Here is a 144,179-nt window from a genome sequence, read left to right on the forward strand (position 1 = left end):
TATAAACGAGTAAATTGAAAAACCCACACAAAGTCCTCAAATACTCTTGCTCTGGTAGCTTTCCAGCCCCCTAAACAAAACAAAGTGACAGTGAACGATATTAATGACTTGAACATGCTTAGCTCCTGTCGTCGGTTGCTGATGTATGCTAACCTACCTATCACCAATTATTATTTACATCCCATTTCCATCTCATAAAATTCCTAGCACATACTCTATTAGCACCATTGCAAGAGTGCATATTTATTATCGCCGACTGCTTATACATCTCCATTGGAAATCAGCGACTGTAATAGACCTTTTTGCTTTTAATTTAGCATCTGACTGACTTCCATTGGTATATTGACTGAAGTCTGCAGCTCCAAAGTGCGAGAGCAGGTGTAGAACTGCTTTGCAACAATCACATTTGGGGGCGGAGGACCTAGCACCTTGGCTTTGAAAATTTATTTTGCACACATTTTTCTGGGCTGGAAGTGGTTCTTCAAAAGTGCTAAGAAAAATGGGAGAACAAAGTCATTTTAATAATTACCGAGAGAGCCCATTTCAACCATAGATTCTATCAAGGGATAGCAAGGTTTCTGAGCATACATCAGGAGAGATTTAAGTCAGGGGAGTTAAGGATATTTTGGGATGCAAATACTCTGACTGCCATTGCCCAATTAGCCGATAGAGCATTCAGTGCCCAGTATCCTGTTTCAAATATTATTCTCTTCTTCTTCACAGTGAACTCTCTATCAAAAAAGAAAATTATTGAAAATAAGCTGTATTTTTTCAAACACAAAAGTCTCTCTAGGAGATTTGTGTTGCATGTGAAGAGCCTGTCAGAAGAACTTGAGCAACCAAAGATCAAATCATTAATAGGCCTGGTTTGCATATCATGCTAAGCCAAATCACGGTTTAGTGTGAATGCTTGGGAGTCTGGGCTTCCAGCCGGGAGCATGCAGCCACTTTGCTTCTCTCCCAGTTGCTTTGTTGCCGCAGTGCACTGAGCTAAGCCAGGCTTATTATTTAGCTCTCTCCAGCTAATCAGAAGCTGTACCCAAGGTTCGTCCTTTGGTTTACAACCTGTGGTTAGTCTGGAGAGAGCTGAACCACAACCTCAGGTTCCAATGACATGCTAAGTGTGGTGCAACAGCAGGGGAAAGGCAGAGAGGAGAAAACTGGCTGTGGTCTCCTCTCCCAGAGATTATACATTTGCATGTTCATGCTAAACCATTGTTTGGCTTTGGGTAAGTTTAGGACCATGGGACCCTGGTAGCACTGTGGTCTAAACCAATGAGCCTCTTGGGCTTGCTGATCAGAAGGTCAGCGGTTCAAATCCCTGTGATGGGGTGAGCTCCCGTTGCTCTGTCCCAGCTTCTGCCACCCCAGCAGTTTGAAAGCATGCCAGTGCAAGTAGATAAATAGGTACCACAGCAGCAGGAAGGTAAACGGTGTTCCCGTGTGCTCTGGTTTCCATCACAGTGTCCCATTGTGCCAGAAGCAGTTTAGTCATGCTGGCCACGTGACTGGAAAAGCTGTCTGCAGACAAATGGCGGCTCCCTTGGCCTAAAAGCAAGATGAGCGCCACACCCCATAGTCATCTTTGACTGGACTTAACTGTCCATGGGTCCTTTACCTTTACCTTTTAAGGGGAGGACCAAGCCATAGTGTTGCCTCAGGCAAATCACTCCTACATTTGAGCACCAGTCAAGTACTTCTAAACAGAGAATAATGCTGACTCAAGATGGGCTCGGACAGGACTGCTGTTAGCACCCTTTCCATTTAAGTGCTATTTAAACAATAGAGCCAAAGAAGTTCACAATTGATTCCATGTGCCAGATGGGACTTGGTTATATAGAACATAGGACTCTACCTCATCCTGAGCCAGACCATTGGTTTAGCTGGCTCTGGTTTCTGCTGGCATGTACTGATAGTGGCTCTCCAGAATTTCAGGCAGAGGACATTTCTAGCCATACCTGAAGATACCAGGGATTGAACCTGCATGTCTGTAAATCACCTTGAAACATACGTGAAGGTGATTCTTGTTTTCATGCAAAGCAGGAAGCTAATTCTTCTAGCAGGAAGGGAAGGTGGACACAGTCCCAAGTTTACACCTCTCATCGTGCAATCATATGCATGTCTACTCAAATGTAAGTTTCACTGAGATCATAAGCATGTAAAGGATTGCAAGCCTGCAAATTACTTCCATGAGTGAAAACAAGTGTCAAGACGGTCATTTATGGGACTTGATCCTAACTGCTTGGATACTTCTCTCCTTGCCTCCAGCCCTGACAAGCCTGACCCATCTGGAAGAGCATAAAATGCAATGATTTAGTATTGCTTCATGAAGATCTCTCTGTGTCAGTTTCACCCTACCGAAGAGTCCCAGGTAACAACATACAAAATAGATGAAGTTTTTTATTTGCTTGTGCTGAACTGGCTTAGGAAGAAAATTACTGTTTGTTTTTTATTATAAAAACAACTTTCTATTTCTCTTACTTGATTTATCTTGCCTTAAAGAACATGACCACAATCTGCACACTTATTTTTACTGCTAAACATTTTTCCTTATTAAGGAAAGCCTATGGACCTCTGTGTCAACAGCCAATGTGGGTAACAGATATTCAAACACACAAGGAAATCATCACGCTTGGCAGAGAATTGTTGAGGACACTGTTCACTTTATGCTAAATTTCCCACTGGATGAATCTCAGGGGGGGAAATTACCATAGATTTGTTTAATGGGTTTATAAGGCATGTCTGATACAGTAAGATTTGCTATTTCCTTTCTGATCAGAGTAAGTTCATCACTCTCACCCTGCACCCAGAAGCCCGGACGATGAGGAGAAAAGTTATACAATCAATTCCTGTTGCTTGTTAGGGTGGGGTTCATATGTTACAGAGACAGCTTGGGGAATGAGCCGTTTTGTATACGGAATTATAGCTTGTTTATTCCATGCTGATTCTGTATCTCTCAAAATATGTTTTTGTGCCCCATGAATTGCCCTGTAGGTGCTCTGTTCAGATTCCATCAAATCAATGTTGTAACTTTAGGGACTTTCTTTGTGGTGACCTATGGTTTCAGCAAAGAACACTGACCTGAGCTATCACACAGAGTTATGGCAAGGCAGAGCTGTGAAATTACTGTGAAATCTTTGTCATGTAAACACCTGGATACCTTTGCTGGAGCAGAGCAAATAGTGTCTGATGTCTCTGGAACTGAAACACCTAGAATGGAGAAAAACTTTCCTTTCCTGTAACTATAATATGGTTAACAGCAGTGTTAGGGAGATTATTTAAGTTGGAGAGATGGTAGGGGCAAAGGGTAACTTTAAACCTCAGTTACAGTAAGGAAAACTATGTATCAGCCTCCACCGCTCCTGTGTTTTCAAGGAGGTTATAGAAAGAGAAAGAAAGTTCTATGTGAAAAAGACTGTGAGCTCAGCTTAGTTCGTTCTGGTGCCGAAATAAATTTCCTGGGCTCAGAGTACACTGAGAGTAGGGATGGGCTAATCTGTCCATTTTGATTTTGCTTGGTTTCTCATTTTCCCAATTTTTTGTTCAGCTTTCTGCATTTTCACCTCAGCTTGTGATTTTTTTTTTAGATACCCATGAAAACTCAGCCGCATTTTAGAGTGAATTTCTCCAGACTGACACAATTTTTTACTCAATTTCGCCTCAGAGACACATTTGGGAAAGCATATTTTCCCATATAATAATGATTTTTTGGTATGTTATTTTCACTAAGGTGTGAATTATTGTGCATACTTTAGTGTTGGCTGGAGAACCGTACTGTGGAAGATGGAGAAGTTCAAATTGTGAAGGGTGGCTGTGTCTCTGTTCTCATGTTGTTTTCAGAAAGGTGAACTGGGTAGAATTGCCTTTAAGTGTGAACTGAATTAATGGCTGGGCCACTGGCCTGATCCTGCAGGGCTAGTCTTACGTTCTTATGGAATAAACAAACCACAACTGTGGGCAGTGATACCAAAAGTTTTAGGGTTATTCCTTATTTCCCCATCTCCCCCAACCTGGGGAAAAAAAGAATCTATTCAACATAACTAAGCATTGGGCTGGATGTGTTTCTGTCAAGACCTCAGGATTTGGGTCAATAATTTTTCAAACAAAAGTAAAACCCAAGCTGAATACAAATGTTTGGCCTCTGACTTTAGACCCTCCACTTAGTTTATAAGATAATGTGTTTTGTCAGGTGGAAAAGTGATATATTTGGGACAATTCTTTCATCATCCATATAACCACCTTTTTCCCCTGTTTCTGTTGTTTTTTCCACTCATGAGTCAATACTATATCTGCCTGTTGCCCTTTCTCTGGAGGTGGACTTTTGAGAGGAAATTTATTGCCACAGTAGGCAATAGTGCAGGAGAGACTCACGGGGCATTCCTAATCCAACAAATTCCATGTACATGTAAATAAGCAAGAGCAAACAGCCTGGGGCTTTTATTAATATCTAGCGAAAGACCTGGGATCTGTTTTGTTTGCTATAAACACGAGCTTGTTCAAAGAAACTGAAAAGGAGGGTTATTAGTGTCAATCTCATTGCTCTTTAAGTAGTTCTCTCCCCCCCCCCTTTTAAACAAAAAAGGTATGGATAAAATAGCACAGTGTTTTGAAGTAACTGAAATTACTAATCAGAAAAGGGGGAAAGGGGAAAAAGATCAGGGTAGGATTGGAATGTGGAGGAGCAATTAATGGGCTGGAATTTTTAGGAAATGTATTTAATTTTGGATTAGCTACAGGGGTTATTTGAAACGAGCATTCAAAAGTTCTCTGAGGAGTTTTGAAAGAATGGCAAGATAAAAGGCAGAGCTATCAGTATAATTTGGGGTACAATTCTGGTCCATTGGAAACAATTGTGTGTGTGTGTAGGGAACATGTTAAACATGTACTGTGATGGAATGTGGATTGCATCCTATTTTGTTTCTGAAAAGAAACAAGTTTGATTTGTGCCATACCTTGAGAGGAGAAAGTTGCTGCGTGTTCTCCACTTCCCTAAGCTATGTCGGCAGTGCCACAGTTTCCTTTAGAGGAGGGTGAACTGGAGACCTATCTTTTTGTGATATTTACAGTTATACAGGTGGTGCATTGGTGGAGACAAACAGCATGAACACTCTGCTCCTAGACTAGATGAACTAGACTAGATGGACATTTGGTCTGATTCAGCTTCTTATGTCTTTATTGACAGAGAGAGACACCAGTACTTCCCAGTGCCTTTAACTCTCTCTCTCTCTCTCTCTCTCTCTCTCTCTCTCTGTCAGTTTCCTCCTGATTCTGTTTCAAAAATCTGCTTCACACACAAACACAACTACCTTGTTTTAGCTGGATAGGGCAGGATATTTCACCTTTCCCAAACTGGTTTCCACATGTCAAATATTCCAGAGAGATTTCTGTATCAAGAAACTGCATTCTCACCATCAAGGGCCATCAAGAAGACAAAACATTAGCAATTTGGTCAAATCTCAGGCCCTGATCAGCCATCCCTGTAAGGCAAAATCCTAGAGCAAGACAACTATCAGACACCAAGCCCACAATGATATTGTGTATAAGTTAACATTATCAGAAGTGGCATAGTTGTCTTTTCATGCTTTCTCTTCCAACGATGAAGCCTGTGTACCCCAGCTTTCCAGTCCCATGAAGAGTAGCCCAACTCCTTAACTCTTCTGCAGAAGACTGAAGGCACCTTCAGCCCAAGTGGCAAGCCATATGTGAATGAGCAATTGCAAGCTTCACAATCACACCACTTCATTTCAAAGAAAGGTTTTTTGATGGTATCTATTCACCTGTACATAATCAAGGATTACTTTGATTAGTGATCTGATGACAATGCAAGTGATGTTCATGCATGTGAGTACAGTATTCTGTGAACAAATGTTTTCAACATCTGTAATTAATATGATTTCCTACATCTGTTAGTAAGAGTGCATCAATACCATGCAAACTCACATAGCCGTTAATTTACCACACTATATAAGATGTGTGAGATGTGTGTGTCACTTTGATCCCCTCTAGTGGTGGATTTATAACCGAGCACATGGGGAAATGATGAGAATTGGATAGATGCCTTATAAATCAGCATGAGCTTCCAGTAACTGAGGCAAATGACCACAGCTCTCACCAGGAGCACAACACACCAAGCTGTGCTTGATTTAGCCACCACAATAAAGGAGCACAAAACACTGCATATTCTGCACTCAGCTGTCTTGAAGCAACACCACTTTGTGGGATTCTTAGAGACATGCTTTGAAGGTCCCCTGCCCTCAGAAGAACATTGACTTCTCATCCCAATCCAGAACTTTGTTTGAACTCCCATAAGCGCACACACACAATTTTACACAAGTAGACCAGGCAGAGGGCCTTCTCAGTGGTGGCGCCCGCCCTGTGGAACACCCTCCCACCAGATGTCAAGGAAATAAACAACTACCTGACTTTTAGAAGACATCTGAAGGCAGCCCTGTTTAGGGAAGTTTTTAATGTTTGAAGTTTTATTCTGTTTAATATTCTGTTGGGAGCTGCCCAGAGTGGCTGGGGAAACCCAGCCAGATGGGCGGGCTATAAATAATATATTATTATTATTATTATTATTATTATTATTATTATTATTATTATTTGCTTCCCTTCATCAGAGGAGTAACTCTTGCATGCTCATTCATTGTGTTGCAACAACATCATGTGCATCAGGGAAGTTTCCATATACACAATAAACAGTTCGACCTGTTTCTCAGAGCATGCATATCTTTCTAAAAACAGGGAATGTTATGCAAACTCCCCCCCCCCCAGCAGGTATCGCAATTACTTGATCATATGACCTTGATTGTGTGATGATTGTACTTGAGATTTAATTTTCCTTTGCTTGTTGTTCTGATTGCATTTTTAAATTCTTATGTACAACATGGCCTTAAGGGGATTGTCCTATCCTAATTTAAAAGCGATGTTTCTTAAACAGCCTACATGGGGGAGGGGGAATATGGATGGCAATGTGCTATCCCCCCCCCCCATTTAAATTGCTGGAAAAAGCCTAGATCTCCATGGATCTGTGAGGAGCACAATTAATGGTCAATACTAAATGAGCATGTGGATCCAAATTGAGCATCTGGCCTGGCTCATTGGGTAACAGGAAAATAATTTCCATGATCAAGCGAGCATACACTGTTGCGAGTAGCTAGGGAACCAGTCTGCTGCAGATGTTATGAAGTAAGCCAGAGGAGATGAGAGGCAAATGGCAAGAAAGGATAGAGCCAAGATGGATGTAGCTTAAAGGGGCTTGACTGCCCCATCTTTCTTGCAATTCGTCACTGGGAGGAGATCCCATGGAACTGTCCAGGGCTGGATTTAGGTTTGATGAGGCCCTAAGCTACTGAAGGTAATGGGGCCCTGTATATGTCCAGCTGTCCTTTGTCAACAACAAATTGTCACTTTTTTGTGTTGAATGTATGCTATATGATGATTTATGGATCTAATAGATATCTAAAACCATTTGCACATAACAAAATATGTATTTTATCCATGCAGAATGTAGGCACCCTATATCTAGAAATGAGCAAACCAGTGATATTTCAGGGAGCAGGCAAGCAGGCAGGGCCCATTACTTACATCATAGGAGCCTACACAACACAAAACACTGTTGCTGTATGTAGGTTTTATTTTAAAATACAGCTGTATTTTAAGCTGTACTTTAAATAACTGTTTTTTTTCCTATTACATTTTATTGTAATGTATATTTGGTGTTGTAATTTATATTTGGTGTTAGCCACCCTGAGCCTGGCCCTGGCCGGGGAGGGCGGGGTATAAATATTATTATTATTGTTGTTGTTGTTGTTGTTGTTGTTGTTGTTGTTGTTGTTGTTGTTTAGTTTTTTATCTTATATTTTGGATAAATGTACATCCAGTTGTTTTTTTCCTTTAAATTTTTTTGGGGCCCCCAAGAGATTGGGGCCCTAAGCTATAGCTTGTTTAGCTTATACGTAAATCCAGCACTGGAAATGTCTGATTGACTCCTAAGAGGGCTGGTTTACAACAAACCATAGGCGTTTTATAAGGAACAGTGATGCAACATTGCATTGCTTCACAAGCCTTCTAAGCTGGATGTAAATAACAAAATATGTGAAATCATTGAGGTTCCTTTTATTAGGCCCTAATACCTAATATATAAATCCATACTGAAAATGTTGCAGGCAGGGCTTCACTATGCATGTTTCTTCCTCAGCTTGGACATTCAAGATGGGAAGCGGTAAAGATGGGGTAAATGTTGCTGAGTGTCGTCATGTTCAGCTCAGCATAGGCTTGTCTGTGGCTTCTTTTTCAGCCTTACAGCACAATCTTATGCATAGCCTCTCTGAAATAGTTTCCACTTGGTTCAACAGGTCTTACTCCCAAGTAAGTGTGTACAGAATAGTAGACTTAATTAGGCACGTTGCTAAGTATTGCAGCTTATGCAAAGGCAGCTTCATGTCCATTTCAATAACTTTCTACCAATTGGTTGACTAGAGTTTTGTCTCAAAATCCCAAAGATCACAGCTGTTTTGTAAAGCTGTGGATGGCACATAAAAAATGTGTGTGTTTGGAGAGCGGGGATGGTCTCTCTGAATTTTCCCCAGAAGTGGAAGAAACCAAGTGCTGCAGCAAATTGCATGTTGTTATATTCTAAAATTCAGGCGAAGCAAAACACAGGGTAGAATGAATGCATAGAATTCTGAAGGAATGGCAGAGGGAACTGACTTACACCAAATCAAAGCATTGGCTTATCTAACTCAGTGTTTTCATTTAAATATATTTTATTAAATCTCCACCATTTCCACATAAAATTGCAACACATTATAATGTTTTTCTTTTTTTTTACTTCCCATCCCATTTTCTGCAGCTTTTTTTTTTTTTTTACTACCCCTTTGCTGTACCCCTATCTTCCCTCTTCTATATCATAACCATAGTACAAGAATCTCCAGGGCTTTTTTCAGCCGGAACTTGCTGGAACTCAGTTCCGGCACCTCTCAGGTGGCTTCCGGCATCTCTAAATTGCCATTCTAAGAGAACAAGGGAGGTGCTTGTGGCGAGTTCTGACACCTCCTTTTCTAGTACAATAACACTGATAATCTCTAATTCTATCTGTTGCTCATAGTTGTAATCCTGCTGACAAATTCATCGTATTATAATATTTATTTAAATAGTCTGAAAAAAGCTTCCATTCTTCCATAAAGCCGTCATTGTTAAGTTCTCTTATTTTAGCTGTTAACTTTGCTAATTAACTCCATAGTATGTATACCAGGGGAACCAATGTGATTCCTTCTGATTGCTGCTAGACTCTAACTCCCATCAGCCCCAGCCTCTAGCCAGCAGGGATAAAAGGAGTTATAATCCCACAACATCTGGGTGGCAACTCATTGGCTCCCTCTGGTCCATATTGCCTAGAGATGCCTCTCCAAGATTTCATGCAGGAGTCTTAAACTGCCCTACCTGGCAAAGATGGAAATGGGGACTTTTTGCATGCAGAACATAACTTGGTGGGCACACTCGACCACTGAGTTACAGTCTTTGCACCCATGACAATCTGCTCATCTGCTGTGTGTAAGCAATGCATGAAACAAAGGCACCCTCTCCAGTGAACCACAGCCCAGGTAACAGAAATATGCGCAAAGAACAGTCAGAGCTGACAAATCCATTCAGAAACTTTACACGGGAAATTTATTTTCACTTGCTTAATCTGTTTCTTGTGGGTATTCTTCTCAAAATTCTATAGAGAGATTCTAGACATATTAGATGCTAATACAGGCCTGGAATTAACAGGAAAGAAAGAATAAATATGCATTTAAATAGAACATGATACAGTGTGTATGCTTTTATACAACATTAATAAACAGTATAAACAGCAAAAGTTTGTCATGTTGAAACAGTGTACTGAGGCAAGAAAGAGAGAAGTTTGTTGTTGGTCTGAACATCTTTGGAATGTGAATAGCACCTCTAGTGAAAGAAAAAAAACCCATGGTTGTCAAAAGGTATCTAGCCAATATGTTGAAATAAACAACTTCATCAACAACAGAACAACAATGTGCTGGCATTCAAATTAAAAATAAAACAGTAAATATAGCTACCATGTGTCTTCATATTGCTTTGAAAATATCAAAGAGGAATGAGACTATGTTTACAAAGTGGAGTGTGAAAGGACAGATGATAAAGATGATTAATTCAGATGAATATCAGGGGCCATAAGCCAGAGAATTACACAACTTAATCTGTGCAAATAGATTTTCATTTTCTTTCTTGAAGAAAAAAACATGTTTTCAAGTAGCAGCCCCCTGCCATTCCCGCACGCACCACATACCCAAAGGTTTTCGAGATCCAGTGTGTTTTCAAGGGGAAGTGTTTCTATAAAATAAAAATAAAAATGGCAGAAGTTCTGGTCTGCACGTGAAATTCCTAGACAACTTTAAAGCACCTGTCTCTGGATTGTGATAATGGACTTTCTTTGCATCCTAGAAGCAAGCAGTTACTCATCCATACCAAATACCTGCATACAGATTTGGAAATGTATGGCAGTAACATGAAATATATGGGGGTGGGACAAACTGCAATCCTGCCATTTTAGCTTGGGCATTCATGAATATTAAACACTGGAAGCCACATAATTAACCCAGACCAGAGCCAACCAAGCCATGATAACTCAGACAAATCCAGTTGCACTATCTTGAACAAGATTAAATTGAATCCAATAGTAACTTCTCTCTCATTTCCTTCCTTCCTTCCTTCCTTCCTTCCTTCCTTCCTTCCTTCTCAAAGGGGTTACTAAAAGACACTTATTTATTAAAGCCCTGCATGAAAAGGGGCATTTCTCTGCACCCAGCCTGGGTCATCAAGTTATCTAGAGCAGGTGTTGATTCACAGAACCATATCTGAGAGTCTATCCCCTTTACTCCTTGCTTTCCAGGACAGTGAAACATGTGTGACATTTATCTAAATGCTCTCTACCTTATGCCCAGATTCCTAAATTAGCACATCATCACAAAGATCTTTGCGAAGTTAGGTATGGGAGCCTATGAAAGTGGCAGGATTGAAGTCCACTAGATGAAAGTTTGGATTGTAGCTTCACCATCTCCACAGTAAGTCTTCACTGCCAAGAATCCAACCCCAAAACTCTAATGTAGTTCATTTCATCTTTTCAGGAAAGCTAAAGATAGTGTATTCCATGCCCAGTGGCTGCTAATTTGCAAATCAACCTATCTCTGAGTCTTTGATTAAAACAGAGGCAGGGCAACTTTCTGGTTACAGAACATCACATATCCTTGCCTTTTCTGTCCTCATTCTTTTTAGAGGTTGCTTTGTTCAGTTATGGTAGAATGGAATTGCTATGAAGGAAGTCCTGCAGCGCTGGATTGGGTTTACTGCAAGTCAGTTTGTCTGTGGACAGCTCCTCAGTGATATGCTGAGATTGTTGACATAATGTAGTATTAAAGGAACTCTCTTTGAAAGTTTTTCATCATTACTCTATATGCAATCTTATAGTGCTTGTTGAGCTGAGGTGGTATGACGACACAGAATGCTCACAAGCACTCCAAGTGCTCAGAGGACAGGCAGAACATCTGCAGTCTTAGCATTTTTAAGAAAAAACATTGGTTTGACTGGGGTTAACATTTCTCATAGGACCTAGGGACAGGGCTAGCTTTATGGGGTAGGATGAAGACTGGGAAGCCCAAAGTGTCTAAAGAAAAGCTTCAGAATAGGCAACAAACTGAGAAACAGTTAAGAGAAGGATAAAAGGGCTTGAAGGAAAAGGCAGAAGAGACAGCCAACATGGTGCTCTGCAGATAAGTGTTGCATTCCCAACTTCCATCAGTCCCAGCTGGCAATGCCAATGATGAGGGATGATGGGAGTTGTAGTCCAACCACTTCACTCATCCCTGTATTTTGGAGAACCACAGGTGTCTCCTCACCATCCCAGAGCCACAAGGCCTTATTGCTCCTTCTCCTTGCTGTTACTACCTGTTCGCATACCTTCATTTAGCAAGCAAACAATATGATTGAAATAAGGGAGCAGCAACAGGAGTACGCTTTGTCCTTTTTTCTGAGAGGTGGTGTGGATTGGACCCAGAGGGACAGGCAAGTGAATGGGCACCAGTGATGATGTTAAAATGTATGAGATGGGCCCGTTTCAGGGGTCAAACTGTGAGTATCTTTTCATACCCCCAAAAAAACAAAGTCGAGTACATGACTGCAAACTTCTAGTCTAAATGCTTTACAGTGCACTGTTCATTTTTTATTTGCCTGCACATTAGATGCAGAAACACATACGAAATCAAGCTTGTTATTTTGTTTTCAATGAAAATTGCTTTCTCCTAGCGAGACTTCCTGGTGTGCTACCAAACTGGAAGGGCCTGCAGAAAATAGCAGAATCACCTAGGTGCTTTTGAAGCCAAACAACTACCTGAGTAAGATGCAGGGCTGTTGCAAGTGGACAGACTCCAGACAAATGCGAGTATTTTAAAATCAATTTCAGTGGAATCAACAAGACTTGAAAATGCTTCATGTAGGCTTGTCTTGACAATGATATTGCTCATTCATCACTGTCATATTGCAACCGTAAAGAAGGCTATGGGTGAGATCTAATTGGTATCCTTACACTCATGGAATGATTTTGATCTAGTGTGTGCCTTCATTAATGGAAGGAAAGAGGACACCCCCCCCCCGGCTTGCCCTAATTCCCTACAGCAACTTCCACATCTCCAACCTTTAGTGGAGGCATTGACTGGATCCCAAGTTCTTCTGTGATTCCATCCTGTGACATCAGGCTTAAATGGTTTGTGGATTTGGTTTTCATGCTTTCAAAATCCTAATATGAGTACTTTTTTATTTTTTTAAAAAAGCAATGCTCATGCATATGTTTTCATGGCTAAGGCATCCTTCCTTACCCTGAACTTCCAAGAAGCAAGATGGCAAACTCTTTGCCCCAGCACAGGCTTATGGTTTGTGGCTGTATAATGCCCTAGATCAGGGGTCACCAAGCTTTTTGAGCCAGTGGACACATTTGGAACGTACTGTTGGTGGCAGTCACAAAATGGCTGCCACAGGAGCATCACGCAAAATGCCTACCACATCCAAAAGAACAAACAAGAGAGAGGAGACCCCAAAATGGTATGGCCTGCCACCTCATCCATTGGGGGAAAGGCACCTTTGTCAGTCACCATCACACACATACACACAGAGGTCTTTATACTCCTCCTCTGTTCAGAAAGGAGAGTGAGTGTCCACTCCTGGCATCCAATGAAATGTGGGCAAGTTTAAGGATGTGTGCTCAATGTGAGGCTGAACCAGTAAAACAGGGATTGAGAAGACAAAACAAGCAGTCTCATGTGAGTTATGTTTTTTGGAGGAGATGTTTAATGTTTTTTAAAGGAAATATTTTGTGGGTGCCGTAGGAGGTGCTGGAGAGCACACTAGAGCCCATGGGTGCCATATTGGCAAACCGATGCAAGACCCAGGGGTTTGTTTGTTTTTAAAGACAACCCAGAGTACAATTTGTTCAGAGATCATCTATACAACATATACACACGCATTTTAAAAAAGGCAATTCCTTACACTCTGACAGCAGTGAAAATATGCAGCAGTATTTCAGGCCACATTGAATTGTTGAGGCTGGGTAGTACAGTAATGTTATAAAATATTGCAATTCTCTCTTTTAATAAATACTTGAAGTTAAGACTGAAGATGAGAATAATCAAGTACTGCGTTGCAGAAAAATAATAATTTGTTGAAGTATTTTTCATCTGTTACAAATAAATTTTATTTACCAAACACAATTAAAAAAAGAAAAACATTCCCAGCAGATATGATGATGAAGATTACATTCTGATAAAGGAAGGCTTGCAAAGAACCAGGCAACTTTGATTCTTTTGGGCTAAGGATTTGTTCTGGTATATATATATATACCTTTTCAATACGTTCATGTACATTCATGTTAATGTCATTATTTACACATTCCAGTAAAACTAGGCATATTGGCTGGGATCCATAGCAGGAAGATATGTGCATGGAACAGAACTGTGCGCAGTGAGGATTTTGCTTACTGTTTTGGCTATAACATATTCCACTGCAGAAGAGGTAAGCTATTTCTTATACGGACCAATGGATTGTCTCTTTAGCAGTGGGAAATGCAGTGGTTAATTTTTTAAAAAGCAAGCACCACCAGGGCTGCACATGGAGTTTACTTTTGGATCCCAGCCACTGTGTGTAAATTTAGGGGTTGATTCATTCAGAAAATTATGCAGGCATTGTGCTGGTTGCCACAAGGAATTCAGACTTGGTCTGTACATGTAGAACCCTGCTTCCATTCCAACTATCTCCTAACAAGGGCTGATGTTAGGACAACAGAGAAACACCTCTTTCTCTGATGATGTAAAGTTGGATATATGGTATCACTTACAGCTAAAAAAATCAGGCTTGGTGGGCTACTGTTCTTATTTACACAGTTACAGTACACAAAATGGCTGCATATTGTGGACGGAGGTTGGTTGATGACTGCATTGAAAATATATGTTATAGGTGCTCTTTTGAGGTTTTGTACTCATCTTCAGACTTAGAATTGGAAGAAAGGAGACTCCAGCAGGAAAGAACAGTCACTAAGACATAAAAAGAAGGGGATGGTGGAAGAAAATGCTTCCAATAGTTCATGACAAAGACAATCCAAGCACCAGAGGGTATGCCATTATTATCCTACAATGGAGCTCAAGAGAAATACTCAGCTGAGCTCTTTGGGTATTACTTGCATGAAACTCTCAAAGTTGTGTGGCTCCTTCTGCCCTCACCATCAGTGCTGAGACATCTGAAGCAGATGAGGCTCCCAGGCTCTGTGCGTGATTTAGATCTGTGGTCACCTAGGGTTCCAAGTCATGTGGGTTTGCCTCCACCTATAGAGCAGGCCCTTTGCTTCAGAGGTTTTATGTCTCAGCTCTGCGATAGCAAAAAGAATGGCACAAGGATGGGAATTGGTCCAAATATGTGGTCCTTTCACCAAGGTTGATCATCTAGCATAAGATCTAGGAACCACAAAAAGTTCAGAGCACCCTGCAAGAAGGAAATGTCCATAAAATAATTTGACAGGAACCAAATATGGAATTTCCTAGTGCTCAAGAATATTCAGAACTTGAATTTGGCTCAGGCATGTCTCTAGTTTACAGGAAAAGAAGAGGAGGAGGAGCAGATGTATTGCATTCTAAGAGAACCAGGGAGGTGTTAATGGCTATTTTTTCTAGAAAAATAGCACTGATAGGGACCGCTTAATCTTAAGATGCTACTTTAATAGGATTGAATTGCACAATGGTCAACTTCAGGGCCAGCCCAAACATTAGGAAAAGTGAGGCAAGTGCCTCAGGCAGCAAATACTGGGGGCAGTTGCTGCTCATGGCTGTTCCTGCTGAGCTCTCCCAGCTTCTCTGATGTCACATGACCTTTCCTGAGCCCCCTAACCTGGCCTGCTTTCTCAGGTGTGGTTGAGGATGCTATCCCATCGCCAGTGTTGCAATACAATTGCCAGCCAGTACATGGAATGGAGTGGAGGCACAATCTTTCCTTAACCTCAGATGGAAAAATCTGTTGGGCCAGCCCTGGTTAACTTTCATAAATTAAGTTCTTTTTAAAGGACTTTAAAGGATTTAGGAGATCCACATAGTTATCCAGATCCTGGACTGCAAGTTCAGCTCTGAGTTACATGTGCTTTAAGTGCCTTAGGTCTCAAAAAAGGCAGTGATGCTTTGGATCAGCTTTGCATTCTCTCTTTACAGTACATAGAACACCAGTGTAAATAAAGACAAGCAAAACAAATATAATGAAATTATTCCAAAACAACAAATAAGATATGCAAAGAAGAGAGCGGGGGCAAATGTGTCACCTTCTTCTCCCATCTTTTTTAAACCAAAAAAAATCAACCCTTGAGGTGTTAGCATATTTAATATGCTTGAGAATCTGCCAAATAGTCAAATTTTTAGAGGTTAAAAAAAAAAAAAGAGCTTCAATGAATTTGAAAACGTTCCTACTTTTCTGAAAGGAGTGCTGCATAAACAGTGCATACATATTTTATGAATCAAACCCTGAATTTTCACTTCTAAAACATTTGTTCTAAAATATCCACCCGAGAGCTTTGCACCTTCTCTTCCTCATATATTAAACAAACATTGTCTTGAACTACATTCATTGTGAGATTCGTGTGTGGTGTTGTTTTTTTTTATAAAAAAAAACAAATTACCATTTTCCTTGCAGGCAGGTAATGTTAAACAGCAATGCACTTAATTTATACCATGTGTGCTTAACTATGAATAATGGCTTAATATTGAGAAAAAAGTGGCAACCATCTATATATATTTATGTGTCACATCAAGCAAAGGAACCCAAGGTATATATGTAAATTGGTGAAGGGTCGGGCTATGCAGATAAAGTCTGGCTTGGTTTTTAAAGGCTGCTAATTGAGTTCTATGGGATAAAATAAATGGCCTACAGCACAGCAGAGTGGAGAGGTGAAACCAGTCCCTCATCCCAGAATCTGGGGTCAACAAGGATCATATTGAACCCTCGTCCCAATTATGTCCTTGAAGACACCACTACAATTTTTCTTATGTAAGAGAGTGACTCCTAGTCACTCCTCCAGGGGGAAAATAAAGCTTTGCATTTTGGGGAAAATATTCTGGTCAAACAAAAACACGACCGCCAGCTCTGAGAGTGGTTGGCCTTTTCATGACTGATAGGGAGTACATGACTGATAGGGATGGTGGTACAAGATTCATTGTAATCCCAAATAGGACCCCTGCAATATACAACCCTTCACCCCGGTTCCACCTGTCATAATGAAGAACATTTTCCTAGTATGGGACTGAAGTCATCCTTGCTTTATTAATAAGTTTCATTGGATGTGTAGGATAGTCTGCTGTTCAGTTACGTTGCTGGTGTAGCGGATTACAGGTGGAGAGGGGCGTAGGACATAGGACAACCCACCACCTTTGCTCCATCCTGCCTATTCATTCAAAGGCCCCCCCAGATTTGTGAGCAGATGTTTGGGTGTGATCAGCGCTATATTTTTCTAGAAAAAGAGGTGCCAGAACTCACCATCAACACCTCCCTCATTCTCTTAGGATGGCAATGGCAATCACCTTAGAGGTGCCATAACTGAGTTCCAGAAAGTTCTGGCTGAAACAAACAGGCCCTGAGTGTGATCCATATTAAAAACAGGGTTGGGTGCTGTTGCTTCCACGAAGCTAAAGCAAGTTTCTCTTTGTTCCACCCCTCTCCTGGACAGAAAGGTTAAACTCAATGCTAAAGGGGCACAGAATGGAGAGAGCACTCTACTTTTTTTGTTCTTGGTTTAAGCAGCATGTATTGCGTATCTCAAGCACAAGGATTACAGTTCATTTTGTCCATCTTTGAAAAAATGGCTGTCTTTTGCAGGCTTAATAGTGGGGGGGAGCACACTGTAAATTTGTGGCTCATTTTCTATGGAAAATATAACAGCATATCTATATGCAGATCAAATACTGGGTTTTATAGGACCTTATAGATCAGGCATGTCCAACCGGTTGACTGCAATCTACCAGTTGATCACGGGGGCAATACAGGTCAATCGTGATCCCCCCCAAAAGCTAAACAACTCTGTAGAATCCTCCATCCTCCCCTAAAAAAGAGGTCAGGAACTCTTGGCAACGACAGTGGGTAGATCACTACCAGTTTTGTTATACTGGGAGTAGACTGCAGTCTCCTGGGGGTTGATCATGCCTGTTAAAGATGAAAGACTGAAATAAAGTTAAAGTGGTGTTCTGCAGGACATAATGCTTGACCCCTCTATACTGCATAACACACATGTTTCACCTCATACTCTGCACGAACACAACATTGACAGTCTTGCTTTGCATTGCCACCACGGTCTTAGAAATGGCAGAAGGATCTGGCCACATGCACTGTTGACCTGAAAGGGGCTTATGGAAGTGGATGCATTGGCCAGACTGAGTTCAGAAATGCAGCTGGGATGAGGCTGAGGACTTCCTTTGCAAAGACTGACAAACACACCAGCTGCAATACATACTACTTTGACCTGATCTGGTGCTACTTCAATTTCATCAGTATTGGGAAATGTTCTGCATGACCAATAGGTACATTTCTGTGGACACTGGGCTGAAACAACTGACTAGCTTTGAATCTCTGGACCAAGTTGGTCCATAAGGAACTGATAACTGCCAGAAGATTTCTTTGGCCTTCAAATAATTTGATCTACCTACAGAGACGAAAAAGCTTACTGTCTCTGATATTGACAGCAGGGAGAAATCCAGGATGGCCAACTAGGCTGTATGGAGCTCCCACATTTATTTTATCTGGTCCCTGTTAGCCCTATGAATGCCTGAGCACACATGGTCTACAGTAGTAAAGGACTAAGGCTGGAATCTACACTGATCTGGAAAAACGCTATTAAACGTTATAAAAAAGTTACATAGCTCTCAATGCAATTTCCCATTGCCAATGGATCACTGCTCTGCAGCACCCTCTGGTGTCACATTTTTATAACGTATTTTTAACATTATAACCAACCAGTGTAGATTCGCCCTAACTCCTACCTGGCAGGAATTTTGTTAGCAGGGGTCAGTTTTGTGTATCTAAATACACTTTTGAGTCCAAGGTCTCAAGAGCAGAGGTAACTGGGTAAAGTGGCAGTGACAACTACAAATGTAAAACAGATTTCAAACATGTCTGGAATACAGTGATGAGCACAAGGCAACGTGTTGTTCAGAAGTTATACCCTGATCCTAAATGTCTGTGCCAGCATATCTACATATTTGTGATATTGCAACAATGCAGCAGTTGGACACAACCCATCCTAAGTATTATTTTGCAAGTCTTAGGATCAGGCTGTAAATATTTCAGTGTCAAATCTATTACAGCAGAGGGAAATGACCCTTTATTTGCCACAATTAAAACACCTATTGCGCTTAGCAATAAAACCCACCAGTTCTTGTATCTGATTTCGTTTGTCCTTGAAAATCCACACAGTAAAATTTGATCAGAAAGAAAACGGCTTTTGATCCACTGAAAGTTCCCTATGAAAGAGTAATTTGCTTTGTGCGCTTTTTGCTTAGGTAGCTGTTAACAGTAACCTTTCATTTTTAAAATCATGTTTTCACACTCTTTCCACCTTCTGGCCCAAAACATACCATGTGAAGAGGTCAATAGGCATTGATCAATATCTGAAGGATTAAGACCTTTGTTTTCCATTCCTAGACAACCTCCTATTTTTGCATTAGACACATGTTTGTAGCAGGAATCGTTTGGTTTTTTTTGGAAGACCTTGCAGTCCAAGTTCTACCTGATTCGAGTCAGCATTTGAACGGACTCACTCACACCAAGTTAAAAACAGGAGACCTAATACTTTTGACACCAAAACAAAACACAATATAATGCCTCAATCCTATTCCGTCCCTGCACAGAGAACAGAATGGGGTCTGGATCCACAGAGGACCACAGCATAACCTACGCCTTTGCTGCACCGTGCTACTTCTGCACTGCTGGTGGATACAGATTTTGCATCTGAGGAGCTTCAAGGTGCTAGATGCTTGAGGCAAGGTGCAGAAAGGCTTCATTTAGCTGTGAGTGGTTGGCCATGTTACAGCCATGGAAACGGTGTGGGCCAGGCTTGAATACCAATGAGCAGGAGGGGTCCCAAATGCAGTAGATCTAGCTTACCACTTTTTGAAGCATTCCCTTCTAAAGAGCTCCCCCCCAACCCCCCTAAATACAAGAGTTTCAGATAATCTAAATGCACCATGGTTACCTTTTTCTGGGGCAGCACAGTGGGAGAGAGAGAAATTATGATGTTCTACGGCGAATCCTTCTGCACCTTCTCTCTCTCTCTCTCTCTCTCTCTCTCCATGGAAGGGGACGGATTGGGATCTAAGCGACGGGTTTTATTTTATGTTCTGCAAACTCCTTCCCCCCCCTTCAGAATTGCAATTGATTATTATTTCTATAAAACCTGGCCTGTACTTTGAAGAAATACTTCTAATGGAAGTTATAAATATGAGTATTTGAACCACATCTCTTTTTTGTGTGTGCGCACGCATTAAATATTAGTTTCTCTTTCTGACGGGTTTTCTGGCAGTTTGCTCGATCTGCTGACCGTCTCTTCGCTCTCTTTGTGGGTCAAGGGCTCCACTTCCTTGGAATCAGCATGCTTGAGGGCTCTCTGCCTCTCCTCTTCCGCTCTCTTCTCCTTTGCCAAAAGTCTGTAGTTGATCGCGTTCCCAATAAATAGCCAGATGCTTGCAACGATGACAATGACACCGCAGACAAAATACATGTATTTGTAATCTTTCGTTATGTCCACGAGCATACCTGGAAGATAAAAAGAGAATCCCTGCAAATAATACTGAAGATGAAACAAATCATTCTCTCATGGCAGACAGAAAGGAAGGCCCGAATGCAACTTTTGCAAGTAGAAATAGTGTTACAGTGGCACCTCGGGTTAAATACGCTTCAGGTTACATACGCTTCAGGTTATAGGCTCTGCTAACCCAGAAATAGTACCTCAAGTTAAGAACTTTGCTTCAGGATGAGAACTGAAATCGTGCGGTGGCAGCAGGAGGCCCCATTAGCTAAAGTGGTGCTTCAGGTTAAGAACAGTTTCAGGTTAAGAACGGACCTCCGGAACGAATTAAGTATTTAACCTGAGGTACCACTGTACTTAGCTCAACAGTGCCAGGATTTCTGTGCTATCGTTGACTGTTCCTTGCAAATGGTTCAAGAGTTAGCAAATCACCATCAATCTGCTGCTCTTATATGTTAAATTTAACATATATTTAAACTCTGCTCATCACTGACTGTAATTTTTGCATTGCATTGCCATTTGGCTCTCACCTTACAATGTTCTCCTTTGCGTACTTGTTAACTAGGATTTCACTTTAGGCATTTAATGAATTGAGCCTGAGTACACAATAGCTTATACTAGAATAAATTTTGACATATTTTTAGGTGTCCCAAGACTCTTTTGTTCCAAGAGGCTAACATAACTACCTCTTGAAATGCTTTACTGGTGTAAGACCCTTTACTTCAAGAACTGCAAGGTTGGAGAGGTGTGTGTGCATGCGTTGAACCAGGAAGAGAACTCACATTAGGAAAGGTGCTGTCTGTTTGCTGAAAAATGACCAATCCAGAACAACACAGATGTAGCTTATTGATTATGAGCTGCTCTGAATTGTCCTTTTGACTGTGCATTGGTGTAAAAAGTTCAGAATAAGTAAAGTATATAATGGGAGATGGGATCCTTCCCATCTATGGACTGTCAAGTGATTCAACAGAAAGTAATGCTATGTTTGCCACCATTAAATAAAAGTAAATGGCAAGACAGGTATAAGAGAAGAAGGGCAGAAACTCTGAAAGCGTATATGCAGGGGTGTCAAACTCAAATTCATCGGGGGCCGCATCAGCAGTTTGGTCACCCTCAAAGGGCCGGTTGTATCTGTAGGACTTACAGTACAGGAGAGAAGGGTTCAGGCAGCCGTTGGATCTGTCACATCACAGGATGGCATGCGCTCAATATAAAAACAAGTGGAGGATTCCTGAATGCATGTAAAGTGGAGGTTTCCTGTGTAGAACAGCCGGTGCTGCTAGAGGGCAGACAGTCTCTGGCTTGTAGGCTGCTGCGCATGTGCTGAAGAGGCAGCTTTCTTGTGTCAAAAAAAAAAAAAAAAGGGAGAATAAAAGGTGAAGGCTGGCGGCCGGCGGCGGCCCGCAGACCTTGTGTTTGACACCCGTGCGTATATGCCAAAATAAGTTCGGGAATCTTCCATGAGAAACTAGCAGTCTAAGCAGGACTGATCATTACTAACCCAGGAGGTAAATACACCACTAGGTGGCATACTGAGAGCTAGAGTAGCCAGTTTCTAATTGAAGAAAGCTCTTTTCGCATGGCAATTAAAGGTTGTGATTCAGTTCAATCGCGATAATTCAGTGTTCTGTTCAATGGTTTTTTATATTTAGACCGGGGCAAATTAAAATAATATCAATGTCTACACACCTAACTCTGAATGAAAATAAAAGCCATAAGAATATCTGGTGATCCATTGCTCTTCCCTCCTTATACCCACTGAAGGGAATTCAGACAGGACTACCATTGCATTAAAGGACAACAGCATCTTGTGGGATTGCCCACAACAGCGTCCCCCACACTTGTGATTCCCAGGAACCAGGCATGTACACTGCCTTGGTCTTCATGGTGGAAATGCAGGATAGACCTGTAATATCAACAATAATATTGTAGGGTACAGTAGGAAATGGTAGACGGAAGGATCTTTGCATATGCTGTGTGGAAGAGAAAGGTGAAGAAAGGGGAGCCTGTGGAAAAAGCTCACCATGTCCGATAAAACTGTGTGCTGTCTGAAGAAAGCCAGTGGAGAATGGACAGAGGGGAGAAATCTGATTGGGATGACAGGTGATCAGAAGATATGGATTGCTTGATTGAGAGGTGGGAACTTATGGAAACATGGAAGGAAGTGGGAGGGCGGGTGCAGGGAACCAAAGGGCCAAGGAGAAAGGAATTTTAAAAAATGTTCTCACACAGGATTTAAGGACAGAAGGAAATCTGTGGACAAGGAAACATTAGATTCCAGAAGGGTGGGGCCAGGAAAGCAAATAAATCTGAATGAGGTGGGCATGGAGTTAAATTTCATATATTGACTTGCACCAACCAGCCAAGCTGTTGGTGGCAGGTCTCTTAACAGCTCAAATGCATACTTGCCATTTTCTTAACATGACCATCATCAATATACTCACCTCCCAACGGAGGGCCTAAAAGAACAGGGCAGCACTCCACAATGGTGACGAGTCCTACAGCGCTGGAAAACCTGCTAGCACCAACCAAATCCATGAGGGTCTCAAAAAGGACACTGCTCACCATGCCAAAGGCAAGTCCAAAAAGTACTGCGTACACAACCAAGCCTGTGTAGTCTTCGGCCAGCGGGCACATGATGTGGCAGATGCCATTGTACAAAACAGCAAAGCTAAAGAAGTATTGGATTTTGGGCCGTATGTATTTGGAGTTTGCGAGCAAGCCCATGGACGGCCTGGCAAACATATCAACAAAAGCCAGGATGGAGAGGAGGAACGCAGCGGAATATTCATCAATCCCCTTGTGCTTGGCATAAGGAGCTAAGAATACAATGGGGGCAAAAAAGCCAAGGAACATGATGACGTTTCCAGATAGATAAATCAGAAACCCTCTGTGTTTGAAGAGGGAGAGATCTAAGTATGTGTTGATGGTTTGCCAAACGGACTTCTTGTCGTTCTTGTGCAAGGCAGAATCTCCTTTCCCCTTTTCTACGTCTTTTTTGACCGCAGGGGCTGGTGTGGGTCCGACGGGCCTCATGAGAGACCCGGCCACGCAACAGTTCAAAAGAAGCCCTCCCAAAATGAGGAAGCTTCCCTTCCAGCCAAAAGCATTAAAGAGAAACTGATTGAGAGGTGCCAGAGTACTTAGAAACACTGGACTCCCAGCCATGGCCAGTCCGTTAGCAATGGGGCGTTTTTTGTAAAAATACTTGCCAATCATTGTCAGAGCTGGCTGCAAGTTGAATGCCAAGCCCAAACCTAAAAGAAAGGAAGAAAGAAAACACACACACATACAAAAACATGAAAAATAGAGCATTCCCCTAGAATAGTAACAAATTGTCACCTTCCAAGCACCCCATATAAACAACAAACAGCCAAAATGCCAGCTAGTAATTCTCCAGAAATATTAAAAAGCTGTTGGCGCTGGCAAATAAACGTGAGCGTTCATTGCTTCCCATGTGCTTTAATGTCACTGATATGCCACACAAAATTTCTCTCGTTTCCCTCAAATTGCAGTGCAATAAAAGCGAGAGCTCTGCAACGCACGATTCATGTTGCAGACAACGGAGTGACAGAGGAACAATGATATCAAGACCTTGAGCACACTGTTTCTGTATTTTACTAAGCTATAATCCAATTTGCTCCTGGTTCATTTCACAGAAGTTATTAAATGTCACCTTCTCGACGAAAACGGCAAGAGTTTAGAAGGATAAATCCTCTTCCTTTAGCTTTATCCTTTACTTAGGTTTGAATAGGTACACATAAAAATAAGGCTTAAAATGCTTAATGGACATGGGCCGTTACACAGAAAATGACACCCTCCCACATCACTGCGGGGTCCCGAGGTTTCCCATGGAGGAGAGACTCACACAAACATTTCAGATTCCTTGTTTGGTGCTGTGACTGGGAACCTTACAGGAAGAATATAGCGGAATAGGCCTGGCATCGCCGGCAGCCAGTCTGCCTCTAGCAATCTTACAGCTGGGTTACATTAGTTACCAGAAGGAAGAGTAGCCCTGAATGCATTCATGTCATATTCTGTGAGCAAAGATGTCTTTCCTCTATGGATGTTACTCATCCTATGTGGATAACACTCTTTCTCATTCTACAGCCTAATTCTAAGTCCTCACATACCGGTAGCACAGCGGCTAGCGGGTTTGATTTGAGCAGGAGAGACCTGGCTTCAAATCTCTATATAGTCATGAAACTTGCTGGGATGGCTTGGAGTGACCTGCTTTCTCTTTGGCTGACCTACCTCACAAAGCTATTGGGAGAATAAGGTGAATGAATTTACCATATTTTTACGTGTATTAGACGTAAAAAAGCTGGATAGTGGCATGGGGGGGGGGGACTGCGCACTGTCAGCCAGCTGGTTGGTGGGCATGCAACTCCCCCCATGCCACCGTGGGAGGCGCGTGATCTAGGGAGGAGGAGGAGTAGTTTTGGATTTGATATCCTGCTTTATCACTACCCGAAGGAGTCTCAAAGTGGCTAACATTCTCCTTTCCCTTCCTCCCTCACAACAAACACTCTGTGAGGTGAGTGAGGCTGAGAGACTTCAGAGAAGTGTGACTAACCCAAGGTCACCCGGCAGCTGCATGTGGAGGAGCGGGGAAGCAAACCCGGTTCACCAGATTACGAGACTACCACTCTTAACCACTACACCACACTGGCTTCCAGTGTCTCCCGCAGCGGCATGGAGGGAAAGCTGTGCACACCAGCCAGCTGGTTGGCGGGAGTGCAACTCCCCCCCATGCCACTGCGGGAGGTGCATGCTTTAGAGAGCGTTTCCTGCAGTGGTGTGGAGGGGAAGCTGTGCGTGCCAGCCAGTTGGTTGGTGGCCCATGCCCTAGGAAGCTTCCCACCAGGGCTTGGGGGGAGCGGCTGCCCACTTTGCCAACCCCCAGCAACGGCTCTGCTGGGGTGTGATGGCGCGAGTGCAATTCCCCCTAAAAAAAAATTAACAACTTTGGGCCATCTCCCCTCATTTTCCTTAAATTTAGTCCCCCAAAATAGAGGGCGTCTTATACATGGGAGCGTCTTATACATGGAAAAATACGGTAAGTCTGCTGGCTGGAATGGTGAAGCTATTCCAAGCTGCTCAAGCACAGGTCAGTGTCATCATGGCCTGCCAGATCCTGAATCAGTCTCTGTCTTCAGAAGTCTACTTGTCATGTCTACTCAGTGCATGGCTACTGCTACAGATTTTTTTGATTTTTTTTTAAAGCATACAGGATTGCCTGTCATAACTTGATCCATGCATCTTTCAGTTAACTTTGCACAGCATGCTGCATCTTTGTGACTCAAGGCTGAAAGAATTAACAGGACATGACAAACTGCAGCCTCAACTTCAGCCTGTAGGTTGGTAACAGCATCGTGTTGTGAAAAGCATCGTGTTTGAGAGACAACAATCCTGTGTGCCGTTTTTGATCTGTGTGTGGTGTCTCATTCACAAATGCAGACCATCGCTTGAGTGTGCAGTCACCATGTGTGCACCAGTATAATTAAGCCTAGAAAACAAGTCATCTAGAGGATCTGTTAGGGTGGGTGCTGAACAGCAAACTGTCTGCTGGCTGCATGCATATGAATGGGAGTTTAATAGAATGGGCATCCTATTAATAGGGTTTTTGCTGATGTTATATCATACAAACCCAATCCTCAGGCTCTTGTAACTGAAGCCCATTCTTTGGAAACATTGCATTTAGAGCATGCTCCTACATTACAGAATTTCCACATAAAACTCTACTACACCGTGAATAAACTCATAACATGGCAAAGGGCAACTGGGACATTTTGGGTACAGTTGGATTTGTATTCCTTGCTGTGTATGGTGACATGATTAAAGGCTAAAAGAACCTGTAGAAAAATGGAGTACTGATGACTATAATAAGTGCTGCCACGAGCTAATCAATGCCTGGGCTGTAATTGCACATGACCCAGTAAGAATGGTGCAAAGAACATGCACCACAAGTTGAATTATCATTAAAAAATTGAAACCCACGGGCTTTGTCTGGGATAGCGGTTTAATACTTACCTCCAATGACACCTATGCAGATATAAAGCTCTAGGACACTGTTGCAGAATGAAGAGCTAATCATTCCAAATGAAGCCAGGATCCCGCCCGAAATCATGACTGGGCGGCTGCCATATTTGTTCACCAAGACACTGCTTATGGGGCCTAAATAAAGGGGGGGGGGGAGAGATAAATTACTTTCTGAAAGCATCAATGCAATGGAAATAAGGAGCACTTTCCGTGAGGGACAGAAGACTTCTCACTCAGCTCGCAAAATATGAAGAAACTTGGTTATTCACATCAGTGCATTTGCAGCAGCCTTCCACTGAATCAGACCAGTTTTAATCCTTACAGAGGTGAACATGAGAGGTCCAACTGCCCATGTATAACCTATTCAGGGCTGGGCCTGCTGTGCAGTGGAGTGAAGCCACCTACTTCAGCTTCTGTCATAACATGGGCTGGCGGGGAGTAGATAGATGAAGGCAGCAATTGGGGTCTGAAGAGCAGGTGGATTTTGGAATCAGTTCCATATTTAAGGGTGGACCCATCTGATCGGCACTTTCCAAAACAGTATGTTAAAAACTTTTCTGTCCTGTCTTTCCATAATAGTTAGCTGATTGTGGATTTTTAATTTTTATTGTATGGTTTTTTAAAAAGTGTGGTTTCAGATACAAAATTGTTGTAAACCACTCTGGTATTTTTGTATGACTAGAACAGCGGTGTATGAATACTTTAATAACAAACAAATTTGCAAACCAAAACACAGCCACTTTGAAATTCCCACTTCTCTGAATTTTGTGATACAGTTCTCCAGCTGAGTGACATGCGTAAAAATGCATAGGCTAGGGTAACACCTCTGTTAGTGAAAATAATAGAGCAAATGCATGGTATTGGTGAATATCACCAATATCATGGGGGACAGAGACAAAGGGGGGCAAGGCAAGAAATGGGGGGTTTACTTTTGTGTAGTATGCAGGTTTCTACACCCATTCAAGCACACATTCCAGCCAGGCAAAATTACCCAAGGAAGGTGCAAAGCATGTGCTGAAGCCCTTGGGTGAGTCTTGGCCCCTGAGGCTGAAGTTTCCCACTTGAAATATAGGCTGGGAAATGACTCAGCCACTAATACTGAATTCCACCCACATTTTAAACAGATGAAACCCTTTTGTTTAAGGCTGCATGTGATGTGATATTCCCATGCACTAGCAATCACACATGGACAGTGGAGTCTTTTTAGATCAGTGTTCCCACTGGCAGTTCTGCCTAATTATTGTTTTTGTTTTATTTTGAAATGGGGGGTTCCACAGAAAAAGTGGCTGTGCAGAAAAAGTGACAGATAACAGGACTTATGTACACCTGGTACATGCGCATATTATATATCATTATTTAGAAATCAACCAGATTTTTAATCTGCAAAGACATTGACTATTTCTCTTTCTAGGAGGGATGGAAGAAAGTTTTGTTTTTTTCAGCATTTGCCACCAAACTGACCTCATTTGCACATCCCTGATTAGTTCATAGACAAAAATGTAATTATTCTTTGTATTTCATACTTCTCTGAATTGCAGAAGTTCATGTCTCAAAAATATACCATATTTGCATATTTTAGGATAAAATATGTTTATAACTGTAACATTCCGATAACATACATATTGTGATAAAATGGCGGGAACCAACCAAGTCCAATTACTCATTGATTTCCGTGGGTCAACTCTGAGCATGGCTAGTATGTATTTTAATATGCTTGGGGTGGAAATGCACAGATTAAACTGGAAAGCAGATGGAAGGGATTTATGAATGAACACATGTGAAACTGACACAGACTGGAAATAGACTCTTCTGTCCAGCATCTCTTTATATGCTGCTTCACTAAGGTATAAATCATAAATGAAATAATTCTATTTTCATTTATGAACTCTGAAGCTACATAGGCCAGTGTAGTACTATTCTGTTGAGATAAGGCCTTTTATGCAGTAGTGTAGATCCACAAATTGTGAAAACCTATAGTCATAAATCATATTTCTAAAGAAGTTCAGTTGCTAGACCTATTTCAGTCTGTTATGCATTGTGATTTTGTGATTTTGCAATGTTAAACCATTGTTTCTCACATGAGCAATATACTGTATAGTTTTGAAGGGTTTAAAAATGGAATGTATGTATTAAAAATCAAGACTGAAGGGATGTCAGACACATTTGGGGAATTTCCCCCACCCCCAAATATGTTCCTTCAGGATCTCACCTGTCTTAGTTTTGTAAGTACTAAATTACCATCCTTAAAGGAAAAAGGAATAAAAAGGAAGCCAAAGCAGCCTAACATTTAAAGCCAATGCTAAAAACGACTCTGCAATAAAGTGAAATGTCAAGCACTGCATTTGGTTTTTACTGAAAATCTATCTGTATGTTGTCCAAGGTATAAGCTTTCTATTTAAAAAAAAACCCCAATAAAAGAACAAACTTTGCATTCGCAGTGTGAGAAGTTAAGTAAAATATGCTGTAACCTAGTGTTTGCGGGGGTCTCAGTTTGACAATCTTTAACTTGCAGGCCTATCCAGTATGGCAATAAAGATATGTTTTAGTCAAATATTCTCTCCTTGTTTACTGGAATGCTGTGCTAATCAGGAATCAGTGGCATCTCAAACCCCAGGACTTCTTTTTCAGGGTATATGTCAAAAGATTTCAAGCACGAGAATATTGGAAGGCAACCTAGCTTTTGAGATGTTGGCCTCTCGTTGAGCAAGAAATGAGCTGGATCCAGCCACGTTAATAGACCCACCGAAGTCAATGGACCCAAGTTAGACATGTCCATTAATTTCAATGGGTCTCCTTTGAGTATGACTAACATTGGACACAACCCAATATTATTCAAGGGTAGAAATAACCTTTTGGTAGTTTTTCACTCTTGACCTCTCCTGCCCCCAATTTCTCCACTATCCCTACATGAAATTTGACAGGCCGCCCACCCGTTACAGAACCTGTCAAGATCTAGTCAGAACATCTTCCTTAGTCAGGTTGCAGCTGCACCATTCATTTCAAGCAGCCTATACCACTTTAACAGTCATGGCTTCCAGCAAAGAATCCTGGGAACTGTAGTTTGTTAAAACTGCTGGGAGTTGTTAAGAGAACCCTATTCCCTCACAGAAATATAATTCCCAGAGCTCCGTAGGAAGAGGGAACGATTGTTAAGCTACTCTGGGAATTGTAACTCCCTGAGGGGAAAAGGGGTTCCAACTCTCCACACCCTTAACAAACTACGTTGCCCAGGATTCTTTGAGGGAAACCATGACTATTAAAGCGCTATAATTGAACTTGCAGTGTATAATGTAGATATGGTCTCAGTCAACATATTAATCTTCCATTGGGAAAATCACCACATAGGCCTCCGAGACAGATGAGAGACAGTACCTTCAAAAGGCTAAATGAGTCTTCCCACACTTTTAAACACTATACAGTGGTGCCTCGCAAGACGAAATTAATCCGTTCCGCGAGAGTCTTCATCTAGCGGTTTTTTGGTCTTGCGAAGCAACCCTATTAGCGGCTTAACGGATTAGCGCTATTAGCGGTTTAGCGGCTATTAAAGGCTTATCGGCTTATCAGATTAGCTGATAAAGGGCTATTAAAGGCTTAGCGGCTTAGATAAAGGGGGGAAAGCAGAAAAAAAATCTCAAGACTCGCAAGACATTTTCGTCTTGCGAAGCAAGCCCATAGGGAAATTCGTCCTGCGAAGCAACTCAAAAACGGAAAACCCTTTCGTCTAGCGGGTTTTCCGTCTTGCGAGGCATTCGTCTTGCGGGGCACCACTGTAATAAAATATAGCTTTGGTGGTGGGATACACAAAGGGTTACAGACGCGGTAATATTTCACTAAATAAGAAAATATGGAAAATGTTACCAGCCATATCAAGCCTAATGCTAAAGTTAGCCAGCAAATAAATTACTTAAATGCACTCAGTTTCCATATGCCCTGCTAAGTGGACTCCCCACCCACCCACCCCGAAGGAATCTGTGCCTACTTTTTACTTTAAGAGTCTAATATAATGCTACAGCCTCTTGCCTAGATGCCAAGGATATAAATCCAAATACATTGTAGCTATGAGCATGTAATCAAGCCTTTAATGGCCATGCACAAATGCAATTGCACATTTAACAATTTTTATTATTTGTTAAGTGGTGTCTGCTACATAGCAGCCTGTCTCTTTAATCAACCCCGCTTTTCCTTTTTTGCAGTCACTGGCATGATGTTCATGCTATTCTCCAAGATATGTCTTTGATGGACCAAGTGAAAAAGGCAACACTGAAACAAGATGAAGGCTTCAGCTAGGGAAATCTGTTTTAACAGAAGCTAAAGAGAAAATCCTATACATATGTCTTTTAATATATATATACCGGTAGCCTGATTGAACTCCATGGGGTTTACTCCCTGACAAGTAGGTGTAAGACTGCAGGCTAAATCAATTTCATGCATATCCTTCCTTAGAGTCCTCTTCAGGCATTGGAAGTGAATGTGTGACAAGGGCAGTAGGGTCATGTGCACAAGACCCACTACCATTGCTCTCATTCCCACATGGTGCACACTGAACACAAAGGTCTGAAGTGGGCTTCTAACCACATTCCTCTCAACATGGTTAGATGCCTCCACATGATTGGAATGCTGCACTACAGGGTTATTGGTCATGCAGAGGCATCTAAGTTCATTCATCCAAACATGATTGGAAGCCTTCTTCCCACTCAATGCATGGTTGGGGCTGGCATGCATGGCCTCATACCTCTTATGCCAGATATGGGGAACTTGTGGCCCTCCAGATGTCATTGGACTTCAGCTCCCATCAAACCCATCCAGCATGGCTAATGATCAAGCATGCCAGGAGTTGTAAGCCATCACATGAGGCCCTTTTTTGTGCCTCCTCCATGAGAGGTCCAGAGAACACGAGAACAGGCCCTTCCTGTGGTGGCTCCCCACTTGTGGAACGCTCTCCCCTGGTAGGCTCGCCTGGTGCCTTCATTACATACGTTTAGGTGCCAGGCGAAAACACTCCCCTTCTCTCAGCCTTTGCTTAAGTAAACAATCTATGATCTTTTAAACTGTGGGAGGGGGCTATTGTTTGTTACTATGGTATGCATTTTTGTGTTGTTATATTGTAAACTGCTCTATGGTCCTCAAATGAAAGGCCCTATAAAAATTTGATTCTTATTAACAATAATTGTAGTTCAACAAGATATGGTGGCCACAAGTTCCCCATTCTTGTCCTATTCCCTCTCTCTTCTGTTTCATTATTCACCCAAGGAGGACTTAGATTTTCATGTTTTGTATTTGCAGAGGAAAGACTTTAGGCTCTCAAATTTCAGTGGTGACCTGTGTGATACTAAAATTTGGTGCCCTCCACCTCTTTTACTCTGTTCTACAGCACTGTTGTGGCGTCCCCTGCAGCATGGCACCCACTGGTGATGAACCAGTCACACAACCCTAAAACTATCTTTTTGGGTTCATAGAGATCATCACCTTTGATGTAGAAAAGAGGGTAGTTAATGGTCCATGTGTAGGAAAGCATTTGGAAGAAGAGAAAAGAGAGAGGGGAAAAAACTGCAACAATTCAATATGATGAGTAGTGCTCACATCTGTTGTATGTATCTAGTGAATTGAAGGTTTGGGCATGATATGATGCATTTTCAGTCAAGCACAGACAGATTTAGGATCAGAAATACAGATTTCTTAAACAATATAAGTAAGAATACAGGAAAAAGCAGTATACTTTTTCTGTTTTCAGAAGCACAGATGATATATAGAGCATTTCCTTTTCTCCTTGTTCCCCCAAACTACGTAAGATTATGGTAGTGGAAGATAAGTTTAAAGAACCCAGAAAGGAATGAAGATTTGTTTGGCATAAAATCCATATCCTGCTGTGCTCTCAGGCAGAAGAACATTTATCAGTAGAAAGGTATTAGGTAATAGGTATGCTCCATTCATTTGCGAGTCAAAGAGAAGCCAGGCTACAAGAACAATTACATACCTACATTTGTCCTATGCATCTCAAAGGCTAGAATCAAACATGTTCAAGTAAGTAAAACGTATCTGTACTTCTCCCAAATAAGCAACACTTTTGAGGGCTGACAGAAAAACTGACACATGCTGAGATGCAGGGCTAGCAATGGAATGTAATAGGCAATATAGGAACAAGTTAGATCATTTGGTCCACATTGGCCAAGATAGTCTATATGGACTGGCAGCAGCTCTGCAGGTACTCAAGTAACACCTGGAGGAGACCCCAGGGATGGAACCTGAGACCTGTCACTGAGTGTCAACAACAGCAGTTTGATGGAAGATGATCCCACCTGCAAAATCCTCTGACATGTCAAAGCAGCACAACATCAATAAAGCTGTAAAACGGAACATAATGTTAAAATAACAGTTACAATAAAAAATATAAAAAGCCAGCAGGCACGAATATCCGCAGAACCACATGCAGGAAATCAATGTGCTTTGTGATCTGAAAGCCTGCCTAAATAAAAATGTAATCAGTTTTTGCCTGAAAGTTTTGACTGTGTGGGCCAAGTAGATGTTCCATAACTGGGGGCAGAGGGTGGCACTGAGAATGCCCTTCTTTTGTCATTACTTTCCTAGTCTCTTCCACAGATGTGGCAAGGATCAGGGCATTGCCTGCAGGTTGTAACTCGAGTACTAAAATCCCAAGTCACTGATGGCTTTTTATGTTATTAGTAAGACCTAGAGTTAGACTTGGCAGGTCTCTGGCAGCCAGGGCAGTACTTTCAGGATTGGAGCGATATGATCCTTGCTTGCTACTCCCGGACTAAAGCATTCTACACCACCAGCAGCTTCCAAACTATCTTCAGGGATAGCTCAACACAGAGTGAATTGCACCACTCTATCTGGGATGCTATGGGACGCGGGTGGCGCTGTGGGGTAAACCACAGAGCCTAGGACTTGCCGATCAGAAGGTCGGAGGTTCGAATCCCCACCATGGGGTGAGCTCCCGTTGCTCGGTCCCTGCTCCTGCCAACCTAGCAGTTCGAAAGCACGTCAAAGTGCAAGTAGATAAATAGGTACCGCTCCGGCGGGAAGGTAAACGGCGTTTCCGTGCGCTGCTCTGGTTCGCCAGAAGCAGCTTCATCATGCTGGCCACATGACCCGGAAGCTGTACGCCGGCTCCCTCGGCCAATAAAGCGAGATGAGTGCAGCAACCCCAGAGTCAGTCACGACTGGACCTAATGGTCAGGGGTCCCTTTACCTTTTTATCTGGGATGCTGCAAGAGCACTGGGTACTGAAGCCGAGCTAAATTGAGGCAAGCAGTAGAAGTTAGCTCCATCTTCTTTGCCTTGGTGTTGATTTAATTCTGAGGTGTGCTATAAAGGTGCCACGCGACACACTTACGATTCCAAACATACTGATAAGTCCTTTCGATGCAGGTATAGCTGTATCTCTGCTTAATTCAGGCAACTGCTTTATATCTCCAAAGCGCAATAGCTTCAGTTATAAATGTTCTGATTAAGATTATTGAGTGTTTCTGTGTATTCTGGATCACTTCCAGCACCACTGCCTGCTCAAAGAGGCCCTGATCACCTCTGCTCATTGTTTCCACTGTTTATATAATGGCACTGGAAACACCGAGTGACTACGGATGTTGAAAACACTCACCTGTGCAGTGTCTCCCACAGGTGGCAACAGGGACCTTTTGTGACATCAAAAGGGGTGGTGTAAATCAGAAACTTAGATGCAAGAAAGGCTGTGCAGCTTTTTGATGCAAGCTCCACTTTGGACAGATAAGGACCAGTGGCTGACTACAGGAATGTCAATGCAATCAAGGTGTTGCCCTGGTTTGCAATGTTCAAATTGTTCACAGGGTACAGGATGGGAGGCTGCATAGATTTTGGATATACCGTGGAAAAAATAATTCCTCTTGCCAATGCACACAGCCCTCTCACTTCTCATTTCTCCAGGAAGGACTGAAAGAGACCCCGGCCAGAAACTCCAGAAAGCCAGTACTAGTCAGTGCAGTCAGTAATTACTAGATAGACCAGTGGTCTAACTCAGTATTCAGAATCTTCCTGTGTTCCTAAGAGTTAGGTTTGAGGCTTCCACTACGAACCCTCCATTCAAACTGGCTCCATCAACATTCTTGAAATCCCAAGGGGGAGAACTTCTACTTGCACATTATGTGACTCTTGCCTCCATATTCTTTTTAATCCAAAACTCAAAGCAGGCTGCAAATATGAGTTAAGGCAGGGAGTGGAGAAAAGCGACTGTAGCTTTTTCCATGTCACCATCACCCTCCCCAAACTGCTTTCTCCCACATTCATGGATGGATGTGGGATCTGAATGGGAAACACATGGCAATTCCAGATTTTGCGAATTCTAACTTCCAACCCGGTAGAGGGCTATCTCAGTAGTGGTGCCCTCCCTGTGGAACACCCTCCCTTCAGATGTCAAGGAGAAAGAAAGAAATACGTAACTTGTAGAAGACACTTGAAGGCAGCCTTGTATCGAGGTTTTCATGCTTAATGTTTAATGTTTTTAGATATGCTGTAAGCCGCCCGGAGTGGCTGGAGAAACCCAGCTGGATGGGTGGAATATAAATAATAATAAATAATAATAATTACTATTCCCAGCCAGCATGGCCAGTGCTCAGGGATGATGGGAGATGTCAGTCCAACATCTGAAGGCACCAGATGTTGGACTGACATCTGTAGCTTGTCTTTCGTGGATGGGCAGACAGCTTAGAGAAAGATTTATCCAAAAGTCTTCTCTGCCAGTCTCCCCTAACCCCCATCAGCTTCTTTCGTGATTAAAGATATAAACTCAGGTTCTCTGTGCTCCACTCCAACTCTGTCTACCCATGGACCTCTTTTTCTAACTGAAATATTCTTCCTGAGAAGCAGAAATAGAATCTTCATGCAATATACAACTTTCAAATGGCCTCCTCTACAATGTTTTGGGAAGTGCTGGTTTGTTATTTAAGCGTTAAAATGTGTTGGGGTGAGCATTAAGAAACTCAGTGGCAAATGTAAGGTGCCTGGTGGAATTAATAAATGTTTCCTGTTCAGGAATAGACAAGCTGATTCCCGCCCTCACCGTGCTTAGCATTTAACAGTGATTAATTCAATCCCCCAAGGGCTTCTGTGCTTCTGTGAATCTAAGCGCCATGCAGCCATTCCTGCACTCAAAACGTTCCAGAGGTTTCACCTAAACATTATTGCAGGTGACCCGCACAGTGCAATGCTGCCACAAAAGATTACTCCTTCTGCAAATGAGATGCCAAACCAAGAACGGCTAAGCCCAATCCTTCTTCCCAGTGAAGTGAGAAATGATATAAATTTTTTAACAATGGAGCCGATAAAAATTTATGCACTTTCCCCGCGCTTAATGAGAGATTCGAGGGGGGCCTTGTCGCTTGCTATACAAATGCCCTTAGTGAAACATTTAAAACTTCCTGCTGAGACCAAGCTTTTGGAAATATTACCCATTAATCTCAGTGGGCGCTCCTTTCCTCTCTGCCATGGATGGTTACTCGTGAAAACCTGAGCTACAATCTGGAAGCATCTTTGGCCGGCTAGTTATGCTGAAGGAAGCAATTTTTTACATTTTATTTTTTTTTAAGAGATTAACATAGAATTTGTATGCTTCTAGAGTATGAAGTGAGGGGGAGACCCTAACATTCTTCTCATTCTAAAGAAAGCCTATACCTAATCCCAAGGGAGGGTGGTCCATTAGTGCTAATGGGGCACTGCCCCACCTACCTCAGCCTGCCCTTAGCCAGTTCCCCACAGCTTGCCACTTTGCTTCCACCTGTCAGTTGTTCAGCCTCCTCTTCCTACTGACCTTCCTGTCTTATGCTCCACTAGCCCCAACTGGTACCAACCACCACTGTGGTTTTTAATGCACCCCCATAAAAAAAATTATACACTGCTTGATTGTAGAAAAACACACGCCCTTGGAGTGGTTTACAAAAAGAATACGGGACATGCATGAATCCTTAAAGGTAAAGGGACCCCTGACCATTAGGTCCAGTCGTGGCCGACTCTGGGGTTGCGGTGCTCATCTCGCTTTATTGGCCGAGGGAGCCGGCGTACAGCTTCCGGGTCATGTGGCCAGCATGATGAAGCTGCTTCTGGCAAACCAGAGCAGCACACGGAAACGCCGTTAACCTTCCCACCGGAGCGGTACCTATTTATCTACTTGCACTTTGACGTGCTTTTGAACTGCTAGGTTGGCAGGAGCAGGGACCAAGCAACGGGAGCTCACCCCATGGTGGGGATTCGAACCTCCGACCTTCTGATCGGCAAGTCCTAGGCTCTGCGGTTTAACCCACAGTGCCACCCGTGTCCTGATGCCTGAATCCTTAACTAAGGATTAAAATGCAGTTGGCTCAAGGTTCTGTGGCTAATTTTTAAAATGCTAAATAGTGAGCATGGAGGCTGGAAATCAGATTCAGGACTGTGGCATGCTGGAGTTTCACTCCCTTCCATGGTCCCAATGAACACTGTCTTCCTCTGCCCTGCTCATATTAGTCCCCTTAGGGAAGCTTCTAATGGTATCAGTAGGGTTGTTCACACAGACACTAAGCGTAGGTACACTTTGTCTCTACAGGTGCACAAGTGTTTGTGTGAAGGAGTGAATACACCCCCCCACACCCATGCATGCATGCATACGCGCATGCATCCTCCCCCCCATGTGTCAGTGTAGAGAACTGAGCTTAATACTGTGAAAATGAGAAACTGACAGAAACATATATTGACAAGATTCATCCATGCTTACCAGTCCTGAAAGACCTACATTGGCTCCCAGTATGTTTCTGGGCACAAAGTGCCCAGAAAGTGTTGGTGCTGACCTTTAAAGCCCTAAATGGCCTCGGCCCAGTATACCTGAAGGAGCATCTCCACCTCCATCGTTCTGCCCAGACACTGGGGTCCAGCTCTGAGGGCCTTCTGGAGGTTACCTCACTGAAAGAAGCAGTTACAGGGAACCAGGCAGAGGGCCTTCTCGGTAGTGGCGCCCGCCCTGTGGAATGCCCTTTCATCAGATGTCAAAGAAATAAACAACTACCTGACTTTTAGAAGACACCTGAAGGCAGCCCTGTTTAGGGAAGCTTTTAATATTTGATGAATTATTGTATTTTAATATTTTTCTGGAAGCCGCCCAGAGTGGCTGGGGAAACTCAGCCAGATGGGTGGGGTATAAATAATATTATTTTAAAATAAATAAGATAAATGAGTACTTCATGGTATGCCTTGAGGGTGAGGCTATTGCTAAAATGCTACTAAAGCTGGGGCGAAGCTTTCCTGGCTTAGCTATTTCAAAGTAGGCTTCCACAGACATTGGTATGCATATCAGGCCCAGAGGCTAGATGAGGACCTCCAAGTTTCTCTCTCAGGTCCTCAGGATACTGTCTCCCAAGACACAAGTCTTGCTTTACACTCTCCCTGTGCCCCAGCTGGAATGTGCGTCTCCAAGTGAATATTTTTCAGAAATGTGCAAACATTATATAGCAATATAGGTGATCCAAGGAGGAGAAAAGAAGCACAGAACAATGTTGTTCTCGTGCCAGCCTAACAATCTTTGTTGTCGAATAGGTTAGAAACGAGACAACAGGGACTGCTGCAGTTCCTTTCATAACTCGATGACATCTAGAGGTTAGCCTTTATTTTTTCCTATTGATAAAAATGACTGGAGGCAAAGCAATAGATAAATGCTTAGGAACACTTGAGAGCTAAAATGGGGGGGGGGGGATTAAGTCCACATGGGCCCAGCCTTCCTGTTTAGAAAGCGGTAACAATAATACGGTGACGGCATTCTTTGCATCCACTCATAAAACAGAACAAAACAATATTCTGGCATAAAGCAGTTTGAAATTAATGTGCATTTACCAGTTTCTATTTTCATTTTGAAAACCTGCAGAAATGGAAGATATGCTTAAGGTATTTGGTGGTGGTAGTGGTGCGTTGTTACAGTACAACAAGCTTTTATAAGGCCACATCTGTACAGTAGCCTCGCATGCTACCGGTTGCGCACATGAACGCAGTACCCCAGCGTTTCACAGTTCTGGACAACCAGAATCTGCCCTAAAATGTTACAATCTGGAGTGCTCCTTTTCACTGTTCCAGTCAGTCATCCCCTCCATTCCATTCCCAACTCTGACATCTAAAAGAATATAAGAAACAAGATGCACTTCAGTGATGTGGAACCAGGGGCGGGGGACGGGGGGTGGCAGTAGGTGCTGAGGGGGGTGACAAAATGCCGGGCGGCATTGCTTTTTATATCGGTCCTGGAGGTTCTGCTGAACATGATTAGAAGGGACCGGTTGGTTAAAGGTATACAGGTCGGAGCCAAACAGTACAAACTGAGAGCATTTGCAGATGACTTACGTAGCATTGACGTTACAGGAGCCAGAATCTAGTACCAAAAGAGTTTTAGAACTGATTCAAGAATTTGGTCAAGTTGCAGGATTTAAGTTGAATAAGTTAAAGACCAAGGTTTTAGAGAAAAAATTAACACCAATGGAGAGAGAGAGGTTTCAGAAGGAGACAGGTTTAACAGTGGTTAAGAAAGTTAAATATTTGGGGATTAACATGACAGCAAAAAATGGGAATTTATTTAAAGATAATTATGAAAAATGCTGGGCTGAAGTGAAAAAAGATTTGGAAATTTGGTCAAATTTGAAGCTTTCACTGCTGGGCCGTATTGCTGCGGTAAAAATGAATGTATTGCCTAGAATGTTGTTTTTGTTTCAAACATTGCAAATTGTGGACAAAATGGACTGTTTCAAGAGGTGGCAGAGATATATTTCTAAATTTGTCTGGCAGGGCAAGAAGCCTAGAATAAAATTTAAAATATTAACAGATGCAAAGGAAAGAGGTGGATTTGCCCTGCCAGACTTTAAACTTTACTATGAATCAGCAGCTTTCTGCTGGTTGAAATAACAGTTGCTTCTTGAAAATACTGACATTTTGGATTTAGAAGGTTTTAACGATGTATTTGGATGGCATGCATATCTGTGGTATGATAAGGTCAAAGCGCATAAAGCATTTAAAAACCATATTGTCAGGAAAGCATTGTTTAATGTTTGGATAAGATATAAGGACTTATTGGAAAACAAAACTCCAAGGTGGCTGTCACCGATGGAAGCAAAAGCTCTGAAAAAGCTCAATATGGAGGCTAAATGGCCGAAATATTGGGAAATTTTGGAACAAGATGGAGATAGACTGAAATTGCAGAGTTTTGAGAAATTAAAAAACAAAGTGCGAGACTGGCTTCATTATTATCAGATAATGGAGGCATATAATCTGGAAAAGAAAATTGGTTTCCAGGTGGAAAAATCAAAATTAGAAACAGAACTATTAGAACCCAAAACTAAGATTTTGTCAAAGATGTATAACTTGCTGTTGAAATGGAATACTCAGGATGAAACGGTGAAATCTGTTATGATTAAATGGGCACAAGATGTTGGTCATAACATAATGATGGCTGACTGGGAACAGTTATGGACCACAGGTATGAAGTTTACGGCATGTAACGCCCTAAGAGAGAATATTATGAAAATGATTTACAGGTGGTACATGACCCCAGTCAAGCTTGCAAAAATTTATCATTTGCCCGATAACAAATGTTGGAAATGTAAAGAAACTGAAGGTACATTCTTTCACTTTTGGTGGACGTGCCCAAGGATTAAGGCTTTCTGGGAAATGATATATAATGAACTGAAAAAGGTACTTAAATATACCTTCCAGAAGAAACCAGAGGCCTTTCTCCTGGGCATAGTCGGTCAATTGGTGCCAAAGAAGGATAGAACCTTTTTTATGCATGCTACAACAGCAGCAAGAATACTCATTGCAAAGTATTGGAAGACATAAGATCTACCCACTCTGGAAGAATGGCAGATGAAGCTGATGGACTATATGGAACTGGCAGAAATGACTGGCAGAATCCGAGACCAGGGAGAAGAGTCGGTGGAAGAAGATTGGAAGAAGTTCAAAGATTATCTACAGAAATATTGTAAAATTAATGAATGTTAGAACGATGTTGGATAGAAATTAAGTGGTTTCTAGCTGTAATGCTTTAAGGGAATATGAAAAAGGGGTTGTTAAGAGGTAAAAATCTAATGTTACTATTTTAAGACCAAAGATTAGGATAAACAAAGAGGGTAAGGATTTGCTGAACCAACAAACTGAACTGGAATACAAAAAAGGGAGGTATGAGGAGGTCCGGGAAACAAGCTAAAGAAAAATAAGCAATGGAAAATATGAGTGTTTTTAATCATTTTTATTTTGTATTTTTTTTCCTTTCTCATTTTTTATTGTAATATCTTTAAAAAAATCCTAATAAATATCTTATTAAAAAAAAACCAAAATGCCCGGCGGCACTTATTGCGGGGCCTGCAGCGCACCCGAGCCACGCATCTCTCCTGGGAGAGACACAGCGGCTTGGGTGTGCGCAGGCTCCGTCCTGCCCAAATGGTCCGCCCGCTACCTCCCCCCCTCCCCAAGCTGTAGGGCAGCTAAGTGCGAGGAGGCAGGTGGACTCTGGTGGCCCTGTGGTGTGCCCTGCTCCTATGGGCGGCTTGCCCTGCTCCTATGGGCGGTGTGCCCTGCCGCAGGCATTCCGAGTGGCTTCCTTTGCCGCTGTGTGGAACCAGCAAAGATGTGGAGCCAGCACTGAAAAGGCACTTCCGCTACCCTCCACACTTCATTTCTGAATACCTTTTTTGGTGGGCGGTGTTGTGGCCGGGCATTGGGTCCTGCAGTGATCTGGCTGGGGGCAGAGACTGTCACCCTCCTCGTAGCCAGCCGGCTGCTTCGCCAGAACTAGGAGCTCCGCCCATGGGCACCCCCGCTGTCCAATCAGCTCCAGTAGGAGGCACGGCCGTGGCAACCTTAAACTGTGGCACAGCCTGGGGAGCATCCTCTCATGTCCTTCTGCTGCCCTCCATACCTCATTTAACAAGTGAAACACCAGGAAAACATCCTCTGCTGATCTTAATGCAGAGACACCCAGAAGAAGGTGTTTTCTCAGATATTTGGGCCCCAGATCACTCATGGTTCGTGTCAGCATAAACATCTTGAATGGCTGCCCAGAAGTAACTGGAAACCAGAGCATCTCTTTGAGAATAGAAGTTATATGCAACCAACCCACTACTTCCTGCCAACACCTTGGCTATTTTTCTGCTTACAAATAGGATGGATAATTTTTGAGAGTTGATAGGCACACAGCTCTAGTATATACAATGTACAAGATTATCAAACGAGGACAATAGTTTGGCAATCAGATCAGTCGTTGTTCCTTTGTTTCTAATATATTCTTTGCTACTACTACATTCAGGAGTGGGAGAACTATAACTATGGGCAAGGACCTTTTGCATTTTTCATTAGTAAGGTCAAGTAATTTATTAGTTTCCCATTATCACCAGGCTGTAGCTCCCCATACTATGTGGTTGCTTCAGTGCCTGAATTCAGTTAAGCTAAGGGAAGACATGAGATTGCTGGCAACAGTACCCTTGTTTTGCAGCTGCATAATTCTCTCAACTACAGAGGAGTTGCTTTCAGGTGACACCTGCAAAACAGAGAAAGCTCACAAGTTTTAGTCCCAATCAGCCCAGTGTCCTGAGGTTGCTGTTTTAAATCTCCAGGATGCTTTATTATATGACCCCTGACTCCAAGGTTAGGGATAATACGGATTCCCTGCAACTGTTAATCAGGTGAGCAGCATTTCTTTATTTAACTATCACCATAAGAAGGAAGCTTGCACTGCATCCTGCAAATGTAAAGATGGTTTTGCTTTTGACAAAAGGTTCTTGCAAGCTGTGCTCTCATTTTCCATCCCAGATTTTATGAGATGATAATATTCTGCCTGCCCCCCCCCCTTTTTCAATGGGAGGATAATCTATGTTGCAATAGAACCACAGGAAGGTGAAAGGAAAAAGCAATGTGGAACACTCCCAGGAGATAATGAGAAGATTTTGGTTTTCTGAAAATACATTTTACATGCAAAAGATAACAGCCATTCCTAGCTTAAGTCTCTCATAAGTGAGCAGGAACTAAGAAGCAGAGATAAGTTTAGCAGCAAATAAGTATTAAAGTGGAGAGCTTAAGCAAGTAGTTATCTAAATAAAGCATTCAGCTCTATCGTTGTTCCCTTATTTCTGGTGCCTCGCGCTTCCTATTTGGTTTATTTATATTTTTGCCAAGAAGGACAAGATAAAACAATTCAATGCTGCTTCATTCTATTTGTTTGTTTGTTTGTTTAAAAGGAGGGATAAATAAAGATTGAGAAGGGGTCCATCAACATTGTTTGAAAGGATTTTAAGCATATGGCTGACAGTGGTATTACTAACTCAGCCAATCAGGTTCTGACAGCCTGAGGTACTCAGGCTGTGCAATTGCCGATAATCACAGTAGGCCCAGGAGTCCTGTTAACTTACAATATTTCCTTACTAGAAAAGCCTGGCATTGTAGCCTAGGCTTTTCTAGTAAGGAAATAGATTTTTGGGAAAAGCTTCACCATGCCTGTAACTCTCTCTAATTATGCTTCATGCCATGCCACCCATTTTGTAACTGGCACCCACAGCACACTCTCAAAACCCAAAATGTGCCTCCTGATCTGGAAAGGTGGGCAACTCCAGCCTTAAAATTTAACAGCAAACAAGTGGCAGCAGAAGTGCTCTTTGGAGCTACCTCCCCAAGGATGTCTCAAAGTAAGGGAACTCCAAGGCAAGGGTGTCCCTGAACTTCTGGTCTCTGAAGAGCAGAGAGGGCGATTTTGCTTGCCATCTTATGCATTGAGGAGGAGGAGCCCCTTTGCTGTTCTGCTGATTGGCACATATTGGCAGAGGAGCTGATGGGGGTGTGTGTCTTCCTTTTCTTCTTCTCTCTCTGTGTGGTGAATTTCTGTGTGTGTGTTTGTATGAATAGAGGCGAAGAGCAAGGCTACTGCCTGCTGAGTACGCATGTGAGGTGTTCTGTATATCAGTGTGTGGTCTCTATCTGCGTTGCGGCTTCAGTTGTATACACTGTCTGCCAGTGATTTATATTTGTAGGAAAAGTGTAAGCTAGGATCCAGAAATCCATGTGATTCACCTGCCCTACAGTGCCACTAACCAAAACAAGCAAGATGTTCAGCGGATGGTGCTCATGCTTGCTGGCACTCCTATTACATCCAGCACGTCTTCATTGCAATCAATCCATTGCATTAGAAATGTAAATTCCCATCTGCTTTTAATCAGTGGGCCCCTATAAATGGCTTCTTGTTTATGGCTCGCCTACAAAAATAGCACAATCTGCACATATATTTGTGGAGGATGATTCCCCCCCCCAAACAATAAATGTCACTTAGCTGACAGATGAAATGTCCTCAACGACAACCAAAGAAACCCACCCTTATTATGGTACTGTAGTTTCCATTTAATTTACAATTTAATTAATCAATGTGCTGCTTGAAAACAAGGCAATTATTTAACCTACAAACAAACCTTTAATTAACTGACAGCTTTAGAAGCAGCAATATATATGACAGTGCAAATACCTTTAACTGCAATTCTGTGCAACCAGAGCAAATGCAAGTCATGCTCTTTTCTGTGTCTGGTTCCAGTGATTATTGGCGCAAGTACTAAACACATGTATTTGGAATTGGCCCTATCACAACCACCTCCCTCTCCCAAGGCCATGCCTCTTAATAATCATGCTTCAGATCCTCCCGGAGTCTTTAAACCTCACTGGGATGTGTGTATGCATGTATGATGATACTTCTTGCTCACCTGGAAGATATAATGGGTGTATAGAGGCTAACCTAGGGCACAGAAATAAACTTTACATTTGTCCCACCCACTTCTGCTATTGGACCGAATTGCTTGCTATGGGGCTGCTGGAAAGCTGCCCATAAAGGAACGTGACCTATTGACACTTTGCCACCCTTGGCTCCTTTGGGAGGAAAGGCAGGGTGTGAATCTAATCAAATAAAAAAGATACATTTTTTTAAAAGGTTCCCAATTCAATGTCTCTCTGGAATGTATATGGGATATGATTTTCTTGGCTTTTCCCAAACCATGTAATGTCAGAAGCGTGACCTAGAATGAGTAATAGCCAGCCTTCAACATCATGTTACTTTAATTGAGTTATTTTATGAAGTTTGTTTCAGTATAAAGTATCGAAGAAGAAGAGTTTGGATTTGATATCCCGCTTTATCACTACCCGAAGGAGTCTCAAAGCAGCTAACATTCTCCTTTCCCTTCCTCCCCCACAACACTCTGTGAGGTGAGTGAGGCTGAGAGACTTCAGAGAAGGGTGACTAGCCCAAGGTCACCCAGCAGCTGCATGTGGAGGAGCGGGGAAGCGAACCCAGTTCACCAGATTACGAGTCTACCGCTCTTAACCACTGCACCACACTGGCCACAGACAGAATGCAGCCACATGCCTGCGCCCTTCTTCAAACACTTGCTTTCGGTGACAGTGGTGGGAGTCAAGTGTTTTGCACCAAGCAAAGTTCTCATAGCAAGTTGCTTCTTTCAGCCCTTTGATGTTTGTCATAATTACCTGGTAGTTTTATATTGTTTTTTAACAACTTTTGAAAATTTGTGGTAAAGCACCTTTGGGTTCCAATTAAAAGTCCCAATCGGATTCCTGGGTAAATGTGGGATGATTTCAAGGCACATAAAAAGGAAAGCTGTGTTGGTCTGTAGAAAAACTCCAAAAGGCACAGTGGAACAATGCCTTTATTAGGCTCAAGCAAAATGTCACAAAAGCATGGCAGGTTTTTGAGTTCTCCGGAAGTCTTCATTAGGCAAGCTGTTATGCACCAGCGCAGAGATCTCTGTTTTGCATGTGCCTTGATGAATACCAAACCTAGCAGTTCAAGGCACAGTCTAAACCTAGAGGACAATGATTTCTCATCAGCTGAAGATCGACTTCAGATTTTGTGGGCTGTATCCCCTCCAGCTATTAGATAACACTACACAATTTGGTTTCAATTGATTCTTTCTACCTGGTACACTATTCAAAATTAATTCCTGGTTTCACTAAATTAAAGACTGCCATGTTTACTTCTCTCAACTCTTGTTCTCTGCGTACCATGGGATGAAATGAAGAAGAGGGGAACTGTGTACACCACTTTAAGCTCCCTGGAAGATAAAGGTGGTCTATAGATGTGATAGATATAGATAGATAGATAGATACGTAGATAGATAGATAGATAGATGATAGATAGAGTAGATACATTCATACACACATACATACATACATTCATACATAAAGGTAAGGGACCCTTGGATGGTTAAGTCCAGTCAAAGGTGACTTTGGGGTTGCAGCGCTCTTCTCGTTTTCAGGCCGAAGGAGCCAGCATTTGTCCACAGACAGCTTTCCAGGTCATGTGGCCAGCATGACAAAACCACTTCTGGCACAACGGAACACCATGACAGAAGCCAGAGTGTACAGAAATGCTGTTTACCTTCCGGCCACAGCGGTGCTAGTGTGTTTTTGGACTGCTACGTTGGCAGGAGCTGGGACAGAGCAATGGGAGCTCATTCCATTGCAGGGATTTGAACCGCCAACCTTCTGATTGGCAAGCCCAAGAGGCTCCATGGTTTGGACTAGAGCACCACATACATACATAAATACATTGTACATAAATTTTAATAATAAATTATAAATTAATATTGCATGGTGTGGAGAAGGTGAATAGAGACAAACATTTCTCCCCTTTAATAATACGGGAATCTGCGGCCCTTCAATTAAGCTGAATGGTAGGATATTCAGAACAGACAAACGTACAGCACATAGGAGTATGGAATTAACTATGAAATTAAATTGCACACTGTATTAATTGATATTGTTTTTAACATTAGTGACCATGTGATGATTTTAGCTTATGAATTTTACTGTTTAATGTTTTTATTTGTACATTGGGGTACTTTTATAGCTCTGTTTAGAGTACGTAATGTTTTAATAATATAAATGTTTTAAGTCCTTTTTTATCAATTCAGTATATTTTCTTTTAATTGTCAAATATTCTGTGTACATTACGGCAGCCTTTGGCTATGTGCAATAAAACTGACTGAGGCTGAATATATAACTCACACAAAATGTAGTGATGGTTATCAAATTTGATGGTTTTAAAAGAATATTAGACAAGTACATGGAAAATGATGCTCTCACTGGCTTCAAGTCATGGTCACTGTGCCATCTTCAGAATTTGAGGCAGCATGCCTTGAAAGACCAGTTGCTTTGAAACAGCAGGGGGAGAGGAGAGGGCTATTGTGCTTATGTCCTGCTTGTCCCTACTGGAGAGGGATGTGGAAGCTGTGACTCTCCAAATGTTGCTGGACTCCACTCCCATCATCCACAGCTACTGGCCATGCTGGATGAGACTGATGGCAGTTGTAGTCCAACAACATCTGGAGGATGACAGGTTCTTCATCCCTGTTATAGTCATCTCATTGGCCATTGTGGAAAAATAGTCCGTTGGTTTCATCCAGCAGAAATCCTCTTATGCTCTTTGGCAGCTGTGTGAGTGCCTTGTGCATCCCAAACTACAGAAGAGGTCTGTGAATCAGGGTTAAAAAATTTTATTATATAAGGAAACGGGATCAGAGTTAATAACACTTGCGGTTGTTTTTATACTTGGAAGCTAACAGATGCAAGGACAGCTGAAATTAGATGAATAAAACATGTTTTCTCACCATAAAAATAATTCCAAGCTTATTACATCTTGTGAGTGCAAGATCTGGCTGCCAATGGTAGGCTAGCTTAGAGCACCGTTCCCTTATCTAAATTAACAATCCAATCACTTAGAACAAATGCTTTAGTAATTTGGATGCACACACACAAAAGTCAGAAAAGAAGACATGACAGGGAGCAGGCAGCACAGCTTGCCAAGCTGTGCTAGAGAGAGAAAAACTGAGAGGCAGATTTCCTTCTAAAAATATGTGCATGAAAAATGAACATTGGGTCCAACAAGTTGTGAACTGCTAATGCCCTGCGAATGACAAAGGATTATGCTTTCCCACATAAATATATTTATTGCACATGTTGATCACCAAAGGAAACTTGGAAAAGATTAAAAGCCTGATTCTAGCTTCTGTTGAACATTAAGAAGATAAGGAGAGCCTGCTAGATCCAGCATCTACCCCAGCATTCTCTCCTCACAGTACCAAACAGATGCCTATCAGAAGATCACAAGGAGGAGCTGAATGCCACCGTACTGTCTCCAGCTGTGGTTGCTAGAAACGGGCATTCAGAGACATACTGACAGTGGAGGTAGAACACAGCTGTTATGTACTGAGTTGAATAGGATCCAAAATGCAGCAGTCGGATTGGTCCTAGAATAATAGGATTCAGAATGCAGTCGGATTGTTCCTAGAACAATAGGACCCAGAATGCAGCAGTCTGATTGGTCCGCAGGAGCCACCCAATCCAGCTCCAGGTGGAAGTGAATCCGCAACCTGATTGGCCTATAGGAAAATCCCGGAATTAGCCAATCAAATGGGGCCCATTGTGTAAATAATGTATATAAAGCAGACATTCTGGGGTAACTTCCATTCCTCCTCACCACTATGAGCTGAATAAAGAGCATGAAATCGACTCTCGACTCCGAGTATATTTCAACAGCCATCATGGCTAGTAGCCATTGATCACCTTATCCTCCATGAATTGGTCTATCCCTCTTTTAAATATATTCTGCTGAAAACCTAAGCTAAGGACCAGGGCTTCTGCACAAAGACACCACAAGAAGGCCTTTGTATCAAAATAGGAATCAGTGCCACCAGTGGAAGAACATTTCAAAAAGGACATATTTGGGGCACACAGGGTGAAAAGAAGCCAGGGCTAATACAATAGAGGTATAACACTCTAGATTGACAGCTCTCAGAAACAAATAGTGCAGCCTTGTCATTGTTGAGGGATACACCAAGGAGGTTTTGAAGGGAGAGTGCAAAGAGCTACCAACACTTCACTGTTGTACAAAATGCAACACTAGCAGTTGCCATAAGAACATAAGTAAAGGCCAGCCAAAGGCCTATCTAGTCTGGCATCCACCAGTTTCTCCTAAATGTTCTACCAGATGCCAACAGAGAGGCAGGACATGAGGGCAATAGCTCTTTCCCCCTATGCTCTGGTGTTCAGGATCATGCTGTCTCTGATCCTGGAGGTAGCATGCAGTCGTTCTGGCTAAGAGCCACTGGCAGTCTTGTCTTCCATGGATTTCTCTATAAATGAAGCTTCTGCTTGCATCACCACAGCCACATCCCACAAAAGGATCAGGCTGTTAAGAGAGCAACTTTTCCTTCAGTATTACATCTGAAGGTTCACTGAAGATCTACTGTTTGCTCATAAGACCAGGATTCTAGCTAAACCAACAGTTCTGCCCTGCTTATCTATGCTCAGTGCTGGCAAAACATTGGTGCAATGGTGATACAGTTTCATTCTCTGGACATCATTTGGTACAACTGTCAAAGCGCTCTGTTCTTATGAGCCAAACAGTAGCTCGTACTGTGACTCAGCAGTATCATGTTTCCCCAATAGAAGCCATTGAACCTTGGCCTGAAAACAGCTAGCCTATGATTGCTTCAATACACTTTTAAAAACAAACAAGTGGATATTTCATAACTGAGAAACAGTGGCAGATTTCAGCTTCCCAGCACAGCATTCTTGGCACACACTACACAGGCTGTTTCAGTTGAAGATACGTACAACAACACATTTTACAGAGAGTATTGACAATTTGGAGGAGGGTAACCAGAGTGCTCACTGGAAGGACAGATCCTGAAGCTGAGACTCCAATACTTTGGCCACCTCATGAGAAGAGAAGACTCCCTGGGAAAGACCCTGATGTTGGGAAAGATGGAGGGCACAAGGAGAAGGGGACGACAGAGGAAGAGATGGTTGGATAGTGTTCTCAAAGCTACCAGCTTGAGTTTGACCAAACTGCGGGAGGCAGTGGAAGACAGGAGTGCCTGGTGTGCTTTGGTCCATGGGGTCACGAAGAGTCAGACACGACTAAACGACTAAACAACAACACAAACCAGAAAGGTGTGGGGTTCTGGAAACCAAGTCCTAAGAGGAATGGCTGGAAAAGCTGTATCTGGAGAAGAGAGCCCAGAGAGGAGAAATTTAAGGGGAGACATGGCAGCTGCCTGCAAGTAGCTAATGAGCTGCCACATAGATGATGCTGTACCTAAATTCCTGCACTGAGCAGGGGGGTTGGACTAGATGACATTGAAGATGCCTTAAAAACCCTAAAATGCTATGATTTTATAATGTGCGTGTCTCCCAAGATGGTTGCATATATACCTTATGCTGACAATGATGTCTCACAGTCCCTAGCAGTAATTCAACCCTTTCATAAGTACTGTAGGCTCCATTTTTTTGGTGTCACATTTTATGGGAACACATCCCAAGTTAGTTTACACACTCTCAAAATGCCCTTAAAACTAATGCAAATGTCAAAGAACAGAGCTTAAACAAATTAAAGGTATTAATACTTTATACAGTGTTTTAAAGAAGCTCCTACTTATTTATGACTGCCTTTCACAACCTGGTTTACTCAGCAATTCTTGGAGGAGGAATAAAGACTCCTCAACACTTGTACACTGAAGTGCCATTTGTTCAATAAACCCTAGTGCTAGGCAACTGTGCTTAGAATTAACTATCTGGCTATGGGACGCTTGGAACTAAAGTAGACTGTTAGGCTTGGTGTGATGTGAGATGTTAGAATATTCAGACCACTGAAGTCACCAGGAATGAAAAAGCAGAGAAAGACATTACATGCCTGGAGAGGTAATTTATTAGATCCTCTCTAGGAGAAGTCATGTCTCCTGGAGTAGAAGGGAAACTTGTCCATGCAAATGAATGGAGAAATCCAAGATGCTAATACAGCACTGACTGGGTACCAGGGCATCCCACCTGAAACAGGGAGTTTCTGCTCTTTCTAGCAAATATTATATATGCCATTGTTTTAACTGGATTTACAGCACAACCTTATGCATACTTAGAGACAAGTCCCACTGATTTTGGTGGTACTTACTCCTGGAGAAGAGTGTATGCAATGACTGCAGCTGGCTGAGGGCTGCTTATTACACTGCAAAACAACAGCAAAAAGAAAAAGTAGAAGGTCTGTCACAGCCAACACTTTAACCTATAGGTACATAAAGATATGCCTTTTGACATTTATAATAAACTCTCCTTTTCCTGCTTATCATCTTTTTTCTTTGAAAACGATATTTATTTATTGAGAAAGTTTTTGATACAATATTGACAATTGAACTTATCTACATTTGTCCAGCAACCTCAGTATTTTAGATTCTTAAAAATGCAGAAGCATCACTTTAATAATATTGGAAGGATGATTTAGCTGTCAGCTTCAATTCTTCCATTCTACTTCTTTTCCTGAACAATTCTGATCACACACACACACACACACACACACACACACACTGCATTAAACTAGTTCTGGTGTTTTTGTCTAGGTTTGCTAGCAAAAGTTGCAATTCCTACTTCTTTGTCACCTCTACCAGCAAATATCAAATTAATTCAGCATGATGTAAAAATGTCTGTGTCTCTGTGTGTAAAAAAGCACACCCAAATGTGAAGTATTCCCTCACGCCCAGGAGGCATTTGGAAATTGGGAAGTTGTGTTTTCAAGGGCACACTAAATGAGGTTCTTAAAATTCAAGGCTGTACATATCCTAATAGAGGGTAAAAGTTTGTCCCACACAGCAAAGGACACAAAGGTCACATCAAGCAATTTCCCAGTCATTGCCCATTTTGTTTTCTGAAAACCAATGTCTTAACTGAGAAGATACTATTGATGGTTTAGGGAAATAATTTCTAGAGTCTTAGTTAACCATATGAAAAACTTTTTGTTTTGTTTGTCTTTGTCTTTTCTTTTTTTAAAGGCAGCCATCTGGTGTTTGTGTTACATGAATTTTGCAACTGTCATTTTTGCAGTGCATACCATTTTATCTTCACAGTAATGTTGCTAAAAATGTCTGAATTGCCTTGTTGGATTTGGACCACATAGTTCAGCACTCCGTGTCCAACAATGGCTGCCCCTTGCAGCTTACAATAAAGGCAGAACAGAGGATGGAAATAATTCTCTTCTGCTGTTTGTTCCCAGCATATGCTAACAAAACGTGCACTGACCTTGAATATGGAAGTTCTGCCACTTCAGTTTGATAAGCCTAGCCTTCTAGAATTGTCTAAAAACATTTTAAAGAACCACTCACGCTAGTGATATCACAATATCCTTTGACAATATGTTCCATAAACTGATAATGTGTTGCTTGTTCTGAACCTGCTGCCAATCACTAGTCTGAGTGCTAGTGTTTTGAAGGGCAGGCAATTCCCCTTTATTCATTTTCGCTGCACCATTATTTGCTTTATTATATGTTATTTCCCCTCTCTCTTCTTTTGCTAACTAAACTTTCAACACAGCCTCCCCGCATTATGTACTGAGAGCCTACTGAGTAACATTAGCAAATATTCTGAACACACCAAATGAAATGTTCTTTTTCCAATTAACCTTCAAAATAAACCCCAAGAGCTTATCACTGAACTATTTTTTAGTTGTCCTATGAACAAAAACAACAGGAGCTTGCTGCAGTTAAAGGTAACCTTAAAAGGCAGATATTTGTGACAAAGCTGTAACGGTTTCCACAGTAAAATGCAATATGGTATCCAAAGAACATATCAAAGAAGGAAAACTGAATTCGGCAGAAAAGCAGATCACGTAAATCTGCAGATACTTCCTCTTTGTTTGCAATGTATCCTGCTTCTAAAAAACATACATTTGGAATTTTTGGGCTGTGAGATGGCTAATAGAAAGAGAGATGGAAGGGCATGAATTGAAAGGAAGTCCAGAGGTTGGGGGAGAATGAAGATGAAATTCTATCTCTGTCTTCCTTTGGTTCTTGGAACTATCACACACAATCCAGGTGTTCTGGTCATGAGAACCAGAGGCATGTTACTTTCTTTCAAAGTGTAGATAAACTGCAATTGCACAATGGCAATTTGCACCCATGTTACAGATAGTACATCTGTGCAACAAATGTATGAATATGGGCAAACAGCTGTGAGATTTATTTATTTCCCAGTGTTCATAACAAATTGAAAAGCAATTCATTCCTGTGAAATGATGGGAGATTTAAGTATAAAATTAAAAGCAAAATATATATAAGTGTGCACTGATTGTCCTGTGCCATCCCACTGTATGTCCAAATCCTGATGATAGTATCCTGATGATTTATTTATTTTTTTGCAGGGGGAAGGCACTATTTAGCCCACCATATGAATGAAGGTTTAGAAAGTGTCTGAACTTAATGAGGGAGAAAATGGCAGCAAAGTAGCTTTACTTCCTACTTGTCGTTAGACTAATGTAGCAGTCAGGCATGCCTGAGATGACCGAGCTACCATACTATACCTTTAAAGTTAAAGGTAAAGGGACCCCTGACCATTAGGTCCAGTCATGACCAACTCTGGGGTTGCGGCGCTCATCTCGCTTTATTGGCCGAGGGAGCTGGCGTACAGCTTCCGTGTCATGTGGCCAGCATGACTAAGCCGCTTCTGGCGAACCACAGCAGCGCACGGAAACGCCGTTTACCTTCCCGCCAAAGCGGTACCTATTTATCTACTTGCACTTTGCTGTGCTTTTGAACTGCTAGGTTGGCAGGAGCAGGAACGGGAGCTCACCCCGTCGTGGGGATTCGAACTGCTGACCTTCTGATCAGCAAGTCCTAGGCTCTATGGTTTAACCCACAGCGCCACCCATGTCCCTTTAGCTTAGGGCTAAAGTATACTATACCTTTAGTTTAGGGCAACACCCAACAGATAGTAATTGAGGATCTTTGTACTGACTTTACTGAGAAAGTCTTGTGGCTGAAAAAAAGAAGAAAAAGCCCTGGAAACACAAATAAGGAAGCCTCCTACTGACAAATGTGCTCCACAGAGGAGCAGATCCACAGCGTGCCTAAGGGGCAAAGTGAAATTTTTATACAGAACTTGATTCATTCAACTTTGCGCATCTTTCCTCTGCTTTCTTGAAGGAGGTGGGGTGGAGATGAACACTGTGCTTGACCTATCTGTTGGAATTAACCACGAATCCAGGAGACCATATGGATTTGCCAGATGGCCTGCTATAATTTCATGACATTTATTCGAAGTATGAAGTTAAGTGATAAACATAATTAACATTCCTTTAGCTCCTTCCTGGATGTCTTTTATTAGTTTCATTTTTTCCCAGATATTGAAAGGTAAGTTAATACCTTGTTACCGAAACACAGATGCCTGCTAATTACCTCAGGAGGCTGAAGGCTCCGAAGCAGAGATCCTCAGTCTTAGACTCTCACTTACCCAACGACCCCGCTGTGAAGATTAATAGGCAGAGCGCTAAATCATAATGAGTGTGTCAGATCTCAAATGTTTTTCAGGTTCTTCCTAATTAGCATTAAGAGATACACAGTGTGCCCACAACATTTTCAAGATATCTGCCAGGCTTTGCCATAAACAAGGTACCTGACACGATATGTTTTTCCTGCTTTCATTCAAGCAATAGTACAACAAATGTTTAAAATCAAACAATCAAATATGATAGGAAAAGCAACAACCCAAAGGAATAACTCCCTCCCAAACATTATTATAATTGTTTCCCTTTTTTCATCCTCTGCCAGTGATTGTTTGATGCTTTATTTATTGGGAAGCTATTTTGTGGTGGCTGTAGCTTCAAAGAATGTTTAGCTTTGGCAAGGCTACCTGCTGTTAGCACATTAAAGCCATACAGCAAGATAAGAAAATAACCGCTTCACTGTTTAACTTGTTACTTTTGCTATAGAATGTGGAGCTTGCTCAAAATCCTTTATTTTTAATTTTTATGCTTGATATTTATTCTGGACAGGCGGATAACATTTCTGGGTTTCTATGTATAAGGTGGAACGAAGTGCTACAAAAAAGATGAATTGTTCTGAAGTTCTCAAGATGTTCTCCTATCCTAAGAGATAGTGACACCAATGGGAAACTGGTCGACGCCAGTGCTACACTGAGAGGCAGCATGAAATTTATCCATTAGCATCAGGGGTGGTTGCAAGCAAAGTGATCAAGAAGACAGACAGGAAATCAACAGGGTGAAGAGTCAGGGTTCTAACATTCTCCTTCAACCAGAAAAGACGATGCTGATGAAAAATGGAATCAAATTACAGTATTAGTTGAGTTGTTTGATAATGCTATATTTTCCAATAAGGGGGAAAGTTAAGGTACCCCATGAACCTTAGCAAAGTAGCAAATTAATCAGTCATATTTTAAATCAGCCTTCCACAACCTGGTGCACCTCATAAGTTTTGAACTACAACTCCCATCATCCCTAACCAGCATGCCAAAACATCTTGAGGACTTCAGGCAGAGTAAGGCTGTTTCAAATCCTAATCATCTTTCATTTTGTTCATTAAAAAAGCAAAACAAACAGTTACTTCTATTTTTTGCTACTATTTCAACAGCTGAGGGTCAAAGTCAGTTGCCTGCTCTGTTACTTTATTAAATGACTTCTACTATCCATTACTTTCCGTTTCAGTGTGACATGTCTATCAGCAGTAAACTTTCCAGGATCACTATTCCTATTGTTTTTATCAATCCATAAAACTTGATACCCTGTTCCATCTATTGGTTCAGGATTGTGCTTTGCTTGATTTATTATCTCAGCATCTGCTTACAGAAAGCTTTTTGGTAGTCCACCTAGCTCCCCTTTCTTAACATCTCCATCTCTTATATCAGGGATGGGCAGACTTAAGACTTCTGGAATCTATTTTGGGGTTGTTGTTTCCCTAAAACCCTAGGATCTGCCAGGCAGAGTACAAAAGACACTTAGAATTTAAAAAAAAAACCTATGACACCAGAAATTATATTAAAGTACTAGAGCTAAAATGAGTTCCACAGCCGCTCCAAACAAAAATCCATACCTTATCCTGGCCATTTCCCCTTATTTCCTTGATGTCATTTTGTTCTTACCTCTGTTACACACTAGGGAATCAGAAATCCTTGCTGATCTACTTTAAATCACACAGCCAACCACTAGTAGATCCCAGTGGGCCTTCTGCCCTCACTTCTGCACTATAGGTAAAGTAAGGTAAAGGGACCCCTGACCATTAGGTCCAGTCGTGGCCGACTCTGGGGTTGAGGCGCTCATCTTGCTTTATTGGCCGCGGGAGCCGGCGTACAGCTTCCAGGTCATGTGGCCAGCATGACTAAACTGCTTCTGGCGAACCAGAGCAGCGCATGGAAACGCCGTTTACCTTCCTGCCGGAGCGGTACCTATTTATCTACTTGCACTTTTTGGTGTGCTTTCGAACTGCTAGGTTGGCAGGAGCAGGGACCGAGCAACGGGAGCTCACCCCATCGTGGGGATTCGAACTGCTGACCTTCTGATCAGCAAGCCCTAGGCTCTGTGGTTTAACCCACAGCGCCACCCACCAAGCAGCAAAACCAATTGCATCATTGTTTGAAACGAACGCCTATGCATTCAGAGAGTGATAGTTTTTGGAAGGGTTTAGGAGAGGAAGCAGAAGAAAACAATATGTGGTTCTTTATGAAAACACATCTAGAGAAGCCATGAACTGCAAAATCATGGAGCAGAACTTTGCTTAATATTGTAAGACCATCTGACAGGCAAAAAAGAAGAAAAGTTAGGTTCTCATATACCTCCTGCATACATGACAGCCAACATGATCGATGATATCCAAGCTATCTGGCTATATGATGTGCCGAAGATCTCCTGTATCTCCTTGAAGAAGACTGTGATGGCTTTAGGGAATGCATAAGAAAATCCAATGGAGATGAAACTGCCAAAGACCACGACCCAACCCCATCCACCGTCCGGGGGAGCGTACTGCGGCGTCGTTGCGGGCGGCATTTTTTAATCTTTACAAGTAGGCTGCAGCGGGAAATAAAAAAAGAAAGTTGAAAAGGTTATTGAAATAGCTTCCTCTTTCTTCAGCATACTGTCCATATATAGTAGCCAATTCAATACAATAATACAAAACTATTATCCAATGCTTTAGCCAGCAGCAGATTCTCAAGTAAGACTGTCAGTGGATGATGTAGTGCAATTACTCATCTATAAAAGCCAAGGTAGCCTTCAGGGAGGGTGAAAACCTTGGCAAGGGTTACTGGAAGAACCTTATTAGGTATACTGTAGTTTTTCCAGGTCACTGATCCAAGCCACTGCGGTTGTATTTAGCAATTAATCACAGATGGTAAAGTGACATTTTGGGTCTTCTAGTATCAATCTACCCAGCTTCACCATCTCCAGTGAAGTGTGGTTGATTTGCACCATATGTGGGCCTGGCCTATATCTTGTACTTCTATTAAAGTGTAAAATAATGCTTGATCTCAGCCTTAAGGGAGCATCACATTTTAATAGTTATTTTTAGGTAACATTTTCATGAAGAATAATACTCAAAGTGACTTGCAAAGGTAGTAAAACCCCAAGATTAAAACCATTTAAAAGACATACTGTATATACATACATGCATGCAAAATTGTAAAAGCATTTCCAATATAAACCAAAGTCCAAACTTCATTCAGAACATGGCTTGAATTAAACTATATGAAACAACATTTTTTGGAAACCTGAAGGGCTTGATGGAAACATTGTTATTTCATTATGAGAATGTGAAAAGTGACCTTTAGTGCTATTAAATCTGAAAATAAAGATTGGTTATATAATGAGTAACAAAACTGGGATAAAAAAAAGAACTGAATTACACAGCTCCCAATTCCCTGTTTGAGTTGCCCACCTCCCTCCCAGCTGCCCTTCCCCCAGAAAACCATGGCCCTTCCCACGTCCCTCCCTCCACATTCCAGCTGCAGCCTTGAACAATTACAAAAAGAGAGAGAAAGGGGCACAAAAACAAAATCCCAACTTGCCCCCTTCCAGGGCAGATCAATCTAGTCAAGTTTGCTGAAGTCCAATCTGTGATTTTGGTGGTTGCCATTCTTCAGATTAGCCAGTAAAGTGTTTTGTAAAAGGATGCCATATTTCAACAAAATTGAAATTATGGTGGCTTCCCTCTGGGGTCTTCTAGGGTCTGCATCCACCTGGAGTGATTCAAAGGTGGCCCCTTCCTCCCCACCCCCCAGCATGGCTTTTGATTACCCCACTTTGATTGTCGGGTAAGGGTGATTTGATATCCCCCATGATCCCAATGTTGATTTTCACTCCTCACTTGTCCCCCGTGGGGTGGGGGCATTTTGTGCTTCGCTTCGGGTGTCTAAGTGTCTTGGGCCAGACCTAGAGGAGGTAATGTAAGTGTGGGTCCTTATTTCAGAATGTGCCCCACTTGAATGATCCTCAAAAAGAAAACTAAATGCCAGAAATAGAGGCTCAGTCCTAACCTTCTTCCCACTAAGTTAGTTTTCTATGTTCAAGAGTAGCTCCTCACATGAGCGCCTGTCTGTAGCCTAAAATGGGACCAATTGAGAAAACTAGTCCTCACACACAGGATAGCTGTGACAGAGATTCTTAAAAGCATCAGGCTATTTCTCTCCCCATTGTTGGTGTCCAGATGACTATTAATTTAATCTTGTTTAATCTGTGCTGACAGATACTGTCCATACCTGTCCACACACACACACACACAAAAGTGTAATGTGGAGTATCATCATGGGTTGAACATGTCCGAAGACCATTGACACGATAATTGCAATTGTTGCAAAAATAACACCATGTAAATCAGTGCACTGGAGCATTCATAGGAACAGAGCCTTCCATCACTGGAGCCTTCTGCAGACTAATGAAGAGATTCTTTTCCCAGTGTTTCTACTAGAAAACATGATGAGTCCTGTAAAATGATATATCAGAGACACCTTGCCTAATGAGAAAATCACTACCCCAATAACAAACAACAAACAAAGAAGTACAGCTGCTAAATTTCAATATGCCTCAAATGAATTATTCTATTTGCAATGGGACTGGAAAGCTCTGATACAACAGAACTCATACAGACAAATCAAGGCTGGATGCAATAATAATAATTTATTATTTATACCCCGCCCATCTGGCTGAGTTTCCCAAGCCACTCTGGGCGGCTTCCAATCAAGTGTTAAAAACAATACAGCATTAAATATTAAAAACTTCCCTGAACAGGGCTGCCTTCAGATGTCTTTTAAAGAGAAGATAGCTGCTTATTTCCTTCACATCTGAAGGGAGGGCATTCCACAGGGTGGATGCCACTACCGAGAAGGCCCTCTGTCTGGTTCCCTGTAACCTCACTTCTCGCAATGAGGTAACTGCCAGAAGGCCTTCGGTGCTGGATCTCAGTGTCCGGGTAGAACGATGGGGGTGGAGAAACTCCTTCAGGTATACAGGACCGAAGCCATTTAGGGCTTTAAAGGTCAGCACCAACACAGTACAATTCCCTTTATTTATTTTTTATTTTTAAGTTGAAAGTCCCTACAGAACCTGTTTGATTGACAGGGAAAAGACAATGGTTGGGACTGATTCCATCTCCTACTTCCTCTCCTGAACAGCCGGGTAGTATCATTTTGCTTTTGGAAGGCATTGCATGCATAGATCAGGAAGAGGAAGGGTGCACACAGCACCCTTGGGTATGCGTTGTACCTGGTAGCTGCCAGTGAGGTGATGCTCTGTTACTCTTCTGGCTTCCCAACACGGCAGGTTGCTGTTTGATGCTCCTGATGCTTCATCTATGCTGTGCCTGCACCACACCAAGTTCCACCGACTTGACCCTCTCCCTTGCACTCTTGGGAAGCACCAGTGACCTGCTGTGTCAACAGAGCTCCTTCCACATCAACTCACTGGCCACTACAGGTGGTACCCCATCCAGCTGTAAATAGTCATTCTGATTTCTGCATACATCATATTGCCCCCTAGCTTGGATTGGCATGAATGGGTAGATGCAATGGAGACCAGCTGGATCGGGGCCGATAGGTATAATTGAGATCCATATTGAAAATGAGCAAATATGTCTGAACCGCAGCAATAGGATTGGTTGACAAAGACAGGCAGCAATGAATACCATACCAAACATTTTAAAAGGATGAAAACTGAAATAACAAGGTCAGAGAAACAGCCATGACAAATAATTCATCTTGATATCATGCACTGTAGATTCTAGTCAATCATGATCAACCTGTTTAGACTGCTTGTCTGCAAATGCTTCATTAATATTCCTCTGCTTGCCAACTGACAAAATCAACTCTCAATACAATAAATAGCTTGTCAGGAGAAGCTCTGAAAATGCTCGACTCTCTCCCATTTTTTTATTTTTATTTTTACAAATTCTCAGTATTTATTGTAGGATAGGCTACAATTCTGATAATATCAAGGGGTGGCCCTTTTTTTTTTTTTTTTTTTGCCCTTTACGTTTAGCAGGGTGCAACTTCTGCAGTTCCTCACTGGCTGATAGAGCTGCAAGGATCACAGTGACTTAAGAATCTATTGAATAAACTTGTTTGATGTGCATCCAAAGACATGGCGACAATGCAGTGGAGAAAACTGCTCACCGAATTGACTTGAACCCCACTTATCCAAAGTACAGGCTCTGTCTTGCTTTGTATTTCAAACTGCACATACAGCTAGTCCTAGAACCAGGAACCTTTGGTTTTGCATGCAGCTGTCCTATGGGGTGAGCTAAACAAACTGCATCTAGGAACATTTTCCTGGCAAGGAAGTAATCTCGGGCTCTGAACTGGCTCTGTACTCAGGTGTATTCCTCAGCTCCCTTTCCCAGACTCGGATCACCTCCAACAGCTGCCCATGGCTCAGTCTTGACAACCTCAAGCAAGGGAAACAACCACAAGGGGGTGCACTGAAATGAATGGGACTTGAAAGAGCAGATCTCCCATTCATTTAGCTGCCTGAAGGATCAGTGATTAAGGGAGCTAAAATAAGCTGAGAAGATGATATGGACACCAATAGCATGGGGACTACTCCTTAAGTTGGCAGAAATGGTTAATATAGGAATAAAGCTGATCAAATGCCATTTTGCTGTTTGACAATTCCCTGGTCCTGCCTACCCACAAATAAAATAATATAAACCCAAACCTGTTCAGAGTCTTTCCGCCACACTTGCTTTAATAGGGTCAGCTAACCTTTCTCTTCACAGTTCAAACTGCTGGCTTGTCACTACAGCAGAAATCCTGATCCACTTATCAGTCTATTTTAATCATTCTTACTATTCCTTAAATCCCTGTACCTCACAAGCATTAAGTACACCAAGTTGTATTACAGCAGCTAAGGGCAGTTTAAAAGGACTGCCGTCAACATTTAAAGAAAGAAGGGTGTTTAACAAATATTAGCTTGGAATCCCCTTGGGATTTAACAACACTTTTAAGGCACCAGGAAGTCCTCCTTAAGTCCTCCAACAGAACTGAATGGGATTTGTGCGATAGACCAAACCATGTAGTTAGCCTGGAAAGGCACAAGAAATCACTAAGCATGTACTGAGTGGTGGGATGTTTTACCTCAGCATGGCAAACTAAACAAAGTGGCATTTACGTAGTCAAAAATGTGTGTTTATCCACCTGAAAGTCGGACAATATAAAGAATTCATTTGAAGTACGCAGGGGGGGAAAACACCCCTAAAATTACTGGGGCAAAGGAAAATATAAATGCACGGAAGGAAAAACGTCAGTCTGTACTTTATTTCTGGGGAGGGTGGGGAAAAGGATGTTGAATTGCAAACTTACTATGTGTTTGGTCTGAGAACTAAAGAACTACCTACTAATATATACACACAAATTGCTTTCAACTCCCAAGATGCCTTAATCTTTCACTATAAAGCCATTGTATAAAACTTTTTTAAAAGGTCCCCTTCCTTCTCTTTAACCAAAGAGATTTTTGCTTACGTAGGCCATATGCAGTCAGACCAACCACAATGGGAGAAGGCGGAAGATAAACATTAATCTGGTATTGGGGCACGTGGGAATGTAAGAAGGGCTCTTCTTATGTTCTTATCCATGGGTAGGCAACCTAAGTCCCGGGGGCCGGGTGCGGCCCAATCACCTTCTCAATCTGGCCCGCGGACGGTCCGGGAATCAGCGTGTTTTTACATAAGTAGAATGTGTGCTTTTATTTAAAATTCATCTCTAGGTTATTTGTGGGGCCTGCCTGGTGTTTTTACATGAGTAGAATGTGTGCTTTTATTTAAAATGCATCTCTGGGTTATTTGTGGGGCATAGGAATTCATTTCCCCCCTCCCAAAATATAGTCTGGCCCACCACAAGGTCTGAGGGACAGTGGACTGGCCCCCTGCTGAAAAAGTTTGCTGACCCCTGTATTCTCTAACCCATAGGGTTGCCCTTCCAGTCTAGCATCCCTAGAAATTATTAGCATCTTTCTGTGTATGCAGAACATACTTAGCCCATTTTTATTTCAACAAGTATGTCTCCCTCCCTGCTTCCTATGCCTTAATACACACACCAGTGGGTCTCTCAGGCCAACTTCACACAAAGAATGGGAGGTATGGCTGATGTTTCATACATGGTCACCTTGTGAATGCCCCCACATGGCCTAATAATAATAATAATTTGGCTTCTTGGGGCAGCACTGGGAGGAAAATGTAGGAGAGGCTGCTCACTGGTCCATCTAGTCCTATATTCTGTTCTCACAATGTCCAACCAGATACCTGTAGGAAGGAGACATGAGGGCAATAGTCCTCTCCCTCCAGTCACTGAAAATTCAAAAGCCTTTGCCCACAACTCATTGTTTGCATGCAATAGGGCTCACACACTTCTCAAAGAACTCCGACAATAAGCGTGGGAAATAAACTGTTTCTCAGAATGCACGAGATGCCGGGGCTTAGCTTACTAAATCTAGACCTATTGAAATCTATGGGAGATTTGTCATTGGCAAAAATGGGGCCACCATACACTGGCATCGTCTGAGTTGTAGAGAGGAAGAGGAGTGTAGTGCTTAGCTTTCGGACTAGGGCAGTGGACCCACTGCCATTTTATTCTGCATCCAATGCACTGCCGCTAATGGAGAACTGTGTAAACACAAGGTTATCACAATCTGTAACTGTATCTACTATGTCATTCCTTAGGAAATACTGCATTTTGATACATTTCCCCCCCAACCACCTTTGATTCAAATTAATGTGAGCACAGTCTGGACCAGGAAGATCCAATTTCAAATCCCCACTCGAGTAAAACTGTGGGCGATGGCAGGTCCGTCACTGTGAGGATAATATTGGGTGCGTGTGTGCTGCTTTGAGCTCCTTAAAGTAAAAACTGTAATAAAAAAATAATATTTAATAAAATACCTATTGTCACCAAATCACATATGAAATGGTAAGAACAGCTCGATGTACATGTCTTTAAGAAATTTTCTTCTGTGATTTTTTTGAATTTTGTATCACGTCATTAATTGATGCAGTGTTGGTACGAAAAAAAATTGCCCTAGATACATTTTCTGAGACCATACAGAAAGAATATGTTACCAGTATCAAAACAGGCTCCTTTCTAAGGATATACCCAGTGAGAAAATCACATTCCAGAAAACTGCTGGATGGATGTTGCTAATCTACTTTTGGCAGTAACAGTGTTATTGCCTAAATTGTTGAATTTCAAATTAACACTGTGCAGAGCTGGTAACTTTGTCAATCCCACTCATCACTTGCCGTGTTTCTGTTTCGGACGGTGTAAGTTGTTTGGCACATAATAGCATAAACGAGAGCAAATGCTTTTAGATAGTATCACTGCAAGTAATACATTCTGCGTATCCCTTACTGAAGATCCATTCCCCCCCCCCCTGAAGAGGTAACTTTCATTTTATTAGCTCAAACCACAGCCAACTTGTGCTTGGATTTAATGGGATTTAGTCCCATCAAATGGGAATATACTCTGACGTTTTCTTTAAAAACCAATCCGTTAGCAGTTTCACATTCCCCCACCATCATAAACATGTTGTTGTATAAACCAGTGTTTGTGGCCAGGTAAAACAAATGGAGATCGAAAGACTGAAATATCTTAGCATCAATACAGGCTGTTCTACAACACATCTATAAATAAAAACTCCCCAGCGTTAAGGGCACGACCCAGCCAAAGTTAAGCACCACTGGTTTCGGAGTGAGTGCCAAGGATAAATGCTTAACTGAATTATGGCCAACTTTTTTAACTTCAACATTATCAAAGGAGCAGGGGCTAGTTGTAAACAGAAGTAAGTGAAGTCTCCCAAACTCCTCCTCACAGCAAGGGAATGACAAATCTGTCAATGTTGGTTTCCTTCTGTTTCCCAGCATTCAGTTCTCTACATCTCCACATCGGCTTGCAGTTGTTTTTAAAAAGACCTCCTAAAAATTCAACAGCATTTTGTGCAAGCTCCTCCTAACATGCATGCGTTTGTATGCAAGTTTGCATAATATGTGTGCAATTTCCCTTAAACCTGCCCATTTTGCAAAGCCAATTATCTTAATATAATGCATGCTTGCATGTTATTTACACAAACAGATGCATTTTATGCACGGTTCGTCCCAGTGCATGTGTTTATGTTCAGGTTGCGCACCTGGAGGGAGAACTGCATTGCAAAATTTGGAGAAGTGTGAATTTGGAAGGATGGTGTGTTTCAATTCATGTATTGTTTTGCAGAATAAAATCAGAGAATTGTAAGGGACCCAGCAGGTCACCTAGTCCAACCCCCTGCAATGTTAATTGCCATGCTAATTTAATAGATTCTGCTTTAAATGCACACTGAACTGAATTTCAGCCCCAACCTTACTCGCAGCCACACTGAAGGATGAGACAGAAGGGGGAGCGCATGAGTCCAAGTCACACAGTTTGTGTCATGTGTGAATGTAAGCTTGGTCATGCTCTGGACACTGATGTCAGAAAAATGAATGTGAAAAGTGAAACTCTGGCCTTAACCAGTTAGCTTTCAAATTAGCAGAGGAGCAGCAAGGAAAGCAGTTGCAGGACAAACCAGGTGAGTTGTATGTTGCAGAAGCATAATAAATTGAAAAGCAAATTCTTTTGGAAAGCGGGACACAGTGAACATCAATCTGTGCAATGACTTTGGTGTCAGTTTCAGGAGAGAAATTTAATCAGATCTGTAAGGGAAAGGCATGAGTCATGTTTTTCTCTAGTGACACTCAGATACCTGTTTATCTAACCAGACTACAGCTATCATAGATTTCTTTTAAAATTTCCACTAGAGGTCAATCTATACAGAATATAAAAAATGCCTGCATGTTCTTTCCACCTTATCCCTGGGATCCATGGCATGCTGTAGCTTCCCAACAACTCTGTGAAGCTGAATGGAGGGTTAATGATGATTTACACAAGGCTTTCCAGTGAATTTCACGGCTGAGCAAATATTTGATTGAGGTCCTTTCATACCCAAATCTAGCACTGTAACGGTGTCCTACATTGACTCTCTTAGGCTGAATTCATTTCAGATGTGCATGTACATCATCTGATTTTGCTACACTTGATTATTGTACTCCATTATAGCCTTATGCAGATTACTGCAATAGGAATAATCAGTGCACATAAAATATTGCAAGATCATGTCTGCTGACCCTGCTCCTGATGCGCACAAACTGATTGGGTCTTCTGGACAGAGCTTAAAGATGGATAAAACATAGGCTCTCCCCACAGAAACTCCCCTGCATCCATGCACAAAAATTCATTGGTATGTCTTCCATATGGGTAGGTTCTATGCAAAGGACCTGACCAATCTTTGGAGGTCAGGCAGAGCCACCAAGAATTATTATCCCACTCTCCACAGTGATAATCCCCAGACTGTCTGCACTGGAGTGTGCTTGCACTGGGATGAGAACTGAAAGATGGGTTCACAAACTGCTCCTACTGAAAAAATGTGTTCGTTATGATGTAAGGCAGAAGGAAAGTTCTGCAAGGGATGGTTTTGTTATTCCTAGAATCTTCAAAGATGATGAACATGATTTTTTTACAAGGATGCTTACTCACACTTTTTCTGTGTGCACAGTGGGGGGGGGGGCACAAATATCATGGATGTTTTTGTCTCCATTCCCCCCCATAATGATTCAAAAGCAATAAATAATTTGTCCAGATTTTTAAAATCCAGGTATTTATGTGCACCACACACAATAGCATGTGCATTATTGGATAATGGCAGGGGTTAACAAAAGGGTCTTTTAATACATAAACCTCTACCCCCTTACTTACTTGGGAGCAAGCTCCTTTGAAATCAATTGAATTGTTTTCTGAATAGACCTGTATAGGATTGAACTGTTAATTCTGCAGTTGTTTTTTTCGACAGTGGGGATTATAGCTATGAATAGATGGAAGATATGTGGTTTTTACTTTCACATATAGTTGTACCCTTCAAAACTGCAGTTTTAAATCAAAAGTCTAATGCCTTGAAAATTCAGGGCTATGCTATGCATAATTGTATAAGCATGAACTGTGTAAACACTGTAGTCTGCAACTCCTGCAGCCAACGTGGTGCCAAACATATTCTCTGTTTTCCTTTGGACCACATCAGCGAGGCCAGGGAGGGGTCTGGTTGCCTGGGCAGCCCACGACTTCCATATTCACTGTCCAGGCTTGCACCCTGGGAAGGTCACTACAAACACAGCAGTTTGACTTCACCCCTGGAGGTGCACTCCATTGTCTTTCAAGACAGATGGATGCCAACAACAATTGTACTGTATAGGATGTGTAAGGGCAAAAACAACAAAAGACATTTCTAACAAAAAGCTATTCTCTTAGGAAAGGTGTATCAGTGTACCATGTATGCAAAGATGTTTGTAGTTAGTTGTATATATACTTGTGTGCATGTGTATTCATTTTCTTGGTTTAATTGCTCTGTGGAACTAAACCATAAACTTAGATATAGGAAGCCTACATCATCAACTAAAAAACTTATTTCCCCCCACAATTAGCTAAAGGTTTATGCTGACCCGTTTATTTTACGCAACTGTCAGTAGGAGGCTGGAAAGGAAAGAGGATGCAGAAAGTACTTCCATTACAATCCAATTCCAGGGGGGAAAGATGGGCAACGTGAATAAACACATTCATTTCATTTCCTTGCTGATGATCACAAAAATGTCTTTAAATAATCCAGGATTGAACCATGGTTTATGATCCTGTCTTATTAATAAGCCATAGATAATACTAACTATGGTTTCTCTGAGTTTGGACTTAACCAAAAAAAACCAGCAGTTCGTTGAACACCAATGGAAAAGCTTCCAATCTCCTCTATGCCTTTACACCTGGAAAGGGGATAGGAGGAACACCCGGCACTGAATTTACACAGAGCACGACATCGAATGAATGATTTCCTCAGGTGTTCTTAAAGTGCAAAACAACTGCCAGAGAATGCAATTTAAATAAACTTGGAAATGTTTTTATGTTTATTTTTTGAGAGTCATCTTTCTTTTCAAAACCACTCCCCCAAGCTGCATTTTTGCTGCATGCAGGAAATGTGATAGGTGCCTGCAATGCCATGATTTTCCTACAAAAATTCATTTCGTCTGTGCTTTGTCCATAATACTTTCCTATTGTTGCACAAATTACCTAGAGTGCCACCTGAAAAGCCTGACATTGTTTTGAAAATGCAAGTGGCAATTATGCTCCCTATAATTAACCAGAGAACTAATAACTAGAGACAATCATCATCATTTGCTATAAATAACTCCTCTGTTAAGCAAAGATAGACACTGACTCCCGCAGTGGTATCGATATCTAACTGCCTCTGCCACTGAGGAAGATGCCAGGCTGGACAGATGGTTTCACTGATTATTTTTTCAGATTGGCCAGAATATCTGACGACTTGCATAAATGTTTGATCACATGACCCCAGTCAAACGTTGCGTGTCCATCTGTGTTAATTTCCCCAACACAAACATTAGCATTTTCTTAATGATAAGCATTTGGATGTGGTTGAATTTAGATTTCCAAAGCAATTGATTTTTCACTGGGCCCAAGACCATCCCTTGAAATTGGAAATGCACTGGTAGGGTACTTTAGGGTTTTGAATATTAGTACACATAAGAGCAGAAGAAGGTGTAACAACATCAGAAGTGGCTCTACAAGGGTGAGCCATGATGCTCACTTCTTATTAGGTATGCTACTATTGCTTATCAGGAAGGAGCAAGGCAGGGTGGTGAGGATGCCAGTGTGGTGCAAACACACCAGCAGAGCCAATCCAGCACTTCTTGCAGTGCATTCACCCATCACCCTGCTGCCTCTCCCCTTCACCTCTTGGTCAACAATGACCCATCTTCCAAGAGCACAGTATAGCAGCTCCTCCTTGATAAATAGCATCATAAATAGCATGATGCAGTCCCATGGATGAAACAGACTGCCACTTGAACATCAGAATTTCCTCTCCTCTTCCTTGCAGCAGCACCCCTCCACACACACACACACACACACACACACACACACACCATACACCCTCATAATTTGCTCCAGAGTTGGTGGTGGCTTCCCTCAGGCATATGGTCTAAAATAGGACTGGCCAATGGGTTGTTGGACACCCAATTTCCATCAGCTCCAGCCAGCACAGCAAATGAGTTATGGGAATTGTAATCTAGCATCATCTAGAGGGCTACCCCAATTCCAAAAGACATGGGGGGAGAAACTGATTGGGAGGGAGGAGTAAGTAAGCAAAGTAAGGTTCTATGGTTATGTACCATTCTGAGCAACTTGGATGAAGGATCAGTAAAAGTGAAATATGTGGTTTAACTGGTTAATAAAACCGCCTCATAGTGCTTCGTTATGTAATAAGAAACCATCTGCGGCTCATGAAGTGGTTATGACAACAACTAGTCATATAACTCATTGCTTTGACCTGCTTTGTGGACGAGGGCCAAGATGAAAAACACCAGAGTCATCCAAAGGCTGTTCAGTCCCTAAAAGCCTTTTGGCAAGTGTGAAGCATTCATTCACACTGAACTGTATTATAGCAAGCAATATAAAACCCCTGACCCATCAAAATTCTCCATTAATCTGTGGATACTTTCTAAGAGCTCTTGAATTTCACTCTTGGCACTCAAGTGAACCTCCAAGTGTCAGAGTCAAGGGCACAAAATGAATTTACTTGAATGCCCTCCATGTGTTTCACAGAAGGGGCAGCAAGCCCTTGCCACCTACCCTGTCCTCCTAACTTTTCCCCTTCCCCTGATGTGTGCACTGACCATGTTCTTTCTGGCTAGGTATTCTGTGTCAGGGTGAAGGGGCCTACCATGAGTACAATGATGTTTGTAGGGGCTGTTTTTGGCTGGTAGGAGCCCTGATCTGCTAGCGTGCAGGAACTCCTAGGCACATGCTTCCACATACATACCATATTTTTCCATTTACAACATGCCCCCATGTATAAGATGACCACTATTTTTTGGGACCACAAAAAAATAATAATTGGGGTGAGACTGCCCAGAGTTATTAAGATTTTTTGGGGGGTCACCACTGCCAATAGCTCTACAGCCTGCCCGTCACTGCAAATCGCATGCATCGCCGCGGCCACCAAACATCTGCACGCTGGCCACCAAAAGCCCACCTGCCCACTCAACGCAACCACAGCTGATTGCATGCATGCCTCACCACTGCTGTAAATCAACATCCAATTGCCACAGTAGCAGCCAATCATCAGCAGGCGTCTGATCACATGCCCAATTGCCGCTGCCAGTCTCTTGCTGGCTGCCACCACCAATCACCTGTCCCCCCTCTGCTATCCGTGTATAAGATGACCCACAATTTTTGCCTATTATTTCTAAGGAAAAAGTATTGTCTTATACATGAAAAAATATGGAAATCTGTGAAGATCTCTTCACTTAATTGCTGAATTGGCTGTGATTCCTGCATTGCAGGGGGCTAGAATGGATGACCTGTTAGGTCCTTTCCAACTCCGCAATCCCATGATTCCATGACTGTGCAGCCACTGGAGATGTGTGTGTGTCATGTCTGGTTCCCATGTTGGAGTGCAGAGACTATCAAGTGTCATCCCAGTCACTCTCAATGGCATTCAGTGAAAGTGTATGAGTGTGGGCCATGTGGACATCCCTGCAGGGTTGCAAAAAGATGTGTTCAGATATGTTCAGGGGTATATGGGTAGGAAAGACAGGTCCAATTTCAGGGCACATGTGAAGAAAGGGAAAAATGAAGGCTGAATATCCACTCATATACTTACTCTACTTCAATTTCTATTCCACCCACCCCTAGGGCTCTTCAAGCTCATAACGGCAGTTTAAAGACACCACACAATCAAGACAACACAATGAAATACCAAATAAAAAGAGATGCAACGCTATATTAAAATGGATTGCCCTTACTCCACACCTGCTTAAGCCTGGCTGTGAAAAAATAAAATAAAACTTGCCTAAGCAAGAAAAGCCTTTTTGACATTGGCTTTGGTGTGTGGCAATGGATGAAGATGAGGCAAGGCTTTACAGCTTGCTCAAACACGACAGTTTTGAACAATCCCAAATTGCACATCTCTGCTTGTATGCCTTTGTCCAAACATTCGCTTCTTTGAAGGAAGAGAATGGATATACAGGGTTTCTGGCATTAGAAAGGAAGATCTGTTTATATGTTGCACCCACTTCAGGCAGGGTGATCTAAAATTCTGCTACTGGTGTTAGCAAAGCTGCTTCAATAAAGGAGACCAGACAGTCCAGAGGGAAGAGAAATTCTGGGAGCACTTCACTAAGGAAACTGAACAAAGGCACAGTGTATAGCTTGAGGAGAAAGGCACAGAGCGGTTTTGTCTTTCTTAACTCTGGCCTTGTACATACACAGCAGGAATACATTCAACTAAACATACAAAGGAAAACACCCTCTGGATGACCCAGCTAATCAGGGCACATGCTCCCTCATCAAATATTAGGCCTCACTGCCTGGTTGCTAAGCAGCACCTCCAACACCCCTCTTGTCCAGCTAAATTACTGATAACAGACTTAACCTTTAGGTTACAAACTGAATGATCTCTGCTGTTGCACTTCCAACCATTTCTTCCCGTCCTGAGTTTCATAGTAAGCATCTCTGGGGTTTCTTTTAATTGCCCTCTCTGCAGCAAAGTTTTAAGACCTACATATTTTAAAGGCTTTTCTTCTTCTTCTTCTTCATGCAGCTTAACACAGATCTATCAACTTTTCCTTGCCTCAGTACCTAAATGGAATTTCTGTGTTTAGATAGAGAGAGATTGAGCTGGCTACCAGTTGCTGGGGGGCAAAAACAGCAGGAAAGGGTGCTTGCAGGCTTCCCGGAAGCATCTGGCTGGTCGCTGTGAGAAACAGGATATTGGACTAGATGGACCTTTGGTCTGACTCAGCAGGGCTCTTTTTATGTACTTCATAGACGTGCTTTAATGTGAACAAATTTATTAAGTCTCCCCAGGCCAAGAGAAACATTGGCTTGAGGTGAAAACGGAGCAGCATGCAGCCATTTGCTCATTTGCTAAGCTAAAATGAACTAAAACATTTCTGAGCATGACAACCACTTACGGATACGTAAGGATAATTCTAGCCCTTTAAACTTCTAACACTCAGAATAGGGATGTATTTATCTGAATTCTGCACAGCTATATAGCGAAGGACACCTCTATAATTCCCGTTCTAATGATAACGACATAAATATGAGTGGCTTATCAAAAGCCAGTGGGTTGCTTGATGAAGCTGGCATTTGAATCCAGCCAAAGCAAAGTGCTTTTAAGTCACTTTTATGTCAACGACGCATTTTAAAACATCTCTTTAACTCTTCCATTTACTTCGCTTTCGACAGACCCACACTCATGGTTCATGAATTCAATTCTCCCCAAAATGTACTGGAATATAGAAAGGCCCATTAGACAAGGATTTAGCTAGGAAGGGGTTACCCTCACATGCCACCACAGTATGAAAACAGAAGCAATGTCTATTATAGTATTTCAAAGCAATGCTAATTCAATAAGGAGAAGGAGCAAAAGAGTGGCACTCTGGCCTCAAAGGAAAATAGGAAGTCCTGCAGCTGGTCAATCCCAAATGGCTCAACAAAGCAGTAGTGTGCAGTGAATTTTTTTGTAGGGGAACAGTCAGGGCTGCAGCTTGCAAGGGTGATTTGGGGCTATATAGATGTGACGTTGCAATGTTGTGCATGTGAGTATCGTGCCTCCCTTCCTAAGCCAGGCAGAAGCTTCCCAAGCTTTGGAAAGGAGGCTCCAGGGGAACGTTTAAGGGACTAGTCTAGTCCCCCTAGTCCATTGACTGCATGCCACTGCCAACAGACTACCAGTGTTGAAAGCCTACGAAACAGTAGCTGATCTATTTCCAAACTAATTGAAGGTTCAGTGTTCTCAGCTGTGTGGCTCCTTCCGAGGTGGCCCAAATATCTCTGAGGATGGGATCCTTGCATCTGACTCATGCTCCTAAGTGAATGCCCAGTCTTCTGGTTTACGAAGCTTCTCCTGGTGATTATCCTTGAGCCAGACCTTTTACCAGGGAAACTGAGCTTAATTTGGGACATGAATAGCATCCCATGGCCATTGTGGAGTTACATGGAGCCCAGAGGAGGATGGTGTAAGGCAGAAATTTCCAAACTGTGTGTCGGCTGCAGTGTGTAGGCGTGTTGCGTGAACATTCCCTGCACTCCGACATGAAAAGTTTGGAACGCTCTGGACTTGTTATTTCCTAAAGGCCTGAAGTTTTAGCCTGCTAATTGAAGCTTTTTTTTTTTTATTTAAAGTACTTCATAATTGAAAGATGCATCTGTATTAAATGTAGGAAAGGAAATGAGAATAGAGTCTGTTTTGAATGACAGAATTAATTGTCGCTATTTTTTAAGAAGGGAAAAAAAGGCATCACCTATACTGGCAAAAGTGACATATCAGAATGCTACCTGCATAAATATTTCTCAGGGCCTTTAATTGCATCTCCCATCCACAGAATCCAGTGTTCTCGACATGCTTTCTTTATTTATAAGAGGTTCTTTATATTTAATATCTGTGCTACCAACTCAGGGATACAGCTAGGGAACTCATTGGAAGATACAGATAAAATATCTGACGCCACAGCTGAGCAAGGTCACCTTCATATCCTTGTGACTAAGCGTCGCTCGGCCTCATCGACCCTGCAGCCACTTGAGTTCAGTGTGTTAAGTCAGGCAAGGTTCAGGGTTGTATTTAAACAAGATTGGCTAAGCTATGCTATGATAAGAAATAGTAATTGTTGCTTACCAGGGGGTGAGGGGGGGGGAATAATACTTTAACCAAACAATCTGTGGTCTGGATATGCAGTTCTTCTGCTCTGCTCTGTTTTAACTCACTTGTTTTAAGATTGCTTTTTTAATGTAACCAAGAAGATGCATGAAAATTTCAAAACCTCTGCTGCAAAACTATATACTGTACATTAACAAAAGAAGCTATGTGATTTGGGTGAACTTTTAAGGAAATGAGCAATCTTTATGGCAGACAGTCCTCAAGTCTCAGTGTTGAAAAGGAAGAATGATATCAGATGCTCAAGGAGTAATAGGGTTTTCCCTTTATAAAGAAGGAGAAAGAAAACATCAAATAGAAGAGTTAAGAGAGAGAGAAAAGATTTTGTTTATGTCAAAGAATAGCAAGTCCTGAGTTGAACATGTCCAGTTCTTTTAAATCCATGGAAATATTAAAATAAAATCCATCCTTATTGCATAGTAACCAACTGTATCATTTAATATATTTGATGAACCAGATTCACAAGGATATAATGTGATATGATATGTGGATGTCACATTTGAATCTGTCATAGGGAAATATTCCATTTAAGATTATCAGATGATGCATTTAGATGACATTAATTCTGTCTGATTCAAGCTGTTTGAAATGCTGGAATTGGATAGCTGTCTACAAGGACCTACAGAAATCATACAATTGCCTCAACTTCAGAACTCTGGTGCAAGATTTTGCTCCTCCTTCAGAAATAACATGCCTAGAGCCATGTCATGCTTGAAGGGCTTTACAACAGCCTGTGTTGCACATGTTGGGTATGCAGTATTTGTGTATATAGAGTTCTTCCATCACACCCCATCTTCCTATATGAACCTACCTGGTTCCTGACATCATCTTCTGAGGCCCTCCATCATGTGCCTCCTCCCCAAGAGGTCCGGAGGGTGGCAACACGAGAATTGGCCTTCTCTGCAGTGGCTCCCCGTCTATGGAATGTTCTCCCCAGGGAAGTTCACCTGGTGCCTTCATTATACACCTTTAGGCACCAGGAAAAAACATTCATTTTTAACCAGGCCTTTGGTTGACCTTATTGACATCCAACACCCTTTTAGAATGTGGCTTTGGGGGGGGGGGTTACTGCTTTTGGTTTGATTTTATATGTTGTCGTCTTGTTGTGAACCGTCCTGAGACATCCGGGTACAGGGCAGTGTATAAGCTGAATAAATAATAATAAAAATATCTGAAGAATATCTGAAGTATCTGAAGAAGTGTGCTTGCACACGAAAGCTCATACCAAGAACTAACTTAGTTGGTCTTAAAGGTGCTACTGGAAGGATTTTTTTATTTTGACTATGGCAGACCAACACGGCTACCTATCTGTAACTGAAATAATAATAAATAATACTTCCACTAGAGTGGGCATGATGTCAAAATGGAATCCCCTTCTCCTGAAGCTGCAGTTGCCAACAAGGCATGGAGATGGGACAGGGTGTTGGAGGTTATAAGACAAGAAGGAACATTACATCTGCAATTGATGGATCTGATGCTGTTGTTCTGTTCTGTTGCAGTCTACTATTCTGACCCTCTCACGTAGTCAGCTGTGAAGCAGAACTGGCCCTCAATCCCCAAAAGGCTCAAAAGCTCATCACTACTTGTTACTTTCCAGGTGCTTTTCAAAATCTTTTGGCTTTAAACCATTTCATTGTTTACTGCAACTCTAAAACCTTGAACATCCATCAATAATCTCTGTCTGTGAAGGCTTGTTAAACTTGATGCTGTTGTTAAAGCTGACAGCATTTTAAAAAATGAGGTTAAGGCCTGATATCGTAAACCAGTATCCAAGGCGGCTAATGACTAGCACCAGAGTCCCACTACTTGCCCAAAGAAAGAACCCGCCCCTTTGTGTAAGTGTTACGGCACAAAACTGGTCCCACCACCATGCATGATGCTTCCCTTGCCTGGCAAAATTAAATGCACAAGAGCCTGCTGCACACAAGCAGTTGTTTTAGTTGTTTCTGTGTATAATCTAGAATATTATCTGTTTCACTGCTATGTCTGCATGCCTGATGACAGACTTCTTAAGTATCCCAAAATGTAGACAAAATAAACTCAGTAGGCAGAGTATGAAACTCTTAATCACAAGGTCATGGCCACCACATTGGGTGAAATATTCCTGCAATGGAGGGAGTTGGACGAGAATGATCATCATGGTCCCTTCCAACTCTACAATTCTATGCTTCTATAATTCTGTCAAAAAATAAACAACAGTGTGTTGCTCCATCAGGCAAGTGGGCTGTGATGGAATTGCAGCAGCAGGTAAACTAGCGTCTTTCATATTTAAACCTGAAGCTGATAAACAGCTACAAGATAAAAATTAATCATAAGAAAATGGTCTACAATGTGTGTGTACGTACACACACACACACACACACACTATTCAAATTACATGAGGACTGCATTACACTCATTTCCCCGCTTTCCATCGTTCCCTTTCCTCTACTAATCAGTGTGAAAGTGGAACAGATAACTTCAGCTGATTTTGCAAAGGGCTGGGGCTGAATCTGTGCCAAACAGATGCCCTTTATTTCACAGAAATTCCAACAAAAAATTATAAACAGCAACAACATGTGTGTTCTAGATGGGCTGTTATTCTTCCCAGTTCTTAAGGGACTGTACTGTTTTTAAACCTCGCTGTTTCTTTCATGCATGAGATGAAATTTCACAGGCTTCTCCATAAAAAAGATGTTTTCTTGTTAGTTTATTCCTGCATAACCCTCCTTTAAAGAAAATGTGTGCCTTCAACACTCTTATCAGTACCGAAGAAGAAGAGAAAGAAGCAACAACAATAAAGATAGGTTCAATTTATCTACTTGGAGGGAACGTCATAAAGGGCAAATAGCACAAAACTACTTTTCAGAAGGTTGCAAGATGTCTCCCAAACTTGTCACGACATGTCAGCACATCGTTTAGTGTGTGCACATGATGTCAGCATGCCCCGTGGCCTGCACACATGGCATCCACACACTGCGTGGCCCAGACCCCCTCAATCACTGGGGCAAGACAGTGTGTGCTTGGGGTTGAGTATCCTTCTATATGTGTCATCAACAATGTAAGAGAAAGAGAAGGTGATTGCCAGGAAATCTGTGCCCTGAAACTGCTGGCATGAGGGCCAAACTACCCTATAAGAAACAGAATTGTTTATTTAAAATAGACTATTTAGGCATGCTTTTTATGTGGGGGAAAAAGAAGTCACACAGCTCCTATCTAGATTGGGACTTGTGCCTTGGCACATATATTTGATGTAACTCAGTAAAAAGTACCGAGACCACCAAAATTCTGCGATAACAAACCAAAACAACTTAAGGGAGGGAATTCTTCCAAGCATGACGTAGGAATGGCATTTCACTTTGAAATTAATGTCATAGGGCAATATTAAGAGGAAAAATGCCTCCAAGGCCAAGGCACAATTGGATTTGAATGGCAAAACTGCAGGAGCAGCTCAAAATTATTATTGCAAGATACCTGCAGCGTAGCTGGATTCTTCTTTCATTCTTTCTTTTTTTCTTCCTTGGAAACTATCACATGCCTCTCTGTTAGTTCCTGTTATCAAATCCAAAACACTTGGGTAACTGCTTGTAATAAGTAAGCTAATGGCCCCATTTAAATAATAATTAAAAAAACAAAACAAGGAAGAAAAGTATGTTAGCTGAATACCTGGCTGAACCACTCTCAGCCAGTTACGTCCAGATAAAGGATGGGTGTCATGTGATACTATGCGAAAGCAGAGGAACATTTTCTTTCCTACTTGAAAGCATGTGACAAACACAGCTTCGGGTTTCCAGAACACACACACGTTTTTATAGCAACTGTAAAGGACACTGAAAGATTCCTTGTGAAAGTCACAGATGACAAAAGGTGCATACATTTGGGCTTGGCTTGCCCTTCTCCTTTTTGGGTGAGGGAGGTCACATGAATCAGAAAATGCGTCAGACAAGCAGAGGCATGTGATATGGGACAAAATTCACCTGCCTCTCAAATCCTTTGAATGTAACAGTCCAGTGTAAATGAGCACTCATACTGTAAACGAAGCTGCTTTCACAGCCCTTCCTACAGCCTCTCCACACATCCAGAGTCTCTTTTCACCAGTCTGGGCTCAGCGAACCCAGTGAAGGCTACTTCCATGGAACACAGGAATCTACCTTATACAGAGTCAGACCCATGTCAACCAGTACCATCTGCACCAGGAGTGGGAGAACCTATGAACCTCCAGGAGTTGTTGATTATAACTTCCAGCAACCCTGCTCACTGGGCCAAGATAGGCGAGGCTGATGGAAGTTGGAGTCAAATCAAATCAAATACCTTTATTGGCATCGCGATATAAAATGCTTCAAATCACTGGGATGATTAAAAGGACAAGGGTGAACCTGTCTAGGGTTATAGGGTCACACTGTAGTCATGTGCACTTAGATATTCTGCTACGCCCAGTCTATTTCCTGAAGGGATGGTTCGTTGGGAACCCTTTCGGGGAAAATTGTGGCTAAAAAGGAAGCTACTAAAGCAGTGGTATCTTTGTCCCGATCTGCCAGGAGAAACCTCATTTGATTTCTTCTCGGAGTTGTGGGCCAGAGATCCAACATTTTACTCAGCATCAGTTGGCAAGGTTTGCTATGTAAAGGGCAATCTAAGAGAATGTGGTCCATTGAATCTGGTACGTCTTGGTTGCAGCCACACAAACGGGCTCGATATGGAGTGTGTGAGAATCTGCCTTTAGTCACTGCAGAAGGGAAAGCATTTAATCTTGTGAGCATAAAGGCTCTTCGATGGGAAGGGAGTAGTAAATCCTTTAGGTATTTGACACAGGTTCCACAGGGTGTTGTAATACCTAAGGCCTCTGGACAACAAGATCTCGGAGTATGAGGTAACAAGTGCTGTCTTTTGTGGTCGCCTGATTAATTGGAGTATGTGATTTTCGTCACGTGCTTCAAGGCTCTCGAGAGCAATGCCCAAACTATGGATTTTGTCTTGAATTGCTCTATACCATCTGGATGAGATGTGCTCTTCAAGCATAGAGGTTAAGAAGGAGTTAGATGTTGTTCTAAAGTGGACTTTCAGCCAGGCCTTGACTGTAGAGAGCCATGCTTTGGTTTCCATCAGATGTGGGCAAGTTTCAGCACATAAAATTAAATAATTTATGCATTTAGGAGCACCAAGGATCTTACGGAGAAAAGTCGCTTGGATGGAAGTTGTAGTCCATCCAACACCTGGAAGGCCACAAGCTGCCCACCCTGTTGGACACTGACTAGCAGCTCTTCTTCAGGGTTTCAAGCATCCTACCTGGAGTTTGGGGGGAAATTAACCTTCTGCATTAAAAGTAGATGCTTTGCCACTAAGCTACAGGCTGCCCTCTGGTGAGGTGCCACTTTACACTGGCACCAGGAGTTCTGTGTTGCATTCCACGTTCTGCTGTCACTCTTTCAGAGGCACCAATGTAGCTAAAAACACAAAGCTCACTCCATTCTCCAAAGATATGCAAACACATAATGCTTCCATTCGAATACATGCGCCCACCTCAGCACAAACTCTTTAGCTTACGTGTTCCAGCTACCCCAAAGGTGGTGTTGTTGTGGGGTTTTTTGCCTTGCACATTTCCTCACCCCACCTCTGCAGAACAAATGCAGTCCTTGTTTTACTGTATCATTCTTCTTCAGTCACAGCAGCAACTTACAGTACAAGGCTGCAGCTTTTCAAAATAACCGAGGAAGCAACTCAAGAGATTCTTTCTAAAATGCACTTGAGTGACGGTATTAACTTCTGGGGAGGAAACACCACAGGAAGTCTGTCTGGTTTTATTTTGTTGATTTGTAATGAGGTCCATGTGTGTGTTAAATTTATATTTATTTTTCTCTTTTTACAGTGGCCCTATTCCTCCTGGGAGTGCAGGGAAGGATTCCTCCCTTCTTCATAGCAATCCTGTGATAGAGGATAGGACAGACACTGACTATCCCACGGCTGAAGACAATCAGAGCTGGAGTTCAACAATATCTGGAATACCTTTTCTGCTCCTGCTCTAACCAGTATCCCAAACTGCCTATCTTACAAATCAGATGTTTGGGCAGAACAAAGTCCGAGCAATGGCACCGGGCCACAATTTACACATGCAACCAGACATTGATTCTCTTTGCCTGGAAGTCACGGTGGTAAGTCTGGACCACTGGGCACAGACTTAAGACCCCACAGTCCCTTCCTTTCCCCCAAAAAAGATGGTACCACAATGGACAACAGTGCTTGTGGAGGGGGGAGAGGGAAAAAAAGGAAAGCATTTTAAAGAGTGGGCATGGGTCTCCCTCAAATGTCTCTGAGCTCTCTGTGAGACCAGAGGTACTCTGAAAACTGAAGAGGGCTAGATGAAACGTTTGGAGCTTTGCTCTGTCTGACCAAAGTACACCCATTGTAAAAAAGTTATATAAAAAGATATTGTGGTGAGGACTGACACTGCCTAGTAAGGGAGGAGGGGGAAAGGGAGGGAATGGCTGACCAGAATAAGCAGGGGAAAGACTTTACAGTGGTACCTCGGGTTAAGTACTTAATTCGTTCTGGAGGTCCATACTTAATCTGAAACTGTTCTTAACCTGAAGCAGCACTTTAGCTAATGGGGCCTCCTGCTGCTGCTGCGCCGTTGGGGCACAATTTTTGTTCTCATCCTGAAGTAAAGTTCTTAACCCGCAGTAATATTTCTGGGTTAGCGGAGTCTCTAACCTGAAGCGTATGTAACCCAAGGTACCACTGTACTTTTGATATCCTTTGTTCAAAACCCCTGTCAGGTATGATGCAGGCAGCCTGCCAACAATCCTCATAAGAGGTTTGAGAAGAAAGATTAGAGACAGGAAAAAGTCGCTTCCCCTCAGCCTGGTACAGAAGCATGACATCAAAGGCCAAATTGGGAGGCCTAGCTGACCTTATGAGGCCCCTAGGCCAGATGTTCCCAATGCTGCCTTATTATGTATTGTGGGGAAAGGTGAATCCCTATTCCCATCATTTAAAAGAGACTCAACAGCAGGTGGCTGTGTAAATCAGCACATAGTGTTGACTATACCCATGAATGAATCTATGCTATGGAAAGGAAGACATCAGAAGATAAATGACAACCTGCCTGGACTGAGGAGGAGAAAGCCATGTGTATTGTAAGATGCTGGATCTAGAGGAGGAAAATGGTGCTTTCTGCATTATTATTTTACTACTGTTGAAAGCATAACGTTTGTTAACTTGATATCCTAAAAATGGAACGGAGCTGCCTTCCCTTGATGGCATACTAAGATATCCTTCTGAGATTGTTTGCTCTTATTTTTAAGCCTAATCTTTCATATGTGGAGTTTCTTTCACTGTGAAGAGTTACCTGCTCTCCTTGGTCTACAAGAGAGGCCTTTCAGAATTACTTTTCGAAAGCCGAGATGGCTCAGTAGTGTGCCTCTCTTACCTCCTGGCATCTACTGCCTGTGCTATAAGTGAAGATCCTGAATTGCCTTTAAAGCTTAGGTGTACCACTGGGCAACGCTGTCATTGCTCTAGTAAAGTACTGTTCGAGTCTATAGTTTGATTAAATGGGAAATGACTCTGCTGTCTTCCAACAGCATCTGCCCATTGTTTGAATTAGTCTAACTTAAAATTGGGAGCTGATTATATTTGCCCACATTAACTTGTCTCAAGTTGGCACTATTTTTTTGTCAGATCTGCCTAGCCAGATTTGCTCAGGGAAAAAACTGGGCCCTTGAGCCCCAAATTATGTACACTAGCTTGCCATTTTCATTTCATGCCTCTACTGCACAGTTATTCAGCTACCCTTCCCAACCAGATGTTACGTACATGCTGCTCATGTAAATCATCCCCTGCCAAGTTCGAAGGGGGATAATGTGGGATCACTTGGGCCAAATGCAATGCTTAAATGGGAATGGCATTTGATGCTTCAGGAAGGAGAGAGAGATGAACCAGCAAGCAAGCTTTTGTTTTGCTCTGCAAGCCATTCATCTTAGTAACTTTCGCAGAGAAACAGAAGAGATGGGAAGATGCATCAAGCACATTGCTTGACTGGGAGCAAGCCTTTTGGACTTAATTCAGAGTAAACATATATAGGATTGCACTGTACAACTGCAATCCTATACACATGGGAGTAAGTCCCATGGAACAAAATGGGGCTTGTTTATAAAATGTTTAGGATCGCATTGTGAATAATAGTATGCTTAATCCAGGCTTCCTCAACCTCGGCCCTCCAGTTGTTTTGAGACTACCATTCCCATCATCCCTGACCACTGGTCCTGCTAGCTAGGGATCATGGGAGTTGTAGGCCAAAAACATCTGGAGGGCCGAGGTTGAGGAAGCCTGGCTTAATCTATAGAATATAAATAAATTATGGAACTTGCTCCTGCAGGAGGTAGCAATGGCCACTAACTTGAATAGCTTTAAAGAGGCTTAGCCAAATTCACTGAGGATAGGTGATCAATGACAACTAGCCATTATGGCTATGCTCTGCCTTAGTGGACAGAGGCAGCAAATGCTTCTGAAAATCAGTTGCCGGGGTTCACAAACAGAGAAAGTACCATATTTTTTGCTCTATAAGACTCACTTTTTCCCTCCTAAAAAGTAAGGGGAAATGTGTGTGCATCTTATGGAGCTAATGCAGGCTGCGCAGCTATCCCAGAAGCCAGAACAGCAAGAGGGATTGCTGCTTTCACTGCGCAGCAATCCCTCTTGCTGTTCTGGCTTCTGAGATTCAGAATATTTTTTTTCTTGTTTTCCTCCTCCAAAAACTAGGTGCGTCTTGTGGTCTGGTGCGTCTTATAGAGTGAAAAATACGGTATTGCACCTCTGTGATCAGGTACGGCTTGTGTTTCCCACGGGCATCTGGTTGCCTATTGTGACAACAGGATGCTGCACAAGGTGAGCCATTAGCATGACCCAGCAGGCTCTTCTTAGGTTCTTAATTGAATGCAATATTTTATCTGATGCAATAAAATGTTAATCCTTGTCGTTTCTCAATTTAAAGCTGAGTATATAATCTATCTTGCATAATATGCAATTAAAGACACCATGACTCACAAAACGGTGTGTTTTCCCACTTGTTTGAGGAATACTTGTTTGAGTCACCTGTGCTAGTTATCTATAGACAACCCAGTCTTGTAAATGCATTTACGATGCATTCGGATCAATGGACTTGCCATACGACCAATTTAGGATTTGCCCAAATTCTGTGTATGCCATTTAGTAAGCATGTGGGCCACTATTTGGCCAGGACTCCCAGCCTTTTTTTCTACAGTCAACTGTTGCCCGTGTAGATCCAAAAATACAAAGCAGTATGTTCAGACAGTATTCTGTCTAGTCACTTAGCAAGGAACAAGCTCAATCCTACCTTCCATTATTCACATGAAGGATGCCACATGTAAGGGAAGCAGAGATGCCAGTGAAGTTTTCCTAAGCCAAGCTGGGAAATAAACAGTGTGTCTTGTCAGAAGTCCACTTCCAAACTTGTACTTCACAAGCTCCAAAATTCTCCCCTGACTCATGTTTTCAAAATCCCCAGACACATCTCTCGTCACTATTCTCTACTCCCCAAAGCTGTTATCAAGCACAATGGAGTGACAGAGAGGGAAGGAAGAGGAGATTCCCCCCTCCAGTACACCCATCACTGCAAAGGGTGGAGTAATATTAGGGTCTAGCAGGGAGTTATGTAGATGAGCAAGGTACTGTATATCGGACATCCTTAGATTGGCTCTGCAATATTTTTCCAGGTTGTCCTGATTTCTTGAAAGTCCAGAATAATCTTAAATCAAAACAGACACTGAGAAGAAGAACTTCCTTTAGCTCACCTGAGTTTTTGGTGCTAGGTGTGGATAACTGCTTAGTGACAATATTCTATAGGTCAGGGATTTATAGACAAGGTCAGGGATAGGCAATATATGGCCCTTCAGATGTTGTTGGACTCCAACTTCCATCAGCCCCAGTCAGCAAGATAATGGGAACTGTAGTTCTAGGTGGTTAAGGTGGAGACAGTATATACCGTCACTTAGAGACAAGAGCCATTGTAACAGTGCTTAATTCTGTGTGTTACAACTGAACTCTAAGGCTGCAACCCTATACTACTTAACTGAGTGTAAGGCTACACTTCTATGCATGCCTACCTGAGAGTAAAATCCTTAAAATTCAGTGGGATTCATGTTTACTTCTGAAAGGAAAAAGAACATGCTTAAGATGGTGCTATAAGCCTTATGGAAATCAAAGAAAAACATGCTAATCAACAGATACATGTATGTATGCACAGGACAGCAACTGAATCTTAATTCAGGTGGTAAAGGTGACTTTCCATTTCCTTTGGACAAAGGCTAAACTCTACATGCTAAGGGTAGGCGTTTTGCTTTAGTATTCCACTGGCTGTTATTCAAGACTTGGGGGAAAACAAAGACTTCATGCACTTGGAAACTCTACTTGCTTGTTAACTGAGCCAAGAGAAGCTTGTTACATTTCCACTGGACATGTTTTGCTACTGTAGAAATAGATCCTGGTATAGGCAAATGGTCAACTTCCTCCGCTTGTTTTTGGTGGAGCAGATGACAATGCAACCGTGAATGTACTTCATTTGAACAATTAACAAACAACATGCATAATACATCCTGTCAAACTGAGAAAATTGGCCGGAAGATATAAGGGTGATCAGGCACATAGTATGGCATGGCAGAGGTCAGGCAGCTAGGGGTCAGGACCATGGAGAGCTCTCTGTAGAACAAGAGTCAGGATTGGGCTGGATGCTAGACTCAGAAGGAAACGAGGAGTGTTGCTCCAGCACTGGTCTACAGCCTTCTGAAGTTTTAGATATTCCTGCAGAGAGAGATGTGGGTGTGCCTTTGCCATCATGGGGGAAGCCTACTAGGTAGTTAAAGGGACTGCATTCTAATATGCAGACGTGTACCCTGGTGAAGATGAAATGCCTCCTGTGGCCACTAGTCACAATTCGAGGAAGACGCCTCTTTGGACCTGCAAGGTCTGTTCCACTGCCAAACATGGCAGCATCAGGTGATCCTAAAGCTTAGTCTAAATCCTTTTGAAACAAAACAATCAAGTTACCCTACATGGCATTTGCCACATCTCCTATGGCAGGCATAGCAAACTCGGCCCTTCAGATGTTTTGGGACTACAACTGCCATCATCCCTAGCTAACAGGACCAGTGGTCAGGGATGATGGGAGTTGTAGTCCCAAAACATCTGGAGGGCTGAGTTTGCCTAGGCCTGTCCTATGGTAAGAAAAACTTGATTCCAGGTGAATAGGAAGGAAAGATTTTGTAAACTGGAAGAGAGTTGGTTTCTTTTGATTAGACTATTGTTGCACCACAGGAGACTAAGGAGGCAATCCTATTACCTGGGAGTAAGTGCCATTTAACTCAGTGACTAAATATATATGGATTGGGTTATAAGAGAAGTATACATGTGCAACAGGCTTTTATTTCAGTAATAACTGCTTTTTTGAAAAAGTTTTGGTGCACTAGTAAACTGTGTAGATTTATTTGCATGATTGCATTGGCTGTATTTGAGACCTGCCTCTGGTAAACTCCCTTTTTGCAAATATTTGCTCTAAGGTTCTAGCTGCTGTTCTTGAAAAAATAAAATAAACTTTTATTGTTTATTTCATACCTACAACATAAAGCTCCCTCCCATACCACCAAATCCAGAACAAATAATTTTATTCCAAACTACTAAAGGTTTGAACTATATTGAGGTTAAGTCAATCATGTGAAGAGCAATAAAAAGGGTGGGGTAGAAGACGGGGGGGGGTGGAACTTGTTCTTTAGTGATCTGCCATCATACCATATACTAATAGACACTTGGGTTTCCCATCTCTACTCAGAAGTAAATCATATGGAATTCAATGGGGCTTGCTCCCAGGTAAGGTAGGTTAGAATTGCTCCCTTTGGGTATCTTTTAAACGTTGTCCATTTCTCTTTTTTAAAAAAACAACAACACATAGTTTCAAACAGATCTTAGTGTTCTTCCACACTACTTTTATTATAATATTCGTAATATAAATAATATTTTGATCATCATTCTTCCTTAAGCAATCAGGTAAAAGCCAGGGTCGGGGGTGGGTGGAGGTTCTCCAACATGACATTCTAGTCCCAAGCAATTGTGTTTATGATGAACACACACACCGGACTTTGTTTTCTTGGATCTGGTCAGTTCTGTGCTCATTGCTGACTTCTCTGCCAAGCAAGCATTAAAATATCAGCTGTACTGAACAAGGTGTCTGGTGAAAACATTTTCTCCGCCTCCCCTATCACGGCATGCACCCTTCCTCATGATTTGCGCAGTCTGCTATTATCTGACCCTTCACCCTAGACATTCCCGTCAGCCAGACACTCTGCCTCTCTCCTTCAAGCAGGAGGACACAGTCACACTCACAAGGACACAGGCAGCCACTGCCAAAGTTCCTTCCACACTCCTCTGGGTTATTGTCAGGTCACAGCTTGACATTGTGGCGTGAGGAAACTGCATTGCAACATCCTATGCTTGTGTTAAAAGTGCTTGTTCTCGCTGCTTCTCTAATTAAACTCCTTCTATGTTATCATTCTAAATAACTCTGTTCTCTCTCTTTCTGTTGTTCTTTTAAGCTCTTCTATCTGGCATCTTTGTTGTAACTTGCTACCTCATTTCCCCTGTCATTGGACAATGAACAAAAGCTATATAACTTTGCTCAGAGCTGTTCACTTCTCAGTTATCTGTAGCATCACAGACACCATTATAATATTTGTTTGCCATTGTACTAGTCAACCCCTGAAGGGAATGGCATGCTGTATTTTGTTGTTGTTGTTGGATTTCCTACTGTTACCCCTTTAACTGCATCTACAGCTTTTTCTCCAGTGCTGCTATGGGTCAACATAAGCTTGTAGAGATGTAACAAAGGATAAGTCACTGCTGACATCTCTTCTGACACTTCAGATGCTAATCGCTCCAAGTATCGCCTACCTGCAGTGACAATCACATTGTTGGGTTGTGAATGCACTCTGCACCAAACTGGTATACCTCAAATTGTGTAGGTCAGTTATAGATCAAGGTATAGGCGTGCTAGTGTAAACACAGCCTTAACATAACTCTACTTGAACTGTAACAATAGTGTGCACTCTCTCTCTCTCTCTCTCTCTCTCTCTCTCTCTCCCTCTCTTTCATATTTCTTCTAATCTTTTCCCTTTTCATCTTGACTTTTTTTCCTAGCTGTGAAATCAAATATGAGCCCCTGATTGTTGGTCTGAATGTTAGGCCAAGATCTAGAAAGTGTTGAATGGATAGCCAATCCCAAAGAGAATCTTAGCTCCAAAACCCTATGCTATTTGATCCCTTTGACACCCTTCTGATCCCATCATTTCAGCCCTAATGGAAACTGCCACTTGGATGCACATTAATGTGCACCCAGGGAACTTCGGTGAGACTTAGGGCAAAACTAAAAGTGACAATGAATGTGAGGTTACTGCCAAGAATGTGAACTCCACGAGGAGTTCCACATCATTAGCTTTCTTGCATCTCCCCACAAAAGTCAATGATATGGAGGAAGGATGGAGAAATGCAGATCATGATGGTATTCCATATTTCCATAACTAGAGGAGAAAGAATGGGGAACTTGACAAAGGTTTGACATTTTCTGCAGCAACCCCCTGCCCCAGAACATGTACATGATCAAACTTCACATAGTCTTAGTATACATCTGAAGGCAAATTCCACAGCCTACATTCTTGGGTATTATACTGTTCTTATATGACTGGGACAACTCCAAACAAATTGATTGTGGACTGCAGATTATCATCCCAGTCCAGATGTGGATGCAGCTCTCAGGTGGCACATGCATTCCAATCAAAATGGTTGATCTGCTCACTTTAAAAAATATGTACATATGGGTCTTCATCACCCACTGGAATCAGTGGGGAAGTCCACCTTAGTCTGGGAAACTGGGTCCAGATCAGAGCTCAGTGGCCTATACAAATTCACTGGATTAGGGAGCAACATGTTGCAGAATGAGAAATAACTTACAGGGGAAACATTGTTAACTTCAGAGGCATTACTTAGACTTTTGTATTATTAAAATAAGTGTCTCACAGACAAATGAAAGTCACAGTGCCCGCCTTGGAGAATTTACAATCTAATGAGTCTTGAATTTCCAGTCAGATGACCTAACACCAAAAACTGAGGGAGAGGCAAAATTTACACAAAATAATACAATCAAGTGGTCTGTTGTGATTCTACTTAGTATGTGTGTCATGTTAGGTATACATATTCATACAGCCGGCTGCATTTCTCTTTGCCATTCTCCTGGCTTTAGATAATATGCAGCCCAACGGACCCTAATAACTTTATTAACACTTTCGGAATGTTACTTTACTCTTTTCCAGCTTTCCCCCACATCAATCAGTCTCAGCTTCCTATAAACTCTCAAGTTTCGCCTGTCAGCTCTCAGGCATTTCCATTCCCATGATCCTGTCTAGGACTATGCATGATGGCAGAAGGCTTGCTTCTTCAAACTCAGAGCCAAACTGCACACTACACGGAATGGTTTGGCCTTGTGCGTTTCTTTTATTTTGCTTTAAAACGACGTTAAATAGCAACTGTCAGGATTGAGAGGGTTAAACAGGATCGGGCCTGTGACAGAAAGTTTAAAAACCCTTCCTTCATGGTTCCCCCCAACCAAAAAAACCCCTCCAAATCTGCTACTGAACCCAGAAGTCAAGCTGCCATAGAAGCAAGTGTAGCTTTGCCGTGGATGCAAATAACAGCTTCAGAAATAGACCATGGTGTCTGAAGGTAAAAGGATGATCCTGTCACCACCACCAAAATCACGCTGCAATGGGTCCCCCCAGTTACCATTTATCAATTGAAAACAAGCTGGGACAAACTATGAGTTTTAGTGTTATCTGTAGTTTGGTCCTCAGGTCACTATCAAACACTTGAAAAAACAGGGTGTGGATTCTAGTGATAGGCAGCATGTTGAACCTTCATCTGCTCATCACTTCCCACTGTGACATCCTTCCCTCCCGACCCGACACCAACATTCAAAGACCAGGAGAAAAGCAGTTTGGGACTGGGGTTGCTAGAAGAAAGTCAAAGGGTCTAGGTCTTCTAGGGCCTCCATTTGAAACCATCCCATCTTACTAGGTTGGAAGACAGTGGTTGGCTGCCATCATGTGCATTTCCACTCACAATCATCATCTTAAAGGCCTGGGAGATCTTTATATGGGCTTGTTGATCACCGTCATTAACTAAAGATAGACCCATGGCTACTGTCAACGCATGTGTCGTGTCTCCAACGAGGAGACACAGCTCCCCAAAGCTGCTCATTTAGGATGCCTCGTGAGAGTAGACTAAGTATGTCACACAAAACAATGGGCTGTATTGTGAGCCATACTCAGACTAGGCCCATTGAAATTCATAGACATTACTGATATTACTCCATTAATTTCAATGAGTCTACTTGGAGTAGAACAACTCCATACCCACCCCACAAAAACAGCCTTTTCTTCTGCATATCAACAAGCAACAAACAGTTCAACAGCAAGATAACATTGTTTCTTTTCTTGTTACAAAGACAAAAGATTCTTTTTCATTCCCTTATTTCTGACACCAAGAACTGCAAATTGCAATGCTGACCCCATTAAGTACCAACCTTTACCTTAGCCCCAATCTTCATAATTCCTGCACACCATTGTTTTTTCCAACTGTGAAATGTACTTTTTAGGGGAAGTCTCATATTAATAGCACGTACCTGTTGGATAAGCTTCTCTGCTAACATCTATTTCCCAAGGCTTACTGTATGCACACTCTATGAAACAGCGTTATGGGACTTTTCCAATTTTGTGTAATAGCAAGTCAACATAAAGCGTTCAGAAATACACCACCAGTTTCTGACTGGGTACAATTTATTTAGCTCTCCTTTATTCAGTGAGAGCGAACAGTGTGCTAGAATGTTTCCAAGGTTTATAAATAGAAATTAATAAACCTGCTGAAAGCTCCTCTTGAACTCGTTGGCAGGGAAGGAGTTCTACTAACATTTTAGGAAAGACTTCCATTGCAATCTCATTGAATGCATTGCTCTTAGTCATCTGGCATTCCAGCCACCACAAGCTTTGACCATCAGTTGACCTGGAGAAGGTCAAGCTGATATAAGCGAGAAGGGTTGCTATGAGACAGTCATATGTACTACTGAAATATTATTTGAAAACTCTGAGCTTTCGCTTCTAATTAAGGAAGAACAACTAAGTTTTTGCTCAAATGCTACTTGCAGGCTGAATCCAGACTTATACTTAGTGGGCACCCATTGAAATCAGTTGGACATTTCCTAATTATACATTTTCTAATTATTTTATTTCCAATTGTGGTATTAAGAGGCACAAATGTTCTTCACAATGTGTTCACAAACCTCTAGGTAAACCAAATTTCATATTTCAGTGGCTGGACTGTGCTAGTCTTGAACCCTATTGTTCATTTTTAGAGTGTCCCTGACTTGGAGGCACAAGTTGACATTAAAAATGTCCCAGGGAGTCATTGTAACCTCTCCTAGTCAGCCGCAGAACACATCCAATTGTCCTGGATGCAGACAAGATGCTGTTAATCTCTCCCTGGAAATTTTATAATGGCAAAAAAAATCCATTACTAAGGAACCTTGGGCATCAATTTCAATTTGTACATATCTCCTTCTCTTCCTTTTCCTCCCAGTACTTTCCTTCATGTTCACAGTTTGAGTTACCATGTGTGCGTCATCCTGACCAATCCCATAAATGCCCTGTCTCAAAGCGAACTGAGAAAACTCTTAAACTGAAATGGCACCTAAAACTGATCTCCCCGCCTTTCTTTATCACTATCAGGTATTCCCTCCCCACTTGACCCATAAAATTCTACAAATGTGGTTTCATTACTACAAAAGAGAAAAAGAAAGATTCATTGTTGCTAGAGTTTGTGGGGTTTTTTGGACAATTGTTTGGGGGAAATGTGACTTTAGAAATTCTTACAGCAAGTGTATGCAAGAAGAAAAGAAAGAAAGAAAACACCATTTTTGTTTCCTGGGGCAAGATTTCTACTACTGTCATTTGGGGTTAACAAAACTTACATTCTTTTGAAACACTTTCTTTTTTGTTACCCCCTTTCTTATTCTGGATACATTTTGGCAAAATATAAATGTAATAAATGAAGTCTGAAGAAACCAGTACCAAGAGCGGGAAAATTATAATGCAATTCCCTCAAGTGAAAATGTAGAACAATGCACACTAAAATTAAAATTGCAACAAGCCCATAAAAACCTCTCAGTAACATTTGTCATCTGAGAGCTGGAGGAGCGTTTGTGTCAGAATGAAGGTGTAATGAACTTTAAAAAGCCAGTTATGAGGGCTCTCTCAGTTCTCTCTCTATTCCCCCCCCCAGAAGAAAATGCCCAGCTACAAGTTGGGAATTATTTGCAGCCTAGGTAATAGCAAACTCCCATGCAGCAACTTTTAATGACTATGACCCAAATTTTGAAAGGAAAATGGGGAATTGCAGCTGTGCGAACAGCTCTTTGGTCGATCTGCTCAATGCATAATGGCATTTGAGAATAAAGTGTTTTCTGTATACAAGGTGTTTAAACTTTCCTCATTTTGCACTGACCTTTCCCAGTAGATTTTAACACAGGGGCAACAGTGCTTTGACCAGAAATAACTGAGCAAAGCATGTCTTTTACCTCTTTCTCAAGCCGTTTTTTGTCTGCAGCTGTGTATGTGTTTTGTGTATGTTTAAGAACTACATGGCTGGTGTTCAGTCAACCTGATTGTTGTTGTTTTTAAATACTCCTATTTTCAGCCAATAAACAGGAAGATGATTTATGTACATTTATGTACCACTTAATAGCCAAATTCCTAAGCATACAAAACACATACATAAAAACACAGTAAGGTTATTAAAAAGAGAATAGTCTACATGCAACATGATAAGCAAAAAATACATTAGAAATAACACATAAGGCATCAATTAAATGTCAATGCATAATAAAGCAGAGCAGTGTGATGAATCTTATGAGCAAGGGAAAGCCTGCTTAAATAGATGGATCTTCAGAAGGTATTTTAAGCTTGCCCCAATTTCTGCCTCACAAAAGGGAAGTGGAAGGGCGTTCCAATAATAATATGAAGAGAGCCTGTTGTCATAGCAAACCTCTGACCCCTGACTTGACAGAACATGGGCCTTCCAGCCTGTGAAATCAATGGGTTGGGGCCTCCTGACACGACTAAGCTATTGACCATGGAAATGTTGACATTCCCTCTCCTTATCACTCAACCTCTCCCTTCCATACCTGTCTGAAATGGCTCCACTTCCTAAAGCGCCATGAGTTGTATCTATGAAAGCTTCTGGGTCAAAAATCAACTTGTGCTGTGCACAAGTCGGTGCATGCTTCCTTTCATCATGGTTCTCCATGTATTGGAATTTAACCATGTTCTGGTTTATTGACTTACAGACCCGATTGCCACCTTTTTGGATGCTCTTTGTAATTGCTGCCTAGTTCATAACGTGCAGGGTATGAAGTCTGGAAGGTTGCCTTGAGATACATAGGGGCTCTATCTCCTGTTCTCTCTGATACTTCATATGCTGTCCTTTCTCCCTTCAGTCGTTGCCTGCAGTGACATTAGCAGCACCAGAGCTAACAGAGAGAGGGCATATCCCTGGCAGATTTGTGGCAGGTAATACCTTCAGTGATAGTGTTGATCTGCTATGGCAACCATTTCCCTCTTGCCTTAATCCTGCATGTACGAATGGACATACCATAGATTTTCAACAAAGTTCATTATAACTGCAACAGAGACACACTTATTCAAAACTACATAAAAGACTGAGGTAAAAATTGCCTGCTCACAACGAACGGTACATTTTCATGCGCATGTCAGTGAAATCTATGATTCAGGGCGCACCTGGAGAGAGAAGAATCTGAAGACCATTAACTATTCTTTGAAGTGGGGAGCCGACTTCTTGCTCAAATGCATCCTCTAAAAGCAATAGTTATTTAGAAAATTCAAATTATTTTTATTGGTTCGACCTGAAGCATTTTCAGTAGGCGAGAGTTACTGCATTTTGAGAACAAGTAAAGTAGTAAGAACCATTGCCTCACATAATAGCGTAGCACAAATGGAACCTACAAAGTTGACAGTTTAAATCCTATCTTTTTCAGCAAAGCCCATTTGATCTCTCTTTCCTCCCTTCCTCTTTCCCAACTGCAATGTTGTCATCTAAAGTAAAAATAATATAATTAACTCAGAAACAACTTGGGTGATTTCTACTTCGGGCTACACAAATAAAAGGCAAGTCAGAACAATGGTATTTTCTTTTAAAGCTTTTCAGTGAGCTTACTTTGTTCTTCTGAAAGCATTCATAATATTATTCCAAATGCTGTTTCCATACTAGATGTTCTCTGCATGTGTAGGAAGACAGACTTAATTGTCCAGAATTCCTTTCAAGAAATAAGAAAATGAAGTGCACATATAGTAAGTGAATTCACGGAAGATTTATTTCCGAGATAGTGTGTTTAGGATTATAGGCTTAAATGCAAAATGGAGGCATAAGATTTGGGTGGTTTCAATTTTAAAAAGAACAAACAAGGGAAAGCAGCATTATGGCTTTAATTCTCTCCTACGATATAGGTTGTTTGCCACTAAATTTATGTCTGATAAAGATCACCCACACTAAACTTAAGCATTGTCATGTTTTACATGTGACTGTATACATCATGGCATTGAAAGTTTCTGGAACATATCCAGCCATGCCCTTTTGTGAATGGAAGGGCTCCTTCCATTATGCAAGGGATTCCCAGCCAGCAGAGGTTGCTGCTGGAGGAAAGGAAAGGCGACCTTCATAGGTCTGTCCATACACCTGCCCCCCCAAGAACAACCTTGGGGATAAAACAGGGGGCTGCGAGAAATCAGCGGAAAATTAGTACGGTAAAGGTAAAGAGACCCCTGACCGTTAGGTCCAGTCATGGATGACTCTGGGGTTGCGGCGCTCATCTTGCTTTATTGGCCGAGGGAGCTTCCGGGTCATGTGGCCAGCGTGACTAAGCTGCTTTGGCGAACCAGAGCAGCGCATAGAAATGCCGTTTACCTTCCCGCCAGAGTGGTACCTATTTATCTACTTGCACTTTGGCATGCTTTCGAACTGCTAGGTTGGCAGGAGCAGGGACCGAGCAACGGGAGCTCACTCCATTGCGGGGATTCGAACTGCCAACCTTCTGATCGGCAACCCCTAGGTTCTGTGGTTTAGACCACAGTGCCACCCACATCCCGGTCCTATTAGTAGAGTTCCACTATTGGATTCATATGCCATTTTAAACTTTCTGTTCTCTCTCACATCATTTGTGATGCCCCATTCACTGGGAGCCTGAGCATTCAAAGCATATGCTCCACTGTACCTGAACCTTAACACTAATCCTTTCTTGCAAAACATGTTATGAAATAACCTACCTATGTGCTTCCCTGGGGGTGCCTTGTGAGCACATAGACAACCTCAGTTTCAAATAGGAATATTTTTTTCTGCATAAGAATCCCATGCTTTCTCCAGTTCATCCCATCTTGCTTTCCTGTTTGTGTTTCTGCAGTTTCTGGATACTCTTGGTTTCCTGATAATTTTTATCTCCTTACTTCCTTGCATTGTAATAGGAGATCAAAAATGGATTGTCAGACGCAATGTCAGTACCATAAAACCAACCACATTCTTATTATTCTAGTGTGGTTTTATGGCACAGTGTGCTCTTGCTTATCCCACCTACCTTACATCCCAATGTGTCTGATACTAAGTGGGTCAGGCAAGATGTTTCCTTCCTCTGAGGCTACCCAGGAGGAACCGAAAAATGCTACAAAAGTAAGTCTCTTGTTCTCTCTCTCTGGCTGTTTGACAAAACGGGAAGGTATCCTGGCAAGTCAATTTGTGTGCTACTTTTAAAGCAACTTTTCAGGAACCACTAAGAGCATAAGGAATACTAAACAGAGACACAGGCTTTGGGGATCTTAAAGTTCTACTTAAAGGTGAAGGAATATCAATGGCTACCAGCCACAATAGATCTGTTCCACCTTCGTTGTGAGAGTTAGTATGTCTTTGAATACCAATTGCTGGGAATTACAGATGCAGAGAGTGCAGCTGCACTCAAATTCTTCTTGCTGACCACCTTGGTGGACTTTTGGCTTGATCTAGCAGGCTCATCTTACCTTGATATATTCAGGATCACTTAAGAATGTAAGAGGTGCCTGGCTGGATCTGACCAAGATCCTGCAAGAATGCCAGTGTCTTAACTGTATCCTTCTCCGAAAGATCAACAATTTATTTGTAATCTCTAGAACTCAACATTCACCTGGAGTGGTGGTATAACTACTTTGCATCTGAAGAGAACATCTGTTCAAATGGCATGCTCAGTGCTAATATTTTGAAGTTTACTCAATAAGGACAGCAGGTCCAACTGTGGTACAAACATTACTATGTTAGGATTCTCATATACATTCCCAGCCTGTATATGGCCAGGCATCAAGAGAGGCTTCTTGGTGGTTGCACCCCAGTTATGGAATATCTCCCCCCCAAAAAAGGTTTTACTAGCACCTATAGGATGTTATTTTCAAGGCCAAGTGAATTTAACTTTTTTTTATTCAACAGGGTCTTTTAGATTCAGTTATATGTTTTGATTTTTTTTAAAAAAATGTCAAGGCATGAAATGCTTTCTCTTGCTGGTTTTTCCTGTAAATTTTATGTTAGTCTGTTTTTATGCTGCTTCTTGGTAACATTTTATAGTAGATGTTGAGTTTTTGCATTGATATGGCTTTATCAATATTATATTGCTTATATTTCTGTAAACTGCCCAGAGGACCTGGCTCAATGGGTGGTCTAGAAATGAAAAAATAAATGATGCCTTGAAGCACAGTGGATTTCTGGCCAATCTCTTTTGCAGCACCCTCAGAGGCTGTTAGTAAGCATGCTATAATGAAAGTGTATATTTTGGGCACCAAAGTGATATGAAATTGTGTGCTACCAAAACAAATGCAACGTCTAAAACACCCACCCCCTTTTTTAAAAGACCTAAGATAAATGTTTTCGAATAATTTTGTTTGTCTCAGAAGCACACGTGGATCTCTGGATTGGGAAAATAACGGTGGTCTTGGCAGAAATCATATCAGGTGTCTCACCTTGAGATGTCTCTATTTAACAAGGCAATGCATGCTTATAAAAGTTGGACTGTTTCGTAAAAGATTATTAATTTCTCATGTCCTGCATTATGAGTCTCTTTTTGCCCCTTCTTATTCTGCGAAACCATTCAACATCTTTCTTGGATGCTGTTTCAAGCACATCCAGCTCTTTAGTCGGGTCTCTTTTATTGCCACTCGTCCCTTTCACTTTATATTTCCACTTTTTGTCCTCACCTTGAAATCCAGCATAAATTTTGCTTTACAGTCCTCATTTTTCTTTTCTCGCTTGCCTAGTCTATCCACTTCCCCCTTTCCATCCAGCATGCATTAATTAAATCCTCCACCCACTCGGTTTCACTTAATGTACAAATACGTTGACTAAATCTAGTCTGGAAGTAGTCTCAATATGCATAACAATGGATAATTTCCCAGATTATTGCCATCTACAGATGTATACACGCTGGCAATGCAATCCTACACGCCTACTCATTTAATTCAATGGAGTTTACTCCCAGGTAAGAGAGAATTGGATTACACCCTAAGGCTCCATTCCTATATGATCTGGGTTTAAACATCATGAAGATCAATGGAACTTACTTCTAAGTATGCATGTTTGGGATTGCACTGTGAAAAGTATACTGTCAATTGCTATATTTGTAAAATAGTAATAATAAATGGTTTTACGTTTAAAATCAAAATACTGCTTTAAGTCATGAAAAGTTGTTCCATGTGTAACTGGTAACATCATACAGCACAACGATTGGCGCTAAATAAATGTTTAATAGTGGTAATTTGAGCAGGTTTCAGCAGTATATAAATTGCTGAAACGAAGAAGCTCCTCTGCTTGCAACATAAAATTCTGACTACTTCTGCCTGACTCTCACAGTTCAAATGAAGTCCCTGACTAATTCGGGGAAATCAGAAGTATCTTAATAGGTCATGAAATAAACTAAAGTTCAGCCTAATCTCAGGAATCAACAAATAAGGAATAAAGCAAATCCCCGGCCTAACTGGTGAATTTTCAAGCTCATTTGTCAAATCTGCAAAATAACCACAGCCCTTTGTGAATTATGCAGACATTTCATCATTGTAGTAGGTAGCGGTTCATTAATTACTCAAAGGTATTGCCAATTTGATGAAACAGGTAGAGGTTGATTAATTTTTAGAGCTTTTTTTTTTAGCTGCATAAGTGATTAGCTTTCATGAAAATTGCTAGGCTCTCTAATTTAGGCAAAGGCTTTGGTGAACTGATATATCAGGCAAACACAGCCAGTTGAAAGAAGGAATAAATATACAGATTGATTCCCAAATGAAACTATATCACAAGAATATCTAAAAAATATTTTTTCTTAATAAAAGTAAGAACTTGGTAAAATTCATAACCAGGCCTTTCACATACTCTTCAAAATATTCATGAAAAGGTTTCCATCATTACCTGTAACACAGTAAAATTGTTGCATTTGTTATGTTGAAATGAATAGCAATACATTTGATTTTGAAAAGGCTGGGGCTAGAGGTATGTAAACACATATGCTCAGGAGTAAGCCCCACTAAATTCAATGGAACTTGAATTCACGTAAGTTTCTACAGAGTTGCAGCATAAAAGACCTAATATACATGCAATACATGCAGTTAAACAATTACACCAACATGCTAGCACAATGCAAAACAACCCATAATCATTTCATTACTGCTACTTATTAATATCCATTATTATGGTCCAACATTGTCTGCTATCTTTAAGTAAAACTGGAAGAGAAAGTGGTGAATTACCTGGTAGAAGACCTCTGTCCAAAGACAATAATTAACTCTCCTGGCTATAGAAACTTTAGTATGAGCATTTAAAGCCCTTTTGTAATCCTGATTGGTCTGTGATAAAGCATGCTGTTTGTTTATTTTAGGCAACCAATTGAAAACTGAAAAGGCATCTCAGACTACTTAGTGCAGAAGGTTACGAGGACTTCTTTTTAAACCCTTTAGTGCTACTTCACAGAAATAATGATCATTTATTAAAAGCACTGAAGTATTATATTTTTAATGAATGAAACACTAGCCTTGTTTAGAAGAGTCATAGTCAAAATCCTACAATATATATTTGCAATGATGCTGCATGTGGAAGTGACACAGAAAACCATTTCTATAACCTCAGAAATGCAGCAGTAAAATAAAAATTATGTTTCCTTATATAAGCGACATGACATCCTCCAGTGTTGCAAAGTCTCAAGCAGGGTAGCATGTATGTGGAGGAATTTAGCAGCTCCTTGGGTCAGACTTTATTAGATAACTAGACCATCTTTTTTCAACCAGACTTTGTGCATTAAGAGGATAAGAAGCAAGTCTTATTAAGAGGGCATGTGTGAATCATTATGTGTGATGGATTTTGATATAATGGAAAGGTGTGCTAGTGTGAGAGAAGCAGAGGTGATTTTCTGCAGATTCTTCCTTCCCGCTACAGCCTCCCTGTGCCCCTCTCATACAATTGTCCATGTTTGGAAGGCTCCATAAGCTCTCTGAACAGATGTAGGGGAGGGACAGGGACTGCAGTTAGGGGTTAACATTTCCCTGCTCCCCCCCCCCATTGTCACAGTCTATATCAATCTTGGGAAAGATTGAGGGCACAAGGAGAAGGGGACGACAGAGGACGAGATGTTTGGACAGTGTTCTCGAAGCTACCAGCATGAGTTTGACCAAACTGCGGGAGGCAGTGGAAGACAGGAGTGCCTGGTGTGCTCTGGTCCACGGGGTCATGAAGAGTCGGACACGACTAAACGACTAAACAACAACAAATATCAAGCCCCACACAATTTGCATAGGATAGGAAGCCAATATGCTAACGGACCAAATTTACCATTAGTATACAAAGCCCCTGCACAACTTGGCACTAACATAGCTGAAGACTTGTCTTAGCTTCTCTATACCTGCCCATTCACTACAGTCATCTACATCCTTGTGGTGCCACAATGAAAGGTTTGCTTTGAGGCAGCTTGGATCGGGTCCTTTAGCACTGGGGCATCAACCAGCCTTGTGGAAGACAAGTTAGAAAAGACCCAGCATGGTATACATGCCATAAAATATGAATGCAAATGTTCATTTTTACAGGCTTTCCCAGAAAGACGAGATTACGTTTATAATGATTTTGAGTGCACATATTGATACTAAATGTCTTGTTAGCTGCTTTGGTTTTCACACAGAAACCTTCATATTTCAGAACACTAGATAATCCCCTAATATGATGGTGGTTATTTTACTACCATATCCTTCTTAGCTGTTCATCTTCTAAACTTGTTGTCCCTTTTGTACTAATAAACTGTCCTGGAGGTGAAAAAGGAATATAGGATACATGCTACATTGAACCTTCCAAACATATATGATGAATATGATACCACATACTTCATGGGCAGCTGTTGCCATTACATGTTCCCCACCCCTTTATCATATAGCAGTAAAAGGGTATTCTGCTTTTATAACACCCAGTTTGGTTTTTAAACTGTAATGTTACTTTACTACTGTGAGCATACATTCAAATGGAATCTTACCACCAGGGGAAATTGATTAACAGGACAGGACTAGTTTTTAAGGGGAATTCCTGACAGGCTCGGTCTTGTAGCCTAGGTACTGGCACAAACTTGGGCTTAGAAGTGGAGTGCAGAATGAAGCTTCCTTGCTAACCAGTCTGAGTCATCTGAGGACATGGAAAGAAGGGAAGACTCCAACTGTACCAAGGCTGTAGTGTTGGCTGGTATCCTGCCTGTTTCTGTGCATCCAGGATCATGCAGTATCGCTGTTCAGAAGCAATAGAGGAAGAAGAAGAGTTTGAATTTGATATCCAGCTTTATCACTACCCAAAGGAGTCTCAAAGCGGCTAACATTCTTCTTTCCCTTCCTCCCTCCACAAGAAACACTCTGTGAGGTGAGTGGGGCTGAGAGACTTCAGAGAAGTGTGACTGGCCCAAGGTCACCCAGCAGCTGCATGTGGAGGAGCGGGGATGAGAACCCAGTTCACCAGATTACGAGTCCACTGCTCTTAACCACTACACCACACTGGCTCTCACAATAGTCATTTACACTACCTAACATGTACATGCAAAGTTAAGCTGGGCAAAGACAACAGCAGTTTTTTGCTGTGTGTGCAAAAGCACACAGGATCTGTGTGTGCAAAAGCATAGCTTCTGAAATGATTGCAGCCTGCTTGGTGTGGCTCTGGCTCTCCTTGGGATCTCTGTATCAGAAGAGAGAAGAGATCCATCCATGGCATGTATGCTGCAGTTAAGAGATCAGGGTCTCTTGGTGACTTCAAGACCCCCACTTATTTGGGGCCCAGCTGGAAGCTTTTAAGACATCCAGTAGTGACCAAATCCATTTCTGAGCATGGAAATGTCATGAAAACTCTTTCCCCTGAACTTGGGTGGCGAGTGCAACAGAGGCTTGCAAACCTGGGTGAAGAAATAGAAACTAAAGGAGTGTCTTGATTGAGAAAGAATACCTTTCTCAGTCTCTCATTATTTTTTCAAAAAAGGATGCAACTGTCATTGAACAAAGAACTTTTTAATGAATTATTTGCATAGCTCCAACACATACAGTTGAAGATTTATTAGCTTAGATAACAGCGGCATGCCAGGATTAAGTAATAATAAGACAGGGGTATCAGAATTATTTAATAGCTGCATGCTTGACTGTGTTAAGCAGGACAAAGGTTAAAGCTTAAAAGGTAGAGAACATTTTATTTTTCCAGTGTTATGTGATCATATGATAAATTTCTTTAGGGCATCCAGTATAATTATTATGGTTATAAAAGCACAGAATTTTCAGGGTGGAGAGAACTATATAAGGAAATCATGTCAGAAATAACACAAAATCACAGCATAGAGCTCAGCGGGCTCCTCTGTTTACAACAATGGACGCATTCCTTAACAATGTTCATTCGTGGGAGTCATTCCCAAGTCCTATTTATGCAAAGTCCTGCTTACCACCTACTAGATACTTAACCTTTGCTCCATATTAAACAAGAGATACCAGGGCTGTTATTCCAGCATAATGACCCTGAATTTAACAGGAATCCAGACAACAAGCTACCACATATTATCAAAATGACACGCCATGGGTCTCTGCAACAGACCTTTAACCCACCCACCCCCTACCCTGAAAGTACTGCGAAGTGCAAGCTGGACAACATCCCCAGATACTGCCCATAAGTTTGCAACACAGAGGGCCAGGTATTTTGAGAGGTAAAGCAAAAGATGTCAGGATCTGCTGTTTAGGCTGCAGTTCGAGTCAAAACCAATTCATAACAATATGCAGCATCTCTTGTCAACCAAAAAGCTCATCATGTTACCCAGACACTGGCTATGTCCTGGCTGAAGTTTTAGATGACAGGCGATAGTCAATAAGAAGGGAGTTTCAATCAACCAATCAGAAAGAATTCAGTGCAGGCTACGGTGTAAGTCCTGGACTAAACTCACAGGTGGGTGAGAAATAAAACAGAAAGACAGACAGACAGAGACAGTCATGAAACAGAAATCTTGGAATATATGTATCTCGTTCAGAGTGTCTTCTATATACAGTGGTACCTCGGGTTACATATGCTTCAGGTTACAGACTCCGCTAACCCAGAAATAGTACCTCGGGTTGAGAACTTTGCTTCAGGATAAGAACAGAAATTGTGCTCCGGGGGTGCGGCGGCAGCAGGAGGCCCCATAGGCTAAAGTGGTGCTTCAGGTTAAGAACAGTTTCAGGTTAAGAACGGACCTCCGGAATGAATTAAGTACTTAACCTGAGGTACCACTGTATTGATATCTCTTTTTAGTGGTGTCTCCACTAACCTGTTGCTCAGTGGAATCTGCTACTGGGTGTGGCCTACTGCAGCTCAGCACTACAAGTCTTCTGAATGCTAGACTTTGAAAATTCAATCAATGAACTGCTTCCGTTCATTCATATTTTTTTTTTAAAAAAAATCTTGATAAAACAAAAAGGTCCCACAGATGAACACAGCAGCAGATCTTAAATTTTGTTTTTGTTTTTTAGAAGACAAAAAAACTTGTAAATTGTTTTTGCGCAATTACTTTCAAAAACCGTAAGCAGCAGGCACCATTTTAAAAGAAGCTTTCCCCGTCTATGACATACATCAGGGGAAATTTCTTCAAAGCTAGTGCCTGATATGATGTGCCCCTACATCATCTAAAAACAAAGAAAGACTTTTTCTTCGTCAGACTTATTGTTTTATTCAGATGAAAAATTGGGGAGATAAAACGGATCAAGCAACTGACTGAATTAAATTTATGGAATTAATCCAACTAAGGGACAATGGAAAAACCAACAATAACCAAGAGAGAGAGAGAGAGCGCACAAAAAATGAAATTCCTGCACAGAGGCAGCATAATGAACATTTTAAACCCCAAAACCTGGATGCATAAAAAGTTATTTGCCTTGACCTATGGCTGAAAAGATCATAAAGAAGGGATAGATATGTTTATCATGGAAGTCTCTTTTTGATGCTAGGGGTTTGTTTGTTGTTTTGTATTATAATTTGGATCTGATTTGAGATTTATGGGAGTTTCCATTGCAACGCCTCAGACTATTTGCAGATGTCATGCTCCCTATTAATCACCAAACAGTAATTTATCTAACTGATAAACCACAGTTTGGCAATCAAACACAAAAGCACAATCTCTTATCTAGCCCTTATCCACTATGCTACTACACTAGCCAGGCATTTGCTGGAACTGACTCCAAGTGAGAACCATATGAAGTAAGCTATTTGAAAATTTTCTCTTCTCAGGGTTGTAGGGTCAAGCCCCAAGCTGGGCAAAAACATTCCTGCATTGCAGGGGGCTGGACTAGATGACCCTTGTGGACCCTTCCAACTCTACAATTCTATTCTACTACCAAGGTGCATTTGTTTTGTCTCCTTGCCTCCACTTTTGTCCCTTTATGCTTCTAAGAAAAGTCATGCCAGCAGACATGTTCCCTGACACAAAGGCTCACTCATCCTTAGGCTGCAGGGAGAGACAAAGACATTTGAAATAAGCCCGTTTCTCTTCTGGATAGTGAACAGTTTCTGGGGGCTTCCTTCCAGCCAAGGAAGTAGACAGTCCATTTCTCCCCACAGCAGGATCCAAATAAACACTGTTGCAGGTGAGGAAACAAATAGATGGATTCTCTCCTGGCAGAGTCAAAAGAGCAAAACTGTGTCACCCCTGGTGGTAAGAGTTCAACCAAACACAAGAAGTTCCGTCCTCAGCAGGGCTCATCTCAAGAATTCAAGTCCACCCTTTTAGCAAAACAAATACAAACAGTTCCTTTCTCTGGAAGTTGTTAGAGGCGGGAGGAAGGGGAAGCCACAAAAGGTTAATGAACTTGGCAGGAGTCAACTAACACAATTGAAATTACCCACTGAAGCAGTAAGAATTGTGAAACCAAGAATCCCAGCTGGCTAGTTCCAGAAAACAAGAGTTCTCTTACATCTGAAGAACTACTTGTGGGAAATCCACCCATCCCATCATTTGATCTTGCACAAGGCTTTGTATAGTTTTAACCCTGGAAATAAGGCAGGGTCCCTTCTCCTATTTCTGTGTTAACTGTCGCAGAAATGATAAGTATGGATATGGTTCAGCATTCCTCCTCCTGTTCTTTTTCTGTTTACTTAATATTGGTCTCCCTACAACAGGCCCCTTCAGAAGACTGAAAAGGAGAGTTTGGGGCCATGCTTGTTTTGTGCAATTTAAATCCAGTGAGCATAATCCAACAGAAAGCTCAATTCCTGTTCATAGGACAACCCACAAAGTGTCCTCGAAAACAGGCGGTATGTTCCAAGGGATGCATCACATTTAAGCCCTAACACTATTGAACTAGTTCTCCCATGTCTACACCAGAAGTAAGAAGACTTTACGCTTACTGTTCCTACTTTGCTGTTATTATTACTAGGACTGGGCAATATCTGGTTTTCAACACTGTAATAGATCACCAGCTAAATATCGTGATATACTGACATATCATGATGTCTCAAATAAGGATGAAGCTATGTAGAGGTATTGGTTGGCTGCATGGTTTTTCCCGCATTGTGATTTTTACCAGCGGCTGCTCTTTGTGATTCACTGCCGCCTGCAATGAGACAGGTGAGAACTGAAATGGCAGAGTTAACAGGGGCTGCAGGAATTGAGAGAAGCATTGGCTGGCTTCATGGTTTTCCCCATGTTGTGATTTTTGCATAGCACACAAACACAAACACACACATACACACAGACACATCATGATTCATAATATATTGCCAGGTCAAAAATTATGAAACTGATATCACAATATAGTCTTCAAACTGGTTTTAGATAATATATCAGTTGCACAAAACCTTTGCCGTAATTATTACTAATATCGTTTTTATTTGTTATTGTTACTCCATGCTTGGTACAACAGTAAGACTAAATTATTCTGAACCTAGGATCTGGAGGACCAGTACCAAATGATGTCCAACAGCCCTGAACCCAAAACACCACTCCTGGTCTTTCCAAGCTCTCTATCAGCTGTATAATTTGGGGCAGGGCAGTCATTTTGTTGCTGCTATTGTTAAAAAGCTGGGAAATAGAAACCCTTACCAATCCGCAGCAAGTCACCCAGGGATATATCAATAATGTTACCCTCTGTCCAACTCTGTTTTATGTACAACTGTGTTCTTCTATGTGTGCACACACCGATAAATTCTCCTTTTTTTACCACTAAGTAAGATTACAGACAGGGCAAAAACCTCCATCTCCTCACACAAACATTTACTTAGCTGATTTCCCCCTGTAAAACATTCAATGTGTAAACTTTTAAAGGGGTAAAAGGATTAAAAAGAAAATCGCTGAATATTTGGCCAGTGGTTCTTCCAGTGGTGTTGCTGAAATGTTGCTAGAGTATTAAGCAAGGCTTTGGAGCTGCAATAGATCCTGGGTTCACCTTCTGCCGATAACTTGTCTCCTGTTAGTCAACTTAAGAGCTCCAGACTGTGCTTTAAGGATTCCCACATGAATCAGCTGATGATATTTCCCAACACTGCAAATATTTCCAATAAGCCTCCTTTACCAGAAATGGTACAAAGAACATTTCTTTATTACTTAATAGAAAACTAGGAGTAATATTCCCCTTCAGTACCACAATCCATACCCAGAAGCAATTCCCACTGAGTTCAATTACACCCAGGTAAATGTGCACAGGATACTAGCCCTCAGGTGCGATCTGAGTCAGGCTTAATTTGAAAGAAAGTTCCTTGGAAACCAGCCATGATGGCAAGGTTCCACCTACATTGTCACAGGCTCTGAATAGTTGCTGCAAATTACAGGATGTCAGAATGCTGTTTCCCACAGAGTGCATGTTTCCCACAGCAATCTAGTTGGCCACTGTGAGAACATGGTGCTAAACTAGGAGGGCCTTTGGCCTGCTACAGCAGCCTCATCTTATTATGTCCAACCCTTTATGGGGCTGTGGGTGAAATACATACCCTCCAACATTTCTCTGATGAAAATAGGGACGTCTCATTCCACAATGATAATTTTACTATTTATACCCAGCTTACTGGGTTGCCCAACCACTCTGGGCAGCTTTCAACATACAGTGGTACCTCGGGTTACAGACGCTTCAGGTTACAGATGCTTCAGGTTACAGACTCTGCTAACCCAGAAACAGTACCTCGGGTTAAGAGCTTTGCTTCAGGATGAGAACAGAAATCATGCAGCAGCGTTGCAGCGGGAGGCCCCATTAGCTAAAGTGGTGCTTCAGGTTAAGAACAGTTTCAGATTAAGAAAAGACCTCCAGAACGAATTAAGTTCTTAACCTGAGGTACCACTGTATATAAAAACATAATAAAACATTATTATTTTTAAAAAAGCCTCCCCTATACAGGATTGCCTTCGGACAGCTTGGGGGTTGGATAACTCCATACCCTCCAACATTTCCCAATGAAAATAGGGACAGCCTAAGGAAAAGTGAGACATTCCAGGATCAAATCATAAACTGAGATGGCTTCTCTAAATCGGGGACGTCCCTGGAAAATAGGGACACTTGGGCGGTCTGGAAATATCTCTGCTCTCATAGTAGTGGAGACTCTAAAATACGGCAATGAGTAGTTTAGGTGGCCTTCTTCTTTAGCATGTTAACTATTTTAGTGTGACAGTTATTTTTCGGTTCTAATAAGAGCACCAGGTGTGGAGCAGGTACAGTTGCGGCTACAAAGGAACCATCGGGAGCTTACAGTGAACGATGCTGGGAGCCTTGCTGGGCTTGACTGCATTAAGGAGTTCCTCATAAGGGACGCAAGCGCAGCTGAGAAGCAGTTTGGTTTTAAACCACTTCCTCAAATCGCAGATGTCTGCAGAGGGCGGAAACGTATCACACAGAGGAGATGGTTTCAAGGCAAACCACTTCCTCCAAACTGACTTGACAAGGAATCCCTGTAAACAGCTGATTGGCAGTTACAGCAAGCCCCTCTGAAGGCATGCCCTTTGAAAGCTGTGCCATCAAGAGGTTACTGTGACCACCGATCAGGGGTTACGTCAACCTCCTTCTGAGCTTTAACAAGTGTCAATCACCGGAAATCATTATGACATCAGGTAGGACTTGCCAATCAGAAGATCGGCAGTTCGAATCCCCGCAACGGGGTGAACTCCCGTTGCTCAGTCTCTGCTCCTGCCAACCTAGCAGTTCGAAAGCACGTCAAAGTGTAAGTAGATAAATAGGTACCGCTCTGGCAGGAAGGTAAACAGCGTTTCCGTGTGCTGCTCTGGTTCACCAGAAGCAGCTTAGTCATGCTGGCCACTTGACCCGGAAGCTGTATGCCGGCTCCCTCGGCCAATAAAGCGAGATGAGCGCTGCAACCCCAGAGTCGGTCACGACTGGACCTAATGGTCAGGGGTCCCTTTACCTTTACCTAGCTGACATGGGAGGGTGGAAAAAATAGGGACCCTATTCCCCACCTGTCTTGCAGCTTTGGTCCAGTTGCTCTAGGAGAGGGTTTTTGAACGCAATGAATTAGACAACTTTTTTTTAAAAAAAAAAATCTTTTGTTTCACTTTCCCTCCCTATTTGTGCTCAGCATTCATCCTTACCTTGTGCAAGGGATGTTCTTGCCATTCCCTATTGTCTTTCTCCTTTCATAAGTTTCTGCTCTCCCCCTCCCCACCCCCTTCATTAATGTGCTCATTCATTCGTTCATTCTTTCATTCAGGTTGACAGTGGAGTGAAATGGCTAGTGCCACCATTTCTAAAGTGCTAAGAGTCAGCTTTTAGACAACTTCCTAAGGGACTGGCAGAAGGAACAGAGGAAGGGAAACGAGGACAGGAAATCAACTAGGATACAAGCTGTGCTGTGTTCATTTGCATGGAACAGAGTGACACCCGAACTGATTTATGGCAACAATTAGAATAATAATAGATACCTCCTATTTGACCTTTTTTCATAAATGAAGTTCAAAATACTTTATGAGAAGAGATTAATATTATATGGGGGAGAAAACGGCCGTAAGAAACTTGTGATGAGCAGAGCAAAGTACCCAGCCCATTAGAAAGACGGGGTGAATAAGGAATATGTCGCCTGCATTTATCCTGTGGATTCATCTCTAGGACTAACAACAATTTCAAATGCACTCATCAAACAAAATGCAGAATCCTATTGTTTAGCTGTTTAGTGAATAAATTTGCAGCATTTTAGATAGACACAAAGTGAAAATATATGCACCATATAACGTTACATATATTTCAGTATTGTTAGCTACAGAAATGCATCCAAGCTTTCTCACTTACTCCACTTGTTAGCAGCACACACACAAATTATCCCCAGTAGATATTTAACTTAAATCTGACCAAGAAACTATTAGATATATTTGTATTAAATAAATGCATTAAAAGCCTTAAACAATTGCTTCTGGCAAATTATTTTGCAGGCCAATCGCAGTAAGCTTGAGGTTGCTGAGGTAGGGGCATAGGAAGCAATAAACAACATTGCAATCTTTGGGGGAGATCAAACAGGCTACTTTATTGATTACAGATGTAAGGAGGCTTTCGCTTTAGCACTGGATATGCCATCTTGGTTGATGGCTGATTATTTCCATCAGGGTCAATCCTGGGTTAAGGATCCCCATATGGTGCACATCAAATACGGGTGACCCCTCCAGGATGCCAGCTGGGAAGTTCCATGGCCCGTTAGCCCCTTTCTGTGCATATGGACAGAATCCTCCTCCTTGGACTCCATAACCATGATGCCCTGATACTTTAATCCTGAGGAGAGGGGGGCATAGCTCCTTCACGTATCCCTAATTAGACGAAGGATGCAACCCAATGCCTTTTCCCACTAAGAAGTTGTGACAATTGCTGCGAGGCAGGGAAAACCTCTAAACAGGCCCATTTGGTCTGCAGGCAAATTCCTCCCTGGCCACGAATATGGCAACCAAGTCACTCCTCAACAAGGTCATAAACACATACACCACCTGCTTACCTTCAAGTGGAGCCAAATTTATAGAGAGTGCGAGGATGGGATGCTCAATGGGGATTCCTGGAAGGTGATGCAGCTGGCTTTTATAATTTGGAGACATGGATCTGGGTGGAAACAGACTTTCCCAGGTCCATCTCCAAATTCCCACTCCACTGGCCTCTGATTGGTCAATTTAATGTCAAAAGAGGTAGGGGAGTCCTGTCACTCCCCACCACCAACCGGGGCTGATGACATTGGCCAGCCAATAGCATGGGAAGCTTTTCTCACCCTCGCCCATAAGTTGTCCACAGCTGTACAAGGCGGCAACTACTGCCGCTGTCAAGAATGATATTTCTGTTTTCTATTACTATTCCAAAACATACAAATATATCAGTAACCCTCAAAACCTATGGGTATCTTCCTCTTCTCCTCCTCCTCTTCCTCCTCCTCCTCCCAGACTATTAGAACTTACAATATGAAGATAAATTTGTACCTAGAAATTACGCTTGTAAGCAACAGTTCAAATAGCAGCTTCTACTTTCTCAAACAGGTTCAACGGGGAAACAATTCATTTCTTGTTCACTGTGATTCCTGACATCACTTGAACAACACCGAAAGAACGGCCAAAAGTACATGCTGTTTTACCAGTCATACCAGACTGGAACTCAGCTACAGAGTTCAGCTTGGTGCTGTCAGACTAACTAAACATCCCCATAAATCTTTCAATTAGATAAGTACTAAAAAATGGTCAAAACATTGTTTTTAAAAAACAAACATGGTGGACATAAAGCGCAAAGGGCAAATGAAGTAGGAAAATACAGTGGTACCTCGGGTTACATACGCTTCAGGTTACAGACTTCACTAACCCAGAAATAGTACCTCAGATTAAGAACTTTGCTTCAGGATGAGAACAGAAATTGCATGGTGGCAGCGCGGCGGCAGCAGGAGGCCCCATTAGCTAAAATGGTGCTTCAGGTTAAGAACAGTCTCAGGTTAAGAACGGACCTCCGGAACAAATTAAGTACTTAACCCGAGGTACCACTGTACACGCAAAAGCAGTGCACCAAAAGATAACTAATGGAGGCCAAATTATTATGAAGTTTTAAGATGTTTGATGCAACATACTCTGTCCTTTCTGCTACCTACATGCTGCGCAACAGAGGGTGGGTGATCATGGCTAGCTTCTTGGAAATGCTCAAGTATGCTGAACCATTGACCAAATGAGGTTCAGTCAGATGCATTCAGGTCGGGCAATTCTATTCCTAAAGTGCAGTACCCAGCATGGTGACCTTTTTTGGGTGGCAGTAATAAGAAAAGGTCAGGAATGCATACTTGGTTGGTAACCTGCAGCAGCATTTTTAGCTAGATAAATAGGAAAGAGTTTGCAGGGAAACAGAGCCTTTATGAAGAGTGATTTTTGTCTAAACTGCAAAAACAATTGGCTGGATGTGGTGACCTGAAAGGTTAACAAGGCAGCTCAACAAGAACAACCCAAGGGATCCAATTCACACAACAGGATAGGGGGGTGGGAGCAGACAGAGAAGGTCTAATATTCTTCACATTCCTCTTGCCAGTATTAACCTCGTTGAAGAAAGAAGGAAATGTCAAACTTAGGACCAATATCAAAAACCAGACCAAGGTTTTAGAACTAAAAGATTTGTTCCCAATTTCAAGCAGGATGCCTACAGGTGTACAAAGCATTGTCTGCTTATCAATTTCTTTAGACCTTTCACTGAGCTTGATGCTGTTTGATAATTCCAAATTCCACTAAACGTTAGTGTTCAGATTTAGAAGTTGGTGTCTTCCCCTCCTTTGGGCTCCTATGTGGTCTGGCAGAAAATCGTTGGACATAAACATTACTCTTTCTGCTTCAAAGATTTTTTGAAACGAGAACACGGCCATAGGTAACAGTAAACTATAGGTAACATGGGGGGGGGGAGCTTTTAAAAATAATCACAATAATCTCAGAACAGAAACTTTGGACTACAATGTGCCCTCGCCCCAAAGTTAATGCGAGACATTTGAGTCTTACATTGTTGACTGCCTGCCTGCCAGCACTTAGAAGAAGAAGAAGAGTTTGGATTTGATATCCCACCTTTCACTCCCCTTCAGGAGTCTCAAAGCGGCTAACATTCTCCTTTCCCTTCCTCCCCCACAACAAACACTCTGTGAGGTGAGTGGGGCTGAGAGACTTCAGAGAAGTGTGACTGGCCCAAGGTCACCCAGCAGCTGCATGTGGAGGAGCGGAGACGCCACTACACCACACTGGCTCTCTTGACATTAAAAGAAGTTTCTAAGCGGCCGCTAAGGTCTTATGCAATTCATGTTGCTATAAACAGTCACCTGAAATAAATTTAAAATCTACCATTGTGGAAAAGCAGATATTACTCTCTCGATCTGCCTAATGCTTTGTTGTGCATGTTTCTGTCCATCCAATTTGCATGGCACTTTATCACGAGGCAATATTTTCACAAGCAAAACTGTTAAGAGCCCCCTGCTGCAGAAAATCTCTGGAGTAGAAGTACTTTGCGGTCAAGCGTGCAATGACAACAGCTGATGACAATATGCAGTCCTCTAACACTTTTATCTCCCCAGCTCACAATCCTGATCTTCGTCCACTTTCCTGAACAAACCACGAAGACTTACTCTCAAGCAAGCATGCACGGGTTCAAACCGCATGCCTCACCATACAGCTCCATTCCTTTCTAACCAACAAGTCAGAAGAAAAACGGTCTTCAGCACACTGCGTTCAATGAAATCAAGCACTTTTTTGAGTACTAAAGCAACACGTTCTTGCCTGCATCTCCACTTATGTGCAGAGCTTTTTACAGCCATGGCACAAAAGTGAACTTCTAACTGCACCTGCAGGGCACGAGATCAGGCTGATGGTTTAGGGAATATTAAGGAGCTTTCTGAGCACACCTGGGCTTTGCACCTTGGTTTGCGCAGGAAGCAGAGCTCATAGTTATTCCCGACAAGTTCACTGTCATCCCTACCTAATGCGCACATATTACATCTCGTATGTATTTTTTAACCTTATCATCATCGGTATTCCTTGCTTCTGTACTATATGAGAAATTGCAGTTCCATATTGAATTGTAACTGGAAATCTGGCACATACGGATGCGTGTTGCTTGCTTTGTTGTGTAGAAACTTAACTTTGAGATACAAGAAGGCCATCATGCAGTTTGTCTGCTCTTTGTGGGATGTAGCAGCTGCTCTCAAGAAGACAGCCAAGCAGTAAATCTATTTGACCAACCACCCTGTACACCACTGCACACACCACTGCCTCGCTGCTTGGCCTCACGCTTCTATTGAGAAAACACACTGCACCACTGATGTGTGAGCGCCATCCCCTTTGCTATCCCAGCTGTTCTTGAATGATAGCATGAAAGAGCTTTGCCTCCTGAGTGTCAAAACTCTGACCTTACATGCTCCAAGTAACATACAGGCTTCTTCAAGTGCCAAACAAGCCTCCTATGCTAAGACTCCCTTTTAGCAGGCTCTGTTGCTTCGTTAAGCCACAGCAGTTACCTGCACTTCAGACTGCACCAGAAAATTCAGTGATAGGGAAATACATCCAATTCTTTCGCCAGTCCTCCACTGACTAACCACTAGGGATGGAGGAAAAGTTCAAATTTGTTTGCATTTTAACGAAAAACTACTTATTCCACATCTCTCAAACCAACATGCAAACCAAATCCCAGCTATGCTTTGAAATTCACACTTTTCTGAAATTTGCGATGTAGTTCTCCAACCAAACACTTGTGCACAAAAATGAATATATTAGGATGGAAAGCACAAGGGAATGCAAGTACAGTGGTAACTCAGGTTAAGAACTTAATTCATTCTGGAGGTCTGTACTTAACCTGAAACTGTTCTTAACCTGAGGCACCACTTTAGCTAATGGGGCCTCCTGCTGCTGCCGCGCTGTTGCCACACGATTTCTGTTCTCATCCTGAAGCAAAGTTCTTAACCCGAGGTACTATTTCTAGGTTAGCGGAGTCTGTAACCTGAAGTTTCTGTAACTTGAAGCATCTGTAACCCGAGGTACTACTGTATTAGTGAAAATAACCGTTCGAAATGCATTGCGTTAGCGGAAATTGCTTGCAAAAATGGGCATATTAGTCAAAGCTGCACACAAAAAAATGCGTTTATAAGGAGAAATTCACACTGAAATGCAGGAAAAAAATTGTGATTTTTTAAAAAAGCAAATTCTCATGGAATTCTGGATAACTGAATAGTTGTGGGGTGGAGACTGAAAAAGTCAGAGAACTGAAATTGACAGATTCATTCATTTCCGCTAAGCACACAATACTTTGTATCTCCTTACACTAAAACAAAAGAGAAGATTAAGATCGGGGGAAATTAAAACACAGCTGCACAATGAAGTCAAATGTAGGGCAGTATCCAACAAAGTTGTTCCATTAGCACAAGGACTTTGGGTTGCACAACAGAACTTCCCCTTTCTCTTTCCACCCCCCCCCCCATTCTCCAAAATCTGTTGGGGGAGATTCTCTGAACCCTCTGCACCAGATCTGAGGAGGGTAGAAGGGAACACAGGGACGGGTGAGGGGGTGAAGCAGTCATTGTGCTAGCAGAACTACTTTGTTTGATACCACCCACAGAATTCAGGTCAGAACCATAGCTTCTGATGAGGCAGATGTATTTCTACAGCAAGCCCAGGAACTGCTTTAGTTAGTGTAGTTCCTTTTACTTAATGAAAATATATGGGAGGTGGACATAAAGCAGCGTGGGGGGTGGGGTGGTTCCACATGCCATAGGGCAGTAAACTGTCACTCCCTCTGTACACTGGAGGCCTTCTAGCTGTTGGAATGAAGCCTACGATAGCCCTATCTGTGCTTATCGATTTTGAATTGCTAAAGCCACTCTAGACGACGTAATTTGCCAGCTATAATACTGCATTCCCCTCTTTGCCTAATCTTGGAATGGAACGTTCTGGTTTGCCTTCAAATACGTATACATTTCTTATCTTCTTCTTTCTTATCCCTCGACTAAATATTTAGTAGCCCTCTGTAAGACTCCGCACCACCAGTTTTTACTGGAAAGGAGCAATCTCTGGGGACACTGTGTGTCTTTGACACACGTTCCTCTTCCTCTGGAAAATGAGAAGAAAAAGAGGAAAGGGGCAGAGAGGAAAGATGAACGTAACATAAGGTGGAGGAGATACAAGACAGACAAGAGGATGGGATAAGCAATGGCCCCCTCAACAGCCGCAAATGCTCATTTCAAAGTCTACACTCAGGTATAGTTTGCCTAGCTGCTTAACCCAACATAAGCCTGCTATGGCCTACTATAAAATAAGATGAGCTTCACAGGAAAGCCCCTATGATACAAAGCTTATCTTTCAGGAACAGAGATAATAAAGTCAGGAGAAGAAAAAGACAACACCGTACAATTGCCGTTGCAGAACAATAAAGCAATGGTGAGAGGACTGACAAGAGCCTCAGAAACAGAAGCACAAATGTTACTTTTCAAAATATTGATTTCTCAGCTAGAATACTTGCTCTCATGTACACACAATAGCCATTTGTGGCACATTGAGAGTCTAAAGCAAAAAGGAAAAACTGTTTCCCTTCCATATATAAACATTTTTCTATATGATCCCCTGAAAGTGATTCTTACTTGCCTCAATGGTTGGCCAAGTAGCCTCCTATTATAAGCAGTTTATCTCATCACATTACAATTCCTACAATTCCACTGATATTACATATTTGATCTCTTCCTCCTGGGGTGTGGTGTGCCCACCAGTACATGCTTGTGCATGTAAATGGGAGCCTTAAAAAGGGATATTAAAACATAGTCACTCAGAGGTAAATATCACTGACTTCAATGGAATTTACTTTCACATGCATGTTGTTAGGACTGAAATCCTAGTGTCCAAAACACACACATGGCTGTGCTTTATCAATATCACACACCAGCTATTCTCTACAATTTGCCACATTTGAAACTGCACCCAAAACTAAGAGCTAAAATTTGACTGGATCAATGCTGCTCAACACAACACATACCTTCTCCTTCAGTTCCGGAATGAGAACTTGCAGGAACACATGCAAACATAATGGAACAGGTAAAATGTGAGAATGTCCACCCCCACCCCATTCTTACTTTAACCTTCCGTTAGTACCTTAGGCAACTGTCAGCATTTGGCTTCTTGCTAAAGCTCCGTTTCTTGTGAGCTTACAACTGTAGCCTGCGAGTTTTCAAACTGTTGGGCAGAGAGCCCAAGTGCACTTGCATAAGAGTTTAGGTGCAGCCTTTGGCGACAACCCAAAAGGTCTTTTGCTTGAGAGAACTATATCATTTTAGACTCCTGGTTATTTCCCTGGGACTGTTGCATCCCAGGACACAACATGGATTAGAAAAAAAGATTGTACATGAATAGCACAGCACTGGCACTGAAAGCTCAGATCCTCTCTCTTTTTGTTTTTAAGGGCAAGGTAGACAGCAATTCACTAACAGAAAAGATTTGTCATTTATGGACATTGTGACTTATGTATGTAGGTGTGGGTTTTTTGTGTCTTTTTAAATTGATTTTTTAAAAAAAAATGTATAAACTGCTTAAGATTCGTCTAACACAAATAGCATGCTAAATAACCAATTTGTACAGTGGTACTTCAGGTTAAGTACTTAATTTGTTCCGGAGGTCCGTACTTAACCTGAAACTGTTCTTAACCTGAAGCACCACTTTAGCTAATGGGGCCTCCTCCTCCTGCTGCTGTGCTGCCGGAGAATGATTTCTGTTCTCATCCTGAAGCAAAGTTCTTAACCTGAAGCACTATTTCTGGGTTAGCCGAGTCTGTAACCTGAAGCGTATGTAACCTGAAGCATATGTAACCCGAGGTACCACTGTATATTAATCACTGTGAAGCAAAAGTCTGCAATGGCACATTCTTCTCCCCACATTTGAGTGCCTCTCTGCAAGTCTGTTTTGAAATGCAGGGCTCAGAAAACCACAGGAAGCTCCAGGTGTGTGGACATCTATGCTGAACCCATGATGCTCTACCTATTGTTGCACTGTAGTAGTAGCAGTAGCAGGGGGGCCAAAATTGCACTGGCTGTGGAGGCCACTGCATACATGGTTGTAAGACTGCGGAACTTGACTCCCCATCCCCCAACAAGCTTTTCTTGTCATTTTCTCTACTGAAATGCATGACAAATGTGACAAGTCTCATTTTTAAGGGTGTTTTCTATTCATTACCTTTATCATATGAAGCCTTCATGGATCACTGGACCATCTAGCCTAGTATGAGCTACTTTGTCTGGTGACAAGGGTCACAGCCAGAGTTTGTTCACAAGTTTGCCAAATGGAGTTATTTAACAAGAGATGCCCTTGATTGTTAACTTGAGGGCTGCCATTCTTCTGTGTGAAACAAAATAACTGCAACAAATTCAGATTTTTCTTTTAGAAGATCAGCCGACCTTTACCAAACAAAAAAAGCCTGGATCACCTGTGTGTCTCCAATGTTAACTATATCTTCCTTTTGTATTTTACTGTGCATGGTTATGGTGCATTGTATGGTTTTATTTCTGATAAAGTTCAAGGGACGTCAGGACCATTCAGCCCTTGAGGGCACCATCTTGACTTGTGGTGCCCAAGGAATCAGGTGAGATTCATCAGCAGGTTTCACTAGAGGGTCTACTACAGGCAGAGCCAGACCAACTATTAGACAGTGTGAGGAAGCTGCCTCAGGAGGCAAATGCTGGGATGCTGCAGCAAGATGTTAAGAGGAAAGAGCTCCATGTGATCTGCCTTGTGCCCCTAAGCTAGCCTGTTGTCTCAGGTTCAGCAACGGAGGCTGTCCATCACCAGTGCTGAAGATGCAATAGCCAACCTGGCTCACCTTGGTGCTAAGAATGGGAATGGCTTCTTGTCCTCTGCCTCAGGCAGCAAGATGACTTGAGACTCTTCTGACTACAGGGCTAGGGAACCTATGGCCCTGCAGATGTCACTGGACTCCAGCTCCCATCAACCCCAGCCAGTATGACCAATGGCCAGGAATGATGGAGACTGGAGTCTAACGGCATCTTAAGGGTCACAGGTTCCCCACCATTGATGCACCGCTTATTGGCCATGGGTCCCGTTGTAAAACAATGCAATTCAGATGGTTTTGAGAAAACATTTTCTGTTCTAAATACCACTTCTATGTTGCTGTTTTTTTAAAGCCTCAGAAACCACTCTGGTTAAATAAACGATTTCCTTATCAACAGCTCTTATATTAAGGTTGTGTGTTTAAGTTTGAGGAAAGGAAAAAGTGAAGTTGAAATGGAACTGGCTAAACTGGTTTGGTTAAATATTTCTATATTCATGGCAAGATTGACCGCTCCCCCACCCACTCAGTTCAGCCCAACTACTATATGATGCAATGCTTGTTTTTCATACTTTTGGAACAAAGCACTTCATGCACCTAGAAGTAGGCTCTAGTCCTGGAAAGCTTAAGTAACAACAAATGTATCACGTTTTTAAGGTGCCCTTAGATTCTTACTGGAGTCGACTCCTAAGGCCACCACTATTCAGAGCCTCACATATAAGTCCCAGCAGCAAAGCCACTATGCTGACGGTCCCCTATAAGCCAATGACCTTTGCAAATGAAATGAATTGAGGATCACACGTCCATGACAAAACCACCATCCTACATTAGATTCCTCCTTTACTGCCTGATCTATTTACTCAGAAGGAAGCCCCCTCCAGACCCGTGGAGCCGATTCCCCCCCCCCCCCGCAAAAAAAACGTGCACACGATTTCTTTGGACAGCTCCGGAGCTCCGCAGGCGGCGCGAAACGGAAACCGCCCGGCAAGGTCAAGCTGCCCTGCGGAGGCGCCAGGAATGAATGAGGAGGCTGCATCTGCGAGGAGCCTGGCGTGCCCTTCTCCGGCGTGCGGGCCGACGGCGGTGCCAGCGGCTGCTGCGCCGCGCTCCACGTGGCCTGGCGCCTGCCAGAGCCAACCGGCTGCAGCTTGCCGGCCAAGCCCCCCTCTCTCGTGACGTCGGCATCCCTCCCTTCGCCGACGGATCGAGTTCTCGCTTCCTTCATCCCCTCGCAAGCCTTGCTGGCCGCCGCGCGCCTCCCATTGGCCGCCGCCGAGGTGGGGCCTTGGAAACCAGGAGACGCGCTGCGCAAAGGCAGGCCATCCACGCGCGCCTCTGACGCGCCGCCTCCCCGCCCATCGCGAAGAGCATCATCCGGCTCCAGGCGCCTGACCCTTGGAGGATTTGACTACCAAGAAGCGGGGGGGGGGGGGGGTAGAGAAAGAAAAGCCAGCCCCACGCAGACCTGCCTGCCCAGAAATACACCGCCTGATCCTAGCCACCCCGAGTCCCCTCGCGGCGCGGAGGCGGAGGCAAGGGCCGCGCTGGGCAAGGAGCTCCAGAAGGAGACCCGCGCGCACACGCGAGCGACGCCGTCGCCGCCTTAGCCACCTCCTCCTGCTGCGGCAGCGCAGACACAAAGGCGCACCAGCGACATAGCGGCACGCGTTCTGCCTGCCTACCCACCCACCCACCACTCTTGCAAGCCATTGTGCCCGGCCCAGGCAAGCAGCGCCTTCCTTCTCCACCGTGCCACCCACTCCCCCATTCAAAATGGCTCCTTTGGGTGTGGGGGGGGGGGAGAGAGAGAGAGAAAGAAGAGCCCCTCTCCGAAAAGCAGCAGAGCTGCAGGCGTACGTTTCCCGCTAGCTAAAGGACTAGACTGGAACCGGGGAGCAACGTGATGGGGGGGGGGGAGAGGAGGGGGGAGCGGTTGTGATCGGGCGCGCACACGCAACGTGGTGCAGGGGTGCCAACTTGAATTAAATGTTGGGGGCGCTCAGGTGAGCCCCAGGCCACATGACGACGCAGCGCGCGCGCGCGCACCATGGCAATACCCATCCACTTTGGGAGCGGCCCCTCCAATAAATTATGTTGGCTCCTATGTTTTTGGGTGGGGGGCTTACGTGGAAGCGTGGGAGTGGCTCTAAGGGGTGTATGGTGGTTTGGATGGGCATCTGTCACTTGGGTCTACGTGGGTGAGTGCCATTGCGCGCTCTCCACGGGGTACATCTCTGGAGGTCACTGATCGGACGGGGGCAGGCAGGGAGGCGAGCTCCGACCGCGCTCCACAGCCATCCTTCTCATCCACGGGGGTGGGGGGTGGGACACAGTGTTCTGCTTGCAACTCCCCGCTGCTCCTTTGGCGGCGGCCGCCGTTCATAGTGTGGGTCTCCCGCCCACCCCGCACCCCTCGCGCCTGCTCTGCCCGCTTCCCCCGTGTGTGATGCATCATCCACAGTGTGAGCTCGGACTTGGGCGCCTCGCATCCCAAAGCCAACGCGATCGCGGCGGCGGCAGCAGCAGCAGCAGACCAGGCGCTCTTCTCGTTGCTTAAGCGACACCATTCCGACACAGTTAGCAACACACTCGGGCGGCAGAAGCGGGGACATTCAAACACGAAGCGGCGGAGACAATGGGGCTGGAACAGACGGCGGCCCCCTTCTGCCTAGAAACCCGGCCGCCCTGCCCATCTATTTTGTTAATTAAAAAAAAAAAAAAAGATGAACTGGATGGCTCCGTTTTACGTTACCTGGCTTGGTCTCTCTCTCTGTGTGTGTCTAGTTTGGGTGGGCTGGTCCTAATCTTCCAGCCGCCGCCGCCGCCGGTTCCTGCTCACTGCCACTGGCTGAATGGGGCGATATTTATTTATTTCTCCATGACGTGGCCTGCAGAGGCCGCCGCCGCCGCGAAAGAAAAGAGGCGGCACGAAAGACGCGGGGCCTTTTGTGCGCCGCGGCCGCCTCGGGCTGGAGTCGCTGGGAGGCCGCGCGCGGAAGAAAGAGGAGGAGGAAGAGGCGCGCCGCCGTCCCTCTCCGCCACCTGCCCCTGCCTGCTTTTTGTTGCGCTCCGAGGGGGATTGGTGTCAAGGGCAGCCGGGGAGGCTCGACCGGGAGCCGCTGCTACCGCCGCCGCCCTCGCCGAGTGGGGCGGAGGCTGCCGGGCGGCGGGGAGGCGCCTGCTGCCTGAGTCGCAACATCTCCAAGGCTCCCGGCGGCGGGAGAGGAGAAGAGGCGAGGCGAGGACGCGGCGGGGAAGGCAGGGCCCGGCGGCACGCGAGTGGCCGAGTGGGGCCGAGCCATGAGCGCGCCTAAGGACGCTGAACTGCGCCCTGAAGGGTTTGGGGGTGTTGGGGGGGATACAAATTGCCCCATAACTAGATCAGGATCGTAGGGACAGGATGTGGGGGGCAACCATTTGGCCACGCCCTGGATCCTCGGCCACGCATCCAAGCAGGGGTGATAACTTGAATAAAATACAGTGGTACCTCGCGTGGTTTTTGTCCATGGAGTTTTCTTGGCAGGGAGACTGGAGTGGCTTGCCGGTTCCTGCTCCAGGTGGATCACGTTTGGTCAAAACTCTCCACTATGACCTGTCCATCTTGGGTGGCCCTGCACAGCATAGCTCATAGCTTCTCTGAGTTATTCAAGCCCCTTCGCCACGGCAAGGCAGTGATCCATGAAGGGGCCACCTCATGAGAAGAGAAGACTCCCTGGAAAAGACCCTGATGTTGGGAAAGATGGAGGGCACAAGGAGAAGGGGACGACAGAGGACGAGATGGTTGGAGAGTGTTCTCAAAGCTACCAGCATGAGTTGGACCAAACTGCGGAAGGCAGTGGAAGACAGGAGTGCCTGGCATGCTCTGGTCCATGGGGTCACGAAGAGTCGGACACGGCTAAACGACTAAACACCAACAACCTCGGGTTACATACGCTTCAGGTTACAGACTTCATAACCCAGAAATAGTACCTCGAGTTAAGAAATTTGTTTCAGGATGAGAACAGAAATCGTGCAGCGGCAGTGGGAGGCCCCATTAGCTAAAGTGGTGTCTCAGGTTAAGAACAGTTTCAAGTTAAGAACGGACCTCCAGAACGAATTAAGTTCTTAACCCAAGGTACCACTGTATTGGGGTGGGGCAGGGTTTGCAGGTAAGCCTTTGACTGGACTTAACCGTCCAGGGGACCTTTACCTTTACCTTACCCCACACGGCAGGGCACACCCACCATCTGAATGGTGATGCCCATCAACTTGGGTGAGGGATGCGTGGGCATAGCCAGGATTTATTCTATTTATTTATTTTATTGAATTTATATAGCGCCCTATACCCGGAGGTCTCAGGGTGGTTCACAGAAAAGATCACAATATATACAATTAAAATAAGAACAATAACACACACAAAAAGAGCCACATTTAAAAAGGGTATAGGATGTCAATCAGGTCAACCAAAGGCCTGGTTAAAAAGGAAGGTGTATAATGAAGGCGCCAGATGGACTTCCCTAGGGAGAGCAATCCACAGATGGGGAGCCACTGCAGAGAAGGCCAGTTCTTGTGTTGCCACCCTCCGCACCTCTTGAGGAGGAGACACACGAAGGAGGGTCACAGAAGATGATCTCAGGGTCTGGGTAGGTTCACATGGAAGAGGCAGTCCTTGTAATACAGATATACCTTGTGGTATTGTTAGGGATCAGAACCAAATTATCTGCAATGCGATTGGTCAGTTAAGTATTTTTTTTATTTATTTACTTGATTGCGGGTGGCAGCTGCCTCCCCTGCCCATGGGGGTCCAGCACTCAAATATTTTATGGGGGGCTACCTTGGCCCCCAGAAGTTGGCTTCTGTGCCTCCAAGTGGCATCAGGCGCAACTGACTCGTTGAATGAATCGCCACCACCAGTACAAATTGTAGCAGCTCAGCAGCACCAACCGGTGATGTCCTCTTCTTTCCTCCCTGGAAAACCCCCTTTTTCTGGACACCCAAGTCAGGGAGAGTTGGTTCCATGGTGCTGCCCATGGAGAGATCTACGACAGCCACTCTGGCATCCTTGCTCACTGGCACGGAAAGAGCATCCCACCTCATTCCCTACTACTCCAGCACAACAAATCTGTGTAAACACTCTGCAAGCAAGGCAGGATGAGTGCAGTCGTATAACCACCCCATAAATTAACCAGAACAAAAATCAATAAAGACCAGCAAATCAGGATGAATGCTAAATAAACAGGTGGTCTTGAGGAGCCCTCAGAGCAGTTCTCCCTGTTTTCCCCCTTTATTTTAAACCTATGTGAACTGGAATGTACCTTCTGTTTGAAAATCATTCTCCTTTGCTTTCCACTCACAGTGACACAGTCCCAGCAACACCTGTTAATAGCTGGGAATGCACATTACATGTTGTTGTTGTTGTTTGAGTTGTTACAGGACTCAAAGCAGCTTACAGATAAAAACAAGAATCACTAAAAAAAAAGAAATAAAGAAACAAACAAACCATTTAATAAACAATGAAACATTAATAGAATTGAAACTGTATACATATATAAAATCAGTTTGAAACATACACATAATTACAATCAGCACAGTTCCAGACCTTTCATTTAAAGCAGTCAATTCCCCCAAGTCTGCTGGAAGAAGATCTTCACCTGCTGGCAGAACTACAGCTCCCAGCACCCTTGAAAACTACAGTTATTCTTTGGTGGGGTGCTATAAGCATATGGTGTGTACACAGCCAGAGACTCAGGCTGCAACCCTAGGCACGCTTTCCTGGGAGTAAGCCCCACTGAACAGGACAGAATGTGCTTCCGAGTGAATGTGTGTAGGATTGTGCTGCCAATGACATGGATCCTAAGTTTGTTTACTCAGAAGGAATTCTCCCTGAATTCAATGGGACTTTTGAAGAAGCATGCGCATGATGAAAACCTTCTTGCATTCTGGAGATTACATTTCTGAAAGGTAAACCATACTTGCGAGAATCCACCTAGTAAGGCCTATCGATTTTTCTTATGGTCTAAAAGAGAGAATTATTTCATGCAGACCTTCAAGCAAGATGGTATTGCAGGTATATCAGTTTGGTGCTGGCACCTGACAACTCCGGGATTTGTTTCATACCTGCTATTCCATGTGGCTGATCAGAGTATTAATAGGTCAGCACAGGTAGCCCAGTCTAAATAGGACTGGCCAGGCAACGTGCAAAACTACAGATCTTTGTGTTTCTTTTTCTGCTGCTACTTTCTGCGCTTGCCCAATGCTAAACAAAACTGAGCTGTTTGGATGTAGCACCTGCGCTGATTTAACCCAGTTTGCTTATATAATGATCAGTTAGATACATAGTGATTATTTGAACCTTGTTTTAAGCACTCTTTTATTTACCATTTCTTATTTTGTTATAATCTATGTTGATACAATAAAAATACATAATCCTAGAACTGTAGAGTTGGAAGGGACCACAAGGGTAATCTAGTTTAACCGCCTGCAATGCAAGAATCTTACGCCCAGCATAGGGCTTGAATCCACAACCTTGAGATTAAGAGTCTCATGCTCTACCGACTGAGCAATGGTCTGTTTCATAGCTACATTTAGCCTTCTCTCTTTCTGTATGAGCAACTAGTGTTCTTGCACAGATTTAATGTGCGCATGTCAACCTAACCATGTGAGTTATGTTTGGTCATTGGATTTCCATTATTCTACTGGGATCTGTTCAGAATCAGACCCAATCTGGCCTTTTCCTAGATGCCTGCTGTGCCCTACAGATAGTTATCACCTATTCTCTGTCCCACAGTTAAACTTAATAACCAATATATCTGAGGGAGCGTCTCCACCCCCATTTTTAGCTCCGAGGGCTTTCTGGCGATTCCCTCACTGCGAGGCTACAGGGAACCAGGCAGAAGGCCTTCTCGGTTTTGGCACCCTCCCCATGGAACGCCCTCCCTTCAGATGTCAAGGAAATAAACAACTATCTGACTTTTAGAAGACAGCAGTCCTGTTTAGGGAAGTTTTTAATGTTTGATGTTTTATTGTATTTTTAATATTCTGTTGGAAGCTGCCCAGAGTGGCTGGGGAAACCCAGCCAGATGGGTGGGGTATAAATAATAAATTATTATTATTACTAAATAAGGTTGGGCAACAGGAAGTGTTAAAAGCTCCATCATGGTAGGCGTTCAGGAATCACACTTTCCATGATTTCCAGGGTCTTTTCACACTTCTGTGCATTATTGCAGCAACATTCAGAAATACATGGGAAATATTTACTGTGATTCACTTTGCCTCTGGATCCCACTTCACATGTTTGGGGCGACATCTAGGATCTAAAGGAGGGCTTGTATCTATTGTGCCTGCTATCAGATCTGCCGACGGTCCATGCATTCCGATCTTCCTCACAAAAAGGGGATGTGCAAAAGTCGTGTTGAGAATTGAAACTGCCTTTGTCGGTGTACAAGCCCCCTGCAATGTGTCACTGTAAGCAGATGCTTGGAGTCACCTGATGGTAAGGTTATCCTTGGTGCTCATTATTTCGCGGCTCGAATCAATCGGCTAGATCCCTATGTTGTATCGGTGCCATCCCACTGATGCCATTGGGTAGCAATTGTAACTAAGAATGGAAGTTGGCACAGTTTTTCCACAGAGCTGTTGCTCATGTCCCAAAGTCATACACCGCAGATGGCATGACAAGCATTGGCAGCTGTTTTCCATGGAACAGCTAGCCGTGCACAGTGTATCTCTCTGCAGAAAACGAATGACAAGAACAGAACCACAGATAGTTCCTGGAAAACGGAAAACATGGATACTTGATCTAGACAAAAGCAGTCAAGGTTAAGTGTCATGCTGCATCCTTTAACCCAAAGAGGGCAGAGTAATGGAAAACATAAAGCGGAACTGTGTTTTGTTTTTAATTGTGGTGTTTTGGAAAGAATTCCTTGCTAGTTTTTCCTTTTTAGATCTGTAACCAATTTCCAGCAGCATAGTTCAGCCTGTGGAGAGGACAAGCGTGTCACAGAAATACATTGCCCTTTCCAGTGTGATGGTGTTAATTTATGAAAGCTTCACAGCTCTGAAACTCCAGCATCAACATCTCCAACCGTATTTTGCCCACTTACGTTAATGCTGATAGAAGCAATCAGTTTTTAATAGGAACATTGTGCCATTCTACTATCATGGCATATCATATACCTGGCCTGGAAAAACCAGGACACCCTGTTTTCTCCCCATGAGAGCATGATCGTCATTTTGGGCTCCTTGCTCTTGCATGAATTTGGTCCAGGATCTCACCCCGAAATGCTTTTTCGGGTCCTTGATCTCGCATGGCACCCCAAAATGCACATTATTGGGCACTGTGCCCAAACAAGTGCTTTTTCTGGGTCTGCGATCTTGCACAGGTCATATGACTCACAATTTTGGGCCAGGAAGGGGGTGTCCTGGCTTTGGGCTGCATCATGTTGGAGGGTATGATCTCATTGTTTCAGAAGTGCCCTTGCATTGCAGTGGGTTGAACTAGATCCCTTTGGATCCCTTCCTTCTCTACAGTTCTAAGATTCTGTAGTAATAATAATAATAATTTATTTATACCCCACCCATCTGGCTGGGTTTCCCCAGCCACTCTGGGCGGCTTCCAACCGAATATTAAAAAAAATACAGCATCAGACATTAAAAACTTCCCTAAACAGGGCCGCCTTCAGTTGTCTTTTAAAAGTAAAATAGTTGTTTATTGCCTTGACATCTGCTGAGAGGGCGTTCCACAGGGCAGGCACCACTACCAAGAAGGCCCTCTGCCTGGTTCCCTGTAACCTCACTTCTCGCAGTGAGGGAACCCCCAGAAAGCCCTTGGCACTGGACCTCAGTGTCGGGCTGAACGATGGGGATGGAGACACTCCTTCAGGTATACAGGACCGAGGCCATTTAGGGCTTTAAAGGTCAGCACCAACACTTTGAATTGTGCTCGGAAACGTACTGGGAGCCAATGACGATCTTTCAGGACCCGTGTTATATCGTCTCAGGGGCTGCTCCGAGTCACCAGTCTAGCTGCCGCATTCTGGATTAATTGCAGTTTCCGAGTCACCTTCAAAGGTAGCCCCTCATAGAGTGCATTGCAGTAGTCCAAGCAGGAGATAACTAGAGCATGCACCACTCTGGCAAGACAGTCTGCCACAGTGTTCAATCCTTAGTATTTGTAACAGCTGTGGGGCAGCTAAGGGGAAAGCCTAGACCAAGCAGAGAGCACTAAACTGCAGTTTTAAAAAAGGAAAGCCCTTCTCTGGCTCAGTTTCTTTGAATGCACAGGGAACTTCCAGTATGTCAGCATACGGGAAAACGTAGTGCCCAGAGCTGAGCACTGCCCTTCATGCTGATGTGAATCTCAGTGGAATGCGGCTACACAAGTGTCATCATGCATGCCTCCTAGATATATTCTTTTGTGATGATAGGCATCAGATTGGTTGTGCTGTGACGTACGGTATTTACATTGTAAATTGAAGTCAAGTACGAAGTGTATTATAAACTTTTGCTCATGCGCAATGCCAAGGCAAGTGAAGTGGCTGCTCCCGGGTGCTGGGAAGTGGGGAGGCTTTTGAAATCCTTGCTCCCTGAAATTTGGCTGGTGTCCAATGTAATGGCATTCAGTCACCAGCTCAAAACATGGATCTTTATCCAGGCTATTGAGAATGGTGGCTGATGGTTAGTAATTGCTGTAATTTTTATTTTCTTGTGTTTTTTTCCTGATTTTATAAACACAGCTGTACCTTGGTTGATGAACGCCTTAGCAGTCAAACGTTTTGGCTCCTGAACACCGCAGACCCAGAAGTGAGTGTTCCCGTTTGCAAATGTTCTTTTGGAAGCCAAACATCCAATGGGGCTTCTGGGGCTTCCGATTGGAAGCTCCTGCAGCCGATCGGAAGCCATGCCTCGGAAGTCAAAAGTTTTGGAAGTTGAATGGACTTCCAGAACGGCTTCTGTTCGGCTTCCAAGGTATGGCTGTACAGTGGTACCTTGGGTTACATACACTTCAGGTTACAGACTCCACTAACCCAGAAATAGTGCTTCAGGTTAAGAACTTTGTTTCAGGATGAGAACAGAAATTGTGCTCCAGCGGCGCGGCAGCAGGACGCCCCATTAGATAAAGTGGTACTTCAGGTTAAGAACAGTTTCAGGTTAAGTACAGACCTCCGGAACGAATTAAGTACTTAACCCGAGGTACCACTGTACAACTATTTTATAAATTACATTTTGCTGTTACCTGCACTGAGTAAGATCCCAAGAGGAAGGATGACACACACACACACACACACACACACACACGTACTCCCATCTCATGCAGGAGTTACATTCCAGGGGGCCCACACACATAAGTGAAGTCACGTAAAGTGGGGGGCACCCTCAAAACATACTTTAAATGCCCTCTCTGCTGCTCTCTCCAATCCACACCAAAAATACTGTATCCAAAAATTTCCACAACTAGACTTGAAGCTCTGGGGCCAGCAGGAGGCTGGAGGATGCATATGAAAGCGGCTGCACTACCCCACATGCCAGCTGTTAGGTGGGGAGGCAGAGCAGCCTAAACAAAGCCCCGCTCTGCCTCTGCTCTCTTCAGGGCTTCAGGGCTGCTCTCTTCAGGGCCTCACAAGCCACAAGGACTCTCCAGCTCTCTCCCACCATTGAACTGAATTATTTACTTATTTCCTGGCACCGTGCATATACAGAGTCATGCGTGAGTCCATTGTGCGTAAGTGGAGGGACAACTGTATGTATATATGATTTAAATAAATTATAAATCATTAAACATTCACATTCCAAAATTTGAAACCATTTTAAAAAGCAGCAAACAATAATTATTAAATATAACATCCATGAGATTACCTAAATGCAGAGCCCTCACCATCAACAAATGCAAGGTGGTGGGAACATAGTCCTCATGAAATTTATCAGCAACTTTTTAAAAAACGTTGATCAGTATCACTGCATATCCTTCCATAAAATCTCAGGTGTGCTTTCTACCTTCCTAAGTTTCTGCAGCATATTTATTGATGTAGGCCAGTGGAGAAGAATCTTTTTTCAGTCTGAGGGCTCTTTTTTTTCATGAGAAACCCTCTAGCGTTCCCATGTAGTGGTAGAAAGGGCAAGGGGCAACAAGCAGGTGGATGAAGAAGAAGAAGAAGAAGAAGATTTATTTATTTATACCCCACCCATCTGGCTTGGTTTCCACAGCCACTCTGGGCAGCTTCCAGCAGAATATTAAAATACAATGATTCATCCAGTGTTAAAAGCTTCCCTAAACAGGGCTGCTTTCAGATGTCTTCTAAAAGTCTAATAGTTGTTTATTTCTTTGACATCTGATGGGAGGGCATTCCACAGGTGGAGCAAGGAATTTGACTCATCTTTGTTCAATACGCTACATTCCAACCACTCAAAACTAAGAGGTTTCTAAGCCCCTCTTCCCAGTCTTCCCACCCAGGAAAACAGAGGCAGCATAACAGGTCAAGGACACATTCCAGTGATGCAAAAGTATTTAAGAACATGAAGCAGGACTGGTGAAGATGTGTGGCCTGGGGAGACTCACAAAACCATATTAGGGATGCCTGGCAAGCTACACCTGACCTCTGGGTCTGATGTTCCCCACTCCTGATGTGCGTAGTTCCTTTTGCATTGCCAGAGAAGTGTTCATCTTGGACAAGCCTCACTTTATCTATTTTCAAGCTTGTCTCGCCCAAATCACCCGTTCCCACTCAGTCCAGAGCGTTTTGCTGATTCGTTACTTTTTACTAGATAGAATGAGGCCTTCACTCTCACTCCTGTCACTTTGACATGGCAGTATGATCATTATTCCCTGATAACAAATACGATTCTAACAAAATGACCTTGCCTAGGATCATGTTTCTCTCAAATATCATTCAGTTGTGAAATGGGGAGTAAGTGAAAAGATTTGACCCAAATCTTTTGGAGATGCAGAGTTTAAGGCTCTGACAAGTAGGTGGACCAGATTTTAGAAATGGAGGAAGATGGTTTTGACAAAATCAGTCCGGATCACTGTTATTTGGCAAAGTTGTAGAATTAAACCCCATTCACACATACTAAGAGTAGTATGTGAAAATGAAGCCATGTAGAAGTTTCCCCATCAGCAACCCTTTCCTGGGAAGTGGCTCTCTCCACTAATCTAGTGATATTTCCTCCCCAAGCTGTACTGAAGGTACTGAAAAGCAAGGTAAAACACCTTCAGTTATTAAGCTATGCTTTGCAAACGTGGCAAATTATTTTCAGATTAAGACTCCTCCTCCTCCATCTTGTCCTCCCATGTCCTCTATCCGTACAATTTTCTTTGACTCCAAAAGACTTTGGTATGTTTATTACCTTTCATAAATTCCTGACCACAATCTCCCATGATATCCTTGATGTCAACCTGGTAAAATGTGGGCTGGATGGTGTCACTGTTAGGTGGATCAGCTTGGAACAACCATGCCCCAAAGTGCTCATTAATGGTTCTATATCAACCTGGAGGTCTTGGGTGGAGTACCACAGGGCTCCATCTTAGGCTCTGTGCTTTATAAATGACTTGGACAACAAAGCGGAGAGGGGCTGCTTCTCAAATATGCAGATGATGTGAAGTTGAGAGGTGTACGTAGCTAGCACCATAAAAGACAAGATCAAGATTCACAATTATCTCAACAGATTGGACCTCTGAACTGAAACCAAGATGAAATTGACCGAGATAAATAGAAAGTACTGCATTTAGGTATCACAAGTTAAAGGCAAAAATATAGGATGAGTGAAGTCTGACTTGCAACACTAGAACCTGAGCCAGCCACGCAGTGTGGTTGTTAAAATGGTTAAAATGACTACTTGGCCTCTAATGGTTGCTAAAATGGTTAAAGTGACTACTTGGCCTCTCCAGCAATGCAAAAGGAACTCCACATGTCAGGAACAGGGAGCTTCAGACCAAGAGGTCAGATGTGGCTCCCCGGGCTTCTATAATATATACTGTAACACCTCTTCACCAGCCCTGCTCCATGACCTCAAATGCCTTTGCATCACTGGAATCTGTCCTTGAACTGTCATGCTGCCTTTGTTTTCCTGGATGGAAATATTGAGAGGAGGGGCTTAGAAACCTCTTACTTTTGGGTGGTTGGAGTGTTGCCTACTGAACAAAAATGGGTCACATCTCTTGCTTCACCCACTTGTTGAATCTTGTCACACCACCCACCCGCATCTTTTGCATCTTGCCTTGTCTTCCATTGACTTAAGGTTTGCCATAATGCAGCCCTTGGGTTGAAAAAAGATTCTCCACCCCTGCTCTACATCAATAATGATACATTAGAAACCTAGTAAGGCACACTTCAGATTTTATGGAAGGATGACCATAAAAGTTACTGATAAATTTCTTCCTGCAAGAGGACTATGTTCCCACCACCTTGCCAACGTTGTTCATTTGTATTTGGCACAGGTAAGAATATTTGAGCATAAACTATTTTCCGCATCAGGAGGTAAACACATTTTCTTCACCCTGCATGCTAAAACTATAATTTGTTGGCTATAATCTTCATCAAATGCTTAGCTAACCACAGATGGTTCTAATTGTTTTGCAGGATATATTGGCTCAAGTCGCCAGACACCAGTGAAATCCATGTTTTCCTGATTGACTCCAATAGTCAATGTTGTTGGTCTCTGAAAGGAAAGAACTGATTGGATTTTATTTTAAACTCACTTTTTTATTATTAATTTCTTTGAATAAGCAGTTTCTGCTTAATATGGCAGATTTACAAGGAAGGCATTGTATAGTTAAGCAAAATCAACGTGAAATTGTGTAGTGCTGCTGCTCATCAGCTAAATCATATCTAATAAAATCTGGCATGATTTAAGTAGGCTACATTAAATTTTACATACAGTGGTACCTCGGGTTAAGTACTTAATTCATTCCAGAGGTCCGTACTTAACCTGAAACTGTTATTAACCTGAAGCACTTTAGCTAGTGGGGCCTCCTCCTGCTGCTGCTGTGCTGCCGGAGCACGATTTCTGTTCTCATCCTGAAGCAAAGTTCTTAACCTGAAGCACTATTTCTGGGTTAGCAGAGTCTGTAACCTGAAGCGTATGTAACCTGAAGCGTATGTAACCCGAGGTACCACTGTATATTAATCACTGTGAAGCAAAAGTCTGCAATGGCACATTCTTCTCCCCACATTTGAGTGCCTCTCTACAAGTGTTTTGAAATGCAGGGCTCAGAAAACCACAGGAAGCTCCAGGTGTACCACTGTACACCTGGAGTACTGTACACCAGTGGTAACCTGAGGTACCACTGTAGTTTGAGCTCTGGTCATTTGACACCCCTACCCATCCCTGTAGAAAGCCTAAAGTAAACCTTCAGCGATCAGAAACAATAATGCAGCCTCTTTTATACGCAAAGTAAACAATCTATTGGGAATACATCTGGGATTCTCACAGCCTCCATACTTCATACAGTCACCCTCCAACTAAGGGAAGATGACAAGGATGGGGGCAGAGCTAATAGCTCACCCCCCACAGCCCTCCTCTCATGTTCCTCAACCCCGTTTCCAAAATGCAACATCCACAGCCCGTTGTCTTCATACTTGTGGTTTACTTTTCATAGAAGGGAAAGAGGGATTCAACATGAGCCTTCACTTTTGACATCATACTACTTTTGCAGGATTGGTGTGGTTTTCTGGCTGCAGCAGCACCTGTGCTGCTTCCAAGATTTAGAAATGTTGGAAAAGAAAGGTCAATTTTACTCACCTAGTTGAGCAGTTGGCAATAACTAGGTTCAAGAATGGAAAGTTGTGAACACAGTTCTGATGGCTTCAGAAGTTGTATAGCATGGGGATATGGACAACACATTGAGGGGTGTGCATGTTGCCCTCTTTAGGTGTTCTGGAAATAGGGTGAAAACAACACACAGTCACCCTCTTTGAGCTGGAGGGTGGCTGTGTGAAGTGAGGAGCATTCTTATACCTGGTCAGGCTACATCTGCCATGTAAGTTTAAGTACAATGTTTTCAATGTGTGCCTGACTTAGAGAACCCTCATCTGTACATAAGAGAAGAAATGAAACGAAAGAAGGGGTTTTTTTGCCTACGTTAAACTTTCCGCTTCCTTCGGCAGAGACAAATATTGGACCGCAGTTTGACTATGAAAGCATTTTTCCCCTTCTGCATAGAAGTGAAGATGCTGTCTCGCGGCTAAATTAATCACTGCAAGAGTTCCCATTCGGCCAGATGTTTCCTGTCCTATTCATCTAGCAAGAGAAGCCTGTTTGTACACACTGCCTGCTCCTGGTGATTTCTTGCAGGTACGCACACCGAAGGCTTATCAACCATATAGCAGCAGACACTCTGTTACAAATTATTCCCTTCACTTTGGTCTTTTTTGGATTTAATTGTTTGCATTGCTTTAACTGCTTTTTCACATTCAGACAACAGGAAGGGGGGAAAAACAAGGCCTGAACAAAAGTTAATAAAACATACATAGCTTTGCTTAAGCATGACAGGGGTTAACCCCAGATGTTGTGGGGAGACCCAGTTCCCTTCATCCCTGGATGCTGACTGCGTCTAGGAATAGACAAGTCTGTCAATTTCTCTCCATTTCTCATCTTTCCAATCTTAAATCCAGTTCTCCACATTTCTACAGCAATTGGCAGATTTTTATTTTTAAAAAAATATTCACCAGCATTCATTGGTACTTTAGTTCAAATTTCTCCAAATGGATGCAGTTTGTGTGCAGATTTGACTAACATACACATTTTTGCAAGCATTTCCCTCCAATATGGTTCAGTAATAGATGCATTTTTCTGCACATCGCTCAGTGTTTTATTATTTATGTATCTCCCGTTTTATTCCTTAAAGTGTATACACTGCTTGATTGTAAAAAGCCTCAAAGCGGTTTACAAAAAAGAATAATACAACCATAGAGTTGGGACAGACCTTCAGGGCCATTTAATCCAACCCTCTACAATGCAGGCATCTCATCAATGACAGTACTAGATTGTCTAAATATTACTTTGGGGGGGAAGCTAGCATTGTCAGAGGATAATATTATTTTAAGTTACCTACCCACAACATGGAATTTGACAACTGGTCAATGTAAAAGGATTCTCTGCGCCCTCACTATGGCTAAAAGACTGATATTGATCCACTGAGAAAATAGATCTATGCCCCCCTTTTATCAATGGATAAAAGACATGACAGCTCTTGCATCATATGAACTTAGAGGCATAGACTGTGTATGGACAAATATTATGATAACTGGAAAGCATTTATAAAAAAATAGGCTATAAATAAATGTATATGTATTAGAATAATACACTTATATATCTTTGTCTTAGACAACTATGTATAGAATTATAGGGTTTTTTATGCAGCTTTTGGTTTCCTTCTCCATTTTTTTCACTTTACAGTCGTACCTTGGTTGTCAAACGGAATCCATTCCAGAAGTCCGTTCAACTTCCAAAAACATTCAACAACCAAGGCGCAGCTTCCGATTGGCTGCAAGGAGCTTCCTGCACTCAACTGGAAGCCACAGAAGCTGTGTCAGATGTTCAGGTTCCAAAGAATGTTCACAAACCGGAACATTCATTTCTGGGTTTGTGGCGTTCAGGAGCCAAAATGTTCACGTCACAAGGCATTCGAGATCCAAGGTACGACTGTATTTTGTTTAACTGAAATATTTTCAATTTTTTATTTTATTTTATTTTTAATAAAAAACTAAAGCATGTAGGACAGGCTTCAAGTACCCCTGGGAATGGGCAAGGAAAAATGCTATCCTTGTTAAATTTCTATATTTGGCATTGCCACAGTAGGATTTCAGGTGAAGAAGAAGAAGAAGAGTTTGGATTTGATATCCCGCCTTTCACTCCCCTTCAGGAGTCTCAAAGCGGCTAACATTCTCCTTTCCCTTCCTCCCCCACAACAAACACTCTGTGAGGTGAGTGGGGCTGAGAGACTTCGAAGAAGTGTGACTGGCCCAAGGTCACCCAGCAGCTGCATGTGGAGGAGCGGAGACGCGAACCCGGTTTCCCAGATTACGAGTCTACCGCTCTTAACCACTACACCACACTGGCTCTCAGATGTTCATTGGAAGGTGAGAATGGGGCACTGATATTCCCTGCAAAGTTCCTTGGTCTGCAAATCCAACACCCCAAAAGGCTTTCATATATTACAAGCTCTCCATCTCAAAGCTAGTTCATCCCTGAATATGAGAAACCTTTCCACAGACTGTTCAATAAGAGACCTTCCCTGAGTGAACTCTTTTCCGGTACTTTGAAAGGAAAGTCTTCTTCCCCCTCTTTCCTAGACAGAAACTGGAACTGTGGAAATGAGGAGGGGGGATGATTTAAGTAAATATAACCCAAGCAGCCTAAGAGGGAGAAAAAGAAAAAAGAACATTCACGACTAATTTAGAAAATATAATATTGATTGTCCATTGCAACATAAATGTAATGTTTCATAGTCAGTACAAAGCATGAAATAAATTGACTAGGGACGAGGTTGGTAAGTTTCGGCTTGTATTAGCATAATTAATTATGCTTCGTTGCAACACTCCCTCGAGCTCAAGATGGAATGCTTACCTCCATGCATAAAGAATTGTTTTCTTCCCAGCCATACAATTCCTGCAGTATATCACAGAACCGTAAGCAAGAATCAAATGACAGGTCGGATTTTGTTCTTGTAGCATGTTATATATTAATTTACTTGATTGCGCTCCTTTATGTGAAAAGACACTCTTGCGCAAAACCCGCGTTACGGCATTTTAAGCAGCCTTTTGCACACGGAGGAGGATGCAACTTGATCGGCACTTTGGTGGCAAACTCATCATATTGTCCTGAGTCTCCAAGCACCTTTCAAAATAAGTAAATAAATACACAAAACTCAAGAGAACTGACATAAGAAGTGCTCTGCAGTATCAGATCAATGGCCCGCCTAGTTCAGCAACCTGTTCTCATGGTGGCCAACCAGATCCCTGTGGGAAGCCTGCAAAGAGGACCTGAGCATGACAATACTCTCTCCACTTGTGGCTTCCAGGAACTGGTTGTGATGGCCCGGGATTCGGACTCAGAGGCTGAACCTGAGGAATCCCAGCCTGCACAGGAGTACCCGCCTCCAGAACCAGCTGAGCCGGGGCTGGGGCCTGAGCCTGAAGGGTCCTCACCTGTGCTGGATCCTCAGGTGCAGGCACCAGCCGAGTCTGCTCTGGCCCCTGAAGCCTGCAGGTGCTCCACTCTCAGCCCCGTCAGGGGAAGAGGAGGTTGCCTCTGGGTCCGGTAACCCTCCAGCCTCTCCTGAGCTGCAGAGGCTCAGGGCAGAAAGGCGGAGGGAACTAAGTTCCCACAGGAGGAGTGCTCGCCTCCAGGCCAGGAGAGGCCAGTCACCTGTGGACTGGGGCCACCCTATGCCTCGGGGCAGATAAAAGCCAGTCAGCCCCAGTCCCAGGTTGCGGGAGCAACATTGTTGGTAGCCTGTTCCTGCCTGCACCCTGTCCTGCTCTTCTGCCAGAGTTCCTGACCTCACCTGACTCCCTGCCTTGGAGCCTGCTTCAGCTTTGACGGACAGCCTCCATACCGGACCCTTGACCTCGGACTGGACTCGGACCTCGCCGCACTGTTAGCCCTCGGGACCACCACACTGATATTCAGAAGTATACTGTCTCCCACTATGGAGGAAGAACATAGCCATTGTGCCTAGTAGCTGTGGATAGCCCCCTCCATTTGTTTCATCCTCTTTTAAAGCCATTGTCAAGGCTCTGGCAAGGCTTCAGGGAATTACGATCCCTCCCCCAGTGGCAATCAAAAGGCAGATAACCAAAAGGAGCTCTTACCATGTAATTTATTCAGTATTCACAGAGAGCGACAAAGGAACGCTGTCTCTATAATGATGGCATTGCTCCAAGTCAAGTCCCACCCCTTCGGTCCCCCTTAATCTACATCACCCCTGTGCAGGCTGGTCAGTGCTTTCTGCCTCTGAGATTTCTGTTCTGCTACTCGCACAGCCCGTCTGGTTTGGGGAGAGGGTGGGTCAGGATTGCTTTCAAGAGACACTGAGTCTGTTAACTGCCTCTCTGTGATGGCCTGGGACTCAGACTCGGACTCAGAACCAGAGGAGTCTCAGTCTGCACTGGATCCTTTGCCTCAGGCGGCATCTGGACCAAGTCTGGGGCCTGATTCTGAAGAGCCCCAGTCTGCACAGGTTCCCCTGCAACAAGCACCAGCTGGGCCGAGTCAGGGGCCTGAGCCTGCCCTGGCTCCAGATGTGGGGATTACCTCATTGCCTTCAGCTGGGCCATCACTTACAGCTGCTCCACTACCGGTTTGGTCAGGGGAGGCTGAGGCGGCCTCTGCGTCTAGTAACCCACTGACATCTCCCGAGCTGCAGACACTAAGGTCTGAGAGAAGGAGAGACCTGAGTACGGGCGAGACAGGGAGGTGAGTCACCAGGGGATCAGGACTGGCCATTACCCCAACAAAGATAAAAGGCTCTCGGACCCCGCCCCAGGTGGCGGGAGCAACACTGCTGTTTGCTAGAACCTGCCTGAGACGCTGTGCCTGACCTAGCCTGGTTTCCTGCCTTGTGTCCTGCCTTGGCCCTGTTGGACTGACTCCTCACAGAATCCTTGGATACAGGACCAGACCTGGACCGCGTTGCTCGGGTTAATCCCTGGGCCCAGCAGACTCTTCCCCGATGCTTCTCCTTCCTCCTGCTTCCCCAAGATATCCCAGCCTTTTCCCTTGTCAGCCTCTGAAGTCTGCCCTTCAGCAAACCACTGTTCGAAATCTACACGGTCCTCCTCTTCCTGGGAAGTTGCAGAGAAAGGGGGTGGTGGCTCCCACCATTCCTCCTCAGTCCAGCCCCTGACAGCTATCCAACTTGGGGCCTACCACTTATGGGAGCAAATGCCATAGTCTTAACTACATGGTGCGTAAATAAGTACTTTCTTTTGTCTGTCCCAAGTCTTCCAGCACACGTAGCTCCAAATTCGGCTGCAAATGTTTGTTTCTTTATCTCGGTAATTGTATCCTGCCTTTCAAGGCTCAACCCTTCACATAGCCACTCACAAGGCAGGGCCTCAAGGCAATTGGAATATAATATTAAAAGGAGAAGAAAACAAGCACACAACCAACCTGAAAGGCAGCCCAAGGAACCCACAGAGGCAGAACAAACACGGAATAGTTAAGACAGCAGTTCTATCCACACTTAGAAGTGAGTCCCTCTAAAAGTCAGCAGAATGGCTGAATATACACCTAAAGAATTGCACTGCTGAACTGCAATATAATCTCAACAATTTGCCGGGAAACTCTTTGGCTGCTGGTGGCACATAGGTAATGGGAGCTACTGTATTTTTTGCTCTATAAGACTCACTTTTTCCCTCCTAAAAAGTAAGGGGAAATGTGTGTGCATCTTATGGAGCAAATGCAGGCTGCGCAGCTATCCCAGAAGCCAGAACAGCAAGGGGGATTGCTGCTTTCACTGTGCAGCGATCCCTCTTAGAATCATAGAATCATAGAATAGAATCATAGAGTTGGAAGAGACCACAAGGGCCATCGAGTCCAACCCCCTGCCAAGCAGGAAACACCATCAGAGCACTCCTGACATATGGTTGTCAAGCCTCTGCTTAAAGACCTCCAAAGAAGGAGACTCCACCACACTCCTTGGCAGCAAATTCCACTGTCGAACAGCTCTTACTGTCAGGAAGTTCTTCCTAATGTTTAGGTGGAATCTTCTTTCTTGTAGTTTGGATCCATTGCTCCGTGTCCGCTTCTCTGCAGCAGCAGAAAACAACCTTTCTCCCTCCTCTAGGTGACATCCTTTTATATATTTGAACATGGCTATCATATCACCCCTTAACCTCCTCTTCTCCAGGCTAAACATGCCCAGCTCCCTTAGCCGTTCCTCATAAGGCATCATTTCCAGGCCTTTGACCATTTTGGTTGCCCTCCTCTGGACACGTTCCAGTTTGTCAGTGTCCTTCTTGAACTGTGGTGCCCAGAACTGGACACAGTACTCCAGGTGAGGTCTGACCAGAGCAGAATACAGTGGCACTATTACTTCCCTTGATCTAGATGCTATACTCCTATTGATGCAGCCCAGAATTGCATTGGCTTTTTTAGCTGCTGCGTCACACTGTTGGCTCATGTCAAGTTTGTGGTCAACCAAGACTCCTAGATCCTTTTCACATGTACTGCTCTCAAGCCAGGTGTCACCCATCTTGTATTTGTGCCTCTCATTTTTTTTGCCCAAGTGCAATACTTTACATTTCTCCCTGTTAAAATTCATCTTGTTTGTTTTTGCCCAGTTCTCTAATCTGTCAAGGTCGTTTTGAAGTGTGATCCTTTCCTCTGGGGTGTTAGCCACCCCTCCCAGTTTGGTGTCATCTGCAAATTTGATCAGGATGCCCTTGAGTCCATCATCCAAGTTGTTGATAAAGATGTTGAATAAGACCGGGCCCAAGACAGAACCCTGTGGCACCCCACTAGTCACTCTTCTCCAGGATGAAGAGGAACCATTGATGAGCACCCTTTGGGCTCTTGCTGTTCTGGCTTCTGAGATTCAGAATATTTTTTTTTCTTGTTTTCCTCCTCCAAAAACTAGGTGCGTCTTGTGGTCTGGTGCGTCTTATAGAGCGAAAAATACGGTAATTTGGGGAGCTCATTTAAGACCAATGGCTCATTTAGACCAGCATCCGTTCTCACGGTGGCCAACCAAATGCCTGTGGGGTACCAGCAAGCAGGTTTCAAGCACAAGGACCCTCCCCCCTCCTGTGACTTCCAGCAACTGGTATTCAGTAGCATTGCCGCCTCCAGTCGTGGAGAGCAGAGCACATCCATCATGGCTAGTAGCCACCGGTAGCCCTTTCTTCCATGAATTTGGCCAATCCCCTTTTAAAGTTGGTGACCTTCACTGGCTCCCTGTGGGAGAGAGGTCCATAGTTTCACAATACGCTGCGTGTGAAGAAGCACTTCTTTTTAACTGCCCTGAATCTTCCAACTCTGAAGGGGTTTGGGGAAACAAATTCTGTTCTAATTACAACTGAAAACAATGAGCTATTTATTTAACACAATGGAATTTCAGCTTTCAGTAGGAAGGGCAGAGACACTTCAAGTATGGAGTGCAAGGTTTGCAACCAGGTTCAGTGGTTGTCTCTTTGATGTGTTAAGTATCAGATTGAAAGCAGTGACAGTACAACAAATCTAAACTCACAAACTGTGTATTTGTGGTGCTTGGTTCACCCTTCCATTAATATATGGGGGAGGGCTTTGTTTTTGTGGCCAGTGTAACATACTCAAGCAACGTAAGTTTTGTTCCTAACATCAATTTATTTTCTGCTGAATAAGGAAGCAAAACTATGAATACAATAAAGGGCCATTCACCTATTGCATATTTCTTGAAGACACCTTTAACTTAACCTTTTTTGGGGGGTGGGGGAATAGAAATTCTGAGTCATCTTGCATAGTTCTGCTCATACGTAACGCCATTTGTAAAACTGTTGCCAGATCATGAGACTTCAGATAATTATATTTAGAAAGATACAGAACATGCTAAACATGCAAGAAAATGAAAAGTGGGTCTAACCCATAGATTTACTGACTTTCTATAAGTCTTCCTTGATCTTTCCCATTTTGCTACCCTATCTGCATGAGTGTATAACTGGCTGATCAGTTATTGAGTTTCTGTTAACCTTTCCAAGAACCCTGAGGAGATCAGCGCTAAATATGCTTCTCCATTTGAAAACACTTTATCTGGATAGTCACTAATAGGTTCTTTCAAATTCCTTTTTCCCATTCATCCTCATCTCCATTGGGGAGATCAAGCTTCCACGAGGTGATGATCAGACCTCTCTTGATTACAATCTAGAAACGTTTCTTCAATAGCCCGTGTTAGCTGGAAACTTTGCTAAAACACAAAATGAGCCAGATCAGCAGGTGGCGGCTGCTGTTTCTGCTTTTTTTCCAACATCATCTCGTAGTTCAGTTACCAAGCTGCAAAATCCCTTTCAAATTGACGGTTGCTTCAAGCCAACAAAAGTAAATTGTAGTAGAGTTTTAGATCACAGGAAAGACTCCCTGAGCCTGAAAGAGAGCTGCGTTGAACAGCTGTGCCTAGTTGTGGAGGGCACTTACCCCTTTGCGAGCACAAAGCATGCTAACTGTAGACAGTAAATTTCAAGGAACCCCATGAACGAGGTGAGTCAAAGGACTATTGACTATAATCAGTGAAATTTCAACTTCAGGGAAAGCATTCTGCATGGAATGATTGGCGAAGTGGGAGCAATAATTTGCTCCTTACAACTCGGCTTGGCAAAACATTGCCTCCAACAGCTTGCCAGGTAGCTTTTGCTAGCATGCAGTCTGTAGGCGACAAATTTCCTCCCAGGATTTCCAGAAAGTGCAGGATTCGTGATTGATCTGATATGGCAGTGCTGTGCATTCTGCACACACAGGGGAGAGTGCTAATACCAGGAGAGATGAAGCTTTGCTACTATAACACAGAAGTTATCATCAAACAATTGCTATTGGGATGAACCCCGTAGACTTGCAAAAAGGAAAATAAAAGACTCTGGTGGTAAAAGCAAAGTCAGGATTCAAGTGAGATTTAGATCATCCCACTGCAAACAATGGGAGAAGCAGGAACTCACAGGTATCTGTAGGTCACCTAGAAAGCATTTATCTAATCCCACCTGTTGAAATGAGCATGGAGGCAGCTGGCCCTATGAAATTTCTGAAGGCACACAGATTTAAAGTTCATGTTAGCATAGGAACCTAGGATCATAAGCAGTTGCCTTATAATGAGCCATGCCAGGGGTTCATTTAGCCCAGGACTGTCCATATTAACTGGCAGCAACCCTACAAGATTTCAGTCACAGGTCTCACCCAACCCTATCAAGAAATGTTGAGGATTCGACCAAGGACCTTCTGCAGGCAAATCAGGTGTTTTACTGCTGAGAAATGGCCCTTCTCCACAATTCTCACATTCCTGCATGAATCAAGTAGGCTGCACAAAGTAAGCCACCAGCTAGTGGCTAGTGCCGAAAAATGGGGCAGTGCCAAGTTCAGAAAATGGCCACTCACCACATTCCTGGGGGGCAGTGTTTGTGGTCACTCGTGCTCCTACCTCGATACCTGCCACTTGGCCTCACATGCTTCTCAGGTGTTGTGGGGAATGTAGAGACGCAGGTGGCACTGTGATCTAAACCACTGAGCCTCTTGAGCTTGCCAATCAGAAGGTCAGTGGTTCGAATCTCCATGACTGGGTGAGCTCCTGTTGCTCTTTCCCAGCTTCTGCCAACCTAGCAGTTCAAAAGCACGCCAGTGCAAGTAGATAAATAGGTACCGCTGTGGCGGGAAGGTAAATGGTGTTTCTGTACGCTCTGGTTTCCGTCACAGTGTTCCGTTGCGCCAGAAGCGGTTTAGTCATGCTGGCCACATGACCCAGAAAGCTGTCTGTGGACAAATGCCAGCTCCCTCTGCCTGAAAGCTAGATAAGCACCGCAATCCCATAGTCGCCTTTGACTGGACTTAACTGTCCAGGGGTCCTTTACCTTACCTGTTGGGAATGCCCAGTGGCCTCAGAGTTGCAGGGTGGGTTCCTGACAAAACCAGCCAATCAGCAAGGGGGAAAGCACCGGGGCAAATAATAATAATAATAATAATAATAATAATAATAATAATAGTGCTCAGACATGGCACTTTAAAGCATGGATCTGTGCTTAGAAATCCAGCACAAAAGGAAGTCTGGATGAGCACTATGCTGTGCTTTAACCTATGCTCAGCCTATGTATTTGTGCATAATACAAATATTAGCAAACACCAAAAAGCCTCCAATGACCTCCCTCTAAAGGAAACCTAACCCAGTTAGGTGTTGCAGCACTGAAACTTCTCATCACTCTGAGAAGCAGAATGAGCACAGCACTATGCAGATCTCCACCCTTTCTCTCCATGCCACAGGGAGTTATGTGTGCAAGCCAAAAGTCTGTGTGCTCGCTATGACTCAGAATTAATTGAAAGTGTTCATCTTTGCAAAAACTGTGTTATAAAACTGTCGTTTTATAACACCCAACTTTGCTGAATCATGTCAGGAGTTCACAGTTACGCCACCCTTCGTATTTAATTAACCTTAGCATTTTAATGTGGCAATGTGATAGTCTCTGGTGAACCTTCCAAAAGCTTCATCTGAAACAATTCCCTCTTCTCAGCAGATACACGCAGATATTGAAAAGGGACCTTAATTCTGTTTTCACTAACACCAGGCCCAGTGTCCACCACGGATAACAAAGGTCCTGCAGAGCAGCAGCGGCCGGAAGGGAAATGCAAGCACTGAACTTCCAAGGAGACTGAATGTACCAACGTCTATGGGCTCTTTCTTCCTGCAAGATGGTGAGAACTTAGTCATCCCAGTGAAAATCAAACTAGCCATGGCATCAACCCCACCTCCAATCCTCTTTGTTTCCCTCTTTGTCAAAGAGTGGAAGGGTTGCATCAGTTCAATGTGCAGCTCACAAAAATTAGGTTTTACAGATACTGGTTTATGTTTTGCTTTGCTTTGCTTTGGTTGGATTTTATTTTATAAACCACCTTGATTTATTTTATGAAAGTGGGGGGTTATACTTATTCAGATCATTGTACAGTCGTACCTTGGTTTTCGAACAGCTTAGTTCTTGAATGTTTTGGCTCCCAAATGCCGCAAACCCAGAAGTGACAGTTTGCGAACTATTTTTGGAAGCTGAACTTCCGATGGGGCTTCTGCGGCTTCCTGCAGCCAATCAGAAGCTGCACTTTGGTTTTGGAAGTCGAATGGGCTTCCGAAACGGATTCTGTTCAACTTCCAAGGTACAGCTGTATAAAACAGCACTTTGTTGGGGTGTGTATGGCTGAGTTCACTGACTGCAGGATGGGATTCATGAGGGCTTGGAAGGGGGTAAAGAATGTAATCCACACATTATATGTTTAAAAATGCCCTGTTAGAAATACCACCCGACAACATCTTTTGAATTCTGATATTACTGAGGCACAAGATGCAAAGGGCCTGTTGACTGCTCCCTTGCAACATCTTGTGTGTTTCAAATGATGCGATGGTATCTAACATTTCTTTTTGTCTCATCGCTCCTCTAGCTATTTCTTTTTACGCTGAAACCTTCAATTTCTATTTCTCTGTAAAACTCTTCTTGCTGCATTATGAGTCTTCCCCAAAACTGCCTTGTAAATAGAATGTCCCTATGATGCCTCAAGGCTGCTGTGGCAATAGCAATTGAAACTGAGTTTGCATGATAATTGGGTTGTACAAACCGGCAGAGTCCACAGACTGGAAAACATAAATCTGGCCAGAACCCTGGATGCTTCACAACAAGCCAGAAAAAAACCAGTCGGGCATCATTCTCATCCATCTCTTATTAATCTATTTAATTTTGGGTTAACAGAAACATCATTGCTTTTAAAAATTCACATAAAATTGCACTCTGGGATGCTAGACAAGATCTGCTTTGGCAGGCTGGGAAACCTATGTTGGGAAAATGTTCATGTGAACTATTACTGTGGCTGAGGGCTTTAGGATATACTTACGTAAGTATTGAGCAAACTCTTATAACCTGAGCCCTAAACAGTTTGGGACCCATATCTTGAGATTTTCTGCTGAAGTTCTTCTTCAGCTGCCTTCTTTATTGGAAGTGGGCTGTGTAAAACCAAAGTAATTGGTTTCTGGTAGTGTTGGCACTGGTGCTGGAGGAGACTCTTGAGAGTCCCATGGACTGCAAGAAGATCAAACCTCTCCATTCTTAAGGAAATCAGCCCTGAGTGCTCACTGGAAGGACAGATCCTGAAGCTGAGGCTCCAATACTTTGGCCACCTCATGAGAAGAGAAGACTCCCTGGAAAAGACCCTGATGTTGGGAAAGATGGAGGGCACAAGGAGAAGGGGATGACAGAGGACGAGATGGTTGGACAGTGTTCTCAAAGCTACCAGCATGAGTTTGACCAAACTGCGGGAGGCAGTGGAAGATAGGAGTGCCTGGCGTGCAATGGTCCATGGGCTCACGAAGAGTCGGACACGACTAAACAACTAAGCAATAACAACAGTGTTGGCACCCTAGTTGTGGGATGCCTTCTCCAAAATGATGCCTCCGTTGCTTGTTTTTTCACTGCCAGGTTAAGAGACCTCTGTCTTTGTAGCATCTGAATTTGTGGAAATCTTCAGTCTGCTGTTTGTATGTGACTCTGATTAGTTGGAGTTCAATCGGCTGCTGTCAGACCTTAGTTGGAAAAGAATTTCTGGCGTTTGGTACACATTCAGATCCAATATTATCCATGCCACCTTAGAAGACAAATGCAGAGAATAATGGTATACACAGCATGTTGAAACTGCAGTACCTGGAGATAGATGGCCATCCATAGCGGTGACCAGAGAAGGAATGACTGCTGGGAGGAGCACAGAGAGAAGAAATGACATGGTGCATCTGCAGCAGCACAAATGGACACCTTCATCTGCCCCAGCTGCAACAAAACATGTCTCTCCCCTATCCATCTCTACAGCCACAGGAGGCGCTGCAACCTTCCAACAGTTTGACTTCAACCGCAACGGTGCAACTCCTCCATTGTCTCCCAAGACAGAAGGGTGCCAACAACAGTTACTGAAGATATGACATGGACTCTTTGGGGAAGAAGGGTGGGATAGATATTTACCGTATTTTTCGCACCATTGGACGCACTTTTTCACTCTTAAAAAGTAAGGGGAAATGTCTGTGCGTCCTATGGAGCGAATGTGTTGGTCCCTGGAGCCAAATTGCCGGAGTGAGGCACACTCTTGGACTGGTCTTTGGTAGTGGTGGTGGAGCCGCGCTCCCCTGCCGGCAGCCTCGGCTTCCCCCTGCAGCCCCAGGAAGCTTTGGAGCAATGGGAGGGCTGTGCGCCCATGCCCCGCACTCCTGGGCTGCTGAATGGGGGGGGGAGAGAGCCGCGCTCCCCTGCCGGCAGCCTCGGCTTCCCTCTGAAGCCCCGGGAAGCTTTGGAGCAATGGGAGGGCTGTGCGCTCATCCCCCGTGCTTCTGGGCTGTTGAATGGGGGAGGTGGGGAGAGCCTTGCTCGTCTGCCGGCAGCCTCGGCTTCCCTCTGCAGCCCCGTGAAGCTTTGGAGCAACGGGAGGGCTGTGCGCTCATCCCCCGTGCTTCTGGGCTGTTGAATGGGGGAGGTGGGGAGAGCCTTGCTCGTCTGCCGGCAGCCTCGGCTTCCCTCTGCAGCCCCGTGAAGCTTTGGAGCAACGGGAGGGCTGTGCGCCCATGCCCCGCACTCCTGGGCTGCTGAATGGGGGTGGGGGGTGCTGCTCTGCCAACAGCCTGCCCTTCCCCTCAAGGTTTGGAGCAACGGGAGGGCTGTGCGCCCATGCCCCGCACTCCTGGGCTGCTGAATGGGGGTGGGGGGTGCTGCTCTGCCAACAGCCTGCCCTTCCCCTCAAGGTTTGGAGCAGCTGGCAGGCTGTTCACTGAGAGAGGGGAGGAAGAGGACGGAGAGGAGGGGGACCAAGAAGCTGGGTGAAGGGAGATGAGGTACCATAGGTTGCTGTGAGTGGAGAGTCATGGTAGAGGGCAAAGGAGAGGGAGCAGTGAAGGGGAGAAATTGTAGACATCACCTGAGGAGTTTGGGTGAAAGGGATGGAGAGGAGGAGGCTGGAAAAGGGGACTGTTCTGCTTGGGGGGGGTGTGGAGAAAAAAGTGGGGAAAAGGAAAGCCTCCCAAGCCTGCCGCTGAGAAGCTCTGCTTGGCTGTTTCTTGACTGTAATTCAAGTAAAGGGAATGTTTGTGAGCAGCTGGCAGGCTGTTCGCTGAGAGAGGGGAGGAAGAAGATTGAGAGGGGAAAATGTGGCATTAGCAATGCTTTGGATGGATATGAAGATGGTATTTTACATGAAGATAGCGAAGAAAGTGATGTCAGTGACTGTGAGCAACTGAGCTTCATAAATTCTGACTTTAGCAGTGATGAGTTCTTGGGGTTCCCAGAAGACTAGAAGAGTACTCAAACCTTAAAGTCTCTCTTCATTTGTTAATGACAGTGATGATGGTTCTTAATGCCATTGTTGACTGCTGTTCACTTTACATGGCTGTAATGTGATTCTGATATACCGGTTGTTTATTAAATACAGTAGTTTATACAACATTTGATTCAGAATATTTTTTCCTTGTTTTCCTCCTCTAAAAACTAGATGCGCCCTATGGTCGGGTGCGTCCAATGGAGCGAAAAATACGGTAATACAAGCTAACAAGACATGGTACCCAAAATGCACATTAAGGCATAGATCACATCCAGTTTTTGTACAATGGAACCTCATTTTACAG

General features: G+C 43.0%; 1 protein-coding gene across 6 annotated transcripts; it reads right to left on the reverse strand.

Moving 5' to 3' along the window:
• Positions 1 to 12,665: 12,665 nt before the first annotated feature.
• SLC16A7 (solute carrier family 16 member 7) lies at positions 12,666 to 118,028 on the reverse strand. 6 transcript variants are annotated; one of them, XM_081022369.1, is made up of 6 exons: positions 82,601 to 82,644; positions 81,832 to 81,903; positions 56,012 to 56,243; positions 26,366 to 26,509; positions 22,777 to 23,589; positions 12,666 to 20,340 (listed from the first exon to the last, which is right to left on the reverse strand). In XM_081022369.1, the coding sequence occupies exons 3-6, from the start codon at positions 56,220 to 56,222 to the stop codon at positions 20,069 to 20,071; spliced, it is 1,440 nt and encodes a 479-aa protein (XP_080878495.1). In that variant the 5' UTR covers positions 56,223 to 56,243; positions 81,832 to 81,903; positions 82,601 to 82,644; the 3' UTR covers positions 12,666 to 20,068. The 6 variants fall into 6 exon arrangements, with proteins under 6 accessions (XP_080878495.1, XP_080878496.1, XP_080878497.1 ...); XM_081022370.1 differs by lacking the exons at positions 81,832 to 81,903; positions 82,601 to 82,644 and adding an exon at positions 117,651 to 118,028; XM_081022371.1 differs by lacking the exons at positions 81,832 to 81,903; positions 82,601 to 82,644 and adding an exon at positions 113,215 to 113,314.
• Positions 118,029 to 144,179: the final 26,151 nt, after the last annotated feature.

The sequence above is a fragment of the Podarcis pityusensis genome, assembly GCF_964106645.2.
Source record: "Podarcis pityusensis genome assembly, chromosome: 10".
NCBI classification, from domain to species: domain Eukaryota; kingdom Metazoa; phylum Chordata; class Lepidosauria; order Squamata; family Lacertidae; genus Podarcis; species Podarcis pityusensis.

Coding starts and splice junctions, on each gene's coding strand:
- SLC16A7 (XM_081022370.1), bottom strand. CDS start 56,222: ATGCCGCCCGCAACGACGCCGCAGTACGCTCCCCCGGACGGTGGATGG. Junction 26,510..56,011: donor GGCTGTCATGTATGCAGGAG/GTATATGAGAAC, acceptor CCCTTTATTTAG/GCCCCATAAGCAGTGTCTTG. Junction 20,341..22,776: donor TTTAGGCCCTCCGTTGGGAG/GTGAGTATATTG, acceptor TTTATCTTCCAG/GTATGCTCGTGGACATAACG.